At 44.1% G+C, this 144,179-nt stretch overlaps 2 protein-coding genes across 3 annotated transcripts; both read right to left on the bottom strand.

Annotated features, from left to right (window-relative positions):
• Positions 1 to 34,251: 34,251 nt before the first annotated feature.
• LOC149455144 (pancreatic alpha-amylase-like) lies at positions 34,252 to 64,976 on the bottom strand. The gene is made up of 10 exons (XM_089686552.1): positions 64,786 to 64,976; positions 61,222 to 61,368; positions 49,551 to 49,748; positions 48,891 to 49,121; positions 40,928 to 41,061; positions 40,489 to 40,611; positions 40,304 to 40,403; positions 40,027 to 40,148; positions 39,210 to 39,335; positions 34,252 to 34,487 (listed from the first exon to the last, which is right to left on the bottom strand). The coding sequence occupies exons 1-10, from the start codon at positions 64,951 to 64,953 to the stop codon at positions 34,298 to 34,300; spliced, it is 1,539 nt and encodes a 512-aa protein (XP_089542678.1). The 5' UTR covers positions 64,954 to 64,976; the 3' UTR covers positions 34,252 to 34,297.
• A 25,600-nt stretch (positions 64,977 to 90,576) lies between these two features.
• On the bottom strand, positions 90,577 to 140,332 carry RNPC3 (RNA binding region (RNP1, RRM) containing 3). Of its 2 annotated transcripts, XR_016314097.1 has the most exons (16): positions 140,155 to 140,332; positions 135,975 to 136,022; positions 133,584 to 133,699; positions 128,108 to 128,188; positions 120,702 to 120,813; positions 117,348 to 117,416; positions 115,365 to 115,522; positions 108,793 to 108,912; positions 108,371 to 108,480; positions 105,279 to 105,464; positions 102,331 to 102,425; positions 102,190 to 102,248; positions 97,453 to 97,585; positions 96,211 to 96,278; positions 93,486 to 93,576; positions 90,577 to 90,729 (listed from the first exon to the last, which is right to left on the bottom strand). XR_016314097.1 is itself a non-coding variant. In XM_089686605.1 (15 exons), exons 1-14 carry the CDS (start codon positions 140,290 to 140,292, stop codon positions 96,219 to 96,221), a joined length of 1,485 nt encoding a protein of 494 aa, XP_089542731.1. In that variant the 5' UTR covers positions 140,293 to 140,332; the 3' UTR covers positions 90,577 to 90,729; positions 96,211 to 96,218. The 2 variants fall into 2 exon arrangements, 1 of the variants encoding a protein (XP_089542731.1); XM_089686605.1 differs by lacking the exon at positions 93,486 to 93,576.
• Positions 140,333 to 144,179: the final 3,847 nt, after the last annotated feature.

The following is a 144,179-nucleotide window of genomic DNA, read 5'->3' as shown; positions in this document are numbered from 1 at the left end:
CTGCTGCCAGGTCCAGAGTCTCTCATGGGTCCCTGTACGGCCTCCCATTGCTGCTGTCTCCATCGCCACACTCTGCCATGTGCCACTTTCAGGTCTCCTCACACTGCTGGTGTGTTCCATTTTTTGTCATAGGGTGCTGGCAGATTACGGGCCTCCCATTGCTGCTGCCAGGCCCGTAATCTGCCATGGGCCCCTGTACCGCCTCCTCATGCTGCTGCCAGGTCCAGAGTCTCTCATGGGTCCCTGTACGGCCTCCCATTGCTGCTGTCTCCATCGCCACACTCTGCCATGTGCCACTTTCAGGTCTCCTCACACTGCTGGTGGGTTCCATTTTTTGTCATAGGGTGCTGGCAGATTACGGGCCTCCCATTGCTGCTGCCAGGCCCGTAATCTGCCATGGGCCCCCGTACCGCCTCCTCATGCTGCTTCCAGGTCCAGAGTCTCTCATGGGTCCCTGTACGGCCTCCCATTGCTGCTGTCTCCATCGCCACACTTTGCCATGTGCCACTTTCAGGTCTCCTCACACTGCTGGTGTGTTCCATTTTTGTCATAGGGTGCTGGCAGATTACGGGCCTCCCATTGCTGCTGCCAGGCCCGTAATCTGCCATGGGCCCCTGTACCGCCTCCTCATGCTGCTGCCAGGTCCAGAGTCTCTCATGGGTCCCTGTACGGCCTCCCATTGCTGCTGTCTCCATCGCCACACTCTGCCATGTGCCATTTTCAGGTCTCCTCACACTGCTGGTGTGTTCCATTTTTTGTCATAGGGTGCTGGCAGATTACGAGCCTCCCATTGCTGCTGCCAGGCCCGTAATCTGCCATGGGCCCCTGTACCGCCTCCTCATGCTGCTGCCAGGTCCAGAGTCTCTCATGGGTCCCTGTACGGCCTCCCATTGCTGCTGTCTCCATCGCCACACTCTGCCATGTGCCACTTTCAGGTCTCCTCACACTGCTGGTGTGTTCCATTTTTTGTCATAGGGTGCTGGCAGATTACGGGCCTCCCATTGCTGCTGCCAGGCCCGTAATCTGCCATGGGCCCCTGTACCGCCTCCTCATGCTGCTACCAGGTCCAGAGTCTCTCATGGGTCCCTGTACGGCCTCCCATTGCTGCTGTCTCCATCGCCACACTCTGCCATGTGCCACTTTCAGGTCTCCTCACACTGCTGGTGTGTTCCATTTTTTGTCATAGGGTGCTAGCAGATTACGGGCCTCCCATTGCTGCTGCCAGGCCCGTAATCTGCCATGGGCCCCTGTACCGCCTCCTCATGCTGCTGCCAGGTCCAGAGTCTCTCATGGGTCCCTGTACGGCCCCTCATTGCTGCTGTCTCCATCGCCACACTCTGCCATGTGCCACTTTCAGGTCTCCTCACACTGCTGGTGGGTTCCATTTTTTGTCATAGGGTGCTGGCAGATTACGGGCCTCCCATTGCTGCTGCCAGGCCCGTAATCTGCCATGGGCCCCCGTTCCGCCTCCTCATGCTGCTGGCAGGTCCAGAGTCTCTCACGGGTCCCTGTACGGCCTCCCATTGCTGCTGTCTCCATCGCCACACTCTGCTATGTGCCACTTTCAGGTCTCCTCACACTGCTGGTGTGTTCCATTTTTTGTCATAGGGTGCTGGCAGATTACGGGCCTCCCATTGCTGATGCCAGGCCCGTAATCTGCCATGGGCCCCTGTACCGCCTCCTCATGCTGCTGCCAGGTCCAGAGTCTCTCATGGGTCCCTGTACGGCCTCCCATTGCTGCTGTCTCCATCGCCACACTCTGCCATGTGCCACTTTCAGGTCTCCTCACACTGCTGGTGTGTTCCATTTTTTGTCATAGGGTGCTGGCAGATTACGGGCCTCCCATTGCTGCTGCCAGGCCCGTAATCTGCCATGGGCCCCTGTACCGCCTCCTCATGCTGCTGCCAGGTCCAGTCTCTCATGGGTCCCTGTACGGCTTCCCATTGCTGCTGTCTCCATCGCCACACTCTGCCATGTGCCACTTTCAGGTCTCCTCACACTGCTGGTGTGTTCCATTGTTTGTCATAGGGTGCTGGCAGATTACGGGCCTCCCATTGCTGCTGCCAGGCCCGTAATCTGCCATGGGCCCCTGTACCGCCTCCTCATGCTGCTGCCAGGTCCAGAGTCTCTCATGGGTCCCTGTACGGCCTCCCATTGCTGCTGTCTCCATCGCCACACTCTGCCATGTGCCACTTTCAGGTCTCCTCACACTGCTGGTGGGTTCCATTTTTTGTCATAGGGTGCTGGCAGATTACGGGCCTCCCATTGCTGCTGCCAGGCCCGTAATCTGCCATGGACCCCCGTACCGCCTCCTCATGCTGCTGCCAGGTCCAGAGTCTCTCATGGGTCCCTGTAAGGCCTTCCATTGCTGCTGTCTCCATCGCCACACTCTGCCATGTGCCACTTTCAGGTCTCCTCACACTGCTGGTGTGTTCCATTTTTTGTCATAGGGTGCTGGCAGATTACGGGCCTCCCATTGCTGCTGCCAGGCCCGTAATCTGCCATGGGCCCCTGTACCGCCTCCTCATGCTGCTGCCAGGTCCAGAGTCTCTCATGGGTCCCTGTACGGCTTCCCATTGCTGCTGTCTCCATCGCCACACTCTGCCATGTGCCACTTTCAGGTCTCCTCACACTGCTGGTGGGTTCCATTTTTTGTCATAGGGTGCTGGAAGATTACGGGCCTCCCATTGCTGCTGCCAGGCCCATAATCTGCCATGGGCCCCTGTACCGCCTCCTCATGCTGCTGCCGGGTCCAGTCTCTCATGGGTCCCTGTACGGCCTCCCATTGCTGCTGTCTCCATCGCCACACTCTGCCATGTGCCACTTTCAGGTCTCCTCACACTGCTGGTGGGTTCCATTTTTTGTCATAGGGTGCTGGCAGATTACGGGCCTCCCATTGCTGCTGCCAGGCCCGTAATCTGCCATGGGCCCCCGTACCGCCTCCTCATGCTGCTTCCAGGTCCAGAGTCTCTCATGGGTCCCTGTACGGCCTCCCATTGCTGCTGTCTCCATCGCCACACTTTGCCATGTGCCACTTTCAGGTCTCCTCACACTGCTGGTGTGTTCCATTTTTTGTCATAGGGTGCTGGCAGATTACGGGCCTCCCATTGCTGCTGCCAGGCCCGTAATCTGCCATGGGCCCCTGTATCGCCTCCTCATGCTGCTGCCAGGTCCAGAGTCTCTCATGGGTCCCTGTACGGCCTCCCATTGCTGCTATCTCCATCGCCACACTCTGCCATGTGCCACTTTCAGGTCTCCTCACACTGCTGGTGTGTTCCATTTTTTGTCATAGGGTGCTGGCAGATTACGGGCCTCCCATTGCTGCTGCCAGGCCCGTAATCTGCCATGGGCCCCTGTACCGCCTCCTCATGCTGCTGCCAGGTCCAGAGTCTCTCATGGGTCCCTGTACGGCCTCCCATTGCTGCTGTCTCCATCGCCACACTCTGCCATGTGCCACTTTCAGGTCTCCTCACACTGCTGGTGGGTTCCATTTTTTGTCATAGGGTGCTGGCAGATTACGGGCCTCCCATTGCTGCTGCCAGGCCCGTAATCTGCCATGGGCCCCTGTACCGCCTCCTCATGCTGCTGCCAGGTCCAGAGTCTCTCATGGGTCCCTGTACGGCCTCCCATTGCTGCTGTCTCCATCGCCACACTCTGCCATGTGCCACTTTCAGGTCTCCTCACACTGCTGGTGTGTTCCATTTTTTGTCATAGGGTGCTGGCAGATTACGGGCCTCCCATTGCTGCTGCCAGGCCCGTAATCTGCCATGGGCCCCTGTACCGCCTCCTCATGCTGCTGCCAGGTCCAGAGTCTCTCATGGGTCCCTGTACGGCCTCCCATTGCTGCTGTCTCCATCGCCACACTCTGCCATGTGCCACTTTCAGGTCTCCTCACACTGCTGGTGGGTTCCATTTTTTGTCATAGGGTGCTGGCAGATTACGGGCCTCCCATTGCTGCTGCCAGGCCCGTAATCTGCCATGGGCCCCCGTACCGCCTCCTCATGCTGCTTCCAGGTCCAGAGTCTCTCATGGGTCCCTGTACGGCCTCCCATTGCTGCTGTCTCCATCGCCACACTTTGCCATGTGCCACTTTCAGGTCTCCTCACACTGCTGGTGTGTTCCATTTTTGTCATAGGGTGCTGGCAGATTACGGGCCTCCCATTGCTGCTGCCAGGCCCGTAATCTGCCATGGGCCCCTGTATCGCCTCCTCATGCTGCTGCCAGGTCCAGAGTCTCTCATGGGTCCCTGTACGGCCTCCCATTGCTGCTGTCTCCATCGCCACACTCTGCCATGTGCCACTTTCAGGTCTCCTCACACTGCTGGTGTGTTCCATTTTTTGTCATAGGGTGCTGGCAGATTACGGGCCTCCCATTGCTGCTGCCAGGCCCGTAATCTGCCATGGGCCCCTGTACCGCCTCCACATGCTGCTGCCAGGTCCAGAGTCTCTCATGGGTCCCTGTACGGCCTCCCATTGCTGCTGTCTCCATCGCCACACTCTGCCATGTGCCACTTTCAGGTCTCCTCACACTGCTGGTGGGTTCCATTTTTTGTCATAGGGTGCTGGCAGATTACGGGCCTCCCATTGCTGCTGCCAGGCCCGTAATCTGCCATGGGCCCCTGTACCGCCTCCTCATGCTGCTGCCAGGTCCTGAGTCTCTCATGGGTCCCTGTACGGCCTCCCATTGCTGCTGTCTCCATCGCCACACTCTGCCATGTGCCACTTTCAGGTCTCCTCACACTGCTGGTGGGTTCCATTTTTTGTCATAGGGTGCTGGCAGATTACGGGCCTCCCATTGCTGCTGCCAGGCCCGTAATCTGCCATGGGCCCCTGTACCGCCTCCTCATGCTGCTGCCAGGTCCAGAGTCTCTCATGGGTCCCTGTACGGCCTCCCATTGCTGCTGTCTCTATCGCCACACTCTGCCATGTGCCACTTTCAGGTCTCCTCACACTGCTGGTGGGTTCCATTTTTTGTCATAGGGTGCTAGCAGATTACGGGCCTCCCATTGCTGCTGCCAGGCCCGTAATCTGCCATGGGCCCCCGTACCGCCTCCTCATGCTGCTGCCAGGTCCAGAGTCTCTCATGGGTCCCTGTACGGCCTCCCATTGCTGCTGTCTCCATCGCCACACTCTGCCATGTGCCACTTTCAGGTCTCCTCACTCTGCTGGTGTGTTACATTTTTTGTCATAGGGTACTGGCAGATTACGGGCCTCCCATTGCTGCTGCCAGGCCCATAATCTGCCATGGGCCCCTGTACCACCTCCTCATGCTGCTGCCAGGTCCAGAGTCTCTCATGGGTCCCTGTACGGCCTCCCATTTCTGCTGTCTCCATCGCCACACTCTGCCATGTGCCACTTTCAGGTCTCCTCACACTGTTGGTGTGTTACATTTTTTGTCATAGGGTGCTGGCAGATTACGGGCCTCCCATTGCTGCTGCCAGGCCCGTAATCTGCCATGGGCCCCTGTACCGCCTCCTCATGCTGCTGCCAGGTCCAGAGTCTCTCATGGGTCCCTGTACGGCCTCCCATTGCTGCTGTCTCCATCGCCACACTCTGCCATGTGCCACTTTCAGGTCTCCTCACACTGCTGGTGTGTTCCATTTTTTGTCATAGGGTGCTGGCAGATTACGGGCCTCCCATTGCTGCTGCCAGGCCCGTAATCTGCCATGGGCCCCCGTACCGACTCCTCATGCTGTGACGTTGCAACAAGGTGGAATTCAACCCTACATATGTTAGACCGCCTTTACGAACAGCGAAAGGCCATCACAGATTTCCTGATGTTACAAGCGGATAAAGGTACTCCCTGTGTAACTTAGATGTCAGCCATTGGCAGCTCATGCGTGACACCTGCCGCTTGCTCAGGCCCTTTGAGGAGGCCACGCTATTCGTGAGTCAGCAGGACTATGGGATGAACGACGTCATTCCTCTGTTGCACGTCCTGGAACAAATGCTGTTAACAATGGCTGGTCAGGGTGCGGTAGACGTGGCGCACAGATCTCAACGCCACATGACCCCTGTGGGGGCAGGACAGGAAGAAGAGGAGGAGGTAGAGGAGGACATTGGTGCTCAGGAATTATTGAGTGAAATGGGTGGTTTTTCCACTCAGCGGACAGGAGTGGAGGAGCAGGAGCATGTGGTAGAGGAGGAGGAGGAGGAGACAGAGGACCCAGACGCACCGTGGCAGTATGCTGTGGAGATGGAGGCAGGGAGTCCCTCGCATTCCTTGGCACAAATGGCCCATAGCATGCTCGGTTGCTTGCGTAGCGACAGCCGAATAATAACCATCAGACAGAGGGATGACTTTTGGCTGTCCACCTTGTTGTGTCTTGGAAATTCACTTTAACGAATTTCTCCTTACCGTGAGTACTCGCAGTTGGATGCGCAGAAATCCCCCATAAAGCTGTGCGAATCTCGCTTACCACGACTGCAGCCAAACTACACGATTCCTGCCCATCCAAATACTTTGGTCCTGTTGAATTTGTGGGTGATTGGAGCTCCGCTACCCTAGAATGATCACACGACACTCTAAGGCTGGTTGCAATCCACATAAGGGCCGGCTTTAGGCTCAGCTCTCTGTTTTTATTAAGAATACACACATGCCCCCCACATGAATAAAGTCAATCCCTCCCACCAAACAATACAATGGGGATTGCCTATACAGAGGATATACATTCCAATTGGAGCATAGCCTTTGCTATTATCTATCACTGGTCCTCCCCCATGAGTCTTCTGAGGTCAGCAGACTTCCTCCCCTTCCCCCCTATGAGCCATCTGAGGTCATATTTCCTGTCCTACTAGCTTCTATTGGTATGTAAATTCTCTGCACAAGCACTCCCTAAAAATATCAGTCTGTACCTGGATGGGCCCGATACGATCTTTATTAAAACACATCCATCCCAGATACAGTTTCAAGTTGGTAATGGGTTGTAAGATATGCATAAGCCTACACGTGGAGTTCACACCGCTTGCGCATTGCGTTATGAAGCCCACGTGGTACCATGCTGCTGATATGTGGATACAGGCCCACGGTCTACTGACAGCAGCATTCGCATGGAATGCCGTGGTGGTATACACGCCGGTCTATAAGCGCAGATCTGCCATCTCATCCATTACCAAGCTGAGTACTGTAATACATACATTGTACATGCGCATGGCCCAATTGCAGCCTTCAGAGCTTTAATTAAGCCACACGAGAGACATATGAATAACACTCATATATGACACATTTAAAGTTCGACCAACAATACAAAATTTCCATGACATTCCCTCCTGTTTTATCATATTCTCCTCGTGTCCCTTCTTGATCTTCTTCAGCTTGATGGGTGTAGTCTCAAACTTCAAAGAGTTCCTGTAGTTGTCCCTGAGAATAAAGCTCCACGGGGTACCTGAAACAACAAGACCCGACGCAGACTCGACGCAAACAGGCTTGATTGAAGCGATGATCCTCAAGAGCGTTGGAACCTTCACTACAGGAAGGCTCTTGCAAAAACCACAAACAGACTTGTGGTATGAATAAAGCTTGTGATCCCACGGTGGTCTGGGGAGATCCAGCAACAGATTCTCAAATTGCCCCTGCCGACGGGGCCACACAAGGCTGGTCTCGACCCAGACAGTTTTCCAAATCGCAGACACAAACCATGATGAGGCTTGAAGCTTGCTTGAAGGTCTTGGAGAATGTGGTCTTCAGAGAGATAAATTAGAGGGAAGCCAGGACGTAATCTGTAGAGAAGGTGGATGGTTGGTGAGGTCTTCCTCCGATCAGTGGTTGGAGTGGGATCCCAGGAGCGGGCATGGAGATGTGGTCGTCTGCCCGAGCTTGGTTTACACGGTCGATGAGGCAACAGGAACATCTCACCGCGGCATATAAAAGGCAGATGAAAAAGAGAAGCATCAGGATATACACTCCCACTTCCTTCAACCAAGATCCGATGGAGAACAGGAAATCTCCCAATCCTCCCAAACCCTTGAACGGATTCCAACCCTCACTAGCTATAGCTCTAGCTTTTCCCTGTAGTTCACTAACTTTGTCCATATGGGCCTGGACCTTGTCATCGGTGTCTTCTATCCAAGTACAACAATCCTCTCCGATGAACTCACAGAACCCCCCTTTGGCGGCTAAAAGGTAATCAAGGGCCATCTTCTCCTGAAGCACTAAAATTCCCATCTGCCGTTGTTCTTGGGCAATTTCTCTGACAGCCTCTACGGTCTCGTTAAACATACTATCCACGATGACAGAAAAATTGTTCAGGCGCTTCATAAGTTCTATTCCCCATCCTGTCCATGAGGGGAACCAAGCCCATGCCTGGTCGCCCTCAGAGAACAGCTCCCTGCGAACTCTCCCTGCCATCCTTACCTTCTTGTGGACCATCAACTCTTCATGGTCCATCACTACATAGGATGCGGGGACTAGCTTTATGAGGGCACACGAACCTTTCGCGTTCTGGGGAAATGTTCTATAGGCTGCCGAACCACACAGAAAATAGTATGGACCTGTCAGAGCAGAACAGGAGGAGTTCCTCGTTCGGCCTCTGGTACTGAGCAACAGTTGCACAGACTGGGGGATTGCTCCCTCAGTCTGCACATCACATCCGTCCTTCCAACACACGTGGTCTGGTCGGTCAGTGTGGTTACTCAGAAAGGAAGTCTGGTTAGTCAGATTGACAGTTATACCTCCCTCGCAGGTGGTAGTCCCAACAAACTTGTTACCTGTGCCAAAGCTGATGTTAAAGCACACCTGAGGGCTGCCTAGCTGTCCAGTTACCCATAATGGACTGGTGAGGGCCCTACAGGAGCTAGAGCTAATATTGGTGCTGAAACTGATGTTACCTGCTAAAAATGTGTCATTAAGTTCTACCGATAAATGTCTACGTGGGGGCTGACCAGGGGTCCCTTGCTTTTTCATGCCGACGCGGATGTCATATAGGGCATGAACAGCGGCCATTGCGGACATGTGATGACTGGGTGGGGGCTTAGAGCATACCCAACAGTTGGTTTTGTTGGCGGTTCTGGCTAAACGTAGGTGCATTTTAAATAAAAGGTTGGGGTATCTGCCATCTTTTCCTCCGTTCACACACATGTAAGACATACAAACAAAAAGAAAAAGGAAAATGACACCCCTCATTCTCTGGTGTAGCTGAAAAGCTTCTTGCAGTGGCTTGCGTGCACCCAGTTGTCTCGTCCCTCGAGCTTGAGTGAGGTAGGTGTCGTCAGCTGGACTTGGTATGGTCCGGTGAACCGTGGCTCGAGTCCGGTTCTTTGATGTTTCTTTAGGACGACCCAATCACCTGGCTCAATAGAAAGAACACCTGTTATTGTATTTGGATCGGGGAGCGATTCGCGAACCCGATGGTGTATCTTCTGCAGCTCCCGTTGCAGAGATTGCACATAACCTGTAAGCTGTGAATGCAAAGACGACAACTGTTGAGGAAAGTACAACCCTGTTTTGGGAGGTCCCCCAAACAACACCTCGTAGGGTGACAGCCCATGTGGTTGCCGAGGGGCATTCCGGATGGAATAGAGGGCAATGGGGAGACACTCAGGCCAAGGTTTTTGGGTATCGGAAGACGTTCAACCTTACCGCTACTCTCGGGGTGATACGGGGTGTGTCGCCGCTGACTCCAGTTCCACCAAAGAAATGCAGTCGTGTCCTTTGGAAGAGAGATTAGTAGTGGACAAAGAAGACATGTTAGCAGAAGAGGTGTTAGTATTGTTAGTCGTGTTGCAAAATTCAGCACTGTCATTGCTGTCCTCCCCCCCCTTCTCATCTTCCGACACAGGAAGAAGAGAAGCTGGGTTAAGAATAGTGCATCGTTTGATAGTGAGGTTAGTAGGGGTTAGGAGGGTTTTCCCCTGAGAGGGGTACCTTGCCTTGGATGTCCTGTTTTCGCAGGACCGTTCTTGCTGCACCGGTGTCAGTGAGGCAAGGGAGGGGATATTTTAATTCCTCTAGAAAAAGATGGATCTGGGCCGACACCGATTTGTCAACTTCCTATGAGAATTCATAGGAGTTACTTACCATGGTGGTCATAGGGGCGGAGGACTCATCAGGAATGAACTGCCACCGACCTTTAGGTAATTGGGGACAGCTCCTCCTCATGTGCCCCGTTTGGTGGCACTGGAAGCACCTGGGTGGGGGCCTATCCTTCCTGTGACCCGGATCCCTTGGTTTTTCGTGTGGGGTCTGGGACATAAGAACTTTGGCCTTGTCTTGTTTTCTTCTATCCATTTCCCTCTCTATTGCCGCAAGAGTGGAAAGGATAGCAGGGATAGACATCTCATTATATTCGGGTCGGGCCAGAACCAGCCTTTCCCGAATTTTAGTATCGATGCCTTCCAAAAATTTGGCCCGCAACAGAATGTGCGTCGCGGTCACCTTTACCCCTTCAGTTGGAGCATCAGGTCCAACTTCCAGATCCGCATCCAGTGCCGTCTGCTTGAGACGGCGCCAGAAGCAGGCGCTTTCCTCATTAGGACCCTGGGTGAGCTTCATCATGTCCGTAGTAGAGGTAGCACCATACATTTCTGGAAGCTTTGCCTTTAGCTGTGTACAGAACTCTTTGCCCCCTGAAGTCATCTCCTCATGCGTGGTTATAGAGCACCCTGCAATCACTGTACTGGCCACTTCCATGCCCACCTTTGCCCGTAGGATCTGTGCACAATCTGACCCGCTCATACCATAGCTGAACTGGTTTTGTCCAAACATTCGAGCAAATCCTCTCGGATTGACTCGATAGTCCGGGAGCTCAGCCAGAATAGTGCGGATCTCTGCCGGGGTGAAGGGGACATGCCAAACTACCCGTTCCCCTAAAGTCCGTTCCCCCCGTGCATTGGGAGGACCTTCAAATTGCTGCACCCTGACTGGATAGGCCTCGGTCCGGGAAGAGTGCAAGGGCTGACCCAGCATCATCGGTGGGCTTAGATTAACCACCTCGCTTACTGCACCTTCAGGTTTGAGGTCCCTCAGATCAGGGTATAGCTGGGGGGCAGGGGTCTGATCAGTGGTTCGTAGCGCTTTGATGCAATCCGCCCTGTTTTTTAACCGGGTGTCTACTCCCCTTGATTCACAGATAGTCTGCAAATCGGTTGTTGAGAAGGCTTCATAGTTGGAAACAGAAGGAGCTGGGGTGAAGCAGGAAGAAAGGAGAGGTAGAGGTAGAGGCTGAGGCATAGAGACAGAAGGTACATCAAGAGTGACGTCACTAACAGAAGAGACAGGTGCAGTTATACTTATCTCAGCCACTGTTGGTTGTTGGGGAACCCCAGCAGACCCTGATCCTGCCTGCCTTAGTAGAGTCAGCCCTGAAAGAGCTTCTTCCACCTCTGACACTGGATCCTCCTGTTTTATTCCCTCTGGAGGCCAGGTATACATCACCTGGTTCTTCCGGACAGACACCAGTTTATGTATGCCTTGCTTCCCTAATCGGATTGACCTGTGAAGCCATAGCTGTGCGATCTCTAGTTCTGACGCCTGCATCCGTGGTCCAAATTCAGAGATGAATTTTTCCCACCTCCATGCGTCAAATGTACCTTCCCGGGGAATTTCCCATCTGGTACCCTTCGACCATTTATTCCACCTTTTGAGGGGTTCTGTAGACTTCCCCCCCAAACTCACCTTCATCAGTTGTGCAGCTGTCCTTACCCTGAAGAGGGCTGGTTCCCCCTCTCTCTTCATGGACTGACTACTGCCCATCGTGACTAGTCACTGGTATATATCCCGCGTCCGGGTACCTGTTTACCCCCTGGAGCACTCGGTGGGATCCTACCGAGAGGCCTGATTCCACCACTTTCCCAGCACAGCGTAATTTATGTGATACTTATCGATCACCCGAAGCGCATCAAGTGGCGGTCAGACTGAGAGCACACCTCCCACTCCCACAGCGCAATTTGTGTGATCCTGACCACCCGAAGTGTTTGTGGTGACCAGGATTTCCCTGGACCGCCCACTCGCACAGCGTAATTTATGTGGTTCTCATCACCCACTGTGTTTGGCAGGCCACACCGCACAATGATGAAAGTGGCTTTTCTCTCCCTGCACACAGTAGCTAACACAAGTCAAAACAAAAAGAGGGGTTCTTGGATGTTACTTAGGGGTCACTGGTTGGGCAGAAACCTGCTAACTGACCTTTAGGAAATTTGTGTAAAGAAAAAAACTTTCCTAATACACACAGAAAAAAAAACTCTTTTCAACCTGAAAAACTGTTAAAAAGGACAAAGTGGATCCTTATGAAAAACACGGGACGTTTCACAGTAAAACAATTACACAGAGGTAAACCGAAAAACTGCGCCAAAAGTAACCTTGTTGCTGACTCAAAAATCACTCCTATCAGCACCGCTAAACGATCCACATTATACACGCAATCTTTACTGCAACCACCTAGAACCGTTTACACAAAAAGTCTGCTGGACGTGAAACACGCGACACAGCAGCTTAAAACAAACCCGCTTTACAATAAGGAACTACTTTTAACAGGAAAAACACAAGAAAAACATAATCACTATACAAGAAATCTATGTGCAAAAACCCAGACTACACCGCGCTCATTAAATGTGGAACACGTGAAGGGAAAATTCGCTTAATACACTTTAAATTGGCTGGCAATACGCAAATTTAAAGCTAAAAGCAAACAAATGAAACTGTAAAAAATTTGGATTAAAAACACAATATGGGTCAAATGCATATAGGAAACTTCATGCACATTGCATAGAGATTACTGCACATTTGGTAGCCAACGAAATGGCCACCAAACAAAAGGAGTCCATGTGGTTTAGTCAAGAAAATGACCCCCCACAGAGGAGCACATGGCAGATACTAGAATGACCCCCCACAGGGAAGCACATGGTAACGCTAGAATGGCCCCCCACAGGGAAGCACACGGCAGCCTCTAGCCTCAAAATTGCCTCTTACATAAAACAGACGTTTGGACAGGACATACACTGGACAATTACACAACAATATGAAGCACACATACAACACAATTTGGCACAATCACAGAACGGACATAAAACACCAACATATCACACTAACATGCACATGTAACAGAAAGGACCCCCTGCTGCATGCTTGCTGGGAGCAGTAATACCACAAAACATTGTACAGATCACATACACACAGAGATCTTACAACAGTTAACAATTAACCTAAGCCTTTCAGCACTGTAATAATTACCTCACGTGGAGGGGGGTAGAGCAATCACCACAGTACCTACAGCCCACAAATACTTACCTAACACTATGCAACAACTTTTACCCACTAAAACATATACCCGTTTAATTTTTGGTTGGAAGATTTTTAAACTTGACCAAATCCAGCCAACCAAACCCACCCCTCTGCTGCTCTCCGCAGAGACAAACCCTCGTCTTTCACCCACAAATCAAGAGTTTAGGACAAAAAACAAGGTCCTTGTTAAGCGGTATTTCTTGTTAGCTAACAGAGAGCGAAATCAGCCACACGAACACGCAAAAAGCGATCCTCTTAATGGCAGAGAGACCTGAAATGTGCCGGCATACTTTTTGCTAGTTCATGATGGCTCATTCCCCCCTCGTTCTTGGTTAGCTACGCAAGAATACGCGTTAGTATCCACCAGGCTCGCCAAACTGTCTTGGAAATTCACTTTAACGAATTTCTCCTTACCGTGAGTACTCGCAGTTGGATGCGCAGAAATCCCCCATAAAGCTGTGCGAATCTCGCTTACCACGACTGCAGCCAAACTACACGATTCCTGCCCATCCAAATACTTTGGTCCTGTTGAATTTGTGGGTGATTGGAGCTCCGCTACCCTAGAATGATCACACGACACTCTAAGGCTGGTTGCAATCCACATAAGGGCCGGCTTTAGGCTCAGCTCTCTGTTTTTATTAAGAATACACACATGCCCCCCACATGAATAAAGTCAATCCCTCCCACCAAACAATACAATGGGGATTGCCTATACAGAGGATATACATTCCAATTGGAGCATAGCCTTTGCTATTATCTATCACTGGTCCTCCCCCATGAGTCTTCTGAGGTCAGCAGACTTCCTCCCCTTCCCCCCTATGAGCCATCTGAGGTCATATTTCCTGTCCTACTAGCTTCTATTGGTATGTAAATTCTCTGCACAAGCACTCCCTAAAAATATCAGTCTGTACCTGGATGGGCCCGATACGATCTTTATTAAAACACATCCATCCCAGATACAGTTTCAAGTTGGTAATGGGTTGTAAGATATGCATAAGCCTACACGTGGAGTTCACACCGCTTGCGCATTGCGTTATGAAGCCCACGTGGTACCATGCTGCTGATATGTGGATACAGGCCCACGGTCTACTGACAGCAGCATTCGCATGGAATGCCGTGGTGGTATACACGCCGGTCTATAAGCGCAGATCTGCCATCTCATCCATTACCAAGCTGAGTACTGTAATACATACATTGTACATGCGCATGGCCCAATTGCAGCCTTCAGAGCTTTAATTAAGCCACACGAGAGACATATGAATAACACTCATATATGACACATTTAAAGTTCGACCAACAATACAAAATTTCCATGACAGTTGGACCCTCGCTACCGTTCAAAAATGGTGGCCTTTTTCACACCTGCTGAGAGGGAGGCCAAAATAAAGTACTATAAAAACCACCTATATAGTCAGCTGGTCTCTGCCTTTCTGCGCCAACGTCCATCCTCAGACACTGTGGGCCCTGTGCGCTCGCGTTCCGCTGCCATGGCAGCAGGGGAAGGGTGGGGTGGTAGGAGCAGTGGCAGCTCCACCAGCAGCGGCTGCCTCAGTCTGCAGTCGATGATGAGTAGCTTTCTTCACCAGCGCAGTGAGGAAACTACTAACCAGCCGCAGCATCAGCAGCATCAGGTGGACCTGGAGCAGGACCTCAAACAACAGGCTTGGGCCTACTTGGACAGCACCCTGCCAACCGAGGTAGACAATCCCCTTGACTACTGGGCAACGAAACTTGACCTTTGGCCCCAACTAGCTGAATTTGCCCTTGAAAGGCTGTCATGCCCGGCCAGTAGCGTGGCATCGGAGCGCGTGTTTAGTGCGGCAGGAGGTATTGTAACTCCGCGGAGGACACGACTGTCCACCCAAAGTGTGGAGAGACTCACGTTTGTGAAAATGAATCAGGCGTGGATTAGTCTGGATTTCAAACCACCAGTTCCTGACACAACTGACTAAATCCGCCATGAATCATGCCCCAAACATGTGCCACTTTCAGGTCTCCTCACACTGCTGGTGGGTTCCATTTTGTCATAGGGTGCTGGCAGATTACGGGCCTCCCATTGCTGCTGCCAGGCCCGTAATCTGCCATGGGCCCCTGTACCGCCTCCTCATGCTGCTGCCAGGTCCAGAGTCTCTCATGGGTCCCTGTACGGCCTCCCATTGCTTGTGTCTCCATCGCCACAATCTGCCATGTGCCACTTTCAGGTCTCCTCACACAGCTGGTGTGTTCCATTTTGTCATAGGGTGCTGGCAGATTACGGGCCTCCCATTGCTGCTGCCAGGCCCGTAATCTGCCATGGGCCCCTGTACCGCCTCCTCATGCTGCTGCCAGGTCCAGAGTGTGTCATGGGTCCCTGTACGGCCTCCCATTGCTGCTGTCTCCATCGCCACACTCTGCCATGTGCCACTTTCAGGTCTCCTCACACTGCTGGTGGGTTCCATTTTTGTCATAGGGTGCTGTATGGCCTCCCATTGCTGCTGCCTCCACCGCCGCACTGTGGCTCCACACTCTGGTTTTGGCCCCGTGACTGCCCAAATGAGTGAAGTGTGCGGTGATTCTAAGATCGACGGCACTCATCTGCATGTCATACTGACTGACAGTATTATTTCTCTTCCCCAGCAGACTCCAAGGGCATTTAAATTAAAGGTACAGTGTTCTGCACTAATATAAAGGCTCTCTGAAGCCTAGAAACACCCTTTTATAAGTTAAAATCGTAGCTAATATATTCGCATCGAATCAAATTTATTCCTCGAATTCGCCGAATCAGCCGAATCGAATTTTTGAATACTTCGCTCATCTCTACTCAGAACCATCCAACTTCTGTCCTGAATGACTTCCAGTCTTATCAAACCTTCTCATACCCCTCCACTTTGGCACTGGCTCACCTCTTACAGCCATTAGCTATGAGAATAAATCAAACTTGGCATCATGTGTAGGCATAGTTTGCACATAGGTGTTTTTTTAATCTGCCATAACTCTGGGCATTATTTTGGGTGGACTGAATGACAATACTGGCCCATCAAGGTGGACCTAATTTACAAAACAAGCCCTAATTTACAACAAAAGCCAGCCTACTAACTGTAAGGACTTTTGGAAAAAAAAAGGCTGCAGTTATGTGAAAGGGCTTTCTTTCAGTCCCTGCAACACAACATGCGCACACAACAGAAATGCCACATTCACCTGTTCCCCGCTCAGGGTCTTTCCCTCTATGTGCAACTGTCAGCTTCCAGCCAATCTGTAAAATTCACCTGTTCTACTCTCCAAAACCAAGACTTTCCCTGTGTCCAGCCACTGCCAACCAGTCACATAGGGTTGCTGAATGTTTGGGCAACTCGTCCACATGCTAACAGCTGGACCCCCAGTGTTCCCTAGCAGTTTGTCTAGGCTTTCCCAGCGCCTCTCAGTATTGTCTCAGGGGCCTCTATGTTCACGTTGTCCATCCAGCCTGTACCAAGCTCCAGTGTCTGATTATCTCAGCATTCCGAGTCTGTATCCAGTCTTGTGTACTCCTGTTTGTGACCACAAGCCTGCGCCTGTAATCCTCATGCACCCCCATCTGTCTCCTACCCCAGTGATTTCATGCATTCCTGCCAGCATGCAGTCTTCCTTCACCCTCTGCACTTCAGTCAGTCCCTGCTTGTCTGCACCAATGTGTTTCCCTGTAAGCCTCAGCTAACCCCTTTATTGTCCTTACTAGAGATGAGCGAATCGAAGTAGGCGAAGTGGAATTCGTTTCGAATATTAGGAAAATTTCGATTCGCGTCGAATTCGAAAATAAGCAGACTTCGGATGCGCGAATCAAAATTTTTCCTAAAATGGCGGCGACATGTGCGGCGACGGAGCGGGGATGTCTGGGAAGGCGCGCAGACAAGGCGCGCTGACCCATAATGCATTCATTCATGACATGTGATCGCATTAGCCAATCAGCAGCCAGCCAGCCAGCCAGCACAGTGTAATGGTCGAGCTATAAATGGCGGCCATTTTAGAATTCTCCATTTGCCTCCAGTCATTCAAGAGAGGCAGACCTGGCTGTATGCAGGGAGAGAGTTAGGGACACAGAAACGTTACTTAGGGACACAGAAACGTTAGTTAGGGCCACAGAATCGTTACTTAGGGCCATAGAAACGTTACATAGGGCCACAGAAACGTTTACTTAGGGCCACAGAATCGTTAGTTAGGGCCACAGAAACGTTACTTAGGGACACAGAATTGTTACTCAGGGACAGACAGAATTGTTACTGAGGGATACAGAATTGTTACTGAGGGCCACAGAATCGTTACTTAGGGCCACAGAAACGTTACTTAGGGACACAGAATTGTTACTTAGGGACAGACACAGAATTGTTACTGAGGGACACAGATTTGTTACTGAGGGCCACAGAATCGTTACTTAGGGCCACAGAATTGTTACTGAGGGACAGACACAGAATTGTTACTGAGGGACACAGATTTGTTACTGAGGGCCACAGAATCGTTACTTAGGGCCACAGAAACGTTACTTAGGGCCACAGAATTGTTACTTAGGGACAGACACATAATTGTTACTGAGGGCCACAGAATCGTTACTTAGGGCCACAGAATTGTTACTTAGGGACAGACACAGAATAGTTAGTGAGGGACACAGATTTGTTACTGAGGGCCACAGAATCGTTACTTAGGGCCACAGAAACGTTACTTAGGGCCACAGAATTGTTACTTAGGGACAGACACAGAATTGTTATTGAGGGACACAGAATTGTTACTAAGGGCTACAGAAACGTTACTTAGGGCCACAGAAACGTTACTTAGGGCCACAGAATCGTTACTTAGGGCCACAGAAACGTTACTTAGGGCCACAGAAACGTTACTTAGGGCCACAGAAACATTACTTAGGGACACAGAATTGTTACTCAGGGACAGACAGAAATGTTACTGAGGGATACAGAATTGTTACTGAGGGCCACAGAATCGTTACTTAGGGCCACAGAAACGTTACTTAGGGCCACAGAATTGTTACTTAGGGCCACAGAATCGTTACTTAGGGCCACAGAAACGTTAGTTAGGGCCACAGAATTGTTACTTAGGGACAGACACAGAATTGTTATTGAGGGACACAGAATTGTTACTGAGGGCCACAGAAACGTTACTTAGGGCCACAGAAACGTTACTTAGGGCCACAGAATCGTTACTTAGGGCCACAGAATCGTTACTTAGGGCCACAGAATTGTTACTTAAGGACAGACAGAATTGTTACTGAGGGATACAGAATTGTTACTGAGGGCCACAGAATCGTTACTTAGGGCCACAGAAACGTTACTTAGGGCCACAGAATTGTTACTTAAGGACAGACAGAATTGTTACTGAGGGACACAGATTTGTTACTGAGGGCCACAGAATCGTTACTTAGGGCCACAGAATTGTTACTTAGGGACAGACACAGAATTGTTACTGAGGGACACAGATTTGTTACTGAGGGCCACAGAATCGTTACTTAGGGCCACAGAAACGTTACTTAGGGCCACAGAATTGTTACTTAGGGACAGACACAGAATTGTTATTGAGGGACACAGAATTGTTACTGAGGGCCACAGAACCGTTACTTAAGGCCACAGAAACGTTACTTAGGGCCACAGAATTGTTACTTAGGGATAGACACAGAATTGTTACTGAGGGACACAGATTTGTTACTGAGGGCCACAGAATCGTTACTTAGGGCCACAGAATTGTTACTTAGGGACAGACACAGAATTGTTATTGAGGGACACAGAATTGTTACTGAGGGCCACAGAACCGTTACTTAGGGCCACAAAAACGTTACTTAGGGCCACAGAATTGTTACTTAGGGACAGACACAGAATTGTTACTGAGGGACACAGATTTGTTACTGAGGGCCACAGAAACGTTACTTAGGGCCACAGAAACGTTACTTAGGGCCACAGAATCGTTAGTTAGGGCCACAGAAACGTTACTTAGGGACACAGAATTGTTACTCAGAGACAGACACAGAATTGTTACTGAGGGATACAGAATTGTTACTGAGGGCCACAGAATCGTTACTTAGGGCCACAGAAACGTTACTTAGGGCCACAGAAACGTTACTTAGGGCCACAGAATTGTTACTTAGGGACAGACACAGAATTGTTATTGAGGGACACAGAATTGTTACTGAGGGCCACAGAACCGCTACTTAGGGCCACAGAAACGTTACTTAGGGCCACAGAATTGTTACTTAGGGACAGACACAGAATTGTTACTGAGGGACACAGATTTGTTACTGAGGGCCACAGAAACGTTACTTAGGGCGATAGAAACGTTACTTAGGGCCACAGAATCGTTACTTAGGGCCACAGAAACGTTACTTAGGGCCACAGAATTGTTACTTAGGGCCACAGAATTGTTACTTAGGGACAGACACAGAATTGTTACTGAGGGACACAGATTTGTTACTGAGGGCCACAGAAACGTTACTTAGGGCCACAGAATCGTTACTTAGGGCCACAGAAACGTTACTTAGGGCCACAGAAACGTTACTTAGGGCCACAGAATTGTTACTCAGGGACAGACACAGAATTGTTACTGAGGGATACAGAATTGTTACTGAGGGACACAGAACCGTTACTTAGGGCCACAGAAACGTTACTTAGGGCCACAGAATTGTTACTTAGGGACAGACACAGAATTGTTACTGAGGGACACAGATTTGTTACTGAGGGCCACAGAAACGTTACTTAGGGCCACAGAATCGTTACTTAGGGCCACAGAAACGTTACTTAGGGCCACAGAAACTTTACTTAGGGCCACAGAATTGTTACTTAGGGACACAGAATTGTTACTCAGGGACAGACACAGAATTGTTACTGAGGGATACAGAATTGTTACTGAGGGCCACAGAAACGTTACTTAGGGCCACAGAAACGTTACTTAGGGCCACAGAATTGTTACTTAGGGACAGACACAGAATTGTTACTGAGGGACACAGAATTGTTACTGAGGGCCACAGAACCGTTACTTAGGGCCACAGAAACGTTACTTAGGGACACAGAATTGTTACTCAGGGACAGACACAGAATTGTTACTGAGGGCCACAGAACTGTTACTGAGGGCCACAGAACTGTTACTGAGGGCCACAGAACTGTTACTTAGGGCCACAGAAACGTTACTTAGGGCCACAGAAACGTTACTTAGGGCTACAGAAACGTTACTTAGGGCCACAGAATCGTTACTTAGGGCCACAGAATCGTTACTTAGGGACACAGAAACGTTACTTAGGGACACAGAATTGTTACTCAGGGACAGACACAGAATTGTTACTCAGGGACACAGAATTGTTACTGAGGGACACAGAATTGTTACTGAGGGACACAGAATTGTTACTCAGGGACACAGAAATGTTACTCAGGGACAGACACAGAATTGTTACTGAGGGATACAGAATTGTTACTGAGGGCCACAGAATCGTTACTTAGGGACACAGAAACGTCACTTAGGGCCACAGAATTGTTACTTAGGGACAGACACAGAATTGTTATTGAGGGACACAGAATTGTTACTGAGGGCCACAGAACCGTTACTTAGGGCCACAGAAACGTTACTTAGGGCCACAGAATTATTACTTAGGGACAGACACAGAATTGTTACTGAGGGACACAGATTTGTTACTGAGGGCCACAGAAACGTTACTTAGGGCCACAGAAACGTTACTTAGGGCCACAGAATCGTTACTTAGGGCCACAGAAACGTTACTTAGGGCCACAGAAACGTTACTTAGGGCCACAGAATTGTTACTTAGGGACAGACACAGAATTGTTACTGAGGGACACAGATTTGTTACTGAGGGCCACAGAAACGTTACTTAGGGCCACAGAAACGTTACTTAGGGCCACAGAAATGTTACTTAGGGCCACAGAATTGTTACTCAGGGACAGACACAGAATTGTTACTGAGGGATACAGAATTGTTACTGAGGGACACAGAACCGTTACTTAGGGCCACAGAAACGTTACTTAGGGCCACAGAATTGTTACTTAGGGACAGAAACAGAATTGTTACTGAGGGACACAGATTTGTTACTGAGGGCCACAGAAATGTTACTTAGGGCCACAGAAACGTTACTTAGGGCCACAGAATCGTTACTTAGGGCCACAGAAACGTTACTTAGGGCCCCAGAAACTTTACTTAGGGCCACAGAATTGTTACTTAGGGACACAGAATTTTTACTCAGGGACAGACACAGAATTGTTACTGAGGGATACAGAATTGTTACTGAGGGCCACAGAAACGTTACTTAGGGCCACAGAAACGTTACTTAGGGCCACAGAAACGTTACTTAGGGCCACAGAATTGTTACTTAGGGACAGACACAGAATTGTTACTGAGGGACACAGAATTGTTACTGAGGGCCACAGAACCGTTACTTAGGGCCACAGAAATGTTACTTAGGGACACAGAATTGTTACTCAGGGACAGACACAGAATTGTTACTGAGGGACACAGAATTGTTACTGAGGGACACAGAACTGTTACTGAGGGCCACAGAAACGTTACTTAGGGCCACAGAAACGTTACTTAGGGCCACAGAATCGTTACTTAGGGACACAGAATTGTTACTCAGGGACAGACACAGAATTGTTACTGAGGGACACAGATTTGTTACTGAGGGACACAGAACCGTTACTTAGGGCCACAGAATTGTTACTCAGGGACAGACACAGAATTGTTACTCAGGGACACAGAATTGTTACTGAGGGACACAGAATTGTTACTGAGGGACACAGAATTGTTACTCAGGGACACAGAATTGTTACTCAGGGACACAGAATTGTTACTGAGGGACACATAATTGTTACTCAGGGACACAGAATTGTTACTCAGGGACACAGAATTGTTACTGAGGGACACAGAATTGTTACTGAGGGACACAGAATTGTTACTCAGGGACACAGAATTGTTACTCAGGGACAGACACAGAATTGTTACTCAGGGACAGACACAGAATTGTTACTGAGGGACACAGATTTGTTACTGAGGGACACAGAACCGTTACTTAGGGCCACAGAAACGTTACTTAGGGACACAGAATTGTTACTCAGGGACAGACACAGAATTGTTACTCAGGGACACAGAATTGTTACTGAGGGACACAGAATTGTTACTCAGGGACACAGAATTGTTACTCAGGGACACAGAATTGTTACTCAGGGACACAGAATTGTTACTGAGGGACACAGAATTGTTACTCAGGGACACAGAATTGTTACTCAGGGACAGACACAGAATTGTTACTGAGGGACACAGAATTGTTACTGAGGGCCACAGAACTGTTACTTAGGGCCACAGAAACGTTACTCAGGGACACAGAATTGTTACTCAGGGACAGACACAGAATTGTTACTCAGGGACACAGAATCGTTTAATTAAAGAGTATGTCAGACAACATGCAGAGGAGTGGCAGAGGAGGCAATGTTTTAGGAGCGAGCAGACGTGGCAGCAGAGGAAGGGGTCGAGGCAGCACTATTCGCAGCCAGAGGCCAGTTGCTCCCGGTGTCATCCAGCGGTCGTGTCTCCACCGACAACCCTGCCGTCATCGATTGGTTGGCTCGGTCGTCTTCCTCTTCCCAGGTCACCTCTGACACCTACAGCCAACGGTCGGTGGGTACGTCAGACACAACCGTTAGTTGGCATGGCCCGGGACCAAGCCCACTGAAATCACGTGTCCTCTACCTGCCCCTGTCCTTTGGTGTTCCCTCACCAAGCAAAGAATCGCATGCTGTGGGCTCAGCTCCACTGTACAGTGAGGAAGAGCAAACAGAGGGCGGTCAGGAACGGGGGGAGACATCCGCCTCTTCAGCAGCCAGGCGAAGAAGTAGTGGCGAGGAGAGTGGCTCGGTAGCCGGTCTAGAGACAGGTCTGTCTCCTGACCCACACGCAGCCGAGGGGGCTAGTAGTGAGGCGGAGACCCTAATTGATGAGGAGGAGGCTGATCACACTTGGCAGCCTCGTCGTCATCAGGCTATTGCTTCCGCATCATCAGGAGAAGAGGGTGGCAGCTTGGCAGCGAGCAAAACAGTCAGTGGGTTGCCCAGGAGGCAGCAGGGTCGCAGCAGTGTCAGTGGAGGCAAACGGCCACGGAGTACAGCACCAGCTCCACTGCAGCCTACCACCACGGCCAGTAGTGGTGCCGGTGTGCACGGAGGAAGCAGCAGTCAGCCAGTGAGGAGTATCGGGGGCAAAGTTTCCTACTCGGCGGTGTGGCAATTTTTTGTCAAGCCACCCGAGGAAGTAAACGTAGCCGTATGTCGACTATGTGGCCAGAAAGTCAAACGTGGCCAGGGGGCCCATGTTGGGACCTCAGCGTTGCGGCAGCATATGCAGCGTCGCCATTTGGTGGCCTGGGAAAACCGTGATAAAGATACGGCGGTTCTGCCTGCCCCAGCCCCCGCTCCATTACCCGCTCCGTTACTTGCTCCGTCACCCGACGTCAATCGCCCTCTATCAGCCAGTCAAGGCTCCAACACCTCTGCTGAGGGGAGTTGTCGCTCGTTGCCATCTTCCGCTCGTTCAGATGCTCCTTCTCCTGCTACTCCTCTTCACGGATTCCGTCAGCAGTCTTTCTTGGAATCCGTTTCCAAGAGACAACAGTTTGAGAGCACGCACCCGACGGTGCAAAAGCTGAACGTCCTCCTGTCCAAGTTGCTGGTGCTGCAGTCCCTCCCTTTCCAAGTGGTGGACTCAGCACCTTTCCGAGAAATGATGGCTTGTGCCGCGCCGCGGTGGAGAGTGCCAAGCCGTCATTTCTTTGCCAAAAAGGCAGTGCCAGCCCTGCATTCACATGTAGAAGAGATGGTGGGCCAGTCTTTAAGCATGTCGGTCTCTGCCAAAGTGCACGGCAGCGCCGACGTGTGGAGCTGTAACTACGGTCAGGGACAGTACATGTCATTTACGGCCCACTGGGTGAACGTGGTGCCGTCACAGCCGCACCAGCAACTTGGACAGGTCACGCCGCTTTTGCCTCCACGTTTGCACGTCCTTGGTCCACAAAACATGTCCGCCTCTACCACCTCTTCTTCCTTCGTGTCCTCAGCCGCCACCCCCGTGCCAAGTCCCATTACCCGACCGGCATATCACATGTGCAGGGCGCAACAGTGTCACGCTGTGCTGCACCTGGTATGCCTTGGCGAACGTAGTCACACAGGGGAGGAACTTCTCAGTGTAATGAACAGAGAAATCGACAGATGGCTGTCTCCGCGCAAACTGAAAATCGGAACCATGTTGACCGACAACGGAAAGAACATGGTGTCTGCTCTGCGTCAAGGAAGGTTGTGCCATGCGCCATGCATGGCTCACGTGTTCAATCTGGTTGTCAAGCGGTTCCTAAAATCCACCATCCCACTGCAAGACATCCTTAAAATGTCACGTAAACTTTGCATGCATTTCAGCCATTCCTACACCGCAAAGCACACCCTCCTTGAGCTGCAGCGGCAGAACGGAATTCCACAGCATCGCCTGATCTGCGACGTTGCAACAAGGTGTAATTCAACCCTACACATGTTAGACCGCCTTTGCTAACAGCGAAAGGCCATCACCGATTTCCTGATGTTACAAGCGGATAAAGGTACTCCCCTGTGTAACTTCGATGTCAGCCATTGGCAGCTCATGCGTGACACCTGCCGCTTGCTCAGGCCCTTTGAGGAGGCCACGCTATTCGTGAGTCGCCAGGACTATGGGATGAACGACGTCATTCCTCTGTTGCACGTCCTGGAACAAATGCTGTTAACAATGGCTGGTCAGGGTGCGGTAGACGTGGCGCACAGATCTCAACGCCACATGACCCTTGTGGAGGCAGGACAGGAAGAAGAGGAGGAGGTAGAGGAGGACATTTGTGCTCAGGAATTATTGAGTGAAATGGGTGGTTTTTCCACTCAGCGGACAGGAGTGGAGGAGCAGGAGCATGTGGTAGAGGAGGAGGAGGAGGAGACAGAGGACCCAGACGCACCGTGGCAGTATGCTGTGGAGATGGAGGCAGGGAGTCCCTCGCATTCCTTGGCACAAATGGCCCATAGCATGCTCGGTTGCTTGCGTAGCGACAGCCGAATAATAACCATCAGACAGAGGGATGACTTTTGGCTGTCCACCTTGTTGGACCCTCGCTACCGTTCAAAAATGGTGGCCTTTTTCACACCTGCTGAGAGGGAGGCCAAAATAACGTACTATAAAAACCATGTAGTCAGTTGGTCTCTGCCTTTGTGCGCCAACGTCCATCCTCAGACACTGTGGGCCCTGTGCGCTCGCGTTCCGCTGCCATGGCAGCAGGGGAGGGGTGGGGTGGTAGGAGCAGTGGTAGCTCCACCAGCAGCGGCTGCCTCAGTCTGCAGTCGATGATGAGTAGCTTTCTTCACCAGCGCAGTGAGGAAACTACTAACCAGCCGCAGCAGCAGCAGCATCAGGTGGACCTGGAGCAGGACCTCAAACAACAGGCTTGGGCCTACTTGGACAGCACCCTGCCAACCGAGGTAGACAATCCCCTTGACTACTGGGCAACGAAACTTGACCTTTGGCCCCAACTATCTGAATTTGCCCTTGAAAGGCTGTCATGCCCGGCCAGTAGCGTGGCATCGGAGCACGTGTTTAGTGCGGCAGGAGGTATTGTAACTCCGCGGAGGACACGACTGTCCACCCAAAGTGTGGAGAGACTCACGTTTGTGAAAATGAATCAGGCGTGGATTAGTCTGGATTTCAAACCACCAGTTCCAGACACAACTGATTAAATCCGCCATGAATCATGCCCCTGCCATCTGCCACTTTCAGGTCTACTCACACTGCTGGTGTGTTCCATTTTTTGTCATAGGGTGCTGGCAGATTACGGGCCTCCCATAGCTGCTGCCAGGCCCCTAATCTGCCATGGGCCCCTATACCGCCTCCTCATGCTGCTGCCAGGACCAGAGTCTCTCATGGGTCCCTGTACGGCCTCCCATTGCTGCTGTCTCCATCGCCACACTCTGCCATGTGCCACTTTCAGGTCTCCTCACACACTGCTGGTGTGTTGAATTTTTTGACATAGGGTGCTGGCAGATTACGGGCTTTCCATAGCTGCTGCCAGGCCCCTAATCTGCCATGGGCCCCTATACCGCCTCCTCATGCTGCTGCCAAGTCCAGAGTCTGTCATGGGTCCCTGTACGGCCTCCCATTGCTGCTGTCTCCATCGCCACACTCTGCCATGTGCCACTTTCAGGTCTCCTCACACTGCTGGTGTGTTCCATTTTTTGTCATAGGGTGCTGGCAGATTACGGGCCTCCTATAGCTGCTGCCAGGCCCCTAATCTGCCATGGGCCCCTTTACCGCCTCCTCATGCTGCTGCCAAGTCCAGAGTCTCTCATGGGTCCCTGTACGGCCTCCCATTGCTGCTGTCTCCATCGCCACACTCTGCCATGTGCCACTTTCAGGTCTCCTCACACAATGCTGGTGTGCTCAATTTTTTGACATAGGGTGCTGGCAGATTACGGGCCTCCCATAGCTGCTGCCAGGCCCCTAATCTGCCATGGGCCCCTGTACCGCCTCCTCATGCTGCTGCCAGGTCCACAGTGTCTCATGCCATGTGCCACTTTCAGGTCTCCTCACACTGCTGGTGTGTTGAATTTTTTGACATAGGGTGCTGGCAGATTACGGGCCTCCCATAGCTGCTGCCAGGCCCCTAATCTGCCATGGGCCCCTGTACCGCCTCCTCATGCTGCTGCCAGGTCCACAGTGTCTCATGCCATGTGCCACTTTCAGGTCTCCTCACACTGCTGGTGTGTTGAATTTTTTGACATAGGGTGCTGGCAGATTACGGGCCTCCTATAGCTGCTGCCAGGCCCCTAATCTGCCATGGGCCCCTATACCGCCTCCTCATGCTGCTGCCAGGTCCAGAGTCTCTCATGGGTCCCTGTACAGCCTCCCATTGCTGCTGTCTCCATCGCCACACTTTGCCATGTGCCACTTTCAGGTCTCCTCACACACTGCTGGTGTATTCAATTTTTTGACATAGGGTGCTGGCAGATTACGGGCCTCCCATAGCTGCTGCCAGGCCCGTAATCTGCCATGGGCCCCTATACCGCCTCCTCATGCTGCTGCCAGGTCCGGAGTCTCTCATGGGTCCCTGTACAGCCTCCCATTGCTGCTGTCTCCATCGCCACACTTTGCCATGTGCCACTTTCAGGTCTCCTCACACACTGCTGGTGTATTCAATTTTTTGACATAGGGTGCTGGCAGATTACGGGCCTCCCATAGCTGCTGCCAGGCCCCTAATCTGCCATGGGCCCCTATACCGCCTCCTCATGCTGCTGCCAGGTCCAGAGTCTGTCATGGGTCCCTGTACGGCCTCCCATTGCTGCTGCCTCCATTGCCACACTCTGCCATGTGCCACTTTCAGGTCTCCTCACACTGCTGGTGTGTTCCATTTTTTGTCATAGGGTGCTGGCAGATTAGGGGCCTCCCATAGCTGCTGCCAGGCCCCTAATCTGCCATGGGCCCCTGTACCGCCTCCTCATGCTGCTGCCAGGTCCACAGTGTCTCATGCCATGTGCCACTTTCAGGTCTCCTCACACTGCTGGTGTGTTGAATTTTTTGACATAGGGTGCTGGCAGATTGCAGGCCTCCCATAGCTGCTGCCAGGCCCCTAATCTGCCATGGGCCCCTATACCGCCTCCTCATGCTGCTGCCAGGTCCAGAGTCTGTCATGGGTCCCTGTACGGCCTCCCATTGCTGCTGTCTCCATCGCCACACTCTGCCATGTGCCACTTTCAGGTCTCCTCACACTGCTGGTGTGTTCCATTTTTTGTCATAGGGTGCTGGCAGATTACGGGCCTCCTATAGCTGCTGCCAGGCCCCTAATCTGCCATGGGCCCCTTTACCGCCTCCTCATGCTGCTGCCAAGTCCAGAGTCTGTCATGGGTCCCTGTACGGCCTCCCATTGCTGCTGTCTCCATCGCCACACTCTGCCATGTGCCACTTTCAGGTCTCCTCACACAATGCTGGTGTGTTCAATTTTTTGACATAGGGTGCTGGCAGATTACGGGCCTCCCATAGCTGCTGCCAGGCCCCTAATCTGCCATGGGCCCCTGTACCGCCTCCTCATGCTGCTGCCAGGTCCACAGTGTCTCATGCCATGTGCCACTTTCAGGTCTCCTCACACTGCTGGTGTGTTGAATTTTTTGACATAGGGTGCTGGCAGATTACGGGCCTCCCATAGCTGCTGCCAGGCCCGTAATCTGCCATGGGCCCCTATACCGCCTCCTCATGCTGCTGGCAGGTCCAGAGTCTCTCATGGGTCCCTGTACGGCCTCCCATTGCTGCTGTCTCCATCGCCACACTCTGCCATGTGCCACTTTCAGGTCTCCTCACACACTGCTGGTGTGTTCAATTTTTTGACATAGGGTGCTGGCAGATTACGGGCCTCCCATAGCTGCTGCCAGGCCCCTAATCTGCCATGGGCCCCTATACCGCCTCCTCATGCTGCTGCCAGGTCCAGAGTCTCTCATGGGTCCCTGTACGGCCTCCCATTGCTGCTGTCTCCATCGCCACACTCTGCCATGTGCCACTTTCAGGTCTCCTCACACTGCTGGTGTGTTGAATTTTTTGACATAGGGTGCTGGCAGATTACGGGCCTCCCATAGCTGATGCCAGGCCCCTAATCTGCCATGGGCCCCTATACCGCCTCCTCATGCTGCTGCCAGGTCCGGAGTCTCTCATGGGTCCCTGTACGGCCTCCCATTGCTGCTGTCTCCATCGCCACACTCTGCCATGTGCCACTTTCAGGTCTCCTCACACTGCTGGTGTGTTCCATTTTTTGTCATAGTGTGCTGGCAGATTAGGGGCCTCCCATAGCTGCTGCCAGGCCCCTAATCTGCCATTGTCCCCTGTACCGCCTCCTCATGCTGCTGCCAGGTCCACAGTGTCTCATGCCATGTGCCACTTTCAGGTCTCCTCACACTGCTGGTGTGTTGAATTTTTTGACATAGGGTGCTGGCAGATTACGGGCCTCCCATAGCTGCTGCCAGGCCCCTAATCTGCCATGGGCCCCTATACCGCCTCCTCATGCTGCTGCCAGGTCCAGAGTCTCTCATGGGTCCCTGTACGGCCTCCCATTGCTGCTGTCTCCATCGCCACACTCTGCCATGTGCCACTTTCAGGTCTCCTCACACTGCTGGTGTGTTCCATTTTTTGTCATAGGGTGCTGGCAGATTACGGGCCTCCTATAGCTGCTGCCAGGCCCCTAATCTGCCATGGGCCCCTGTACCGCCTCATCATGCTTCTGCCAGGTCCACAGTGTCTCATGCCATGTGCCACTTTCAGGTCTCCTCACACTGCTGGTGTGTTGAATTTTTTGACATAGGGTGCTGGCAGATTACGGGCCTCCCATAGCTGCTGCCAGGCCCCTAATCTGCCATGGGCCCCTATACCGCCTCCTCATGCTGTTTCCAAGTCCAGAGTCTGTCATGGGTCCCTGTACGGCCTCCCATTGCTGCTGTCTCCATCGCCACACTCTGCCATGTGCCACTTTCAGGTCTCCTCACACACTGCTGGTGTGTTCAATTTTTTGACATAGGGTGCTGGCAGATTACGGGCCTCCCATTGCTGCTGCCAGGCCCGTAATCTGCCATGGGCCCCCGTACCGACTCCTCATGCTGTGACGTTGCAACAAGGTGGAATTCAACCCTACATATGTTAGACCGCCTTTACGAACAGCAAAAGGCCATCACAGATTTCCGGATGTTAAAAGCGGATAAAGTTACTCCCTGTGTAACTTAGATGTCAGCCATTGGCAGCTCATGCGTGACACCTGCGCTTGCTCAGGCCCTTTGAGGAGGCCACGCTATTCGTGAGTCGGCAGGACTATGGGATGAACGACGTCATTCCTCTGTTGCACGTCCTGGAACAAATGCTGTTAACAATTGCTGGTCAGGGTGCGGTAGACGTGGCGCACAGATCTCAACGCCACATGACCCCTGTGGGGGCAGGACAGGAAGAAGAGGAGGAGGTAGAGGAGGACATTGGTGCTCTGGAATTATTGAGTGAAATGGGTGGTTTTTCCACTCAGCGGACAGGAGTGGAGGAGCAGGAGCATCTGGTAGAGGAGGAAGAAGAGGAGACAGAGGACCAAGACGCACCGTGGCAGTATGCTGTGGAGATGGAGGCAGGGAGTCCCTCGCATTCCTTGGCACAAATGGCCCATAGCATGCTCGGTCGCTTGCGTACCGACAGCCGAATAATAACCATCAGACAGAGGGATGACTTTTGGCTGTCCACCTTGTTGGACCCTCGCTACCGTTCAAAAATGGTGGCCTTTTTCACACCTGCTGAGAGGGAGGCCAAAATAACGTACTATAAAAACCACCTATGTAGTCAGCTGGTCTCTGCCTGTCTGCGCCAACGTCCATCCTCAGACACTGTGGGCCCTGTGCGCTCGCGTTCCGCTGCCATGGCAGCAGGGGAGGGGTGGGGTGGTAGGAGCAGTGGCAGCTCCACCAGCAGCAGCTGCCTCAGTCTGCAGTCGATGATGAGTAGCTTTCTTCACCAGCGCAGTGAGGAAACTAATAACCAGCCGCAGCAGCAGCAGCAGCAGCAGCAGCATCAGGTGGACCTGGAGCAGGACCTCAAACAACAGGCTTGGGCCTACTTGGACAGCACCCTGCCAACCGAGGTAGACAATCCCCTTGACTTCTGGGCAACGAAACTTGACCTTTGGCCCCAACTAGCTGAATTTGCCCTTGAAAGGCTGTCATGCCCGGCCAGTAGCTTGGCATCGGAGCGCGTGTTTAGTGCGGCAGGAGGTATTGCAACTCCGCGGAGGACACGACTGTCCACCCAAAGTGTGGAGAGACTCACGTTTGTGAAAATGAATCAGGCGTGGATTAGTCTGCATTTCAAACCACCAGTTCCTGACACAACTGACTAAATCCGCCATGAATCATGCCCCAAACATGTGCCACTTTCAGGTCTCCTCACACTGCTGGTGTGTTCCATTTTTTGTCATAGGGTGCTGGCAGATTACAGGCCTCCCATAGCTGCTGCCAGGCCCCTAATCTGCCATGGGCCCCTATACCGCCTCCTCATGCTGCTGCCAAGTCCAGAGTCTCTCATGGGTCCCTGTATGGCCTCCCATTGCTGCTGTCTCCATCGCCACACTCTGCCATGTGCCACTTTCAGGTCTCCTCACACTGCTGGTGGGTTCCATTTTTTGTCATAGGGTGCTGGCAGATTACGGGCCTCCCATAGCTGCTGCCAGGCCCCTAATCTGCCATGGGCCCCTATACCGCCTCCTCATGCTGCTGCCAGGTCCAGAGTGTGTCATGGGTCCCTGTACGGCCTCCCATTGCTGCTGTCTCCATCGCCACACTCTGCCATGTGCCACTTTCAGGTCTCCTCACACTGCTGGTGTGTTCCATTTTTTGTCATAGGGTGCTGGCAGATTACGGGCCTCCCATAGCTGCTGCCAGGCCCCTAATCTGCCATGGGCCCCCGTACCGACTCCTCATGCTGCTGCCAGGCCCGTAATCTGTCATGGGCCCCTGTTGTCGCTTGTTGGCATATTCCGCTCGTTCAGATGCTCCTTTTCCTGCTACTCCTCTTCACGGATTCCGTCAGCAGTCTTTCTTGGAATCCGTTTCCAAGAGACAACAGTTTGCGAGCACGCACCAGACGGTGCAGAAGCTGAACGTCCTCCTGTCCAAGTTGCTGCTGCCAGGCTCGTAATCTGTCATGCGCCCCTGTACCGCCTCCTCATGCTGCTGCCAGGTCCAGAGTGTGTCATGGGCCTCCGTACCGACTCCTCATGCTGCTGCCAGGCCCGTAATCTGTCATGGGCCCCTGTACCTCCTCCCCATGCTGCTGCCAGGTCCAGAGTGTGTCATGGGTCCCTGTACGGCCTCCCATTGCTGCTGCCAGGCCCGTAATCTGCCATGGGCCCCCGTACCAACTCCTCATGCTGCTGCCAGGCCCGTAATCTGTCATGGGCCCCTGTACCGCCTCCTCATGCTGCTGCCAGGTCCAGAGTGTGTCATGGGTCCCTGTACGGCCTCCCATTGCTGCTGTCTCCATCGCCACACTCTGCCATGTGCCACTTTCAGGTCTCCTCACACTGCTGGTGGTTTCCATTTTTGTCATAGGGTGCTGTATGGCCTCCCATTGCTGCTGCCTCCACCGCCACACTGTGGCTCCACACTCTGGTTTTGGCCCGTGACTGCCCAAATGAGTGAAGTGTGCGGTGATTCTAAGATCGACGGCACTCATCTGCATGTCATACTGACTGTCAGTATTATTTCTCTTCCCCAGCAGACTCCAAGGGCATTTAAATTAAAGGTACAGTGTTCTGCACTAATATAAAGTCTCTCTGAAGCCTAGAAACACCCTTTTATAAGTTAAATTCGCAGCGAATATATTCGACTCGAATCAAAATATTTCCACGAATTCGCCGAATCAGTCGAATTGAATTTTTGAATACTTCGCTCATCTCTAGTCCTTACCTGTGCACCCCCAGCCTGGGAGCCAACAATTAGGATTCAGTGGTGTTCAGATATAGCTCTGTTAGACAAATAATCATCCTGTGTATAAAGCCCAACTCTAGCCAAAACATTTTTTTTTTTGCTTTGAGTGAGAAAGCTTAGAACCTCTGATTTGTCCCAGTAAAAGGGGTCAGAGGAATAGGAAATTATAGGAAACCTTTCTAATGGGGACAGAAAAACAAAAACAATAGAAGAATGGGAAAAGGTTAGATCCATTTGTCATTTTGTTTTTTGTTACTTGTTTCATCATTTCTTGTCCTGGTGTCACAGGGATAAAAAAAACAACAAAAAACAAAAAAAAGGGATTGATTTGCATACAACAAAAAAAGTTGACACAAGGAAAAAAAATTAATTGGCTTAAATTAGGCTCTAACACACATTTTAACACATATTCTCACTAAATGTATTCAAAATCAAAATGTAACATCCTGCTGCAATGTCATTGACACACTCTGCTAAAGGTTTTATGGATCGTATAGGCTGAACTGCAGGACTTTGTTAGAAGGCTGCTTATTGGGGAACTACATTTTTCCCAGAAGAGCTGGTGTGTGGGCAGAGGCATATAAATGTGAAAGCCCAGGAACAGGAAGTGAGAGGGGGAGAGCTGAAGCAAAGACAGAATTGTCCTGAGTGCTGGAGAACTGAACCAGGCTGCATAGCTAGAGAGAGGAGAATCAAGGAAGAGTTGCTGACTGTTAGCCTTGCCACCCTGTTCAGCGAGGCAGTCTGCCAGCAGGTGACCCAAAGCATGGTGACTGGGTGGAATGCTGCAAATGAAACCAGAGAACCTTTGGGATCCCCCATCCGCATGACAGAGAGAGACAGCCAAGACCTGTTGGAAGCCACCAATTGGGTGAGAGAGTCCCATACACCAGTTAAACAAGAGAACACTGGCAGAGGAATCCTCACTGCATTTAAAAGGCCATTGACTACCCTGGTAAAAGAGCTATTTATCTCATATTTAAGCCTTGCCATCAGATTCTGAAGGCCCAAAGTGAGCTAGTTCTCCTGTTGCTAGTTTTCATTGCTCACTGGGATTGACTACACCTTAGGTTGAAGGTATTGGGTTAACTTCCGAAAAGCAGGCCTGCTGACACTGATTGACAGCCTGCTGTATGTGTTGTTTCTTTGCTTAGAGTTGCTAAGAGTGATAATTGCTATTCCATTTACCAATACCAATTTGTACTGTTTAACCAACCTTACATTGAAGTTATTATAAAGCTCATATCAGTTTACTCTAATTTGTGTGCGCGCCTGCTTTCTGGTGGTAATTTACTCTGGTCAAAGGAGTCCTGTGGTGTCAGCAGGGGTTGGGCTTTCAGAAAGGGGTCCAGAACGTCAGGGAGCCTGGAAATAACTCAGCAACTCCTAAGGGGGTAGTGCTACATGTATCTATAGCCAAACCCTTATAGTTTTTTGGTTTTGAATATAATGGGAAAGGTTTTAAGACCCTTGTGTTTTTTTTCTTTGCAGTTGCCTAACCAGAAAATCATGCTTCAAAAATTATAAATGCCAAGGATATTAGTCACTGTTTGAATATCTTTATTGGTGCTAATGCAAATTGCTAACAACTACAGCTTAGCATTCACATGAATGGCAATAAATGGATCTTCAGCTGAGCTGCTGATTGTGAAGCGAGCCGAGCCAGTGCTGCCCACAGTGACCTGTACACCAGTACAGCGAGTGCCTTCTTTCTGTCCAGAGATGACATCACAGTATGTGCCAGCAGGAAGTCCAGTGTTCAGAGTGACATCCATGTTCCTGCAAGAATAAGTGAATGATTAAATTATGAGTAACTCCCAGGCATTTTAAGCCACTGGATTTCTTTTTCCAGAGACCATGGAATTTTGCATGACAATACCCACCTTGGGGAATTCTCACACTGGTTAGTTCATTGATCCCATTGTAAATTCAAGTAAAAACCCAAGAAGTAGAATGATGTTGCCTCTTGTTGAACTATTGCATTTACAGTCAGGTCCATAAATATTGGGACATCGACACAATTCTAACATTTTTGGCTCTATACACCACCACAAGGGATTTGAAATGAAACGAACAAGATGTGCTTTTACTGCAGACTGTCAGCTTTAATTTGAGGGTATTTACATCCAAATCAGGTGAACGGTGTAGGAATTACAACAGTTTGCATATGTGCATCCCACTTGTTAAGGGACCAAAAGTAATGGGACAGAATAATAATCATAAATAAAACTTTCACTTTTTAATACTTGGTTGCAAATCCTTTGCACTCAATTACAGCCTGAAGTCTGGAACGCATAGACATCAACAGACGCTGGGTTTCATCCCTGGTGAAAGGCCTCCACTGCAACTGTCTTCAGTTCCTGCTTGTTCTTGGGGCATTTTCCCTTCTGTTTTGTCTTCAGCAAGTGAAACGCATGCTCAATCGGATTCAGGTCAGGTGATTGACTTGGCCATTGCATAAAACATTCCACTTCTCTCCCTTAAAAAACTCTTTGGTTGCTTTTGCAGTATGCTTTGGGTCATTGTCCATCTGCACTGCGAAGCGGCGTCCAATGAGTTCTGAAGCATTTGGCTGAATATGAGCAGATAATATTGCCTGAAACAGTTCAGAATTCATCCTGCTGCTTTTGTCAGCAGTCACATCATCAATAAATACAAGAGAACCAGTTCCATTGGCAGCCATACATGCCCACGCCATGACACTACCACCACCATGCTTCACTGATGAGGTGCTATGCTTAGGATCATGAGCAGTTCCTTTCCTTCTCCATACTCTTCTCTTCCCATCACTCTGGTACAAGTTGATCTTGGTCTCATCTGTCCATAGGATGTTGTTCCAGAACTGTGAAGGCTTTTTTAGATGTCATTTGGCAAACTCTAATCTGGCCTTCCTGTTTTTGAGGCTCACCAATGGTTTACATCTTGTGGTGAACCCTCTGTATTCACTCTGGTGAAGTCTTCTCTTGATTGTTGACTTTGACACACATACACCTACCTCCTGGAGAGTGTTCTTGATCTGGCCAACTGTTGTGAAGGGTGTTTTCTTCACCAGGGAAAGAATTCTTCGGTCATCCACCACAGTTGTTTTCCATGGTCTTCCGGGTCTTTTGGTGTTGCTGAGCTCACCGGTGCATTCCTTCTTTTTAAGAATGTTCCAAACAGTTGTTTTGGCCACGCCTAATGTTTTTGCTATCTCTCTGATGGGTTTGTTTTGTTTTTTCAGCCTAATGATGTCATGCTTCACTGATAGTGACAGCTCTTTGGATCTCGTCTTGAGAGTTGACAGAAACAGATTCCAAATGCAAATAGCACACTTGAAATGAACTCTGGACCTTTTATCTGCTCATTGTAATTGGGATAATGAGGGAATAACACACACCTGGCCATGGAACAGCTGAGAAGCCAATTGTCCCATTACTTTTGGTCCCTTAACAAATGGGAGGCACATATCCAACTGTTGTAATCCCTATACTGTTCACCTGATTTGGATGTAAATACACTCAAATTAAAGCTGACAGTCTGCAGTTAAAGCACATCTTGTTTGTTTCATTTCAAATCCATTGTGGTGGTGTATAGAGCCAAAAATGTTAGAATTGTGTCGATGTCCCAATATTTATGGACCTGACTGTATATATATCTAGGAACTCAAAGGCGGAGGTTTCTTTTAAAGGTCCCGTAGCGATACAATATAATATTTAGGTAGTTTAACTTTCCAGTGTCCTCCAATAAAATGTAACCTTAACATTATGCATAACAATGATAAAATCTGAAGCTGTGCATAGTTGATTGCATGATTATCAAACAGGCACTATAAATATATCAGCTATTGGACTAGTTTATGTTTACCTAACACCAGCACTCAGGAGAATATAAATGGCCCACAACCCCACCATCATCTCATGCAGTATTTCTCAACCTGTGGAACCTCAGGACCCACATTTGTCCTTGGTCATTAAGTCATGACCCAAAAATAATTTAATTTCCGAAACATTATAATTTATTCCAGAAAACAACTTGTGCAGTATTCTACAATGTACCGTATTTTTTGCTCCATAAGACGCACTTTTTTCCCCCAAAAAAGGGGGGAAAATGTCAGTGAGTCTTATGGAACGAATATAAAGCGGCCGGTCCGGTATTTCCGCCGCCACCATGTCAGAATACCGAGCCGGCCGCTCAGCAGTTCTCTGCGGCAGGAACTCACCTGTTCCTCGGTCCAGCGCTGTAGTCTTCCCGCACCGGCTTCTTCTCGCCCCGGCATCTGTGACAGCCCGGTGACTACTGCGCATGCGCGAGAAGTGCTGCGCTTTGTGAATGGTCTGGTGTCTTCTGGAACTTATGACAGGTCCCAAAAGACGCCAGGCAATTCACAAAGCGCAGCCCTTCTCGCACATGTGCAGTGGGCGCCCGGCTGTCAAAGTCGGGTGCCCACAGTATAGGAAGGAGAACTCCGCGGAAGTGGGAGCGGGTACCTTTCAAATTCAGGTACGCACTCCCCCTCCCTCTCTAAAGGTCCACAGTGTCTGGTCATACCCTGTACTGTCTGCAGTCTCTGGTCATATCCTGTACTGTCTGCAGTCTCTGGTCATCTGTACTGTCCGCAGTCTCTGGTTATCTCCTGTACTGTCCGTAGTCTCTGGTCATCTCCTGTACTATCCGCAGTCTATGGTCATCTCCTGTACTGTCCGCAGTCTATGGTCATCTCCTGTACTGTCCGCAGTCTCTGGTCATCCCCTGTACTGTCCGCAGTCTCTGATCATCCCCTGTACTGTCCGCAGTCTCTGGTCATCCCCTGTACTGTCCGCAGTCTCTGGTCATCCCCTGTACTGTCCGCAGTCTCTGGTCATCTCCTGTACTGTCCGCAGTCTCTGGTCATCCCCTGTACTGTCCGCAGTCTCTGGTCATCCCCTGTACTGTCCGCAGTCTCTGGTCATCTCCTGTACTGTCCGCAGTCTCTGGTCATCTCCTGTACTGTCCGCAGTCTCTGGTCATCTCCTGTACTGTCCGCAGTCTCTGGTCATCTCCTGTACTGTCCGCAGTCTCTGGTCATCTCCTGTACTGTCCGCAGTCTCTGGTCATCTCCTGTACTGTCCGCAGTCTCTGTTCATCCCCTATACTGTCCGCAGTCTCTGGTCATCTGTACTGTGTCCGCAGTCTCTGGTCATCTCCTATACTGTCTGCAGTCTCTGGTCATCCCCTGTACTGTGTCCGCAGTCTCTGGTCATCCCCTGTGCTGTCCGCAGTCTCTGGTCATCCCCTGTGCTGTCCGCAGTCTCTGGTCATCCCCTGTGCTGTCCGCAGTCTCTGGTCATCCCCTGTGCTGTCCGCAGTCTCTGGTCATCCCCTGTGCTGTCCGCAGTCTCTGGTCATCCCCTGTGCTGTCCGCAGTCTCTGGTCATCCCCTGTGCTGTCCGCAGTCTCTGGTCATCCCCTGTGCTGTCTGCAGTCTCTGGTCATCCCCTGTGCTGTCCTCAGTCTCTGGTCATCCCCTGTGCTGTCCTCAGTCTCTGGTCATCCCCTGTGCTGTCCTCAGTCTCTGGTCATCCCCTGTGCTGTCTGCAGTCTCTGGTCATCCCCTGTACTGTGTCTTCAGTCTCTGGTCCTCCTCCTGTACTGTGTCCGCAGTCTCTGGTCATCTCCTGTACTGTGTCTGCAGTGTCTGGTCACTTCCTGTACTATGTCTGCAGTCCATTGGTTCAGAATATTTTTTTTTCTTGTTTTTCTCCTCTGAAACCTAGGCACGTCTTATGGTCAGGTGCGTCCTATGGAGCGAAAAATATGGTAAATGCACTTTTTAAACAGTAAACAAATTTATTCCTTCAAAAATGGATAGTGCAATAATCTCCATGCTAGTAAAAATGAACGTCCCAGCCCTAGCCATCACAATATTTACAGTATATTGGTGTGGCCGGCAGTTTTTATTAAGCTATGTTGCCAGGGGACCAGACATTTTATTGGGGCATTAGAGAGGCCTGGGGGGCACTTGCCCCGTGGCCCAGTCTGCCTCTGGTCACGACCCACTTTTGGGTCACAACCCATTACTTGAGAAACATGGATCTAGTGGGACAGCATTGCAGCCAATATGTTGGCCTGTCAGGAACTATGGGAAGGGGCACGGCAGAGCTCTGAAGATGAAGCAAAGTTGGTCCCTGCTGAACCAGCAGAATTTCAAACCATCTATGACCAGCTTTACTGCTTACCTGCAGTAAGTCACCCTAAAATAGTGGTAAGCCAATATGATTTTTGTGGGGATAGGGTGCAGTGGAAGGCTTTTACAGTTACAGTGGAAGTGTTAAAACTTTGGCAGATTAGAACCAGACTAATACTAAAAAGCTGCTTCAGTTACTTGTTGGCAAAGCAGTGTGCCTGCATGCCATTTCTATCAGCATCTTTCAGTATTCTTAAAGGTACAGTGTTTCTTAAAACTATATAGGTTTAAATCGTGGATCTTCAAAACTACTTGATGGGTAACTGCTGTTTGTAGTTAATATTAAAATCACTTACCAGCTCTCATTATTAAAAACAATGAATCCCTTATTGCCACGGCCAAAAGCAATTTGATTTCCTCCATTGTCCCACCAGTTAGTGAATGATTGGCCATCAACTGTGTTACGGAAGATTACCATGTTCCTAAAAGCAGAATAAAAAACCTGAAAAATCATACACAAATATATATCATGGATAAATCTCTCAGAAATTAAAGTGTATATATCATATTAATCTGTCAAATGCTGGATTTATTTTTTAATGTACACATTAATGCACATGTATAATCTGGTAGTTGGGAGTTTTGAATGTAAAGATAATGTAATGCTGGGAACACGGGGCTAACCAAGTATCCCCATGGGACCCTCTACAACCAACTCCTTCATTTCCTTCCTGTATTGTCTCCAGGGCTAACAGCTTTAACTGAATGAATATGACAAAAGGTATAAAAATAATTCTGGTGGCTCTCTTTTTAGGTCCTGTGGCTCCTTCCCTTGCGAGTGCAATATTAGGCTACTGCAGACAGTCAGTGTAGCTGTCTGCCCGTACCTCCGATACAGGCAGGCAGTTACTTTACTCCAGAAAACTCAATGGACTACGAGAGCACTCACCAGCACCCTTGCAGTTCATTGAGAACTACAAGATGTCATCATATTCTGTTTTAAACCCACATAAAGGGGCAGAGGCCATCATTTTACACATTTCAGTTTCCTGGCTTTCTTTATTTTCATGAGTGATCAGATGTATATGGTTTGGGTGGAATCAGGGTGGTTGTGGGGTTGTACAGTCCCTTGAAGAATGACTGAATTATACCCCTAAATTTACTTTAACTCACTTAATCTGGCGCCATCTGTGCTCACAGACCCAATCATTGCCGCAGGTTGTGTCAGCATTAATAGTAACTGCCTTAGTTGATCCATCAGAGTTGCTTGGGGGTCCGATCCAGTCATTGACATCCTGCAGAGTAAAAAGAACCAGTCAGGCGTAGGTATATAGTATATAGGTATCTCCATTTTCTGCTTCACATTTAGTTAAGGATAGAAAATGATAGGATGGCTTGAAGCAGGGAGAGGAGGCTCACATGAATTTGTATTCTTGAAAACATTCATTACCTGTCCATTGACAAAGTTTCTTGTCCAACGATAACTGGACATGACACGTGTGACACCATAGGGATGTGCCAACATCAAGGCAACTCCCATTTTGTACAGGCTGTAAAAATTAGAAATAGAACAAGTTTGTGCATATGACGCCATGTCTTAATTATTTTGTGTATTTGTGTCTAGTAAATCCTTACCGAGAGTCCCAGAAGGTAAGGATGGAAGCACCTCCAGCACCATGTCCTCTCTGGTTATCATGGTTGTCAACAAACACCAGTGCTCTATTGGAAGGCATGAATCCCCATCCTTCACCCCAGTTCCTGTAGGACAAACAGTGATAAGTAAATCCCTTTATACAGTCCATGTTCATCACACAATAAGATTGTTTTTTATATGTATATTTCTGTAGCAGTTTTCTCCTGCGCCAGAGTAGATTACCATCTCAAGGCTAGTTTTAAACAGGAGTCAATAAACCTACCAGTATGTCTTTGGAGTGTGGAAAGAAACCCATGCAAGCACAGTGTGAACATGCAAACAATGTAACTAATGTCCTGGTCAGAACATAAACCAGGGACCCCAGTGCTGCAAAGCAGAAGTGCTAACCACTATATCAATAGAAGATATGTCTGTACTCACTTCAGGTATGCCATCTTTTCTTGGTTCCACTTGCGAACCACATTGCCAAGCTTGGCTCCATATTTGAACTCAGTCACCCGGCCATTTCCATAGTATTCACTGGCTGAAATAGCCTCTCCACCCAGATCAATCACCTATCAGAAACACAAAAACATAATGTATGTCAATGATCACCTCAAGACAACATTTGAGCCATGTCAGGTCAAAATTGTTTGGTCAACACCACGCTGAGTAGCAGTCTGCAATAGGGAGTGTAGACATCCAATAGGCTGACGCGTTTCGAGGACTTGCCTTTTCCTCAGAGCCAACTGACCAAATGTCTGCATCCTCTTTTAAATGCTCACTACTATTTGAACCAAAGGTCACATGGGCCATCCTGGAAACTCCCCTATGCAGGGGGAGGGGTCACAGGGGCAATTGACATAGTATAAGTAAACACAAAGGATCTATATAAATATATATGTATAAATAAAATCACTGAAACAAGTGACAATCATAAAATCATAACTTTCCATCTGCACAAGTGACACTCCACCCGCGGGTAGATTATTATGCAGACACGTCTGAGGATTGATTAGATATGAAATTATACACTGAATGGTTCACGAGATGTACTTTTCTGCTTTCCTATGTATCCCAGCCAAGGAGAATGACCTATCAAATTGTTCGTCTCCTCTTGGCCAATCTGACGATATGCCTGGTTTTTATGTAAGTCCCTCATATTCCAAGATATGAGACATTGGGGAAAAATGGATTTTAAAAGTGCTATCTGGTCTGTGCTTAGCTAGGATCTCTTTGAACTTCTGGGAAGGCTTGCATTAGCTTTTACGAGGTATTATAGTTCACAGCTTTCTTAGACAGCCAGGCGCTTAGCTTGGGAGAAGTGTATAGCTCTGGGCTCCCTGCTGGGCTCTGTCCTGCCTGTGACACTTCCAACACACACACACACACACACACACACTGGCCAAATGTCTCTGTGACTCTCAGAGGGGGGGGGGAGAATGAGGGGAGAACATGGAGAATTCTTAACAAAATAGAGGATGTATCTGTGACAGAGTTCTCGAACCAAAGTTTTTGACAATGTCCTAGGACAGGTCCAGTATCTCACAAATTGGGCCCAATTAGCCATTTTCATTCCCCAGTGTCATGCGACTCATTAGTGTTACAAGGTCTCAGGTGTGAATGGGGAGCAGGTGTGTTAAATTTGATATCATTCTCACTCTCTCATACTGGTCACTGGAAGTTCAGCATGGCACCTCATGGCAAAGAACTTTCTGAGGATCTGAAAAAAAAGAATTGTTGCTCTACATAAAGATGGCCTAGGCTATAAGAAGATTGCCAAGACCCAGAAGCTGAGCTGCAGCATGGTGGCCAAGATCATACAGCTTTTTAACAGGACAGGTTCCACTCAAAACAGGCCTTGCCATGGTTGACTAAAGTAGTTGAGTGCACATGCTTGGCTTCATATCCAGAGGTTGTCTTTGGGAAATAGACTTATGAGTGCTGCCAGCATTGCTGCAGAGGTTGAGTTGTTGGGGGGATCATCCTGTCAGTGCTCAGACCATATGCCACACACTGCATCAAATTGGTCTGCATGGCTGTCATCCCAGATGTCACGGTGTGGGTCAGGTTCAGAGACCAGTTGCTATAGTAGTGTAAGGCTTACCTGAAACCAGCAGGATAGGTACAGCAGCAGGTCACCCTGAGAAATGACGCAGGCTCACCTGAGGTGTGGGCTTTAAGCACTAACCGGTTTTCACCAGAGTTCCTAATGATGGAGATGGATTTGGCTGCATGTTAGTACCAGGTCGCAGATCTCAGGATCACCCCACCAGGGAATAAGCAAGCTGGAATCCAATAGCAGATCGAACAGGTTAGGGATCAAGCAGAAGCGGAGTCAGTCAAGAAGCCAAGGGTTGGTCACAAACAGTATTAGATGAGGATGAGGCAGAATCGTAGTCCAGGAACTTTGACCGATCACTCTTGGCCGAGAGAATGAATTCCAGATTTTTATGGTCAGTGAGAACAGTTACAGGATGATTAGCCCCTTCTAGTAGATGCCTCCATTCAGAAAAGGCTTCCTTAATTGCCAGTAGCTCTTTATTCCCAATGTCCTAACTCCTTTCGGCTAAAAGTAGGCACAAGGATGAAGCTGCATTTTTTTCATCACTTTGCTGAGACAGGATAGCTCCCACGGCAGAATTTGAAGCATCCACTTCCACTATAAAGGGTAGTTCAGGATCGGGATATACCAAAATTGGTGAAGAAGTGAAAAGAGTTTTTAGCTTTTCAAACAGCCTGTGCCTCAGGGGTCCACACAAAGGATACCCCTTTCTTTATCAGCTGTGTGATTGGAGCTATCACTTTAGAAAAGTTTCTTATAAATTTCCTGTAGAAGTTGGCAAACCCGATGAAACGTTGAATTTCCTTAACATTTCCAGGGGCTGACCAATCTACCACTGCTTTGATCTCGGGATCCATGCTCACTCCCTCTGGAGAAATGATATAGCCTAAGAACTGGATCTGGGTTTGTTCAAACTCACATTTCTCCAATTTAATGTAAAGTCTATTCTTCCTTAATCTTTCAAAGACAGTACAAACTTGTTTGCGGTGCTCCTCCCAATTATCGGAAAAGATAAGGATATCATCCAGATAAGCAATTACAAATTGGTCCAACAGATCACGAAAAACATCGTTGATGAAATGCTGAAATGTTGCAGGGGCATTGCAAAGTCCAAGCTGCATCACCAAGGATTCAAAATGCCCATACCTGGTTCTAAAGGCAGTTTTCCATTCGTCTCCTTGACGAATGTGGACAAGGTTATATGCCCCTCGTAAATCAAGTTTTGTAAAGATCTTGGCAGAACTAAGTCTTTCCAACATTTTAGAGATCAAGAGTAATGGATAGTGGTTTTTAATAGTGATTTTATTCATGTCTCTGTAATCAATGCATGGATGCAAGGTGGAGTCTTTCTTTTCAACGAAGAACAGGGCTGCTCCTCCAGGGGATGTTGAGTGTCTAATAAAGCCCTTCTCTAAATTCTCATCGATCCACACCCAGAGTACTTTTAATTCAGGTTCTGACAGATTGAAAAAGCGGCCAAAAGGTATTTCTGCCCCTGGGAGCAGCTCAATGGGGCAATCATATGGGCGATGAGGGGGTAATTGATCGGCATTTTTCTTGTCACAAACATCCCGGAACCCATGGTATTGTGGGGGCAAATTGTCATATGACTGGATAGCCACTATATCACTTTGCGATTCCTTGGCCGGTGACGAACTTGGTCGGCAAAGTTTCTTACAATATGTTTCACAGTGGGGGTATGTAAAATCTATAGTCCATGCTCCCCAGTTGATGGAAGGATTGTGAGTGGAGAACCAAGGAATGCCCAGGATGATGGGAAACTTGGGTGATGTAATCAGCTGAAAGCTGATGGTCTCACAATAGTCATCCTCAAACAACAGTACCAGGGGAACCGTTTTATGGGTAACAGGTCCTGAAGATAAGGGTGACCCATCAACTGTCTCCATATCAATAGGGGTAAATGTATTTCTTGCTTGAATATTATTGTTGTGGGCAAACTCTATATCCATAAAGTTCCCCCCAGCCCCGGAGTCCAGCATAGCTGACCAGGAGATTTCATGGCCCTCAAATACAAGTTTAATGGGAATGACAAAATGAGAGAGAAGTGAGTTCACTTTATTCTCTTCAGGAATCAGTGGGGAGACAGACTGGCTTATGGAGTTTATTTGTTCAGGCACAATCACATCAGTCACAGCAATTATTCTAACTTTGTTAGGACAATTAATTGCATAATGACCAGAGTCCCCACAATATAGACATATGTTCTCTGAACGTCTTCTCTCTCTTTCCTGAATGGAAATGGATCTCTTGATAGCATCAACCTACATAGGCTCAGGAGTGTTAGAACCCAGAGAGACTTTTGAATCCTGCTGAACAAATGGACTAGCAGAGAGATGCATGCCCCTATTACTTCCAAACATTCCCAGCCTCTCCTTCCTCCTTTCTGTAAGTCTTTGATCGATTTGGATACACAATTGCATGAATTCCTCAAGATCATTAGGAATATCTACTCTGGCAAGCTCATCCTATACCTGTTCAGAAAGACCTTGGCGGAACTGGCTTTTTTGTGCTGCAGCTTTCCAAGTGGTATCTGCGATCCAACATCTGAATTCGGCTGTGTATTCAGCGACCGAGCGTCTACCCTGCCGCAGACTATGCAACTTTGCTTCGTCAGTAGCACAACAGTTGGGATAATCAAAAACCTGATTCATCGCGGTCAAAAAGGTATCAAGATTATTCAGAGTGCCATTGTCTTGTTCTATATAAGGGGAGGCTGAAGCTAGAGCTTCCCCAGTCAGAAGCCCAATAATAAACATTACCTTCTTTTTCTCTGAAGGAAATGCAGCAGGGTACATTTGGAAATATATACGACATTGATTAAGGAAACCCCTGTAGTGGTGGCGGTCTCCATTAAACTTAGATGGTTGGGGCTGGGGCATATGTGAGTTGGTTTCATCCCGGTTTAGCAGTTGTCTCTGCAGAATCTGAATCTCTCCCTGTTGTCTATCCACTATGCTTTCTAGTTTGGCAACTCTTTCTTGATGGGTAACCCCGAATTCCTGCAGCTCAGCAATTTGTTGCCTAAGAAGAGCCACAACATTTGCTATAGCGGCCTCCATGTTTGGGCCAGATTATTTTGTCACGGTCTGGGTCAGGTTCAGAGACCAGTTGCTATAGCAGTGTAAGGATTACCTGAAACCAGCAGGATAGGTACAGCAGCAGGTCACCCTAGGAAATGACGCAGGCTCACCTGAGGTGTGGGGTGTATGCACTAACCGGTTTTCACCAGAGCTCCTAATGATGGAGATGGATTTGGCTGCATGTTAGTACCAGGTCGCAGATCTCAGGATCACCCCACCAGGGAATGAGCAAGCTGGAATACAATAGCAGATTGAACAGGTTAGGAACCAAGCAGAAACGGAGTCAGTCAACAAGCCAAGGGTCGGTCACAAACGGTATTAGATGAGGATGAGGCAGAATCGTAGTCCAGGAACAAGCCAAAGGTCGGTAGCGAAGGTATAGACGGCAGCAGGAGAGACAAGTGGGATATTGGCTGGAGAAGGCAAAATAAACTGGCAAACAGGAAATGCAGAGACATGGCTTTTATCAGGAAGTTCATGGAAGGAGCAAGGGGTTCAAGGTTCAAGATAAATCATCCAAATAATTGTCAAGGGGGCTGTCCAGCATTCCAGGTGGCTCAGCAAAAAGAAACATTGCCTCTCACTGCAGAAAGCCCAGGTTTGAACCCAGGCTCTGACACCAAAAGGAAGTCTCTTCTAAAGATGATGCACAAGAAAGCCTACAAACAGTTTGCTGAAGACAAGCAGGCTCAGGACATGGATTACTGGAACCATGTGCTGTGGTCTGATGAGACCAAGATAAACTTATTTGGTTCAGATGATGTCAAGTGCGTGTGATGGCAACCAGGTGAGGAGTACAAAGACATGTCTTGCCTACAGTGAAGCATGGTGGTGGGAGTATCATGGTCTGGGGATGCGTGAGTGCTGCTGGCACTGGGGAGCTACAGTTCACTGATGGAACCATGAATTCCAACATGTACTGTGACATACTGAAGCAGAGCATGAACCCCTCTCTTCGGAGGCTGGGCCACAAGGCAGTATTCTAACATGATAACAACCCCAAACACACTTCCAAGATGACCACTGCCTTGCTAAAGAAGCTGTGGGTAAAGGTGATGGACTGGCCAAGCATGTCTCCAGACCTAAACCCTATTGAGCATCTGTGGGGCATCCTCAAATGGAAGGTGGAGGAGAGCAAGGTCTCTAACATCCACCAGCTCTGTGATGTTGTCATGGAGGAGTAGAAGGGAACTCCAGTGGCAACCTGTGAATCTCTGGTGAACTCCATGCCCAAGAGGGTTAAGGCAGTGCTAGAAAATAATGGTGGCCACACAAAATATTGACACTTTGGGCCCAATTTGGAAATTTTCACTTAGGTGTACTCACTTTTGTGGTTTAGACATTAATGGCTGCGTGTTGAGTTATTTTTAGGGGACAGAACATTTACACTGTTATACAAGCTGTACACTCACTACTTTACAGTGTAGCAAAGTGTAATTTCTTCAGTGTTGTCACATGAAAAGTTATAATAAAATATTTACAAAAATGTGAGGGGTGTACTCACTTCTGTGAGATACTGTATGTTAATAAATGATAATAATTTATATGATTACTTTGAGACAACAGTAGGCTATAAATTTGGTAAAAGAATAAGAAAATCAAAATTGAATACCCAGGCTTGAAAACACTGAAATTTAATAATGATCTGTAATTGCTTAACTTTTTCCCGCCGGTGGTACGCATATATGTGGCCACTCGGCAGGTGGGCCTTAACACTTAGAGGCTGCATATATGCGTACCTAAAGTTAAACAGAACTGTGCCAAAAGCGTGGGCTGTGGACGCTCCCAGTACTGTTACTGCCAGCTAATGGAAAGCTCCCATTCTGTACTTGCGATTGGGAGCTTTCCTATCATGTGACCACTGTGATAGCCAATCATGGAGTTCACATGGTCAGAAACCCCATTCCCTGGGATCTGAAACGCCTTAAAGGGCCAGGAGGCACCAGTACCAAGCAGTTAAAGAGTTTGCATAGTATTCCTAACAGCTATATTTACAATGAACACACCAAGTGATCTATTTGCCAGACATTAGTTGCATGAATGTCAGAGACATTTGTGCAAGATGAACAAAACTTCACTGTATGTTTTAATAGATTACATTTCTGTGTCATTAGCTCTTTCTCGTGGCAGAAATGCAATATAGTTTTCTAAAATCTGTAAACGAGAAAATATACCTCATTTTGCCCAATATTTGGAGATGATGATACAGGAATTCTGTTAAAAAAGGTAAAGGAGGACAGCTGCATTTAGTTGTTATAATCAGTTACATTAATGTTTTGTAACTTATGTGCCATTGATAGCCCCTGCGTGGGCGTACCTTTTGCCCTGTTGGCATTAGAGCATTGTTTTTCCCTTTTTTTTATTTTGCATTTTGTTTATCTGTGCAATTGATAGCCCCTGCGTGGGCGTGTTTTATTGCCTCTGTTTATACTGTTTAAAAAATTTAATAAAAACCATTGAAATAGAAAAAAAAAAAAAGGTAAAGGAAAATTTCCTTCAGCTTGCACAAATGCTTCTGACATTTGATCAACATATATGTTATAAAGTATAATCTGGTCTTTTTGTAATAGGGCAATTGTGAATGAGGCAGATATATTTGTTAAATGATAATTAATAACATCCTTGTTAGTTGCTTTGTTTACTTAAAAGTTAACTAAATGCAGTAGCTATAGATTGCTTGCTCTGAGTTAGCGATATCTTAAGTGTCGGTTCACACTATTGTGGTGCAGGAAAGCGCATATGATTTGGACAGGAATCGCACTGCATTCCTGTTTAAAATACATGTGATGCTTCACAGTGCAATTTGAGCCATTCATTTTGTATTTCTCAAATTGCACCACATCCACAGGAAAGATGCATGCACCCTTTTTTCCTACTGGAATCAGATCACATGGGTGTTCATTCACAGTTCACCCAATCGCGCTGCGTACAGCGAACCTTTATGCGGTGTTGTTACCTTGACATAGACACCCGCAGCAGTTCACATAAATGGAGTGCGATTCTGATGCAATGCAGGAAACGCACAGAATTCACTGCAAATCCCGCACAACATCAGTGTGAACCAGCACTTAAACAGTTTTAGCACTTTGCTTTCCTTGAATCCTGAGATAATCTTGTTTTATAAACAAACATCAGTTCTCTCATGTATTTATCTGTGCAAATTAATCACAATATAATGATAATTCAAACATTACTTTCAGAAGTACATATCATTATTTTGTTAAACAATTGACAATACCTCCTGGAAGATAAAAGGACGGGTGCCACTAGGGAACCACTGAGTGTTGAGGTTGTTCAATCTCCCGATAATATTAGAGATGTCTCCAGGCCACATGTGTTTGGAAGCATCCAGTCTGAATCCAGCTACACCAATGCTGATAAGGTTATTTAGGAAGGCAGCAATCTTTCCACGGACGTAATCCTTCTCCAGCGCCAAGTCCAAGAGACCCACAAGTCTGCAGTTTCTCACCTGCAGTAGTAACATACATGCATACATGTGAAGTTACATTAAATAAATGTAATATATATATATATATATATATATATATATGTATTGCTGTATGTATAAAATTATATATTATTTATATAGGGCAACCAATATCTTCTCTCTATGGGTTGAAGCCACACAAGTTATTTTGTCGCAAATCACTGTTGCGACTTGAGCATCCTCAACTACATTGGATAAACAAGCAGCTGAAAATATTGTAGTCAGTTCAACACGCTGCAAAAAGTGAATTGCCTTGTTAGCAATCAACAAATTGCTGGAATCTTTGACAATCTCTAAGCCATTCTTCCATTCCTTTTTTCTAACACAAAAATTTTTTTCAAGGTGTGGGAAAGGTGTAAAAACAAAATAGCTTTAATCCTTTACAACATCACAGAAAACACAATGTCGTACCTGGTTAACATCTCCATAGTTCTGAATTTCACCATTACTAGTAGAGCACTTGCCATCATTGAAATCCAGGTTAGAATAAGGTACTGCAGAGAATTCTTTGGTTCCAGTATTGAAATAGCTTCCACAAGTTGAGTGTGTTCCCGCACCACCAGCTGATCCACACATATGGTTAATGACGGCATCAACATAGATATATACCTAAATTGTAATACAAGTTCAGTTATTATCCTGATATATTGTGTTTTTTCTAAATTAATACATCTCAATATTAAATATGAATGTATTTGAATAAAGAGAAACATGCACACTTTTTCTGAACATCACAATACATATGACTATGTATCTTTGTTGAAATAATACATAACTATCTTGTATTTAAAAGGTTGGCCATCTTAAGGCACTTGTTGGTAAATTTAACACCAGATCTTAAGGGGGTGTTAAAACACTCAAAAGATTGTTGCTCAACTAGCATTTGGCCATCTCTTGTTTACCTGCAGTTCTGTTGGAGGTCTGTACATTTCAATGGAAGCTCTTCTTTAAGTCTGCTGCCAATCACATAACACATCACAGACAGTAATGGGAGGGTTGAAGCCTGTACCAAGAGCATTATGGTCAGCACTGTATAGGGATGGTTAAAATATACCAAGCCATTTACATGAGTACCTGGCTCGGTAGAATTAACAACACTCCAACCTTCGTTCTTGTTTTGGTCACCCTAGGATCAATTTGCTTAAAACAGTGTGAAGTGGGACTGTGGGGGAAAAAAAAACCTTAGGGAATTTAACCGCCTCCCGCCCGCCATATAAGGTAATGATGGGCGCAAGGTGGTTCTCTCATTCTGGGAGGACGTCATATGATGTCCTCCCACTCTAACCGTGCATGCGCAGCTCTGGAAGCGTGCAACGCTGCAATCGGTGGTGTGCTGTGTCCCTCGGACACAGCGGATCAGCAATCAATGGAAAGAGCCGAAGATGTCGGCTCGGTCATGTGATCAGCTGTGTCCAATCACAGCTGATCGCATGTCAATAGGGAAATGCCGGTTATCGGTATTTCTCTCCTCACGAGCTGTCACGCTGACAGCTCAAGAGGAGAGGAGAGCCGGTAATCTGCATTCCTCGGAGGGGACATCTACACTGATCATCAGGGCACTGATGATCAGTGTAGCCCCAGCAATGCCACCTGTCAGTGCCCATCCGTGCCACCTGCCAGTGCCCATCAGTGCCACATCAATGCCACATATCAGTGCCTACCAGTGCCCATCGATGCCACATATCAGTGCCCATCTAAGCTGCCTTTCAGTGTCACCTATCAGTGCCAGTCAGTGCCATCTATCAGTGTTGCCAATCAGTGCCACCTATCAGTGCCAGTCAGTGCCGCCTATCAGTGCCCGTCTGTGCTGCCTATCAGTGCTGCCTAACAGTGACAGTCAGTGCCACCTTACAGTACCAGTCAGTGCCACCTATCAGTGCCACCTATCAGTGCCATAGATGTGTTCTGCCTTTCAGTGCCCATCAGTGATGCCTGTCAATTCCCATCAGTGCCACCTACTAGTGCCTCCTCATCAGTGCCACCTATCAGTGCCCATTAGTGCAGCCTATCACAGCCCATCACTGCAGCCTCATTAGCACACATAAGTGAAGGAGAAAAATCCCTTATTTACAAAATTTTATAACAAAAACTAAGAAAAAACATTTTTTTTTCAAAATTTTCAGCTGTTTTTTTTTGTTTAGCAAAAAAATAAAAAAACCCAGAGGTGATTAACCGCTTGCCGCCCTGCCACTGTGTATATACGTGTTCAGGGCGGCAGTGCAGCGCAAAACCACGTTTAAAAACGGGTTCCGCGCTCCCAACACTTTCGCCGGCAGGGGGCGCGCGCGCGCGCTCCCGCCGACCCGCGGGTGACACTATTTGATCCAGGAGGGATCAATCATTAGATTTCAGCCAGTGATTTCTGGCTGAAATCACATGATCGGTCCCTGTCTTATCCTGTCCTGTGTTGACATACACACAGGGCAGGATATGATGTCATTCTTCTCTGCCTGGACACATTCCGTTCCAGACAGAGAAGAAGACAATCAAAAAGTGAGTACACAAGCACTACACTACAGTTAGAACACTCTAGGACACATTTAACCCCCTGATCGCCCCCCCCCTCCAGTTAACCCTTCACTGCCCTGTCACCAGTGTCACTGATCAGTGAAGCGATTTTTACTGATCAGTGTCGCTGGCGACTTCTGATAGAGTTAGCGCCCCTCCCAGATAGCGCCAGATTGCCCGCCAGTACACCAGTAATCCCGTTTAACCCCTTGATCGCCCCCCCCCAGTTAACCCCTCCACTGCCCTGTCACCAGTGTCACTGATCAGTGAACCAATTTTTACTGATCACTGTATCAGTGTCGCTGGCGACTTCCGATAGTGTTAGCGGCCCTCCCAGATAGCGCCAGACTGCCCGCCAGTACACCAGTAATCCCGTTTAACCCCTTGATCGCCCCCCCCCCCACTTAACCCCTTCACTGCCCTGTCACCAGTGTCACTGATCAGTGAACCAATTTTTATTGATCACTGTATCAGTGTCGCTGGCGACTTCCGATAGAGTTAGCGCCCCTCCCAGATAGTGCCAGTTTGCCCGCCAGTACACCAGTAATCCCGTTTAACCCCTTGATCGCCCCCCCAGTTAACCCCTTCACTGCCCTGTCACCAGTGTCACTGATCAGTGAACCAATTTTTACTGATCACTGCATCAGTGTCGCTGGCGACTTCCGATAGTGTTAGCGCCCCTCCCAGATAGCGCCAGATTGCCCGCTAGTACACCAGTAATCCCATTTAACCCCTTAATCTCCCCCCCCAGTTAACCCATTCACTGCCCTGTCACCAGTGTCACTGATCAGTGAACCGATTTTTACTGATCACTGTATCAGTGTCGCTGGCGACTTCCGATAGTGTTAGCGCCCCTCCCAGATAGCGCCAGATTGCCCGCCAGTACACCAGTAATCCCGTTTAACCCCTTGATCGCCCCCCCCCCCTCCAGTTAACCCCTGCACTGCCCTGTCACCAGTGTCACTGATCAGTGAACCAATTTTTACTGATCACTGTATCAGTGTCGCTGGCGACTTCCGATAGTGTTAGCGCCCCTCCCAGATAGCGCCAGTTTGCCCGCTAGTGCACCAGAAATCCCATTTAACCCCTTGATCGCCCCCCCCCCAGTTAACCCATTCACTGCCCTGTCACCAGTGTCATTGATTACAGTGAACAGATTTTTACTGATCACTGTATTAGTGTCACTGGTGACTTCCGATAGTGTTAGCGCCCCTCCTAGATAGCGCCAGTTTGCCCGCTAATGCACGGGATTTTTTTTACCAAAAACATGTAGCAGAATACATTTTGGCTTAAATTTATGACTAACTTTGAGTTTACGATATATTTTTTATAGCTGAAAGTAGAAAATATTGTTTTTTTTCAAAATGTTTGTGGTTTTTTTGTTTATAGCGCAAAAAATAAAAAGCGCACAGGTGATCAAATACCACCGAAAGAAAGCTCTATTTGTGTGAAAAAAAGGACGTAATTTTCGTTTGGATGCAGCATTGCATGACCGCGCAATTATCATTTGAGTTAGTGCAGCGCTGTATAGCAAAGAAAGGCATAAATTACAGTATCTATACCATAGTTTGTAGACGCTATAACTTTCACACAAAGCAATCAATATACACTTATTGGGATTTTTTTTACCAAAAACATGTAGCAGAATACATTTTGGCTTAAATATATGACTAACTTTGAGTTTACGATATATTTTTTATAGCTGAAAGTAGAAAATATTGTTTTTTTTCAAACTTTTCGTGTTTTTTTTGTTTATAGAGCAAAAAATAAAAAGCGCACAGGTGATCAAATACCACCAAAAGAAAGCTCTATTTGTGTGAAAAAAAGGACGTAAATTTTGTTTGGGTACAGCATTGCATGACCGCGGCATTATCATTTGAATTAGTGCAGCGCCAAACAGCAAAAAAAGGCCTGGTCATTAAGGGGGGTAAATCCTCTGGGGCTCAAGTGGTTAAATACCACCAAAAGAGAGCTCTATCGGTCTCAAAAAAATGATAAAAATTTCATATGAGTACAGTGTTGCATGACCACGCAATTGTCAAAGTGCGACAGCGCTGAAAGCTGAAAACTGGCCCGGGCAGGAAGGGGGTATAAGTGCCCTGTAGGCAAGTGGTTAAGGAAATCTAGACTGGGAAATCATAGAAACTAGATGCACATAGAGCATCAACAGGACTCAAACACAGTACCCTAAAGCTGGAACACAGATAGGATGATTAAAGTAAGGTGCTTATTGCCCCTCATAAATCCCCAGGACGAGATGGTCTTCCCTGATATTCTGATTCCACATATGGCCCATTATTTTAATTATTTACGGGATGGGGGACTTGTGCCTCCTGACGAAAACAAGACATTCATCAGTGTTATCCCCAAACCCCATAAGGATGCTACTTTAGTCTCCAATTATCAACCTCATTAATTAACTGTGATCTAAATATTCTTAGTAAAATCCTGGCTTTACGCCTCCACAAATTTTTGGCTCTTTATATTCATGATGATCAATCAGGATTCATCAGCGGTCGACAAACATCGGACCAAATTTGTCGGACTTTGGCTTTACTGTCAGATGTACAATCCAATTGGGATAAATCCTCACAGAGGGAAGTCTTATTGTTATCACTAGATATTCATAAAGCATTTGACAGCTTATCATGGGACTATTTATTTCAGATGTTGGGTAGAGTAGGGTTTGGCCCTTGTTTCATGACATTGATACAGGCTCTATATTCTAACCCTTCAGCTCAAGTTTCCATTCGCGGATATAAATCAGCCTCCCTGTCTATAGGGCAAGGCACTAGACAGGGATTCCTGCGTTCTCCCTTATTATTTGCTTTGGCAATTGTCATGGAAATTTTGTATTGTTGGTCGAACTTTAAATGTGTCATATATTCGTGTTATTCATATGTCTCTCGTGTGGCTTAATTAAAGCTCTGAAGGCTGCAATTGGGCAATGCGCATGTACAATGTATGTATTACAGTACTCAGCTTGGTAATGGATGAGATGGCAGATCTGCGCTTATAGACCGGCGTGTATACCACCACGGCATTCGATGCGAATGTCGCTGGCAGTAGACCGTGGGCCTGTATCCACATATCAGCAGCATAGTACCACATGGGCTTCATAACGCAAGGCGCCAAGCGGTGTGAACTCCACGTGTAGGCTTATGCATATCTTACAACCCATTACCAACTTGAAACTGTATCTTGGATGGATGTGTTTTAATAAAGATCGTATCGGGCCCATCCAGGTACAGACTGATATTTTTAGGGAATGCTTGTACAAAGAATTTACATACCAATAGAAGCTAGTAGGACAGGAAATATGACCTCAGAAGGCTCATGGGGGGGAAGGGGAGGAAGTCTGCTGACCTCAGAAGACTCATGGGGGAGGACCAGTGATAGATAATAGGAAAGGCTATGCTCCAATTGGAATGTACATCCTGTGTATAGGCACTCCCCATTGCATTGTTCGGTGGGAGGGGATTGACTTTATTCATGTGGGGGGCATGTGTGTATTTTTAATAAAACAGAGAGCTGAGTCTGAAACCAGCCCTTATGTGAATTGCAACACCATCCTGAGAGTGTCGTTTGATCATTCTAGGGTAACGGAGCTCCACCCCCACATCTCAACAGAAGCTAAAAGTAGTTGGATGGGCAGGAATCGTGTAGTTTAGCTGCAGTCGTGGTAAGCGAGATTCGCACAGCTTTATGGGGGATTTCTGCGCATCCAACTGTGAGTACTCACAGTAAGGAGAAATTCGTTAAAGCGAATTTCCAAGACACAATGGAACCACTCGCGATTGCTATCTGCTCTGATCCCACTATTTTTGGCATCCTCTCTGGTCAACGAGATCATAAATGTGCCTTATTTGCTGATGATGTCCTTATGTACAGTATATATCTAACTCTCGAATGTCTCTACCTGGTCTCCTCCACTTGTTTCACCGTTTCTCTGTGACCTCTGGTCTCACACTTAATTCCTCTAAAACAACTGCTTTAAATATCTCCTTACCAGATTTGGAGGTCCAATATCTGCGGGACAACTTCGACTTTCAGTGGGCCTCTCGTTCTTTCCCTTATTTGGGGATTCACCTCACAAACTCGTTATATAGGACCAATCTCGTCGTTATATAGGACCAATTATCCCCCGCTTTTCAAACGACTCAAAACTGACCTACAAGACTGGGAGGATCTTCCCCTATCCTGGTTTGGTAGAATTAGCTCTATTAAGATGATCTTTTTACCGAGATTTTTGTAGTACTTTAGGATGTTACCGATCATGGTGCCCAAATGGGAATTGTTACTATTACAAGCAGCAGTCTCTAGATTTATAAGGAAAGGAAACGTCCTAGAGTTAACAAGTCAACTCTATTTTCCCTAAAAAAGCATGGTGGTTTGGGACTTCCTAATCTTTTGATTTATTTTTAGGCGGCTCAAATGGCACAGCTATCTTGCACTACTGCTAGGGGTTATGTTCCCCAGTGGTTTGGCATCGAGGCCTTATCTTGTCATCCTTACGCTATTGGTGCTCTCATGTGTCTTCCTAGTCGATTGCGTCATCCTATGCTATGTCCTACATTCTCCTATTCGTTAATGGTGTGGGATAGATGGCGGGCACACAAGCCTCTCTGCTCTCTACATACCCCATTAGCTCCAGTTTCTTATAACCCCAAGATTGTTCCTGGCTTATCACCATCTGCATTTCATTGGTGAATGAATAAGGGTTTACTGCGTATTGGAGGTTTCCTGGATGGACTTCGTCCTTGTTCTCTCCAATGCTTTTTGACAAATTACCTGATGCCCTCCAGTGAATTGTTCCGCTACCATCAACTTATATCTTTTATTACTAGTAAACTCAAATTACTCCTAGAACCTTGCACACTCACTCCTCTAGAGATCTCCTGTGGGGCTACTGGGATGATGAGAAGTCGCTTGTCCATTATCTATGCTTCCTTTGTCGGTCCACTTACTAAATTATCTTACATGACTCAATGGGAAAGGGATTTGAATAGCTCACTAGACCTGGACATTTGGACAAATACGGCCCATACTCTATCAAAGATTTCGATTAATACTGCTCTTATCGAATCCAATTATAAAACACTACTTCGCTGGTATCTAGTTCCTACACGCCTCGCTAAAATGTTTCTATCAGTATCACCTAACTGCTTTTGAAATTGCAGACAAGAGGGCACTATGCTCCATATCTGGTGGAAATGTCCGGTAGTGAATAGATTTTGGATCCGAATGTTTAACTTCATTTACTTGGTAACAGGAATTAACATTCGTAGATCACCGTAAGTAGCTTTATTTCATTTGCTGCCCGCTGACATTCCCAAGAAATCAACTAAATTAATTCTTTATCTCTTATTAGCGGCACGTATTACCATAGCTGGATGTTGGAAACAATCATCAATTCCGCTAGATGGGGTTAAACAAAAACTTAATTGGATAATGATAAATGATAAACTTACGAGCATCGTCAATAATACTTCTAAATTTGAGGTTACGTTTGAACCATGGATCAGATATATTTCTATTATTTAATAGAACTACAGCTGACCCTCTCTCTCTCCCTTTTCTCTCCCCCCTTTTTTTCTTTCTTTTCTCTTTTCTTCTTCTTCTATTTGTACTCCTTTTTTTTTTTTTTATTGTTGCTAAATATTTATATGAAACTACCTATGCATACTGACTGATGGAACATTTGTTACCCTATGGGGATGGTGTTTACTGTTTACATCATCGATTAATGTTTTCTTACGTACCTACCGTATTTTCCAGCGTATAAGACGACTTTTTAACCCATGAAAATCTTCTCAAAAGTCGGAGGTCGTCTTATACGCCGGTATACGGCATGCTGAAACTTGGTATCAGGGTGGCACTTTTTAGGGGGCGGCGTGGTGCCTGCGCCGCCACCCCCCCTTCCAACGGAAGGGACACTAAGTACAGGGGTGGGCAGGCGGCTGCTGTTTCTTACCTGGCTCCGGTCCCAGTCCCACGACGATCCAGTCCAGGAAGCGCAGCTGCTCCTTCATTCAATTCGGCCGCTCGATGTTCGCGCGGCTGCTTGGCTCCGCTTCCACACCGGCGATTGGGCGCCAGAACTGTAGCTCAGGAAAGGCACACAGGTGGCCAATCGCCGGCGAGGAGGTGGAGCCGAGTGGCCCCGCGAAAATCGAGTGAGGGAACGACAGGTAAGTGTGCTGTGCAGAGGTGCTGCTGCAACCATGTATGCTGGCTGCAGCAGCACCATGCTGGAACAGGAGTCAGCAAGTGTCATTGGTGTCCGTGGGAGGAATAGTGCCCCATCATTGGTGTCACTGATAGTAATGATGGGGCATTATTCCTCCCACTGACACCAACGATGGGGCACTATTCCTCCCCCCCACTGACACCAACGATGGGGCACTATTCCTCCTCCCCACTGACACCAACGATGGGGCACTATTCCACCCCCCACTGACACCAACGATGGAACAGTATTCCTTCCCCCACTGACAACAATGATGGGGCACTGTTCCTCCCACTGACACCAATGACGGGGCACTATTCCTCCCACTGACACCAATGACGGGGCACGATTCCTCCCACTGACACCAAAGATGGGGCACTATTTCTCCCACTGATAACAATGATGGGCCACTATTCCTCCCACTGATACCAATGATAGGGCACTATTCCTCCCACTGATACCAATGATGGGGCACTATTTCACCCACTGACACTGATGGAGTACTATTCCTCCCACTGATACTAATGATGGGACACTGTTCCTCACACACTGACACTTATGATGGGGCACCATTATTGGTGTCAGTGGGAGGAATAGTGTCCCATCATTGTTGTCAGTGGGAGGAATAGTGCCCCATCATTGGTGTCAGAGCGAGGAATCGTGCCCCATCATTGGTGTCAGTGGGAGGAATAACACCCCATCATTGGAATACCATACTGAAATACCATACCATATTGAAATCAAATCTGATGTTTTTTAATTTTTATTTGGTGTGCGTTGGAAGAGGGGTAGTCTTATACGGCAAGTATAACCCAAACCCTATATTTTAACAGGAAAAGTAGGGGGTCGTCTTATACGCCCAGTCATCTTATACGCCGGAAAATATGGTATATTATTTTATAAAAATATAAACATGTTTATTCACCCCAACTCACCATGCAGGTGGGTAATGTTTCTATTTCTGTGTATACCATTTTTTCAATAAAAATATTGAAATATAAAGTAAGGTGCTTGTTAAATGACTAAATATCTACTCTTACATCTACTAAACTATTTGTTCCCAATGGAACATACAGGCTCATCGTTTGCAGCTGTAAGAAAGAAAATGTATTTTCAGCATTACAAAGGATTTTGAGTGCAAAGAAAGCATTACTAGATTGCCAGATCTGCTATTATCAATGGTAGGAAATTAAAAATCTACCCAATGCTGTACCACTAAAGCAGTCACGCAGTTTCACCTATTTGAGGTATCCTAGTATGAGGAGCTCACACAGCTATACAAATATTACATTTCTAGAGCAGAAAGGATGACTCTTCCATGATTGCATAGATTTGCCAATATTTTCTCCAACAAGGAGCACCTCTGCATTTTAAGCATTATTGCTCACATTATGCCAACATTGTCTATTAAAGTGAGTAATGCTGGAATTGTGTACATTCAGCCATGTCAGTAATTTTATGATAGGTGCACAAATAGTTATTTTATATTATTTATTTCTGTGAGAGGTGTGGAGACACACTGGCCACACTGCTGAGACTTAACTGCTCTAGGGATGCTGTATTGCTTGATATTTTCAGCCTTGGGGGAAGCCTCTTATCTGTACACCTGCCTCCACCTTATGGTGTGTGCTGTCTGCTTTTTTGTGTCCTGAGATTATACATCCACAGTGCCATATACACTATCTTAGATACATATTACTCATACATTTGGCCAGGTTTTAGTGTCCTCCTGTGTTTATATGTGTGGGGAACTAGTCTTGGGTGCCTCCATGCTCTGAATGGCTGACTGTCCAGGGTCCAGTTTTTGCTCCACATGAACATGCCCTGACCGATCGTGTATGCACATACTCCATAGCATCTCACCTCTCTACTCTTTGCTCTCCTAATAAAGCAGGCAGGGATTCTTGTGAAATACCGATTGCACCACAGTCTTAAAGAGTGCTACATTTGCAGAGCCCCTTTTAAGTGGGACACTTTCTCTTTAAGGCTAGGTTTACATCTGTGCAGGTGGTGCCGCTGCAGGACCCACACAAATACTAGCAGCCGCAACCACCCACGCAGAGATATAAGGGACCTGTGGGTGGGTGCCATTAACCATAATGGCACGCCGCCCGCACTGGAAATCGCACCCCTAGTGGGAAACTCGGTTCCCACACAGGCTGTGATTTCAAAAATGGTTCAGGGACTTCTTTCTTGTGTCTCCCAAGGCACGACAGCCCATTCAATTGAATGGGCTCTCATGCCCAGGCAAGTTGCGGTCCACATGGCCTCACAGGTGTGAACCTAACCTTACAGAAAATTAAATTGTAACAATATATGTTTCTTAGAGAGGATCAATCTATGCAGATAGGATTTTTATGATATGTCACACTCTTTTGTATAAAGTGTGTGGGGTGTGCACTCCCTGTCTTTTTTTGGTACAATTTGGCGTATGTGAATTACTGGGGCACCCCAAAAGTCTATTTTCTTTGTTTTGTTTTATTTCTACAAACACATTTAGCATAAGGACTCAACTATGCAGGTGGTTTTTAACTTTACAATATGTTGATGTATATGAAAAAACAGAGAATATCTAATCTAGTATCTATAAACATATTAAATTGTACATTAAAATGGTTGTAAAAGAAATATGAACAAAGCATATCCCTCTATAGCATGTGCTTGTCTCAATCCATAGCACTAAGTGTCATTTATGTCTGCTGCCTTGTTTCTCTGCTATCTGCATCCGTCACTTCTGACAAGTTTTACTGACACCAAAAGAAATGACAGCCTCAGCTCTGTTCCTTTGTGCTGTTTGAAGGGGGGTGTCCCTTCCCTCCAATCTGCTCTCAAAGCTATCCTCGCTGAGCTCTGCAGTGTGTAATTTCAGATCTCTGTCCCTTTTTTTGACAGCTCAGAAAAGCTTTATGAATTCTGGACTTTGAATGGAAGTAGAGAAACTGTAGATAAACAGGTACAACTTATGTAGGATGATTTGTTTTATCTCTGTGTATCATATAAGGCCAGTCACTTTATTGGGTATATGTAAGGGTTTACAACCTCTTTAATCTAGAGAGCTGTCAGTGTGTCAACATGGGGTCAGGAAGGATGATTTTGTTCTTCATTTGAACAGGGAAAGAGGCTGTGGTCTACTGATTGTTTTGCTGTCCACTAAAACAAACTTTGAAGATGAAGGGATCAAAAAGAGTTCTTCAAAAAGGAATACACTTGGTAGGCAAGTTTTGCTAAGGTATGCATGTACTGTATGTAAATGTTTATTACTGTACTGGCATTTATACATTAAAAACATGGCAAGCAGTAAATAATGTGTGCATAATAAATAGAAGAAAATGCTTAGGTTCATACCCCAACATTGTTACATCTGGTCACCATGTCTCTGAACTGAGCCTCGCTACCGGATCTGGAGCAGAGTTTGTAGCTGATTGGCTGGTATCTCTCATACCAGGGTCTCCAGGGATTGCTAACAATGATATTCTCATTTGGTGGGGAGATCTGTAGCAAAATAGTGATTACAGTCAGTAAATGTGATTGCTTTATAATAATACTTTCAAATAGACATCACATGCATGGCCATAAGTCATGTCATCTTAAATTTTTTCCCAGAAGAACAAAAATCCTAAAGCAAGGAAACAAAGAGCCTATACACCAGGCATCTGGCCGGTGATTGTGGGGGTCTGTGGGCGTGGGGCTTATTGGAATTTGTAAGCCCCTTTAGCAAGGGGGTCTCCAGATCCCAGCCCCCATGTGAATGAGTATGGGATACATGGTACCGCTATCCATTCACACGAAAAAAACTGTAGCATAAAAAAGACAGTAGACAGTCTTTGACAAGTCCTTTATTAAAAGAAGAAAAATAAAAGAATGTCCCCCGAAGTAGATCCAATGTTAATCATGATGCCCCCCACCGACCCGAAAAAAGGAGGGAAAAAAGGCTCCGTACTCGACCCTGGCTCCCGGCCATCTGAGTGCTCCGTTGGCTTGACAGTTCTTAAATATGTAAGGGGCGGGGCCACCCAGTGACATCATTCATGTGACCCCGCCAATTGTGATATCATCGACCAGGGCATGCTGGGTCAATGATGTCACACGGGGGCGGGATCACATGCAGGATGTCACTGGGTGTCCCTGCCCCTTACATATTTAAGAACTGTCAAGCCAGCGGAGCAGTCAGATAGCGGGATCCAGCGTCGTTAGCGGAGCCTTTTTTGGGTCGGCGGTGGTGGGCATCGTGATTGATCTATTTTGGGGGACATTTTTTTACTTTCCTTCTTTAAATAAAGGACTTGTCAAAGACTGTCTGTCTTTTTTCACACTACAGTTTTTTTTTGTGAATGGGTAGCGGTACCATGTACCCCATACTCTTTCGCATAGGTGGGGCTGGGATCTGGGGGATTCCAGATTCCGATAAGCCCCCCGCCCGCAGACCCCCACAACCACCGGGAATGGTTGTGGGGAAGAGGCCCTTGTCCCCATCAACATGGGACCAAGGGGCTTTGGAGGCTGAGCCCCCCTGCCCCAAAGTGCTCGATCGTCCCCCCTTTCCTTACCTGCTGGGCTGCATGCTCGGATAAGGGTCTGGTATGGATTTTGGGGGGGACCCCACAGCATTTTTTATTACTTTTATAATTGCCGGCAATTCTTTTTTTAAACATTCAGCTGTCAGTGGAGAACCCCGCTGACAGCTGATGACTCATAGTTTGTTTGTTCCTTAACAACCAATGACAGTACTGCCAGATACAGTACATACCACATTCCGGGAGCACTACTTAATTACCGATTGCATTTAATTATTTATTTCCTTTTGTGAACTGGCTTTAAGGACTTTTTATGCGGTGTTTACTGAGTGTTTTTGCTATTTTTGGTAAATCCCGCATACTAGCAATAGTGAATTAACATTTTCACATGTGAGATGTGGTCATGTGACTGACTTAACTCATGCGATAAGCTTTAGTGAATTATGCCCATAGTTTCTAACTATATTTAGGTTCACTAACCGCTTCCCGTCCACCCTATAGCAGTAATACTGTTACAGGGCAGCACAGGTTCGCAAAATCACGTATATATATACATGATTTTGCATTTCCGGGTAGGGGGCGCGGGCCTTACCCGTGCCGCTATTCGCGGCCTCGGCTGTCAGTCACCAAGTCCCGGCTGGTGATTACTCGCCGGCACCTGGTGATCGAGGAGCATTACTGATGGAGGGAGAGAACTATAAGTAAACAGTACAGTTCTCTCCCCTGTCAGCTCCTGCACACTGCTATGCATGGCTTTGCATAGCAGAGCCATGCAAAGCAGTGTGTTTACAGTGAAGCACACACACACATAGCACACAATAAAACAGCACACAGTTAATCCTTTGATCTACCCAAAAGTTAACTCCTTCCTGCCCAGTGCCATTAGTACAGTGTCAGTGCTTTTTATTAGCACTGATCACTGTATTGGTGTCACTGGGGATATCAGTGACATCAAGTAATTTCCCCCAAGTGACAGAATGTATGCTGCAGTCCTGCTATAAGGCGCTGATTGCCGCCATTACTAGTAAATATAAAAAAATAAACCCCAGTATATATACCACCATTTGTAAATGCTATAACTTTCACGTAAACAGATTAATTTACATGTATTGGGATTTTATTTAGCAAAGACATGTAGCAGAATACATTTTGGCCTACATTTATGACATTTGATTTTTTTTTTTTTTTTTTACTGGATATGTTTAATAGCAAAAAGTCAAAAATATAGTTTTTTTCTCAAAATTGTCGGTCTTTTTTTCATAGAGCACAAAAATTAAAAATGCACAGGCGATCAAATGCCACCAAAATAAAGCTCTATTTGGAGGAAAAAAAAGGAAGTAAATTTAATTTGGGTGTAGCGTTGCATGACCGTGTGTCATTTAAAGTACCAAAAAAAATGGCCTGGTCAGGAAGGGGGATAAATCCTCTGGAGGGCAAGTGGTTAAAGAAGATAAAAAACTGTCCAGTTCCATATATGTGTATTAATTTCATATATAGTTTCAACTGAAAAATGTATAAATGGCATACCATGTAATGTGCAAAGGAACTTGTCCAAGCAAAGTGGGCAAAAAATATTGCACTGTACATAGCAATGAAGATCTGCAAACTTCAATAATTTATGGAAATTCCTGATGCTGTAAACTACTAAGCTTTTGGATCCATAGAAAACTGTGAAGTTAAAGTTGCAGCCTAATAAACTCATTTGTTATAATGTATTATCTTGCAAGACAACAGGATAAGATATATTAACTGATTACATTTTTTGAGCTTTAGTAAGAACTTCAGAAGAATCTTGAGAAATGTATTCTTTGAATTTATTAGTTATTGAAATGGTTCATGACATAATGCAACACTTTTTTTGCTAGAGGCAGAGAAAATACTTTTTTTGTCTCATCACAGATGTCTTAAATCTTTTTCACGTGGACTTCAGCTTGAATATAAGCAGTACAGTATGTACAGCTGGCTTAGGCAAAGCATTTATTTTTAATTTAAAAACTTTAGCTATTTTTCTTCATCATTGAGGTCTTGATCTGACCTGTGGAGACCTGGCCCAGACTCCCCAGCAGCTGTGCAGCAACAGATCACCCCTAAGGGCTTGTATTACACTTCCAGTGGACGATCAAGAAGATTCAGCACTACATGAAGCTCATTGAAATCCTGCTGAAACCTGCTAACTGCTTGTTTAAAGTGACAGCCACTACACTCACTTTAATCTGTTCAACATCTCATTTGAAACTGAGGCTTCCTTTGTAAGAGCCAAAAAGCTACTTGAAGATTTCTGAAAGCACTACAGATGCTTTGCAAAAGCTTGCTGTACACACTGCTCCCATACAACCGTATGCTCATTTGAACAAGGCTTTGGGGAGCCATAGAAGCATGTTCAGAATGCACTTACCTGTACACCACCAAATCCATTGGGAGCCAAATACCTCTCACATTCGGCAGCGATATCTACCCAGCGCCATTCAAACAAGTGGACCATAGAAGTCCTGCCAGCCATAAAATTTGTATTGTATTGGGCACAGCTAAGCCCCACAAATACAAAAAGAAGTAGGAGCTTCATCTTGGACTCTACAGTAGCTAGGCTTCTCTTTTTTTCCTATTTAAATCCTGGAGTTATCTACAAAGCCTGACGTAGAGAACACATCAATACACTCCCACATGTGGCAGGTGAATGCGTACAAAAATTTCTCACTGTTACATAAAAGTCTCTGACGTGCTGTTATCTTGAAAATGCCTGCTTATTATAAATGTTTTGTGTACCTATTAAATCATGCCCTCTACATTTTAGTACAAGGATGCATTTATATAATGGGGTGTCTGGGTTTATGCATTAGATATGTTCCTGCCATTTGATTCCCTCCCTATGTTGCACAACAGCTGTTAAGTAATACTTTATATTGTTTAATAAAATGTCATTATAATCTACTGTAGTTTACATGGATACCAGGAAGAGACATTTGGTGAGCGTTGATCAAGCTGTAAGAACACTCCCCATAAGCTTTCTCATGTTTTTATCATTGTGGGGAGTGTAGGAATAAACTCAGTTGTACATGGCAAAAATCTGAAGCACTTTACCTTACAGACATTGCCGGCAGCCTTCATATACTGTATTTTACGTACCAATGTTCTCAAAGCAGCCCAAAGTAGCTCTATTGGAGTACTATTTCAAAGCATTTTAAACTTATATGTGTATGCTAAATATTTGCAGAGTGTTAGGTGGAGGTCATGGGCAGTGCTAGCGTCAGGCGTTCTCATCTCTTGCTCGATGCCCCAAGTCTTAATGCCATGAGCGCTTTAGTTTTCGCACTGCATTGTCACTTGGATTGCAGCCACCAACTTGCTCCACCAGTCAAGACATCAGGCACCACAGCAATGCAAGAATTTGAATCCCAACCACAGCACCACCTGCACAGAGTTTGCATGTTCTCCCTGTGCATGTGTGGGTTTCCTCTCAGTACTCCGGTTTCCTTCCACACTCCAAAGACATGCTGGCAGGTTAATTGGCTCCAAAAGTTGGCCCTAGTATATGTACAGGATATGTGTGTTAGGGACCTTAGATTGTAAGCTCCTTGAGGTCAGGGACCGATGTGAATGTATAATATACAGTATATGTAAATCATTGCGTAAATTGACTATATGGTGCTATATAAGTACCTGAAATAAATAAAGCCAAGGCAAGGACTTCTCACTGTGTATTGCTACTGTATCTGAGGTCTCATGAGGATACTAGGTGTGGAATCTGAACTGAGGGAGGATATATATGTACAGGGGTGGGGTGTGAAGTTCTGTACTAGGGGGATAGATCTGTACTGGGAAGGGGGGGGGTGGGATTTGTATTGGGAGGAGGTGAAATTTTTGGTTCTACTGTGTACATTGGCCAGTGCTGAGGATTGTACGTGAAACTTTACACAGAAAATTAAGTCCTGCTAGATCACTTCGTACTGCCAACTTTTGCAGGTATAGCTATGTAAAACGTTAAAAATGAGTGCCTATACTGTTTGAAATCCAGTAATACACTGTCTCACTCTGCTCTGTAGTCACTCGGTTGCTCTCTATTTTTTGCCACTGTGCTAAAAATCTAAAGGCCAATCTGCTAAAAGCCTAAAGATTTACTGCTGCTCAGGGCTCTGGACTTCAGCAAAATGGCAGCCTCCAGCAACAAGAAACAGGAGCAATGCTTGAGACAATTGACAGCACACACTAATTTTGGTAGCATAATTATTAACGTAGAATGTACCCTGCTCAGAAAAATTAAAAAGAAATGCTTTTTAATCAGAGTATAGCATCAAGTCAATTAAACTCCTGGGATATTGATTTGGTCATTTAAGTAGCAGAGGGGATTGTTAATCAGTTTCAGCTGCTTTGGTGTTAATGAAATTAACAACAGGCGCACTAGATGGGCAACAATGAGACAACCCCCAAAACAGGAATTGTTTTACAGGTGGAGGCCACTGACATTTTTTTCCCTACTCATCTTTCCTGTTTTTCACTAGTTTTGCATTTGGCTAGGGTCAGTGTCACTACTGGTAACATGAGGCAATACCTGGACCCTACAGAGGTTGCACAGGCAGTCCAACTCTTCCAGGAAGGCACATCAATACGTGCCATTGCCAGAAGGTTTGCTGCCTCTCACAGTCTCAAGAGCATGGAGGAGATTCCAGGAGATAGGCAGTTATTCTAGGAGAGCTGGACAAGGTCATAGAATGTCCTTAACCTACCAGTAGGACTGGTATCTGCTCCTTTGAGCAAGGAAGAACAGGATGAGCACTGCCAGAGCCCTACAAAATGACCTCCAGCAGGCCACTGGTTTGAATGTCTCTGACCAATCAGAAACAGACTTCATGAGGGTGGCCTGAGGGCCAACATCCTCTAGTGGACGCTGTGCTCACCACCCAGCAACATATAGCTCAACTGGCATTTTCCATTGCACACCAGAATTGACATGTCCAACACTGGCGCCCTGTGCTTTTCACAGATGAGAGCAAGTTAACCCTGAGCACGTGACAGACGTGAAAGAAGCTGTGGAGAACGTTATGCTGCTTGTAACATTGTTCAGTATGACCGTTTTGGTGGTGGGTCAGTGATGGTCTGGGGAGGCATATCCATGGAGGGACAAACAGGCCTCTACAGGCTAGACAATGGCACCCTGCCATTAGGCATGGGGATAAAATCCTTGGACCCATTGTCAGACCCTATGTTAGTGCAATGGATCCTGGGTTCCTCCTGGTGCACGACATCGCCCAGCCTCATATGACAAGAGTATGTAGGCAGTTCCTGTAGGATGAAGGAATTGATACCACTGAATGGTCCCCACACTCGCGCGACTGGAATTCAATAGAACACCTCTGTGATATCATCATGTTTGTCCATCCAATGCCACCAGGTTGTACCTCAGACTTTCCAGGAGCTCAGTGATGCCCTGGTCCAGATCTGGGAGGAAATACCCCAGGACACCATCCGTCGTCTCATTAGAAGCATGCCCCAACATTGTCAGGCATGCAGAAAAGCATGGGGGGGGGGTACCATTTTGAGTTTCAGCAATAAAATGTCAGCAAAATGGACTAGCCTGCTGCATAATTTTTTTCACTTTGATTTTTGGGGTGTCTTTAAATTCAGTCCTTCTCTACGTTGATAATTTTAATTTCCATCAAATGATGGGGCATCATTATGTTCCTACCACATTACCCAGTCCATATCAGTCTAGATATCCAGCATGATATTTTCCCCATTGAGATCCGATGTGTTTTCAAAGTGCTCCTTTAATTTTTTTTGAGCAGTGTATGTTTCTTGCTAAAAAAAATTTTTTTTTTTTATTAAATTGTTATGGATTAAGTTCCACTTTAACCAAAGAGTGAGAAGTCACAGGTCTCTGAACCAGAACAGCCAAAGGAAAGATTGTTCCTTATTGGTATTTAAAACTGAACTATGCTCACCTCTACTCCAGTAATACAGTGTCCAGGAGCTCCTTTGCCAGCTGGTGACATCTTTGGCTGGTCTTCTCCTGGGTTCCAATCTTCAATCATTTTATTTTGATGAGCGTAAATAACATCACTCACGCATATGTGCAGGAGTTCATTCATCTCAACAGATGCCAAAATTGTACACTGCAATATACATTAAGAAAAACTGGTGGGTCAGACCAGACTGGAGGTAGGACAGAATACATCGAATGGAGTATGTTCCTTAACTTCAAAAAATTAATAATAGTGTTGCGCTCTACTAGCAAATGAATAAGTGGTTATCCAACAACAAAATTATTAACCAAAGCAAATTTTGTATCCAAGTATAATATCCCTTTTACAAAATTAATTGTCCTTATTCAATCTGTGACTTCACAATTTTTCAGGTGATGTAAACAAAATGATATGTGTTCAATCCACCAATATTGCGTTGTTATAACAACCAAAATGTGCACCTTCACCAGTTGTGCTATCACCTGGTAAATACGACCAAGCTGTTAAGTGAGGCCATATATAGCTTGTGACCCTTTAAATTGGACTTAGAACTGGATGGGAATGTCACTCTCCAAGATTTAGGATCCCCTCACTTACATAGTTACATAGTTAGTCTGGCTGATAAAAAGACAGAAGTCCATCCAGTTCAACCATAACAAAAAAAAAAAAGCTATCTTATACCCACAGTTGATCCAGATGAAGGCAAAAAAACCCAGCAAAGCATGATACAATTTGCTCCTGCAGGGAAAAAAATTCCTTCCTGATCCCTCGAAAGGCAATCGGATATTCCCTGGATCAACTTTACAAATGTTAGTATCCAGTTATATTCTGTGTATCTAGGAAAGAATCCAGGCCCTTTTTAAAGTAATCCATGGAGCTGGCAAGAACCAACTTTTGTTGAGAGAGTTTATTCCATATTTTCACAGCTCTCACCTTTCCGTGTTTGGAGATTAAATTTCTTTTCCTCCAGACGTAAAGAGTGCCCCCTTGTCCTCTGTGATGACCTCAGGGTGAATAACTGTACAACGAGTTCACTATATGAACCAATGATGTATTTATACAGTACATGTTAATCATATCCCCCTTAATCTCCTCTTCTCCAAGAGAGAATAAATTCAGTTCCTCTAATCTTTCCTCATAGCTGAGCACTTCCTTAAAACTCTTCCTCCATAGATGTATATGCCATAAAGAGTAATAAAAACATAGTACCTTAACTTCTTTTAAAACATTTATCAAACATATATTAGTGCACTCACATGTAATTGTAGTTAAAATGACTTTCAAATCAATCCACAGTATGTATTAGCAATCACTGCTGTGTACTTACTTTGTGTTGCCTGTCTCTTTAAGCGTTGTGACGTCAGAGTCCCCTACGCATTACACCACCGGGTCACATGGCTTCATCAGGGGGACCTGGTAAATGGTCGTATTTACACGGTGAGAGCACAACCAGTGAAGGTGCGCATTTTGGTTGTTATAACAACGCAATAGTGGTGGATTGAACACATATCATTTTGTGATATTATATTTGGATACATTTTCTTTGGTTAATAATTTTGTTGTTGGATAACCACTTATTCATTTGTTAGTAGAACGCGATACTATTATTATTTTTTTTATAACACATTGGTATGGGTGTGTGTGATATGTAGGCGATCTGTTATAATTTAATCATTTAATAACTCACAGCACTTTATTGGTTAGTATAAACCTTTTTAGCACCATAGTAGCTCGCAAGACCCCACATATTATAATCCTCAACTTGCACCAAGCAAAAAAGGCCTCCCAGTTGCAATGATAATTTTTTTGAAAAGCCGATGTTCTAACCTTCAAAAGTGTCCTCTGTATCCGTATTTCTGGACTGCTTCCCAATCCAACAGGCTGGCATCAGTCATGAGAACCTTGAACAACTGTTGAGAAAAGTGCTACCCTAATCCCAGCATTAGTTTAAAAATCTACCATGCTAAGGAAAGTCTGACCTGGGGATTAGACACATGGTACAGTCCTAGGGCTGAATCTGTTTGACCCATGCAACCACAATAAGTAATGAGCAGCAAGGGTCTGGAGTAAAACTGAGCAAACCATGAGACTCAAGACCATCAAGAAAGCATGAATCGAGGGCTTCCTCTGGGTCCTGGTATGAGAACAGAGGGACAGATGTTTTTCCTAACACAGAAAGGTTCTAGACAAAGACATGGACACTGTCAGACCCAGGTACTCCAATCAGTGAAATGGGTCAAACGATGACTTCTGGAGGTTTAGGATCCAGCCAAAGCTCTGTTGGATGAAGGTTGACAAGGACAAAGAGGACAGAGATTCTTTAGCAGATCATCAAGATACCCCTCAAGCTGAATCCATTGAGAAAGAAGCAGAACCAAAACAGGGACAAGCACCTTTGTGAAAACCTTGAGGGTTTAACTGTTTTTAGATTCAGAAAGGGCTGAAATTCTCCATAGTCACTCGGCCCATTTCACAAGTTACCATAATTATCACAGCAGAAAAGTAAAATTTATGCGGATCCAACAGGTAAAGAATAACTGGAGAGGGGTGACTCCATTGGACTCCAGGATAAAAAAAGAGAGTGTGGATTTTAGACTGAGTACTTCCAGCCTAAAGGGTTAAACTATATATTTTTTTTATAGTGGTATCCATTCAGAATTCAGCTCTTTCCTCCCCAGTACGTTATTTTTTTTACTATAGCTTGGTATGAATACACACTGTATGTTTTTATTATAGTGAGGAGGTTGGGGATATGGGAGGAAGGTAGTTCAATTTGTATGGATTTTACTCCCTGCTGTTAGTTCCCCTGTCTGGGCCATATCTTCCCATCAATTTTAGGCCTAAAGGGAAGGGATTAAAGATCACAATTACATTAATTCATAGATAAATGTCCTGATAGCAGATGTCACTACTTATTTATGCATGTTTTATGGTTTGTATTTATTCCGGTTTAATATTATTCCCCTTTCTTATGCAAGATATTGTTAATTTTATGATTATCAACCCTGCAGACAATGTTTAACATCTGGTTTAATCATTTAATGACCGTGAAGGGTTAATAAATACATGGATTCTGGAGTAGGATTGATTTTTAATTAGGGATTTAAAGTGTCACCAAACTGGTTTAAAAAATATATTCTATTCAAATATATGTTGTTTTTAACTCAACAAAGAACCTTCAATTGTGCTCTGTCTCCTCCAAATCTTTTTCGTTCTTGCTGCTGTAATCCAACTTACTGTTAGAGGGTGGCTACATACATGCTCCATGGTCCCACTATATGTAGCAATATAGCCACCTTCTCTTGCTTACACCTGAGATGGACTAGGGCAGGGGTGGGCAAACTTTTTGACTTGAGGGCCGCAATGGGTTCATATATTGGACCCGGGGGCCGGACCAAGAGTAGATGAATGATGTGTATGTGTCATCCATAGTAAGTATGGTAATATTCCCCCATAGTAAGCATAGTAATTAATCCCCCATATAGTAATTCATCCCCCATAGTATTTCATCCCCCATATAGTAATTCATCCCCCCTATAGTAATTCATTCCCCATATTAATTCATCCCTCATATTAATTCATCCCTCATATAGTATTTCCTCCCCCACAGTACTATTCCCCCCCAAGTAGTAAGCCAAGTCCCCCCTGTGTCAATTCACTTACCTTTGCTCCGCGCGTTCCTCTCGCCGTGTTCCCGCGCCGTTCCGGTCTTCAGGGCGGACTGTGAGAGGAGCCTAGCTTCCCTCACATTCCTCACGCTGCCCCGCCTACACACATTCTGACAGGCAATGTTTGCCACGCTCCGCGGGCCGGATTAAAAGGTCCCGCGGGCCGTAGTTTGCCCATTGCTGGACTAGGGACTATGTGATTTGAAGTGTGCATACAGCAATGCACAAGACAGCAAGCTGCATGCACTGCTCCTTGAGTGCCGGTTCACATATATACAGATTGGATGCAGTTGAACCACATTCAGTTCACATGACATGTGAAATAACATTGCTTCCTACGGTGCCTGTTCACATATTCCTGGTGCATTGGCAGTGCGGGTCATGTACGATTTCTGAGCAGTGCCATCAGGTTCAGGTGCAGATTACAGGCTATTGACTTCTATGGGAACCATTTCTGTGTGAACAGGATAAAATCCTGACCTAATCCTGTCCTGAACCTGATGTAAACCTTACGTGAACTGCTGAACTACAGCGTCAATTAGCTGTGAAACCTGAGCTTCAATCCGCACCTCACATGTGTGAATAGGCTCTGAGTGAGGGGGGAAAAGGAGAAGTTCCTCGCAGAGGATGTTACGAGGAAGCAGAAAAACACAGTAAGAAACATTACATAGTTGGTAAGGTTGAATAAAGACACTAGTCCGTCCATTTCAACCTGTGTGGGTGTGTCCATGTAAAAAAAAAAAAAATCATTTCCCATATGCCTATATACTGTGTTCGCTAAGATGCCTGTCCAAGAGTTTTTTTTAAAAAACTATCAATACTTCCCGATGACACCACCGATTGTGGAAGTGAGTTCCACATCCTTACCGCCCTGACAGTGAAAAACCTCTTACACAGTTTAAGCTTAAACTGCTTCTCCAATTTCATTGAGTGGCGTACGTATCTTCTTACTCTCCCCGAGAGTGAATAGTTTACTCCCTGTGCTAGAATCACCATTGAGATATTTGTATATCCATATTTTCCCTGGCAAAGAGAAGTTAAATGCATGTAGTCGTTCCTCATGACTGAGGTTCTCCAGTCCCCTTATTAACTTAGTTGCCCTTCACTGGACTCTCTCCAGTTTCAGCACATTCTTCCTGAGCAACAGTGAACAGATTTGGATGGAATACTCAATATGTGGCCAAACCAGAGTTTTATAAAGTGTCAGCATTATAGTTTTATCTCTTGAGTAAATTCCCTTTTTTTATGCATGCTAATATTCTGCTAGCTCTGCTTGCTGCAGCTGGGCACTGCATGCCATTGCTGAGTCTGTCATCTACTAGAACCCCCAAATCCTTTTCCATCCTGGCTTCCCCCAGAGGTTCTCCCCCTAGCAAGTAACTTTCTTTAAGGTTTTTAGCCCCTAAGTGCATTAGTTTACATTTTTCAACTTTAAACCTCATTTGCCATGTATTTGCCCACCGCTTTATCACTTTGAGGTCTTCTTGTAAGGTTTATATATTTTGGTGTGACTTTATTGCCCTACTTAACTTTGTATCCTCAGCAAACATATTTATCATTTATGAATTAAACAGAATTGATCCCAAGACTGAGCCTTGGGGTACCCCACTTACCACTTCAGACCACTCGCTGTTTATCGCCATCTGTTGGACATGCCCTTGTAACCAGTTTTCTATCCATGAACAAACCCTATGGTCCGTGCCTAGAGACCTCAGTTTGTAAATTAAGCATATATGGGGGACTGTATCGAATGCTTTTGCAAAATCCAGATACTCCACATCCACTGGCCTCCATTTATCTAAATGGCAGCTTATTTCCTCATCGAAAGTTAACAGACTAGTTTGGAAAGAACAACCTTTTCATAAATCCGTACTGATTACTACAAATTATACTGTTTTCATCAGCAGATTCTTAGATAGAGACCCTTATCATACCCTCCAATAGTTTACATACTATCAATGTTAGACTGATTGGTCTGTAGTTTCCAGGAATAATTATCTGCCCTTTTTTGAATATTGGTACTATGTTGGCCCTTTGCCAATCAGCTGGTACTATTTCTGACAGTATGTGGTCCATAAAAATTAGGAAATCGGTCTTTTCCATTTTCAGGAAAAGTTAATTACAGGGCCCTTAAAGTGGTTGTAAAATTCTAACATGAAAAACTAACAAAGCATATGCTTCTATAGTGTGTACTAGCCTCAAATCACCAGCTGTCAGTTCTCTCTAATCTCTCTTCCCAGTGCTATCTGCTTGAGTCACTGATAAGGCTCTATACCGACACAACAGCATTCTGGGTGATGCCCCTGCCTCCAGCACACAGCTTCAACTGTGTATGTTTCCCCTATTGCAGTGTGTGTGGTGGGGGTCATGCCCTCCCCTTAGGTTTTACTAAAGCTCTGGGCTCTAGCTCTGCACTGTGAGTGATGTCAGATCCCTGCCCCTTGTCTTCTACTGCTGAAAAATAGCCTTTGATCTGCATACTTTGAACTGATGTAGAGGCGAGAGGTCTACAGATAAACAGCTACAACTTATGTACAATGATCTGCTTAATCTGTGTGTTTCACCTGACTCTAATCACTTCACTGTGTATATGTAAGGGTTTAAAACCACTTTAAAGTAGTGGATTTGTATGGATTATTTTTGGAGAATAAGAATATTGTTTATTGTCACTTTACGGCCTGCATTGCTCCTTTGACCCCATTCTGTCTCACAATTAAGGTGGAGATTCTGTCAAAACATGTTATGAGAGAAGGATTTTGGATTGTGCCATAGCTGTTACCAGTGTTTACCACATCAGAATGCTGGCCTTCATCAGAATTTCTGTGGTAATTCTGGTTCTGATAACCACCTGTCATTGGGACCCTTGGTTGTAGTATCCAAGTTATTCAAGTTTTGTTTGTAATACTACTCTACAAGAAGTGTTTCCCTTTATACCATTAGATGTACAGTGAAGAAAATAAGTATTTGATCCCTTGCTGATTTTGAATGTTTGCCTACGAACAAAGAAATGATCAGTCTAAAAATTGAATGGTAGGTGTATTGTAACAAAGAGACAGAATAGCAACAAAAAATTCAAAAGAAATGCATGTCTAACAAATTATGCACTGATTTGCATGTTCATGAGGGAAATAAGTATTTGATCCCCTATCATTCAACATGATTTCTGGCTACCAGGTGTCTTTCATACAGGTAACAAGCTGAGATTAGAAGCAGTCTCTTAAAGGGAGTCCTGCTAATCTCATTTTGTTACCTGTATAAAAGACACCTGTCCACAGGAGCAATCAAACAATCAGATTCCAAACTCTACACCATGGCAAAGACCAAAGAGCTGTCCAAGGATGTCAGGGACAAGATTGTAGACCTACACAAGGCTGTGAATGTGGAACCAAATGAATAAGTGGTCTAAAGATATATATAAAGCTATATATAAATATTATAAGCAAAGCATGACACAATGAATAAATAGTCCCAGAAAACATCAAAACAGTAATTCTTCAGCACAAGCCATGAAACATCAGAGGAAGGTGAGCGTGCACACTAGCTGGAGGAGGATTGTTCGTTTGCTATGACCACAGATTTTTCATGGCTTGTGCTGGCTATATCTTTAGACCACTTATTCACTTGGCTGTTCACACTTTATTTTTGTGTATATTAACCATTTTTTGGGCCACGTTTTTACCCGTTTGTTACGCTTATCGTTGTGTTCACACCTGTTACTTCTATAAGCAATTATTATAACTGGGGTATAGTTCCACTTGACACTTCCTTTCATTTATATGTTTATTGTTTATTTATGCATTGAGTAGCACAACTCCAATTCACATTTCATTTATCTGTTTTTGCTATTTGGAATATAGTCAGGTGTTCGCAGCACTAGGTGGGGTTTTTAGCCATCTGGCAGCACAGGAGGTTTCTCCCCCCCCCCTTTTTCGCTGGTAGTTGGATGCTTCCAGGATGAGATCATGGGAAAAGGCCTCTTGTAGCAGGTCAAAAGTGGTCTGACAGGCCAGGGTCCAAGTTACCATCTGGGGCATGGCATTCCTGGTGAGGTTCGTCAGTGGCTTTGCAGTTGTGCTGAAATGGGGAACAAATTTCAACAGCAGTTCAAAGGGAGAAAATACGATAGATTCCTGGGGTACCTCCTGGTAGGCAAAGAGGAGGTGGGACAGGTATCATTCCCAGTCTGGCTCCAAGTCCATAAAGGCCCGTAGCATGGCCTTCAGTGTCCCGTTGATGTGTTCACACAGTCCATTTAGCGGGGGGTGATAGGGGGTGGTCCTTATAGCCCGCACTCCACAGGTTTGCCAGAGGAACTGAACAAGGTCCAACATGAGTCCCTTGATATGATAGGATTTCAGCAGGGAAGCTCACTCCCGTGAAAATGGTAACCATGCCTTCTGCAACTTTGGGTACTATGATGCTGGACAGGGCTACTGCTTAGGAAAAATAAGTAGCATAGTTTATGATGGTCAGGATGTACCACTTTCCATATTTGCTGGGGCGAGCTAAGGGTCCCAAAATGTCAATAGCTACTCATTAAAATAGCTCCTCATTAATAGGTAAGGGCTGAAGAGGTGCCCAAAACAAAAATAAAATGGTGTTGCGCTTATATCATTAGTACTAAGGACACAATAATTCGAAGAGTAGGGAGACCTAATGAGGTGCAATATGAAGTGTGGCAAAGACAACGTAAGTAATATCAGCAAGTGAACATAAATAATACATAAAAATGTAAAGGCCTTAACCCAGGCCAAACTAAGTGCAATATAAATTGTGATGAAACACAACATGAACAATAGTTATCAAATAAACATAAATAATGTAGTCAACATAATAGGACTAACACGTCCTAAATGAAAGTGCACAAAAACCATGCAAAGAAAAAACGGCAAAAAATATGTGCAACACTAATCATAAGCTGCATAAAAGGTATAAATGCATAAAACTATAAAACGTGTCATAAATAATACATAACAATGTAAAGGCCTGAAACCAGATCAAACTAAGTGCAATATGGATTGTGATGAAAACGTGCACAATATTCAATAAGTGAACATAAATGATGTATTCAACATAATAGGACTAACACGTCCTAAAGAAAAATGGCACAAAAAGCGCCGTGCAAAGAAACCTGTGACAATCAAATAGCAAAGAAATATATGTGCAAAACTAATCATACAAGGTGCATGAAACTAAAAATGCACCTTATAATTAGGATTGATACCAGTGAAAAACGCACAGTGAAAATAAACGTGCATCAATAAGCACAAAAAAGATCTGTTAGCGGAGCGTGGTGATGGTCGCCGCCATTTTGGTACACCCTGGGAGTCAAACCCATATCAATACGTGTTTGAGGCCTGATCTCAGCTGATGTGATATGTGTTCATTTGGCATTTCTCCATTAAAGTTTTTGCTTTAAAATTACTACACTATGGGAGTGCTCTTTCTCCTCTGGGGTGCGTCTGAACTGGCTGATGTTCCTGTGAACAGGATTACCAGTTTCAACACTACTGAAATCATTTTGGTAATACAGTGAGGAAGGACATATTGCTGTGATCGGTGCGATTCCATCATCTTGGATATCTATTAAGGGCCCTGGGAGTATGAGGCCTGAAAGCTGTATGGTCCCTTGGGGTCTTGGCGTGGAGGCATTTTAGCCGGTGCTGAGAATTTATCATTCATTTCACCCAGTTGCTTTGTTCGTTTGGAGTTGGCGGTCTATTTACATGGACTTTATGCTGATTTGATGATCACTTATATGTTTATTTTGATGGTCACTCATTATTTGTTAATTTGTCACGTTGCTTTAATTATTATTTTTTGTGCTTATTGACGCACATTTATTTCCACTGTGCGTTTTTCACTGGCATCAATCCTGATTACAAGGTGCATTTTTAGTTTCATGCACCTTGTATGATTAGTTTTGCACATATATTTATTTGCTTTTTGATTGTCACAGGTTTCTTTACATGGCGCTTTTCGTGCCATTTTTATTTAAAACGTGTTAGTTGAATACATCATTTACGTTTACTTGTTGATTATTGTGCACGTTTTCATCACAATGCATATTGCACTTAGTTTGGTCTGGGTTCAGGCCTTTACATTTTTATTATTTATGTTTACTTGCTGATATTACTCACGTTGTCTTTGCCACAGTTCATATTGCACCTAATTAGGTCTCCCCACTCTTCGAATTAGTGTGTCCTTAGTACTATTGATATTAGCACAACACCATTGTATTTTTGTTTCCTTGTGCTAGTGGTGTCTAGGTGTTTGCAGCTTTTTTCAGTAGTCCTATCTATACTTATAGCAGCGCATAAAGTTTTTTTTTTTCTATTATTTTAGTTTAGTCTCCACCTATCTTCTTTTTGCTGCAGCTATGGAGGTGCCCGAAGGCCACCAGTTCTCCCATGTTGCTGACAGGTATCACAGGTGCGACAGTAGCAAGCTACTGGATTGGGACACCCCAGTCCAGTAGAAGACCTGGGCCAACCTCTTTTCAGTCTGTCACTTTCCCTGATGCCCAGCCATTGGAATGTCGTAGGGAAGGTGCAGCATTTGGGTCCGAAATTGTTGGGGCACTATCAGCTGCTTATCAATGGTCTGGCCCACCCTCCCCAGCAACATTCTCTACAACTCGGTACAGCATCTCATTTTCTTGCACCATCCTTTTGCCGGTTCCAAGACTGGTCAGCCCTGCCCAGGCACAGAAGCTTGGTCGGTGGCTAAGTCCCCTTGAAATTTGTACTGATCCCATGTCACCCCAGTATTGCCGGCAGTTGAGGATGAGTCACTCACCATGGGTAGTGGAGTTCCATCAACAGGCTGGGGTGCGTCTTTCCACTCAGCGGCTTTCCAGTGAGCTTGACGCCGCATGACGGCTCCAACAATAAAGGTCACCCACATCATTGCCAAGAAGTACATCCGCAGGCAGTCCTCCCATTAATCCCACATTGCAGCAGTTAGGCCCCAAGCCACAGTCCAGATTGACAGTAGCAAGAGGGATGAAGTGTTTGGTGCCTCCTGCTAGTTGGATCATTATCCCAGGGCCAGACTGGAGAGCGTCAGGGGGCACCTATCGGGGTCCACAATAGTGAGGAAGGCCCTTGAATCTCAGAATCCAACCACCTTTTGTCCATCCACAGTGACCTCTTGATGGTGCTTTCCTTAGAGACTTGGGGTAGTGGCTCCCACAGGCTGTAGGCCAAAGACTCCTGGAGGGATGTCCTTGTCAGCGGGAGTGGGACTCCAGTCTGGAGGGAATGGAGGTAGGTCCTTGGGAACCTGGCACAGATCAAACTGTACTGGCTTGGGCAAGCAAGGCCTAAGAGTGTTTCTTGGTGGGGCAGCTGATCTGATAGTGACCAATCTGCCCATAGCCCAAACAATGCCCATCTAAGGCAAGTCTGGAGGCCCACTACGAAGTGGCTGGATGAGGTTGGAGCAAGGGCCATGGGGCTGGCACTGTTTGGGGGCCCATCTGGTGTTGGGGAGGCGTATAGGGCATCTTCCAATGTGGGTTAGTTAGGAGTGCTCATTGCTAAGACTGCAGCTTCTTTGAGGGTGGCAGGTTTGTGTTCACACACCTACTGTCGGAGCTTCGGGGGGCACTTGAAAAGGGAACTGCTCCTTCAGGATGGCCTGGATGATCTGAGCACAGGAAGGCTGCCTTCTCTCCTTCCAGCCACCAGCGACATGCTAAGGACAATTTGTGTGCAAACATCTTGAAGGTCTCTGGGAGGCGGGGCTAATAAGGAACTGGGCCCGATATGACTGATGATACAGCGTAAATAGTCCACTACAGCCCTTTATATCTACTCATAGCTCCGCTTCTTGAGGGGGTCCGTCGTTCAGTAGGCCTCAGCAGCCCCTCGGTCAAGCAGCCCTACGACATGGCAAGTCCAGTCTGTGGGTAGGACCTCCAGTAGTTCGCATTGATATTTCAAAGTCCTGGAAGAACCCTTTCATCTTTATTAAGTCCACTGTCATTGAGGGCCAATGTTCTGGCCTTTTCTTGTAAGCTGCGCACCATCTAGGGTCGATATTCCAGAGCCTCTGTGTCTATCATATGCAGACTCTCATCCGCCATCCTGAGCTCTCTTGTCCCGCCGCTACTAACCAGTTTTATGATGAACTAGGAGCGCAGAGAGAGAAAACACGGAAGCAGATCACACAGAACACGATGTGTGGGCATTTATTGGGAAGTTTATCAGGGTGCAGACAATAGGACAGCTAGTCCACAGAACACCACAAGACACAGCAATACAGTAGGGTTCTCAGGATGGCAATATAGGACAACAGGGGGCCGATAATCTACTGGGCCAATAGGACAGAGCAGAGAAGGCACCGCGGGGGTTAGAGTCTGCGGGCAAGCGTTTTGGGCTGAACAGGGTTGTCCAGCACAGGGCAGAGGCCTGGGCACAACAGGATTAATCCAGTACACAGGATGCGGATCTGGGCAGAGGGTTAAGTCCAGCACAGGGCAGAGGTCAGGGCACAATGGGATTAATCCACTCACCAGCTAGCAGTGGAGAGCCTGAGGTGGAGAGGGCTGGGAGATCAGTAGCAGCCGTGAGTTGGGATCTCCTGGGCTTGCAGTTCGGTCAGTGAATAAGGATGGGGGGGGGGGGTCTGGCCACAGCACAGACCTTGCACAGAAAACAGGCAGGGGGTAGCAACCGAGCAGACAGAGTGCCCATTCCGGCATGCTATGCAGAGTCGGACGCGTTCTTGTTGCTGTGGTAAGCCGAGACTTGGCGTTACCATGGCAACAGGCCCCTCCCCCTAAGCGCCAGCTCCGCACAGGGAGTGTGGCCTTTGCCTCTGGTGGACAGGGAACGTGGGAGAAGTGGGATTAAGCCATGCCCGTGGAGACAGAGAGGGGGCAACAGGAGTGGAGAATCCACATGCAGGCACAGTGGGGAGGCAGACATGCTGGTGCTCGGCCAGAGGGGCAGCCTCAGCAGGGGGCAGACTCCTGGTGGCAGGGGAGTGAGGGACGCTGGGGGGGGCTAGCTCTGTGACAGTCACTTTCTGAAGTAGTGAAAAACCGATCACAACCTTAGTGTTGCAAAACATACTGATGACATTGGTTACAGAAGGATTTCTAAACTTCTGAATGTTTCAGAGAGCACTGTTTGGGCGGAGCAGCAACTCCCCTGACACATATTCCTAAAATATTTTTATTGTGCCCCTTCTCCATCTCTGTATGGCAGCGTTTTGAATGAACACCACATTGAGGATTGTGTATCTCCAGGAAGGTGTGTGCTGCAAGAGTAAATGGCACAAATGTCTGAAATGGGGGGGGGGGGGGTCTTGCTGCAAATATACTCAAAAATAATCCATAGCCCTTCACAAAGTGACTGTTACAGAGCTAGTCCCCCCTTTTCTCCTGCTTATCAACCTACAGAGAACTGAATTCAACCTGCAGAGAACTGAATACAAAGACACCCCAAAAATCAAAGTGAAAACCCGATGCAACAGGCTAATCAATTTCTTGAAATTTCATTGCAGCAACTCAAAAATGGTACTCAGTAGTTTGTATGTATCCTATTGAATAATACTGAATGATACCTACCTAGATTAGAACAGTTAAATTTGTTATAACAGTATTTATATCAGAGACAATAACTCAACAAATGTTGCTAAAGGTGTGCCAGGGTTGCCACTGGGATTCAAACTGAGAAATTCTACCATCTCTATATGCCATTATTTGCTCATATGTACAGTTGTGTTCAAAATAATAGCAGTGTGTTGAAAAAAGTGAATAAAGCTCAAAATCCTTCTAATAGCTTTTATTTCCATACACACAAATGCATTGGGAACACTACACATTCTATTCCAAAATCAAAACATGAAGAAAAATAGCAGTGTTTGTATTATTCTTTACAAACTCAAACATTCACTATATAAACTGAAAAATGTTTGAAGATTTTGCTTTCCTTTGAATAAATGAATATTTAGTTGTATAAGCACTGTTTCTGAGAATTGCTGTACATCTGTGTTGCATGGAGTCAACCAACTGCTGGCACCTGTGAACAGGTATTCCAGCCCAGGATGATTGGACTACATTCCACAGTTCTTCTCCATTTCTTGGTTTTGCCTCAGAAACTGCATTTTTGATGTCACCCTACAAGTTTTCTATTGGATTAAGATCAGGGGATTGGGCTGGCCACTCCATAACATCAATCTTGTTGGTCTGGAACCAAGATGTTGCACGTTTACGGGTGTGATTGGGGTCGTTGTCTTGTTGGAACACCCATTTCAAGGGCATTTCCTCTTCAGCATAAGGCAGTATGACCTCTTCAAGTATTCTGATGTATTCAAACTGATCCATGATCCCTGGTATGCGATAAATAGGCCCAACACCGTAGTATGAGAAACATCCCCATATCATGATGCTTGCACAACCATGCTTCACTGTCTTCAGTGTGTACTGTGGCTTGTATTCAGTGTTTGGGGGGTCATCTGACAGACTGTCTCTGGCCACTAGACCCAAAAAGAACAATCTTACTTTCATCAGTCCACAAAATGTTGCGCCATTTCTCTTTAGGCCAGTCAATGTGCTCTTTGGCAAATTGTAACCTCTTCAGCACGTCTTTGTTTCAACAGTGGGACTTTATGGGGGCTTCTTGCAGATAGCTTGGCTTCACATAGGTGTCTTCTAATTGTATCACTACTCACAGGTAACTTTAGACCTTCTTTGATCTTCCTGGAGCTGATTGTTGGCTGAGTCCTTGCCATTTTGGCTATTCTTCTATCCATTCGAATGGTAGTTTTTCGCTGTCTTTCAGGTTTTGGTTCCCATTTTAAAGTATTTGCGATCATTTTAGCTGAGCAGCCTATCATTTTCTGCACTTCTTTATACGTTTTCCCCTCTCCAATCAACTTTTTAATCAAGGTACGCTGTGCTTCTGAACAATGTCTGGAACGACCCATTTTCCCCAGAATTTCATAGAGAAATGCACTGTAACCAGCATGTACAACATTTGCTGCCTTCCTTCCTTAAATAAGGGCAATAATTGCCACCTGTTTTTCAAAGAATCAATGACCTCACTAATAGAACTCCACACTGCTATTATTTTGAACACGCCCCTTTTAATTAGTGATTCTACTACTACACCTGCTAGTAAATTATTTGCCATGTAGAAATATCATTTCTACCAAAAACAGTGACTGATCAGGTTAGTGATGTCTGACTGCTATTATTTTGAACACAACTGTATATACTGTATTTTTCGCTCCATAAGACGCACCTGACCAGAGACTGCGGACACAGGACAGGGGATGACCAGAGACTGCGGACACAGGACAGGGGATGACCAGAGACTGCGGACACAGGACAGGGGATGACCAGAGACTGCGGACACAGGACAGGGGATGACCAGAGACTGCAGACACAGGACAGGGGATGACCAGAGACTGCGGACACAGGACAGGGGATGACCAGAGACTGCGGACACAGGACAGGGGATGACCAGAGACTGCGGACACAGGACAGGGGATGACCAGAGACTGCGGACACAGGACAGGGGATGACCAGAGACTGCGGACACAGGACAGGGGATGACCAGAGACTGCGGACACAGGACAGGGGATGACCAGACACTGCGGACACAGGACAGGGGATGACCAGAGACTGCGGACACAGGACAGGGGATGACCAGAGACTGCGGACACAGGACAGGGGATGACCAGAGACTGCGGACCTTTGGGGAGGGAGGGGGAACGGGTACCTGAATTTGACAGGTACCCGCTCGCTCTTCCGCGTAGTTGTCCTTCCTCCTTTTCCCGCGGCGGCTTCTGTGACAGCCGGGTGCCCACTGCGCATGCGCGAGAAGAGCCGCGCTTTTTGAATGGCCCGGAGCCTTCTGGGACCTGCCATGTGTCCCAGAAGACATCGGACCATTCACAAAGCACGGCGCTTCTCGCGCATGAACAGTGGGCACCCGGTTGTCACAGAAGCCGCCGCGGCAAGACTGCAGCGATGGAGCGAGGAACAGGTAAGGTCCTGCAGGAGAGAAGAGCCGAGCGGCCGGCCCGATATTCTGACATGGTGGCGGCAGAAATACCGGACCGGCCGCTTTACATTCGCTCCATAAGACGCACTGACATTTCCCCCCCCCTTTTTTGGGGGAAAAAAGTGCGTCTTATTGAGCGAAAAATACGGTATATCATTGAGCTGTTTAATAACTTCTCTCAAATTCAGAGCTACATTAGTTTTTTACTTTCTTAGAATAGCTGTTCTGGCTGCAAACAACATCTGCATATAGATTGGTCTTATGGGTTTAGGGATGTCTATGATCGCTTTTTTTAGGTGCTCAACAAATTTGACACTTAATATGGAATAAAACTTTGTATTGATTTTAGTACATACTAACATAGAAAACAAAACTACATCACATTAGTACTTTTGAAATATAAAACCAACATGATACCTCATATGGCTTGAAGTTCACAATGCAACAATTCCAACTCCACATGTTTCGCCAAAGTTCTGGCTTCTTCAGGAGATTTACAGGTAGTTGCATGTAATTGCCACTAGAAAACTGAAATACAATTTTAACTTTACAGAATTACCAAAATTAGTAACAGAATCAATACAATACATACAAAATCAATTTCTACTAAACGTGGGTTTTTGTGGGGTTAACCCGCTGAGGCCATTGTTACTAGGTATGTCTTGATATATGAAAAACCCAGCAAACAAGCATCCACTTCTATATCCTCAAAAGAGTCCAAGATGAGCCAAAAGAGGGAAAAAGCTGCAACCCACCTATACGGACCTCCCTACTAACAAACATCAACATCTCAGTACAGGAAAAAAACAATATATATGTGTGTGTGCAGGGGCGGACTGACAACTCATGGGGCCCCCGGGCAATAGGGGATCATGGGGCCCCTGTGCCCTTGCCCAAACTCAAAAAAGCCTATGAAAAAAGGTACCAGGGGCATCTCATGGGGCCCCATACTGACCCCGGGCCCTTGGGCAGTGCCCGAGTTTCCAAATAGTCAGTCCGCCCGTGTGTGTGTATATGTCCGCACAGGCATAACTCAGTTTACGAATGTAATTCGTTCTGCGGGACTTTTTGTACAGTGAAGAATTAGTAAACTGAAATGCCGTTTCCCATAGAAATGCACTGAAAACCAATTAATCCATTCCGGAGGTCAGAAAAAAGTAAACGCTACTAAACTACCACGAGTTTTTTTATCAAGTCATGCGGTGTTTAAGTAGTGACAACCATGTGTAAAAAAATGCGGTTTGGACCTCTGTTGGAGTGCCGTCTTTTAAATTATTTTTTTAATTGCCGGCAATTCTTTCTTTTACATTCAGCTGTCAGTGGGAAACCCCGCTGACAGCTGAATGTAAAAGAAAGAATTGCCGGCAATTAAAAAAATAATTTAAAAGACGGCACTCCAACAGAGGTCCAAACCGCATTTTTTTTTGTTATTCCTCTTACTGTATATAACAACCCCTATACTTCAGTGTCCTCAGTCCCCACCTCCCACATGTCACAGTCCCCACTTCACAGTAGTGTTCTCAGGCCCCTGCACATCAGCTCCACCCACCCCTTCACAGTAGTGTACTGAACCCCCTTCACATCACACCCCCCCATTATTCTCAGCAATCCTCAACCCCCATTCAAATCATCACCCCCACCACAGTACTGTCCTCTGCCCCTTCACATAACCCCCAGCAGAACTGTGCCCCCTTCACATCCCCCCACAACATTGCCCCCCTTTACATCTCCTGCCCCACAGTATTGCTTCCCCACATCTCTCCCAAGAGCATTGCCCTACCCCCTCACATCACAAATCCCCCCCCCCCCCAACAGTAGTGTTCTCTGCCCTTTTCACATCACCCCCACACAAACACACACACAGCAATGCCCCTTCACACTGGACCCTGCCCCTTCACATACCCCCACAACACTGCCCCCCCCTTTACATCTCCCCATCCACAGTGTTGCCTCCCCCCTCGCATCACAAATCCCCCACAACAGTAGTGCTCTCTGCCCCCCTCATATCTTCCCCCCCTTTACATCACCCCTTCGCAGCACTGCCCCTTTACATCACCCCCCATCACCACATGCACACAGCACTGCTTTACATCACACAGCCAGAAGTGACAAAAAGCATCAGGGAATGACAGTGCAGCGACTGGAAGTGACGTGGTCCAAACCTAGAAGTGACGCGACAGCGTTAGTTACCAACAATCCGGAGGTGGTGAGAGCACCTATGGTCTATGATCACTTAAGGTTTATCCATGGTCAAATTATTGGGCTTTTTTTTTATACTCGTTTGCTTGTAATGTCCATTCATTAAATTAAAGGATCTTGCTTTTACACTATAACATTGGAGCGTTTCTCTGTGTTTGTGTTTTACATGGTATATCTCGAGGCAGTGGAGTTCCATATTTATGCAATGTGTAAGCATCATTTATAATTGGGAAGATTATCCCAGGAAGCTTGTTTGTCAACCACGAGAGTGAAAGGCAATTATCTGTGGTGAGTGTACATACATGTGGGGGATTTTTGTGAAGCACTTGGTTATCAGTAAAAAGCACGTGGTGAATTTAAAGGAAAAGAAATAAGTTTCATGGACTTTGGCTCACTACATTTTATTTCATATTTTTTGTGCACATTAATCATGGATGTTAAATTTATTTGATTGTTCACATTCATTTTGTGGCATTCACTTTATTATTAATTTAACGCCACTATAAACACTATATATATTATGTGTTGTGTGTTTATTTATGTTGGTGTATTAATAGGGTCCTCAATTCCTGCCTAGCAAGGTATAATTGGTCTCGCAGTTTTTGGGACGTAGAGAGCTTGTTATCAGCTATAAGTTTCTGAATAACATTAAGCAAATGGTTAACCTGCTGTGACTATTGCTTCGTAATCTTTGTGCTCATTTGTATAAGGATGCCTCTCATAATAGCCTTGTGTGTGTTCCACAAGGTTAAAGAGTTTCTTACCAATGGGGCATTGATAGCAAAAAATTATTTTAAAGTTTTGGTGATTTTAAGCTTATATTGCGGATGCAACAGTATGTAGGTGTTATTACGCCATCTGTTAGCCCTTGTTTCAGTGCAAATCTCTCCCACTGTAATAGAAATTGGAGAATGGTCAGATCATGTGATGGTATGAATAGCAGAGTTACTAATGTTCTGTAATATAAATTTGTCTACCAAGAACAGATCAATTCTTGAGTAAGAGTGATGAATGTGGGAAAACTACGTAAAATCTTTTTCTGCGGCGTGCTGGCACCTCCATACATTAAACATGCCTGATGTTGCAATAAATTGAGCTGGTGTAGCTCTGAATCTATTGATCTTAGAAGAGGCGAATAAATCCAATACTTTGTTGGGGATAACATTGAAATTGCCACACAGGACCACATGACCTCTATGTACGACGGTAATTTTTTTTTTCAGTTTGTCAAAAAATCTAATTTGCTTTACATTAGGTAGAGAGTGGCAAGCGTATAGACCACCTTATTAATTTCACAAATCAGAATCAAATATCTACCTGAAATATCAGGAATCACATCTATTTGCTTAAAGGAGACTCTTATTGCAATAGCTACGGCTCTTTTTTTCTTTTTAGCAGCATTAAAGAGAAAAATGTTTGGAAAATTGCGGTGCTGAAGAGAAGAAAAATGAGTCTCCTGTAAGCATAAAATGTCACATTGCAACCTACTGGCTTCCTTCCTTGTCATATGCCTCTTAAATGGGCTATTAAATGATGAAATTTTAAAAGACATATTGGAGAGAAGGTAAATTCTTCCTTGAATTCTGAGGTGATAGGAAAAGTGTTTTAAAAGGTACTATATGGCAGAATGTTAGGTCGGCAATAAGACAAAAACAGAAAAGGGTAACACTAATCTGCACTTACAAAATTTGTGCAGATGTATTTATCATGAGGGAGAGTCCTCTTGAACAGTGTCTTGGATCCAGGATGTTCCATGTACGTAGAAGACACAAGCCATCTTTCACAGTTGTAACAACATGGGTGTCGACTCCTTCTGTTATCAGCAATTTTGCGGGATATACCCATCTATATGGGATACGGTGGTTGTGAAGTGGCTTAGTAAATGGTAGCCAATTGCCTTCTTTGTTGCATTGTATAAGCTGAGAGATCAGCGAAAAGTTGGATAGCTTGTAAGCTTTGTAAAATAATTTCTTTATTTCTGAACGCCAATACTTTTTGTTTAGTATGGTAGAAGTGAATTCTTGCAATCATGTCTCTCGGCAGATGATTTGGGAGATGCTTGGGTTTTGGAAGTCTATGTATGCAGTCATTAGCTCCTCCGTTGGCACTTCTGGGAGGGCATCTTGCAACACCTTAGTGAAGTAAGCTTTCAGCTATGATGACTTCACTGATTTTGGGATCCCTCTTATTACGTTACGTTATTACGTCTGGATCTGTCTTCCAAATCTGCAATTTTTGCTCTGATCCAGTGCAGCTTGTCATCTTTCATTATGGGAATCTACCAATTCATTAAAGGTGGAGGCAAACTCTCCCATTTTGGTTTCAATATGGGATACTTTTCATTACAGCACCCACATCTGCTTTAAACTGCTGAGCCAGTTACATAATATCAGAGTGAATAGTAGTATGTAGGGAGACAAACATGTCCTTTAGAGTGGTGTCAAGGACTGGTTGACTAGTTCTGGGGAATGCCAAAATGCAGTCCTGTAATTCCTTGGTATCCTCTAAGAATCCAGTGCACTCACCTCCTGTACTGTGCCCTGTAGCTTAGGCCTCACTTTTACTGTGCTTGATATGAAGAGGACTGTGATTTTAGTCCTTGGTTGGATTCAGCCTTTGAGGTGTGCTTGGCAGAGTATTTACTTGCTGAGCTGTGTTCCCGGAGAGTTGCTGTATAAGGAGCTGGGAGAGCCGTTGGCGACATTTTGGCTGCTGAAGCGTGGCAACTGGGGAAAAAAGTCTGTAATTTTCCCGGTCTGCTTCTCTCTTTGTGCTTCCTGCATGACATGTCCAAAGTTGCCCGAGTCTCAGGGACTTGTTTGTGTTGGGATTCGAAGTCCTGTGTGTCTGGGAATCGTTCCAGTGAGACAGCATGGGAAGGAGCTGTGCTTCTATGCGGCCATCTTCTCCGCTGGTCGGCCATGCCCCAGGAAAAGCATTTTTACTTTGTTCATCCCTTGCTCCCCTGGCAGGGAGTCCTCTCCTCTTCTGATACTCAAGGTTATTTAGAGATGGAGTTCCTCTAAACAAAAATAAAACAGATCTAAAACTATTCTAGTGATTCTTTACAGGTGTTATTAGCTTTATTGACTCATTCTTCTAGCAGCCACCAGATGTTTAAATATTAACTTCAACAAAAGTTGGTGACTTATGGTTTTGTGTATATTTTCTACTACTGGGGCTGTAGAAACGCTTACATAGAGATAATACATATCGAAATAATGTAGACCAACTATGTCATAAAATAGAGCCGTGCATATATCTCTATAACTCATATGTGATTATGCAACAACGGTGAATAACTGAATACAACTTAAAAAGTCCATAATGTGTGCATGATCCGTACCTTTATAATTTATTCACAAAACAGGTGCTCTTTATTGCTTATATCCACATATATTCCTTTATGTGCTTCTCCACCAGAGACATACATATATACTCTCACCTCCTTTTATGACCCAAATTGCATAGGTCAAATGCCAGGTAGGTGTACTGCATAGAGGACTCCACTTTCCTCCTGACTCTGCTGCAAACGGTACCGTCTCCTCTTTATCCCACAAATCCTCTGCATATGTAAACAGAAATGCTTGCCATAGTGTAGTATATAAATATTATTTATTAATATTATTATTATTCAAAAAAAAAAGTACACTCACATTTAAAAGTGTCCTACTGGGACGCCACAGAAAAAATACCTTGTTATAATGTATTTTCAATGTGTTCAGGAATTTCCAAGAAGGTGGCTCGTAAACTTCCAGTTTTTGCAGGCTTGACATCATTGGCCCACCCTGCGCGTTACATTATGTGACTTCCTCAGGGTTAAAAGGTAAAGGCGGCATTTGACCTATGCAATTTAGGTCATAAAAGGAGGTGAGAGTATATAGGTATGTCTCTGGTGGAGGAGCACCTATAGGAATATATGTGGATATAAGCAATAAAGAGCACCTGTTTTGTGAACAAATTATAAAGGCACAGATCAAGCACACATTATTGACTTTTAAGTTGTATTCAATGTATTCACCATTGTTGCATAATCACATGGTTTGGATGCTTTAATTCATATATGAGGTTATAGAGATATATGCGTGGCACTCTTTTATGACATATCTTGTATGTGGAAACGCATGTAAGTGTCAGCAACACTGGTGTACAAAGGAATTTGAAGAATTATTTGTTGCGCTGAAGTTTTATTGGTACACATTAATGTAGACTGTTTGAATTATTTTATAGAGATAAACCCAGAAAAAGTGTAAAACATGCTTTGTACTGAAATATATTTCATGAGTGTGAGCTTGCTGAGTAACAGACACTATTGTTTTAGATTTAAAAAAACCACTGTAGCCATTTTTAAAAATAAAAATTTATTCACCTAAAAATCATTACAATATGTACATTCCACAAATATATTGTGAACTACAAATAAGTTGCTTCTCACAATTAGTGGTGTTCTGGGTCTGCCAGTACTGAAGCTGCTCTGCCTTCCATGTTATATCACCTGAAACACAAATGACAGTTTAATCCAAAGACCTAGGTAATGTTTGGCCTGTAAAATCAATGTTAATATATTGTACTAATAATGCAACTGATGTAGAATGATTTGTCTTTTAGCGGCAGCAATGAATAGCATTGACACCCGATGCCTGAAAGTTCTGCAAATTAATGTTACAAATTTCTCCCTATAAAGTGTAAAAAAAATAAATCTCTTAAACTGAGGGTTTTCTAAAGAGGAATTGTGGTAGTTGTAGATTTCCCTAGCACCACCTGCTTGTGAATCCTGGGGAGGCAACCTGATTGAGTAAGAGCCTGTGTCAATAGGCTTTGAGCTTGTTGATGTTATCAGTTTGAGATGCTTCTGAGATTAGTCAGCATTTACTGACCACCACATTTACCGTCTTTCAAACAGGTTTTACATGGCCATAAACGTGTATGGTATAGTGAAACCCACTTGAAGGCATTTCCCTATATATTCCTTCCTACCGAGTAAAATCATTTTTTTGTTGGCAAAACTTCTGTCTTGATTATCTGCACAAGAATACATAAAGTGTTGTATTTGCTGTGAAGAATCAAAGAACCAAGTCTGCATGATGTAAACTCAAAGTGGTGTTCCGGCCACGTGTCCCCCCACAAAACAAGTTAAAAAGTCAACAGTTAAAATACTGTAGCTGATGACTTTTAATATTAGAGCACTTACCTGTCCAGGGATCCAGCAGTGTCCTCACCCCGAGAAGATTTTTCAATCAGCTGATGGGTGCTGGCACCATCTTGACTAGTGGAAACCGGCCGTGAAGCCTTGCTGCACGTGCGTGAAGCACGCTGCGCCTTGTGAATGGGCTGCAGTCCTCTGGGACATGTGAAGTGTCCCAGAAAGTGACAAAAAGATAAAAACAGGTATGTATTCTAAATGGATCAAAATGTTGCTGTAGCTATTTGTGGATCTAAAAATGGATGGTACATGTGCTCTGTTCCGTTTGTTTACATTGCAAAAACCCATTATCTATATCCTACCTGAGATTGTTTTTTCATTATTTTTATTAAAACGGTTTATTTTTTAACAGAATTACAACATTCCTATGTATTCAGTTAGTCTGAAACCAGTTAACTGGATTTATAGCAAGTGTTGTAATATAGGAAGAGACACACAATTAGATATTCATAATTTTCTTCTCACTTTATAGGCAAGTGCATTTTTATTTTATTTCCCCGCTCCTGTACCCCACCTAACTGATCAAATTTGAAAACAGAAGTTGTTGCCAACTTATGAAACAGTATTTGCTGCCCAGGCCAGCATAGTGCCTGCTTTGTCAAAGGTTACCTTCAATGTGTGCATTCATAAATAACACGTACTGTATATACTAAATCATCCCCAGAAAAAGGACATCTGGGATGCATGTGCAAAGTTAAGCGGAGATAGCCCAAACCTGTAAAGCTGCACCTGGTGCACTATGCAAATAAAATTAAAACTGCCCTGGTCGTAAGCATCGAAAACTTCACCTTGCTGGATGCTATTCATTTTCCAAATTTGATCAGAAGGGTTAAAAAGGGGGGGAAATAGAGTATAAGGTAAAAGTGAACTTACCCTTTAAAGCTCAACTTCAGTCTGGCCCAAAAAGTAACGTGATTGTAAATTGTTTTTTTTTTAATTATCTCATAATAGTTTCATACTTACTTGCTCTGTGCAATGAAACTGCACAGAGCAGCCCCAAATCTCCTCTTGTTGGGTCCCTGCCAGAGCTCCTGGCTCCTCCCTTCCACTGAGTGCCTCATAGAAAGTGGGCTATGTGGGCATTTGTGCGGGCTTGGCCCGGAGCCACACTGTGTCTATTGACAGAGACAGCGGGACTCTACCCTGCCCTCTGCTCCCTCGTCACTGACTGAGTGACAGCAACAGAAGCCAATGGCTCCCATTGCCTCAGCAAAGCCAGAGAGACACAGAAGTGAGGGGAGAGAAAAGCTGCAGATATGCACAGAGATGGATCAAATTAGGGCCCAGGCAAGTAAAAAGGGGGGTGAGAGGGCGATACTGATGCCTAAACATCAAGGGCCCTCCCATATTGCAGGGTGGATGAGAAGAAGACCTAAGTGAGGCTGCGCCATGGCATAAAGATTTATCTTTTAAATCCCCTCTAAACTAAACAATTATATCCTGAATAGGCTGGACTGGGTGGGGGCAGAGATCCACTTTAAATAAAGGCTTGGCATGGAGGCTCTTTAAAGTGGATATATAACCATTATAGTAATATTGTCAGCTTTCTCAATGCTCAAAAGGTAAAACAAATCAACATAGTTTTCTGATACCATACTTGTGTTGCTCCAAGTAAGAAGTGGCCACTACGCAAGTTTGTCCACCCAGATGCTGAGTTATTATATATCTGAATTCACATACAATAATACTTTAAACAGTGCTACAAATAAAATCTGAAATGATGGCTGTTGGACTGTGCAATTCAAGAAGACCGCAGGTAACAGCAACCCAATGCTTTTTAAAATCCTGCTGGTGATTTGAGGTGTGAAATCCAAAGCCTTGCCAAGAATTGTTTTGGAAAGTCTCTTCTGTGTAACACTATACTTCTAGCAGAATATAATGCTATAACTGTGCAAGAAGAGGTTTCCAATACTGATTACATTTCTATATACTACCTATAACCTAATTTATAAGGGGAAAATTGTGTGAATGTGACTCAAGTATAGAAACATCACTACGAAGCAATAAAATGTACCAGAAAATGTAATTAAAATCATAACATAGCTTACTTCTTTATTCTAGCTGGGAAGTGAATATATTAAAAAGGATACAACAGGAAAGGATACACTTTGAATGCCCAAACAGCAGTTTCATGGTCATCTTTAAGGAGAAAAACAGCAAAACTGTTTTCACTGCTATGTTTTTATGCTGGACAGAAGACATAATACAAACTGCCGAGCACTGCATGAGTTTTTATTCCAGGGAGACTTTTTTTTTTAACTTGTACTTTTTTTGTTGCTCTAATCACAGCTAATTACATTTGCTAAAGGATAAGCTGGCAATAACCTAAGGGTATGTACCTATTACCATATGGCCAATATACAGAACGATGTTAAAGATGTGAATTATAATAGGGGGTAGGATATGGCAGTAGTTCCTTGGCGATTATGACCAGAATAGATACCTTCAGGCACATGCCCCCAACACTATGTGGCATTTACTTACTTCAATTTCACTAGCCTAGAAAGCATTTACTCTAGCTGAAAGACAAGCTGGCATATAAGTGGCTTTTAATGGCAGCGAAAGAAACCTTGGTCAGAGAGGAAATCATATTTTATACAGCAGCTAAATAGACAATAAAGTAATTGGTCATCAACATGTAACTGTTTTTCTCTGTATAGCCAACACTGTCCTTTAAGGTGGAACTAAAAGCATAAAAAAAATTAATTGCAAGCAGGCAGGCTGTTTACTAAAGAAGAAACATGCTATGTCTCTTCTGCAATGCAATCCTCTCTAGAATATACACTATGGGGTTGATTTATAAAACTGGAGAGAGTATAAAATCTGGGCAACTGTGCATGGTAGCCAATCAGCTTCTAACTTCAGCTTGTTCAATTAAGATTTGACAATTAGTCACCAATCACACTGCTGCGATTTAAAATCATGCAATTTGTGTGCAATTTCAGATGTAATTTTTGAAGACTTTATTGCTACTTGTGAAGATTTTCAATGATTTCTTGCAATTTGCGGTGTGATTTACATTGTATTCTATGTATGTGAAATCGCAACAAAAAAACTGCAGAAAAAAGTAATGCAAGAACTACTTTAGAAATCGTGCTGCAGAAAATCGCACACTGACATTCACATTCATTAGATGAGAATTGATTTCAATTCGCAAATCGCATTGGCATGATCAGGCACTAAAACCTAAAAGCTCATTGACTGCCAAGCACAGCTGCATCAGTTTTTGCACTCTTCAGTTTTAGTAAATTATTCCCTATGTGTGGGAGTTACATCATTCCCCAACAGCCAAACAAGATGGCTGTAGACCTGGCATGCAGAGGAAGCGGATAAGAGATGTTGGTATTGGCGAAAGGAGCTGAGTATCCGTGGACTTTTCTAAATAAAAAAAAATGCAGTGCAGTACTATAATAAAGTGCTAAAATAAATAAATATACATATGTGAATACAATTGTGCTTTGTGACAATGTGTGCTACATAAAATTAATATCAACACATATATATATATATATATATATAAACTACATATGCCCAATAACAATGTATCCAAATACCAAATGAATAATATAAACGGTGAATTGTCCCTTAAATGCTCCAAAATCTTCTCATATGTTTATGCGATATGCCTCCCGTGCATCAATTTTAATGCACGAAAAAAAAAAAAATAATATCCAAATGTTTGATGGTGTTATGTTGAGTAAATAGATACTCAGCATGTCAAAATTGCACATGCTTGTGGAATGGTGACAAACTACGATGCTTAAAAATCTCTCTAAGTGGCGCTTTAAAAAGCCTTTACAGGTTACTAGTTTAGAGTTACACAGGACTTCTAGAATTTTTGTTTTCACTAGAATGTTCAGGACAATACCTCACATGTGTGGTGTGAACACTGTTTATGTATGCATTTGCCTTTGCAAGGTATGGCAGGATGAGACAAGGGGGGGGTCCTCTTTACTGAGGCGTCTGGGGACTATTAGACAGCAGATCTCTCCTCTGTCCTGAGAGCATCTGATCAAACCAAGATCGGTTTGAGCACATGCATTCTCTAAACCAAAAAGGGCTTGTTACATTCTGCAGAAACCAGGAGTGACAAAATACCTGTTTCCAGTTTTGAATACCATAGGGATTATTGGGAATGTTCTGGTCGCTGATCAGCTCTATGGTAAGCTGGCAGTACTGCTGGCTTCAGTCCGGCCTCTCCCATTCCACCAAGGAATGAAACGAAGAATCAATTCCTTAGAACAGCCCTCTCCCATTCTGGGAGTGTGCAATTACTCACTGTGCTGGCCCAGCCCCTCTGCCCCTCCCTGGATAACTCTATGTAGCTGTTGGGGAAGAAGTGAAGGGGAATACAGAGTGTAAGTTGAATGTCAGCTCCAAGTCTGCTGGAGATGCTCACATCCCATCCAAGATGGCGACAACCAAGAGCAGTCTCAAGGCATACACAAGGGAGGTTGTTAAAAGGTAAATAGAATACAGGAAATATATTATATTCACAAAATTTTAATCAGAAGATTTCTTGGTTGTTGAAATGAATAGTCAGGCGACAGGGTCTGTTTAAATAACACACATTATAGGACTTTTGAAGAAGTTACATAAATGTAAAAAGTACAACAGCTAGTTACCCAGCTATTAAATGGATGTGTCTTTAAGTGTTCTTTGAAAAACAAAGTGACAAAAATCTCAAAATTGATTATATCTCTCAACAGTAAACAGGACCCATTCAAAGAGCCCCTGAGAATTTGCCTTGATGGCATCTCTTGTATAACTTACCTTGACTGCTATCTTTTGACTGGCATTTTATTAGCATTAGGCTTGGGACGAGCTGATCGTGCAAATTGCTGTGGCTCAGTTAAGGTACGGTAATTCATAAAAAAAGAACAGTGTTTACATGCATATTCGCTTTTAGCCAATGTGTGACCTAATACAAGAATGGAAAGCAAAGAAAAAAAAAAAAAAAAAACACAGGACAATTAAAAAAAAAAAAAAATCTTGGGAATGATAAAACACCTCTGAACACTAAAACACATACAACACATACACCAGAGAAAAAAAAAAACTCTGCCCCTGCAATAGAGGTGAGCCCACATTCAGATCATCATCATCTTGACCCTGATTTAACTTTATAGTAATTAGATGATCAAGCATTGAGCCCATAAAGTCTGAATGCCCCTTTCATTTTTGTTATAGATAACTTACGTGAAAAACAAAGAAAATTCAGAAGATAAACTGCAATATATCAAAATGTAGGTTTTGATGCTGAAAATGACAAAGTTCGGTTTCAGTGCTAAACACAAAAATAACATGACCAAGAACTACAAATTAGACTTCCCAACATCAATAAACCCCCAGGCTGTCACTGGAGTGGTACACTGCAATATAAAGGCTTTATTAAACACAAAGCATCAAAAATGAATTATTATGGATGTACATATAAAGGTTTTGGTCACCAAGCGGTAAGCACCAGAATACCACATAACCCCTTTGCAATCATTGCGACAACATGTGACAGCTGTTATCCGAGCTATGGTGGCCCAATGAACAGGGGTTTATGTTGTAATGGCTACCAAATAAATATGGTGTAAATAAAAGGAGTAATTATGTTGTACTGTCCCTTTAAAAAATAATCCACACAAAATAGTAAATTCTGCAGATGACAGAATCCAGTGCGTTAAAGCAAATTCCAGAGCAATACGTACACCTGCAGCTTCAAAATGGAGATCAGATTCTACATTATTATTCTACCACATGCACTGTGCATTAGGCTGAATTTGATAAAACTGCCCCATCCTTCACTCCAGCCTCTCTTTTTACCATATACAACAAAAATTAATATCACAGACTATTAGGCAGGGGTACTTTCAAAGCATGTACGTTTTGTTTTTTTCTCAATAGACAAGTATACAAAACAGGAATTTCGGGTCTCATCTCCACTGAATCAATGATGAAGGCATACATCTAGAGAAACCCCTAATACACTTACTACTTATAACAAATCAGTATACAAAAGGATACAATGACCAATGGCTTGTCAAAAAGAACATATCCATGGACATGTTTTAAGGCTTTTGCTGCTGCATCTTCATTGGGAAAGCCAATAAAAGCTTGTCCCTTCATTCTCCCTTCTTTCATCAAACGAATGTCAAACCTATCATAGGTTACATGAGAGGAAAAACAAAAACAAAAAAAAAAAAACACATCAGTTTATGGAGTACAAAAAATAATGGTGAATTACTTTGAGAAAAAAATACTTCACTGTAGCAGCAATTCATGCTAGTTGTAGATGTGCCCGCACTGGCAGGGCCCTGTTTGCTGACCTCACTGCAGAGAGTCTGCTTTTGTATCCACAAAGGAACCAGCAGCTGGACAGCCAAGAGGAAATGTGTACACCACGCCGTAGGTAGCAGACACAGCAACAAATTACTGTGGATTTAACGAAGTGTTAAAGAAATAATAAAATAAAATACCTACCTGTAATTTCTTTATCTTGGATTAGTACAGTGCAGGACACAGGCCTAGTTTTCATAGACCATAGGTTATATGCTACCTTTAGGTGATTGGACACTGGAAAAGTGTTGCTGTAACATCGCTAGTGCACCCTCATATAACCCAATACACTCCATGGGACTTCTGTTTTGTAGCAGGCAATAAGGAGAAACAGAAGGGACTCCTGTATTGTGCTCCAAGATATGGAATTTACAGTCAAGTCAAAAACCCAATTATCCTAACTGCACAGTACAGGACACCAGACTTGTATTCATAGTTTATAGGATATCCCTAAGCAATAAATTGAGGGGTGGGCAACAATGAGGCAAACAGCAGAAAACAGCCCACAAAAACAAGGGTCAAACACAAAACACTGACACCTTGAGGAACCTTGGGGCAGAAGCTCACACATCATTAGAGCTCTAGAGATCTACCCGAAAAAAAAACTTTGAGAAGTTATGAAAACAAAACCGAGTGGCAGCCTTGCAAACCTGCAAAACGCAAATTTGATTCTGAAAAGGAACACCAACAGATCTGATGGAATAGGCGCAGATAGGAAAGAAACATTTAAGCTTTTCAAATTAGCTGACTGAGCCACCTAGCAATGGTTTAAGAGGAAGCAGCATGTCCCTTTTTGAGGCAGCTTGTCAATTTTCCACTTCTGTTAAGAAAATAGCAGAGAGAGCTGGAATGATTCTCTCCGCCTAGGAGAGAATCAGGTTTGCTTCATTCAGGCTGCCGGCTGTGGCCTACATATACCACCAAGGGGATACCAAAAGTCCGAGGTGGTGTCTGACTGCATCCTAACTGCTTGACGTTGTAGGAGAGGTGTCCAATGTCTTATGCTAGTCTTATGGCTCCCTGTTCCAGAATGTTTTAAGGGAGCATTGAATGCTGTGGAGACCAGGTTCCATGTACAGTCAAGGAATTGCAGAGTTGAAAACTCACAATGACAGGGAAATAAAAATTTTGCCTGGCTGGAAAGCAGTAGAGGGCGATCCAAAAAATGATCTGTTCGTCTCACATCATGAGAATGTTGCTCTGCAGAGGTCTCAAGTGGAACTGAGCTACCATGAGGTCCAGAAACCTCATGCAAGAGGCGAGTCATGAGATGCAGGGTTGATCACAGTCTGACAGTTTGCCCTCACAGAAGCAATCTTTTCCAGGGATAGGAATGTCTTTGCCTGAGACATGTCCAAAATCAAACACAAATACACCTGAGGATGAAAGGCTGCAGGGCAGATCCAGATTGTCATTTGAATGTTAGAAAACAGGACCGTGCCTGAGGAAGGTCTTCCAGGTTCACTGTGAAATGGATGCCCTGGAATCTTAGCAGGGCCAGGAGAGGAGCCATTACTTTTGTGTAGAGGACTGCTTGCATGGCAGGGTGACAAACCGAAAGCGGTGGTCCCCTACAGCAAAGCTTAGAAAGTGTTTGTGTGCGGGAAAGAGGGGAATGTGATGATAGGCATCTTTGATGTCCACTGATGCAAGAAATATCCCTAATCTGATAGTGAAGACAGATCTTGTAAGATCCATGTGGAATTTGGGGACACGCAAAAATCGGTTTGGGAACTTTATCCCCAAACGGGGATAAATGCCTCCATTCAGTTTTGTAACTGTGAAAAGGTTTGATTAAAAACGTTTGAACCTTTCCTCTGCAAGAATTGGAATTACCATTCCTTGTGCCTGAAGATGATTCAGGGCATCCCACTAGTCTGCATGTCTTTGAGGTGAAGCTGGTAGATTGGAAGTTAGGAATCAAGGTGGGAACAGGGATAGAAATTATTTTTTTTGCAGCCCCTTGAAAAGACAGAGTGAACCCAGATGTCTGGATGTCTCTGATCCAGACTGGCATAAATACCAATAGGCATCCCCCTATTCCAGAGAGTTGAGATGCCCCTTCATTGGTAAAGTAGTAGGGCCAAAGCCTCACTTCTCCCGGGGGATCAATAGAGTGCAATTCATCCTGTCAGCCACATTCAGCCGTCTGACGTCACTCAGTCACTGACAGTCACCGGCTCTCTGCTCACTGAAGACTAAGAACTGAGCGATCAACAGTCTTTGATCCCTCAGTTCTAGGAGCAGGAGACCGATGCTGCATCCACCTAGGTGAGTATATGCGTTTGTTTTTTTTTTCATATCCTGCACTTCTCTTTTAAGAGGGCTTCTGGGTAGGCTTGGAGGGTTTTGGTGTCCGAGGCTTGCAACGAAAGGATGGACCAGCTTTTGCCTTAAAGGAGAATGTTTGGGTGCAACTAAAAGGACTGCTTTTGGTGAAAAAAGGTAGCAGCTGTGGGAAGAAGCATTTACCCCTCAATAACTTCCTTGATAGCCTTATCAAGAGATTGCTCATAACAGGCACCCATCATTGAAAGGGATGCACAAAAGACACCTTCTGCAGGCAGGTTCAGCGAACCAAACCTTTAACCACAAACTTATGCACATGTGCACAGAGAGCATTGTCATTCTAGAGACTGAGTGAAATACATTCTCTAGGGCATCAACACAAATTAGCAGCATCAAGGGCAGGAGATGCAAATATTCCAGCAGAATAAAGGTCCTCAAACACAGGATAGCATTCTCTATTCATTTGACCAGTCCAGTTAGCAAGAGTCTGACAAATGGAACAATGCTGCAATAGTCAGTTGCAAGTCAGGAGCAGTGAAAGTATAGTTTACTTTAAACAGTGTTTCAAAGCAGCTATTGACAGAATTCTTAAAGAAGGGAACATCCTGAACAGGAACAATGAGATGCTTGTTGACAACAGAAATAGCAGGATCCACTACTGGGACAAATCATATTTTCATAAATTCTTTTTCTATAGGATATGACTCAGCAAAGAATCTAAAGGGAAGGAACCTTTTTCGGGATCTGGCCAACCCTCATGCGAACCACAATTTGTGCTTGCAAGGGAAAAATGTTTCTAAACCTTGCCAGACATTATGTGCCCATTCAGTCTTATTTAAGCAAAGGAGATTCTGCCGGTCCTTGGCAAAGGCTAGTAAGCATTGCATTAATAAGCAAGTTCATGGTAGAAAGCATATGTTGTGAAGCCTTTGCCTATGACTCCTCCTGCATTTTATGATGCACACGCCAAGCATGAATTCTAACACACCAATTACTAAATAGAACATTTGAGGTACTGAGTTGCTAAGCTACACCAGTGCTTAAAATTCACAAATTTTTATCTTGCATCCTAAAATCACTGCTTACAGTATACAAATTATACAAATTTTTCCTCAGAAGATTGAAAAATGTTTCTGGAACAATATTCAGCAGTCTGAAATCAAACATTATGATCATGTGTGGGCATATGACCAGTATTGGAGGACAAGGAGCACAGAAGTATGGGGGACCCACAGAGCATATAACCCAAAGAGGGGGGGGTGCTCATCACCACCACTGCAGTAAATTGTTGCTCTTTAACAGACCCTGCCTCATATGAGGAAGGACACCCGCACCACAGGATGTTCACATGGTCATACTATGTTCTGGAGAAGAAAGGCCTAAAAAATAAATAAATAATAAAAATAATAATATATATTTATTTAAGAACATCCTCTTGGAATACCAAGGCCTCCAGGGGATTTATAGGAGCTGTCTTCTTATAAATTATCTGTGCCATACGTCTGCCCCCATGCCAAGCATGGTGTTTCAACCTCCTCCGGAAGTGAAAGCTGTTCGTGAAACCAGTAGAGAAAACTAATCAGGAACATGTATACTTTCAATATTGGAAACAGTTTATTACGCAAGATTAAAAGTTGTCAATTTGTGATTAGTGTAGATCAAGAATTTATACTGTATGATACTTGAAAAGTACTATTCAAAAATATGCGTTTAGAAATTTCTGTATAAGCATGTCAATACGGTTTACCTGGGTAGGGGGGTATTAGTTGTTTACAATACTAACAATACTACATTATACGCAGAACACACTACTATTAGGTATGTGTGTGCATCTTTTTCAGACAAATAATTCACAGTATTTTTTTTTTTTAAATATAACTATTAGCAGTATTGTTGGCCATTAGACTGGCAGCACACGCCATAGAAAGCAGGATTAAGATTTGTTCACATGATTAATCAGTGCCTTTGACCACCTGAAGTTGCTTGCTATTACCCAATGGTACCATAAAAAAGTGGCTGTAATGGCAAATACTACTCAAAATCTAGATCTGTACCTGTTAAGTAGGTCTTAAGAGGTTAACTAAAAGCAAGTACCTTTTCTACTTTGTCATACCTAATCTAGTAACTGCTACTTACATGTTCTTTTCGGTTTCAGATAAAAAGTTGATGAACTTCCCAAATATAAACTTGAGCTCCTGTTGGAAAATAAGTGCAATATGTAGGTAAATGGAGTACATGACAACAGAAAACAGACTACAACCTGCATGCGAACATTACCTTTTCGGTAACTTGTTTTGCTAAATTTTTCACATAGAGTCTGCAGTTTGGCTCTCCTGGCTCGTAGCCCTTGAACACAGAAATCTGGCGCATTTCTACAACAGGGAATAAACAGTTTTAAATGAAAAGGTTACTATTTATTTCGCAAACTTTTCACTATACTGCAGTTTATTAACCATTTGGCGAATAAGCCCCCTTGTAATCGCTTTGGGCAGGTACTCTTTATGGAAACATCAGGGGTGGGGGGTCCTTTGCAGCACTGTAAATGTGATCGGGCAGCTGTAAAGCTACCCACATCACTTTTACAAGAAAAAGCCAATCACCAGTTGGAACCATGTTCCTGGCATAACCACTTTCTGACAAGATGTTTTAATGGGTACATCGGTCAGCAAGTGGTTAAAATATTGAGGTTTTTTTTAAAGATTAACATTAAAAGGAGAACATTTGTCAAAAAAACCATATTGCTATATAAACTATTCAGTAATTTATTAAAAACGATTTATGTTTGCAATCTGCAGCCGCTCAAATTAGTAGAACTGACAAATTCAAAATGTCAGTTCTTTGTAAACCTGGCATCAACCAGTTTTCTTTTTCTTTTTTTTTTTTGTGTTTCTGGTTCTTTACAGAAATCTGATGAGTACTTGGGGTAAAACTGCAGGAAATCCCAACAGAAGGTGTTTAATGGTGGGTAAGATTTATTTATACAGTCCTCAAAAAGTATAAAAATATTCCTATGAGCTTAATATAAAAGCAAGGTTTTTCCACTGAGCAATAACCAAAGAGACAGAGAAATGATATGATTAAAATCCACATTATTGTTTGCAACTAAAGTACATCCAAAGCCAAAATGTAATTTCTCATTTGGATAGAGTAGGAGAATGTCAAAGCCATTGTCATTTTTGGTTTGCCATCTGTGTCTCAGCTGGATTTCCCATCACTTCCTATTCTGCAGATGCAACAGGAAGTCAGATATCTTTGCAATGGGAGGGATATCCCCTTTTAAGGCTGCCATAAAGGAGTCGAAATCCAGCCAGTTCAGCTGGGACCTGCCAAGATATGATCTATGTAGGGCAGGCTGATTGTACTCCAGTTGATCCATCGACTGACTTGGGTACAACCAGTCTGTCGGATTTTTCTTTATGTGATTATTGCCTGTGGCAATAGCCTCTAGCAGTAATCACTGTGTGCTGCAAAAGGCATTCAGTACTGATGGGGGAATCAAGCAATTTTCCTTTCCTTCAATCCGCGGTAAAAGGAAAGAAAATTGAATCATCTATGGGCTCTCTTAAGCAGTTGTCACGGTGACAAGTATCCCCACTGGAAGAACTCCTGTATTTCTGCTCTGGCAACTCCTCAAATTTTTGGATTTACACACTTTCATTTCCAGTGACATATGTGATGAAGACAATTAGAGAGTGAATTGCAGTAACGGAATACAGACAGCATTAAAAACCTGAACACTATCTAACATTAAAGGGATTCTAAAGCCTAAAGGGATTTTTTACCTTCATGCTCCCCCTCAGCACTCCCTTATACTCACCTGAGCCCTATCCTGATGTGCACAAGAGCAGAAGCTCTATCTCTTGCCTCTGCCAATCACAGCCAGTGAGGAAGGAGCAGGGGTTGGGACCAAGCCACGGAACAACTGCTGGGAGTAAGTGTAAATCTGACAAGCCAACTGTCGGCTTTTAGATGGGAGCAATCTCTTCCACAGACCTCTAACATTTGAGTAGAGAGGAGGGAGAATGTTCATTAGCTGATCTCCCCTAATAAGAAATCAGAAGTGACAGGGATTTTGTCACTTCTTGCTTCCTCACTTTCCCTAGCTGCCAGGAAGAAAAAGCTAATGGATTATGACCTATGTCCCATTAGCTTCAGTGGAGTGCATAGGATGCATCAAGTGTCTTAATGAAGAGAACTTGTCAAAGTAAACATGCCATCACACAAGAGTCTATTGGTCCCCTATGTGACAGCAATAACTTGAAGAAAAAAAAAAAAAAAATTGCGTAAAAAAATTAAAATTACACCCAAGCACTTTAACACCCCCTCCCAAAACACAAACATTTAAGACCATCTTACCCTCACCTATATTATGTAAACACACATCATTTGCGATACACATGTTACATATCACTGCAAACAAGTAAGGTGCAGTCTATGGAAAATTTTGGGTACCAAAATTTGCCATTGTTTCATGGGCGTGCAAAATTTTAAGGCTTGACATGTTGGGTATCTCTTTACTCAGCACAACCAAACAGCTTATATTTTACAAAAAAAACCCAACAGATTGTGTCTGTGTATATATTAGAATTGATCCTAGTGTAATTTTTTTTTACCCACAGAAAATCTGCGCTTGACCATTGTGCTGTCGTGTGACAAAGTTGCAATGATCACCATAAACGACCAAAACAAGCATTAGCCCACCAATGCTGCCTGCTCCTGCTTACCAAAAAATAAATGGGCGCTCACTTTGCCACAGCTGATGAAGATAGCCATTTTTAAGTCTCCTATTTGCTTAATACCCTAAATGTCAAAATTAGTCCCAAGAAGAGATGGAAGGTGAGCAAATATGAACAGATGCACAGAAATGGCCCTTCTTGCTTCCTGTTAGAACTGAAAGATTCCCTGGCTGTGCACATACTGCACCTTTTCTCCACATAATTAGAGAAAGGAAATGACCCGCTCCTGATCACAGGAGGAAGAAATATTTGTTAAAAATGTTTTTGCTAAAAGCCACAAAAAAAAAAAAATAATTTAATGGTCTTATAGGGAACCTACATCCACTCCCAAAACTACTCTAGTCACAAACTGGCACAATTTTTCTAGATGGTATATATTCCTCTCATGTGAGGTTTTTATTTATGGCTAACGACTACAAATATTACCACAATGAGTGACTGGGCATAAATTACTGGCAGACTTATGGGTCATCTACATAGAAAACTTGCCTTCTTTTGAAATTCTTTTTTTCTCCAATTCCCTCCTGGAAATAAATTCTTTTGGCAAATCATCTTCAACCTCTCCGTCGTCGTCTTCATCATCATCCTTAGATACATGAGCAGGATAGATCTTTCCAAATCCTGGCATCTCCTTACTTTGCTGTAAAATGGTCCTTGCTTCTACTTGAACAGGAGCTGTGGAAACAGAAATAGATAAATGCCATTTCTTAGTAATTGTAAGACTAAACAATTCCACCTACATTAATTGCATGCACTACAATTATAATTTACATAAATATAGATAAAAAAAGCACAATGTTAAAAACATTTACAGACCAGTGCAACTTCACTCTCTTAGTCAACATTGGCTATTTTAATCCTTATGCTGCTAGCATTAGTAAATAGATAGGAAGGTAGATCATATCTTCTTTTTTTTTTACAGTTTTACAGTTACCGTATTTGCCGGCGTATAAGATGACTTTTTGACCCTTGAAAATCTTCTCAAAAGTCGGGGGTCGTCTTATACGCCGGTACACATGTTAGGGGGGCTGCGGCATTAAGTACAGGGGTTTGCAGGGGCTGATGTCTCTTACCTGGATCCAGTCCCACGACGATCCGGTCCAGGAAGCGCGGCGTCTCCTTCAGTTCGGCCACTGGATGTTCGTGCGACTGCTCGGCTCCGCCTCCTCACCTGTGATTGGCCGCCAGAACTGTAGCTCAGGAAAGGCACACAGGCGGCCAATCACCGGCGAGGGGGCGGAGCCGAGCGGCCCCGCGAAAATTGAGTGCCGGAGCAGCAGGTAAGTGTTCTGTGTAGAGGTGCTGCTGCAACCACATATGCTGGCTGCAGCAGCACCATACGAGAACAGGGTCAGCAAGTCTCAGTGGGAGGAATAGTGCCCCATCATTGGTGTCACTGATACCAATGATGGGGCACTATTCCTCCCACTGATACCAACGATGGGGCACTATTCCTCCCACTGATACCAACGATGGGGCACTATTCCTCCCACTGACACCAACGATGGGGCACTATTCCTCCCACTGACACCAACGATGGGGCACTATTCCTCCCCCCCACTGACACCAACGATGGGGCACTATTCCTCCCCCCCACTGACACCAACGATGGGGCACTATTCCCCCCCCCACTGACACCAACGATGGGGCACTATTCCACCCCCCACTGACACCAATGATGGGGCACTATTCCACCCCTCACTGACACCAATGATGGGACACCATTCCTCCCACTGACACCAATGATGGGGCACTATTCCTCCCACTGACACCAATGATGGGGCACTATTCCTCCCACTGACACCAATGATGGGGCACTATTCCTGCCACTGATACCAATGATGGGGCACTATTCCTGCCACTGATACCAATGATGGGGCACTATTCCTCCCACTGATACTAATGATAGGGCACTATTCCTGCCACTAATGCCAATGATGGGGCACTATTCCTGCCACTAATACCAATGATGGGGCACTATTCCTCCCACTGACATCAATGATGGGGCACTATTCCTCCCACTGACATCAATGATGGGGCACTATTCCTCCCACTGACATCAATGATGGGGCACTATTCCTCCCACTGACATCAATGATGGGGCACTATTCCTCCCACTGACATCAATGATGGGGCACTATTCCTCCCACTGATATTAATGATGGGGCACTATTCCTTCCACTGATACCAATGATGGGGCACTATTCCTCCCACTGACACCAATGATGGGGCACTATTCCTCCCACTGACATCAATGATGGGGCACTATTCCTCCCACTGGTGTGCATTGGAAGAGGGGTAGTCTTATATGGCGAGTATAGCCCAAACACTACATTTTAGCAGGAAAAGTAGGGGGGTCGTCTTATACGCCCAGACGTCTTATACGCCGGCAAATACGGTACCTCCTAGTTTTCAGGCCTAAACAAATGATGTCATACATCCCAGGCGTCTTCAAGAGGGGTCTCTCTCAGCTAAGCACACCCTCCCTTCCTGCCTGCATGCCCAAGCTATGGGCGGATGGATTCCAAGAAATAAATGCTACATGAGCCATCTGTTACTCAAGATGGCTACAGCCAGAAATGCTAGGGGGTGTTTTTCAGTGATTTCTCAACAAAACAAAGCATGGATACATGAGTGGATGGGCAAGTTTGCTTTGAATGTTAAAAATGTTTTTGGTTTGTGGTGCTCAGATGCGGTGTGGTTCCTCTCTAATATGAACATGTATTACACTTGAATAAAAACAGCCCATTGTCAATTGTTCAAATTCAAGAAATATGCTTGTTACAAATAGTTCTATTATTACCTAGATTTTATAGAGAACAGTGTTTTGTCAACAAACCAATACATTATGATTTTACTGCAGGGTTTGCTTAAAAGTTACCCTAATTAAGACAGAAACCCTACATTGCCTGTAAGTGTTAAAAAGTCCACCTTTTTAAGGGTCATTTTCATGTTACACCCTAAATATGGCTGTAACAAATATGGTCCCAAAAAGTGGACTTTGCCTTTAACCCTTAATTTGATCCCTGTGATTCTGTGGAGTCTACTGGATCCTAGGTCCAGGCTGTACAAGCACTAAATCCTAGGCCCACCCAGCACTATGCCCTACTCAGTTATTCAGCTCTTAAATGACACTAAGGTACTTGCTACCACCATAAGATACCTACAACTTCAGTTGTTACTTTAGAAAGAATGAGGCCAGGTCAGGTATACTTTATGACTTTCAAAGGTAATTTATTTTTAGGACTTTCACACAGATGATGTTCCTTTCATGTATTTAATATGGACCAACCAAAAGTTGTGTATTGAATGCAGTCTCATTCAACTTCCCTGCTTAACAATTGCACAGAAAAGATAAAAGTCACACAATAAGTACTGTATATTGTTTTCACTAAGACAGCTGAGACAGAGTTGTATCGTGAGAAAAAGAAGTTAAAGGCACAACCATTCAGTAGTATTCCAAAGTAAACACTAAAGCAATGAACAAATAATCTCACTCCCATATACATAATCTCAAACTATATATGAATAAAGGTATTTAAAATATACAAAATGGCTAGCATTAATTATATCAAGCTTACCATCAGCAGCAATGGGTACATCTGCTGGAATGTGGAATTCCATTTTTTTAGGACCTACAATACATGGCTGTTCAAACACCTCAGATGGTAATAGTGGTGCATGTGCATGTCTGGAAAAAAAGGACAAGAAATTAAATGGCACAGAAACATTTTAACGCATTTTTCACACAGCTATCTTCTCTAGAATTCCTTTCTGAATGGAAACCTCAAGTACGTAGTAGGCAATGGAAAAACTCAATCAAAACTAACATATTGAAAAATGACAAGCAAGAAAAGCAAAAAAAAAAAAGTGTACTATTGCTCTTGCCAATTCCCTAACATAGTTTTGAATATGTACGGGCCTAGTAATTTTATAAATGCCCATAAACATTCCATCTATTGTCGCACAAAGATCTACAAATATACATGATTCCAGGACTCACTGGGGTGCAGCAGGCATGCTAATAAGGTCTTTAATCCTCATCTTTTTTCGAGGACGAGATTGTTTCTTCTGACTTGGTCGCTTCGGCAGCATATCTGCCAATTCTTTAAGACGAACAGCCCTGGGTATTTCAAAAGAACAAGTCACGCAATTAAATACATTCTGCAAATGTGACTTTCCAATGCAATATTAGATACTCAAGCTAGTTTTTTTTTTATCACTAGTAAATTAAATCATACTTCCATTTGAACAATATTCCTATTAACGAGCAGTACTTAGCAACTTTGATTTTTAGACAATACCAATTCGCCATACTTAACCGCTGAGTGTACGCATATATGTGACCCAACAACAGTGTGTAAAAAAAAAAAAAAAAGAAAAAAAAAGATATATATATTATTAGAAAAAAAAAACCCCACCTAGATCAAGGTTTGATCTAGGTCAGTGCCAGGGTTAGGGTCAAAAGGTCAAGGTCAGTACATTTTGGGCAGAATTAATAAAAAAATAAAATATAAAAGGTATTTAGTATTAGTGTGCTTTAGGTAGGATATATGGGAAAAAAAAAGCAAAAACGCGCACTGAGCTGTATGAAGGGTACATACAGCAGGTAACATACAAAATATAGAATCGCTGCTTCAGCAGAATTTATTTTGGGTCATCTTTTGGTGGTAGGTTATGGAAGTAACAAGAAATATACAGCTACATTAACCACTTCCAGGCACTTTTACCCCCTTCCTGCCCAGGCCAACGTTCAGGTTTCAGCGCTTTCACAATTTGGACGACAATTGTGCAGTCATGCAACACTGTACCCAAACTAAATTTTTATCATCATGTTCACACAACTAGATCTTTCTGTTGGTGGTATTTAATCACCACTGGGGTTTTCATTTTTTGCTAAATTACCAAAAGACCGTAAATTTTGAAAAAAAAAAACCCAACACGTTTTCTTTGTTTCTGTTATAAAAGTTTGCAAATAAATAATTGTTCTTCATAAATTTAGGCCAAGATGTATTCTGCTACGTCTTTGGTGAAAACAATCCAAATCAGTATTTAGTCTGTAGGAAAGTTATAGAGTTCACAAACTATGGGATATATCTGAAAATTGATCAGTCTTGAAGTACTGACAGCCAATCTAATTTCTTGAGATCCAAGAATGTCAGAACAGTACAGATATCCCCCAAATTACCCCTTTTTGCAAAGTAGACAGCTTGACGTATTTCAAAGAGGCATGGCGAGTTTTTTTGTCACAATTTTTGTCATAATGTTTTGGAAAATGAAGAAATTAAAAAAATTCTTTTCACAAATTCTTTTTTTTTTTTTTAAATACTGTCACCAGTGCAGTACAGTGCCATCATATAACTGGTGTGGCGGTGATCAGGGATACTGACTGGTGACAGCAGGGAAAAAAAAAAAATTGATCTTTTTTTTTCAATTTTATTATGATTTAAGATTTTGTTTTCATATTACACTATGACCAAATTAGTATAATGTTACCATAGTGACATTGTACTACTTTAGGGAAGTGATCGGTATTTATTTATTTTTTTTACACAATTTGATTGCTTATAGCAAAGAATTTCTTTGCTATAAGCAATCTTTTAACTGTATGAAATCGATTCATTCAGGTTTTTTTGTTGTGATTAGCGGTGATTGGCCACGGCTAATCACATGACACAAATGGAATGTGATTGGCCCAGCCTGTGATCGCTGTGACCATTCACAGCTAGATTCACTTGTGTGCAATGGATGGCATGAAAGGAAGCCATCCATTGTTTACAACTGTCATGTGACCTGCTGTGATTGGTCACAGCAGGTCACATGCTACTGGCAATGGGGCCGGTACACAGATCTTCGGCTATATTTGAGGTACACAGCCAGTGACAGATCTGGCCACAACACGCAAGCTGCAATCTGGGAAGGAAGTCATATGACGCCCTCCCGGATAGACGAGAGTCCTGCCCAGCCATCATTTTCCTATAGTCCAGGTGGGAAGTGGTTAAAAAAAATAAATAAATATAAGGATACATCCATTATCATTTACCACCAAATGAAAGCCCTGAAGAAAACTAGGTATAATGATAATTTGCTGTCTGGAGGTCCCTGCCGAGAGATGTGACTAACTGGGAAAGCCAGCATTCCAAATTTCTGGCGACACAGGTGGCCGATAAAGCCAATAAGAGGCGGGATCCCAGGCCCTCCGGAGTAAGACTTCATCTCTTTTATCCATAGGATCCTTTAGGGCTCACATATCATCAAATACTAAGTCCGTCTTTTTAGAGACTTTAGATTAAGGGGCGTCCAACTTTGGAATCTTGTTCCATGGCTGGGATCCGTTATCCTCAAAAGGAAATCTTTGAGGTTTCCTCTCAGGGTTTTCCCATTCCAGATTAATGGTATCAACTAGGGAACTATGAATGGGAAAGACCCTAGTCTTTTTAGTATGTAGACCCTGATACATGAGGTCATGTTTAGACAGGCATCCATCCTCCTCCTCGATCTCGAAAGTTTCATAGATAACCTTAAGGAGGTCGTCTACATCATCAAGGGCCAATTTTGTATCTGGAACCTCTGGAGGAGCAAACTTCACCGTCGTCCCCCTCCTCTGAGCCTGAACCCGAAAACCCCCTCCCCCCGTGTGTCACGCAAGACGTTTGGAGAAATGCTGTTTGGTTACAGTGTTGCATGACCGCGCAATTGTCATTCAAAGTGCGACAGGAAGGGGATAGAAGTGCCCGGTAGGCAAGTGGTTAAAATATAGTAATACACGGTCTCACATTGCTTTGCAGTCGCTCAGTTGATCTCCATTTTTAGCCACTGCTGAATCTGTAGAGGCATATCTGCTGACAACCTTGAAGCAGAATTAAGCTAACCCTGCTATGCTTTACAGACAAGGTAGCTGCTTCTGTTTGATCTGCAACTGCTGGGGTGCTGCATATATGATCAGTTAAGGCACCAGCCATTCGATGGTTTGACAGTTTTGCTGAGAGCCCCTACAAATGTGACAGTAATGCAGGCCATACATGGGTCGAATTCTGAACCAATTTTCTTTAGAAAATTGGAAATTTAGTGCATTTAGTAATCCGATGGTGCCACCATATATTTCAAAATTTGACCAACCAAGCCTTTAATTTCACCTCATGTCGCTACAGAAAAGAATTTTCGTGGCCAAGAATTTTCTTTTTTTTCCAGGTCAAGCTCGCACTCATTTCTTTTTCAATTACATTTCTTGTACGATTCTTCCATCATTGATTAGAAATTAGTTGGTTTTTCCAAATATTTCCAACATGTCCAATCACTCAAATTCAATGGTTGCTCGAAAATCAGCCATTATTGCAGCCCACTAATGATGCAAAATTGAAACGAAAATTCTCAGAAAAGATTTTCGAAAAAACCTTTTTGGAATTCGATCCATGTATGGCCAGCTTAAGCAAAACCAGCATTTCAGGAAAGTGACGATTTATGATTTACTTCTGTTCAGGGGCTCTGGGCCTCACCAAAATGGCAGCCTCCAGCAAGAAAAAACGGGAAAAATGCTGGAGGCAAAATAACAGCACTCACTAATTTTGGTGGCATAATTATTAATGTGGAGTGTATATTTCTTGCTAACAAACATTTTTTTCTTAATCAGCTCAGCTATGAGGAAAGATTAGACGAACTGAATTTATTCTCTCTTGAGAAGAGGAGATTAAGGGGGAATATGATCAACATGCATAAATATATCAGTGGTTCATATAGTGAACTCTGTGTAGAGTTATTCACCCTGAGGTCATCACAGAGGACAAGGGGGCACTCTATGGCTGGAGAAAAAGAAATGCTATCTTCAAAAACGGAAAGGATTCTTCATAGTGAGTGCTGTGAAAATATGGAATAAACTCCCTCAAGAGTTGGTTCTGGCCAGCTCAGTGGATTGCTTTAAAAAAGGCCTGGATTATTTCTTGGATACACAGAATATAACTGGATACTAACATTTATATGTAAAGTTGATCCAGGGAATATCCGATTGCCTCTTGGGGGATCAGGAAGGAATTTTTCCACCTGCAGGAGCAAGTTGGGTCATGCTTTGCTGGGTTTTTTGTCTTTCTCTGGATCAAGTGTGGGTTATAATTTTTTTTTCATGGTTGAACTGGATGGACTTTAGTTTTTATTCAGCCAGACTAGCTATGTAACTAAGTAATCAAGTTGTTATGGGTATAGGTCCACTTCATTTGTTAATTGTTCTTAGTCACAGAGTAACTTAAAAAAAGAAAACAGACAAAAACAAAAAGTAATTAACTCTGTCTGCACTGTGCTGGCAGATTTCATTATTAGTTTTAAACTAGATGTTAGACTCCATACACACACTGGGGGCCTTGAGCTGCGGGCGGAGGGCACAGGTGTCCTGTCCAGCCCTTCTGTCAGCAGCCTGTAAAATCCTATGAGAGGCTGGCAGCTGCTGCGGCTGCACGGAATACCAACTGGTGTTTAGAACAGTATGTACCCAGCACTGAATGCTAAGAACAGAGACTTCTTGTGTTCCAGGCATTCATCACTGAGCGCATACACCTGTCCCTACAGCTAAACATCAGAGCATTATGCACCAGGGCTAAAATGCCCAGTGTGCATGGGGTTTTACACTGTTTTAACAAAGTCTTAGGATCTTCTGCACTGTATATTAATGAGGGGAACTCAGTGTGTATCTGTGACAGTGGGGACAGATTGCATTTCCCCTCATTTTAATTGTTTAGATTAGCTTGTAGTGTGCCCAAGGCCTACTCTAAACAAATACCTATAGGTGAAATGTGTGTATGATAGACAGACACTCACACTCATCAGGAGACCTGCAGGGAAAACAGGCAGCAGGGACCAGGCCAGCAGCTTGAAGGAGCAGAATCTACTTTACCTGGTCCCCTCTAGTCACAACCAGTTAACCCCTGGTAGTGCGGGAGCAGCCCCACTGCAGGGAGGACTTTTACTTTTGGAGTTCAGCTCTAATGCAGGCCATAGATGGGGAGAAAAACTGCAGATTTTTCTTTTAAAAAACGAAAAATCGGTTGTTCAAGTGGCCGACGTTACCATCAATGGTAAAAAAAAAAATCGGCCGATTTTCTACCCGTCTAGAGCCGGCAAAAAGTGTCCCTGCAGAGAGCTCTACTATTTCTTTGACAGTTCCTTGACATTTATAGAAGTTGCAACAATGTATGTATTTGTTTCCATTTAGGATACAGATGTTTTTATTCGGAAACAAATAGATACAATGTTTCAACCTCTGTAAATGTCAAGGAACTGTCAGAGAACTGTCAGAAATAGCGGAGCTCTCTGCAGAGACACTTTTTGCTGGACTGGAATTCTTCTTCATCCTCATCCTCCTCTTCTTCTTCATCCTCCTCATCCTCCTCTTCTTCATCCTCCTCTTCTTCATCCTCATCCTCCTCTTCTTCATCCTCATCCTCCTCTTCTTCATCCTCATCCTCCTCTTCTTCTTCATCCTCATCCTCCTCTTCTTCATCATCATCCTCATCCTCCTCTTCTTCATCATCATCCTCATCCTCCTCTTCTTCATCATCTTCCTCATCCTCCTCTTCTTCATCATCTTCCTCATCCTCCTCTTCCTCATCCTCCTCTTCTTCCTCATCCTCCTCTTCTTCCTCATCCTCCTCTTCTTCCTCATCCTCCTCTTCTTCCTCATCCTCCTCTTCTTCTTCATCCTCTTATTCATCGTCTTCCTCTTCTTCTTTTTCTTCTTTTTGTCTTCCTCTTGCAGGTCACTGCTCATGCGCAGATTTTTTATCGGTAAAAAATTGGCCGATTTGCCCACTAATTGCCGCGAAAATCGGCCGATCGGCAAAATCGGCCGATTTTTTTCCAACTTTACCGAAAAAAAAAAAAAAAAAAACGGCCAAAATACCGAAAAACGGCCGACCAAATCGCCCACTAACGATCCGAAAATCGGCCGATTTTATTTTCGGCCGAAAAATCGGCCGATTTTCGACCCATCTATGGCCTGCATAAATGGAACTCAAACAGCCCCAAGGGCCATTAAAGATACCTAAGTGCCAACAGTTGTGTTTGCTAATGTACAGTCATTATTTTATTCGTGCTTGAAAGGGAAAAAAAAACCCAAAAAACTTTTTTTATGAATAACTTGACCTGACACAAACACATAGTCTGATTACAAATTGCGATACTCATTCAGCCCAAATTCACCAACAAACAGCAGGTCTCGAATAGCAAATTTGACAGGCGAGTTCAATATTTAGAAAAAGGACAGTCCTTACTGATTACTAATGAGGGTCAGAATATTGACAGGGTGTACTGGAAAACTACTATGTTCCAATACAATATTTAGTCCAACGATTGCATATGTGTGGTTTAAAAAAAAAAAAAAAAAAAAGTAAGTGATTAATTCACTAGTGATTATCACTAATTAATGGGCTTCAATATTTCTGGTAGCACATTTACAAGATTGTGTTTTATAACCAAGCACCAAGATAGTCTGACACCCTAATGCATACCGACACGTTATATTCTTTATTGACTTGTACCACTTATGAAAGCAGACTGAACAGATTTTCTAGCATTTCAGTCCAGACCTACCTCTCCTTTTCTTCGTCATCTCCACTTTCATACTCTGACTCTTCCCTGCTGGACACATCCATATCATAGTCGTCATCCAGTTCTGGTAGTGGAGGGTTCTCCGGAAGGTCAGGTGGGACTGGTGGGTATAGTGTCGGTGCAGAAAAATGATCTGCATACTGATGCAACAGATGTGAAAAAAAAAATACCTTATGACAGTTCAAATGCCTACACAAGTACAGAAAAACTTTAAAACATATCACCCGCTGGCTCAAAACACAAACAGAAAAAATGCTGCTCTCGGTAAAACAAACAAACAAACAAAAAAAAAAACTTCACATGCTTACACATCTCTGCCAATGTCCATAGTTTATGAATTTTCACTGTTTCCTACTGTAGACCCCCATGTTGCTTTTATGTCCTGCAGTGTCCTAAAGGTCAGAGCAAGGAACCAATAAAAGCTGCAGGGGGACAGGGCAGAAGGACACTTACGAAGTGTTGGTTTCCCAGTATACAGCATTCTTTTGAGTGGTAGATTCTTGAGGGAGCAACATATTTGATAGGATCACTCGAATATGCAATATTTCATATTAATAAATACACTATATTGCCATAGGTAGTGGGACACTCCTCCAAATCATTGGATTCAGGAGTTCAAATCACCTCCATGGCCACAGGTGTATAAAATCAAACACCTAGGCATGCAGACTGCTTCTACAAACATTGGTGAAAGAATGGGTCGCTCTAAGGAGCTCAATGAATTCAAGTGTGGTACCGTGATATGTTGCCACCTGTGTGATAAGTCCATCCGTGAAATGCCCTTGCTACTAAATATTCCACAGTCAACAGTTAGTGGTATTATAACAAAGTGGATGCAACTGGGAACAACAGTAACTCAGCCACCAAGTGGTAGGCCACGTAAAATGGTCCGCGCATTCTGAAGTGCAGTGAGCAGAAGTCACCAACCGTCTGCAGAACCAATAGCTTCAAACTTCGTGTGTCCTTCAGATTAGCAGAACAGTGCGTAGACAGCTTCATGGAATGGGTTTCCATGGTCGAGCAGGTGCATCCAAGCCTTACACCACCAAGTGCAATGCAAAGCATGGATACAATGGTGAAAAGCACACCACCACTGGACTCTAGAAAAGTGGAGATGTGTTCTCTGGAGTGACAAATCACACTTCTCTGTTTGGCAATCCGATGGACGTGCCTGGGCTTGGCGGTTGCCAGGAGAATGGTACTTGCTTGACTGCATTGTGCAAAGTTTGGTGGGAGGGGATTATGGTGTGGGGTTATTTTTCAGGGGTTGGGCTTGGCCCCTTAGTTCCAGTGAAGGGAACTCTTACGGCGTCAGCATACCAAGACATTTTAGACAATTTCATGCTCCCAACTTTGTGGGAACAGTTTGGGGTGGTCCCTTCCTGTTCCAACATGACTGTGCACCAGTGCACAAATCAAGGTCCATAAAGACATGGATAAGCGAGTTTGGGGTGGAGAAACTTGACTGGCCTGCACAGAGTTCTGACCTCAACCTGACAGGACACCTTTGGGATTAATTAGATCGGAGACTGCGAGCCAGGCCTTCTTGTCCAACATCAGTGCCTGACCTCACAAATGAGCTTCTGGAAGAATGATCAAACATTCCCATAGACACTCCTAAACCTTGTGAACAGCCTTCCCAGAAGAGTTGAAGCTGTTATAGCTGCAAAGGGTGGGCCAACTCAATACTGAACCCTACGGACTAAGACTGGGATGCCATTAAAGTTCATGTGCGTATAAAGGCAGGCGTCCCAATACTTTTGGCAATATAGTATATATAATGTTTTTAGTCCTGGTTGTTATTATAAGGGAATCATGTTAATATATAAACCACAAACACTATATAGGTTAACCAGCTAGAACGTTTTGGATCGTAACTGTAAACCCATGCAAATGTACAAAGTCATAAGTATGCTGTGTGTTAAACACAGTGCACAAGACAATGTAATACAAACATCTGCTCACCAAAGGAGGCTGCGCAGTAAGAGGTCCAAACGGAGCAGGGAGATTCAATTTGTTCATTAAATGCAACACCTAAAATAAAATGTATCTTATTAAATAGCAAGGATACCAATTACCGTATTGTACAGATTGTACTGTACTAAAATTAAATGCATGCAGCTTAAACAAAGCATAACCCATTATGCATTAAGATTTGACTGAAAGTATAACAGAAGGATATTCCTTAGAGCTCCAGTGTAACAGTTAAGAGTTGGTTCACATACATGTGAATTGGATGCATTTTTGAACCGCATCCAATTCACATGACATGTGAAATAACATTTATTGCTATTGTGTCTTTTCACATATATGCAGTGCAAAGACAGCGCAGATTGAAAGGGAGCCCTGTCAGCTGCCTGAGCAGAGAGGTCCGGCTTAGGTGCGATTTTAGGCTCACTGACTTTCTGTACATAATACAGAACCCCAAGTATACCCTAACTGATCTCACAAATTGATAGTTCACATAGCAGATCCTTAACCACTTGACGACCAGGCCATAGCCGAATGACAGCTACAGCACGGTCGTCTAGTTCTGGGAGGGCTTCACGTGGCATCTTCCAGAACTGCACCTCCTGTGTGCCCCCAGCAAGCTCTGATCGCGGTCTGTCGGACACAGGTAAAAAGCCAATCACAGTGCCCCTTTACCATGTGATTAGCTGTGTCCAATGACACAGCTGATCACAATGTGAATAGAGTTGCTGGTTATCGGCTGCACTTTCCTCACGCTGTCACAGAGTGAAGAGAGCCGGTAATCAGCAAATGTATTTAAAAAAAAAATCAGAGGCAGTCCAGTGCAGCCCCCAGCCCCAACAGTGTACATCAGTGCAATCCCAACAGTGTCCATCAGTGCAGCCTCATCAGTACCCACCAGTTCAGCTTCATCAGTGCCCATCAGTGGTGCATATCTGTGCAGCCTCATCAGTGAAGGAGAAAAATTGCCTGTTTGGGGGGGGGGGGGGGGGCATTTCTGGGAGTAGTTATATTGTGACTGGAATTCCACTGTAATGACTGAGACCTATGAAGAAAATTTCACCATCTCTACCATGAATATGGAGGTGGAGCTTTTTTGGGCCACTTAAAGCAGTAATAAACCCAAAACGTAATATATTGCAGCTTACCAATAATTAGATGTGGTGACAGATTTAGACTCACCAACAAGACTCCAGCTCACATGCAGTTAAAGCAACAGGTTTTTTTTCCCTTTTGGGATTAAGGTTTTAAATAAAAGCTTATCATTTGAAGCACCCCTGACAGTGGTAAATGGTCTGTCACAACACTTAAAACTACTACATTTGCAGAACCACAAAATGGAGAGAAAAAAAAAAAAAAAGGATCCCTGCTGAGCAGGCAGATGGTAGATCCATGTCTGCTCCGTTTATGCAGAACGGGCACTGATACAGCGAGCTTTCCTCTATGGGTGGTCGGATGTAAACAGACCACCTGTCCCTTTTACATCAGATGTCATCCAATATGCTAGCCAAATGAGAAACCGATCCCCTTCCATCTGTTTTTAGCGGGTCTGATGCAGGCAGTTGTAAACGGACACATCAGTTTACATCCACCGCTCCATATAAGGCAATGGGTGGTCCAATCAGGTCCACCTAAAAAACATACAAGCGAACCTGATTGGTCCGCCCGTGTGAAAGGGGCCAAAAAAAAAAAGCAAACTATTACAGCCTTCACATCTAAGAATTGGTAAGCTGCAATATAATAAATGTTTGCTTTCGGGTTCAATACCGCTTTGAGCAGGGTCATGTTATTTCCTTTATTGGTAAGATTTGTGTAAGAATTGTACTATTCGGTGTTGCCTAAAATCCGATTGTGAACCATAAGAAAATAGAAGAATGTGCTTGGTCTGCTTATTTATTTTTCCATAAAAATGCTCCACTACACAATTCTAGTCAAGGATGGTCAAAACAACGCTGTTCAATTAGACATCTATTGCAATTTTATCAAATAGAATAAAATCTGCATCTTCACACTGTAAAGATATAAACCAAAAAATTTTTTTTAGAAAAACATTAAATGTAATTGTAAATGTTACTTTTGGAACTTTAAAAATAAAGAATGTTTACAAAAATGCTTCATATATTACAAACTAGCCCACAAGCAGCTGTCTCCCACATTCTGCATTTGTAAATGTCCTAACGTGCAAAGAAATGGAGGCCTTATTCCACACAACCAATTGCTATGAAAGTTTAAAGATTATCTGTTCATTCCATCTGACAAACTTCTTTTCAGGAATGAGCTTAGTCGTAGGCGGAGGATAGTTGCATGGCAGGACACCTGTGGTACAGTTACAGTGACCACATGTGAGTTTTGGTGTGCGGACATGGATGGCCCCAGGATGGCCTAGGAGGATGGTGTCCTCCCCATACTCTGGGTGATTATGCAAGTCACCAAAGCATGTTGTTGAAGATGTCAAATTATGGTTTTAGCTTTTTTGTGTTATATACATCTTTGTAGATATTTTCTTATTTTAGGTTATTCTACTCTTTTGTAGAAATACCCCTAATCCCCTGATGAAGATTGCGAATATTAATTGAAACACGCTGTGGATCTTTTAGCAGAAAGAAGTTCACCACAAGATACCTGTCTAATTTTCAGGGGTTTGTCTTGCTGTTTTTAACCTGCCAAAGTATTGTACAATAATTAGCATTTAACAGCGCATTGTACAATAAAATATTGGTTTTACATATTTATGTCCCATGGGAAGTAGCAGCGTCCATTGGGGATGTAGCAAATAGCACGTTGTAGACGCAGTAAACACTGGTTCAGTGAGGTTTTTGTTTTCCCAGTTGTTATTTGTTCCATGTTTTAATAGGATGGTATGATTACAGTATACCATTTATTTTTATTTAGTATTAATTTGCCATTATTGTGTCTTGTATCAGTTCATTATTGTGTTGTCTTCGTTGAATGTCACTAAATCTTAATAAATTCCCTTTGGGATTAATAAAAGTATTCTGAATCTGAATCTTGTAATTTAGAATGAGGTCTCCATTTCTTTGCATGCTGGGATACTAAAGAATGAATTTACTAAGAAGTTGCATGCAGCAGTATGCATTTATTTTGTACCAGAAGAGCAAAAATGCTTGGGGAAAAAAAAAATGTATACTGAATACTTAGCAATGGTAACTGTATTGTTAATTAACGGTTTGAATGGCTCTTGCCTAATGCACAGTTCTTCAGTGCTTGTCAGTATGCAGTCCCCATCTTCTTGTTCTTGCACTCATCTGTATTTGCTGTGGTAGTGCTACATAAACTGTACACTTTAATTACATTTTAAGTTAAAGAATGTATTTAAACAGGTTTTACCTGGACATAGAACTTTGGGACACTTGCTAGGGCATTTGCAATGTTTGCCAAAACTGTGCTTGTAGGAGGTGGATATAAGTACTTTAGGCTGGATTTTATTGGGAAAACTAACCTGATTTAAAAAAAAAAAAATCATTAAGGCATTTTATCAGCACATGAACTAAATAAGTTTGTTATACAGAACACATCCTAAAATATTTCAAAAACCATATGTAAAATACCATGTTTTTTACACCACTAGTTTGCTATTTTAACCAGAAGCAGTTTAAATGAGAAGTTCACCTTTGGGAACATGTTACATCCATTTTTAGGGTGGAACATGTAACATGTTCCCACTCCTACAACGTCTCCCAGCTCCATCTAGTGACAGCTAACGGGGGATCCTCTCCGCCTCCCCGGCTGCATCATTCATTCACAGAATTTGGTGAATGGAAAAATACAAGTCCCAGCAACCTTTGCAGCTGTCGGCTTGTAGTTCTCAATGAACTAGCATAGCACTGTGACAGTTCATTGTCTCCTCCTGTCAGTGTGTATCTGCCTGCCCGTATGAGCAGACAGAAACACTGACAAGTCTGCAGGAAACCTGCATGGCACCTGTGATCAGTGGTGCCATGCTTTACAGGCTCCTAGTAAAAAAATATATAATTTATAAATAAATAATAATACATTTTTACCTGCAAAAATATATTTTTTTTCTAAAAAAAAGGTGAACTTATCCTTTAACACTGCCGTTATGATAGTATTAAATAAGTTCACATTGGGAACATGTTACATTTTCCACCCATTTTTAGGGTTGAACACTTCCCATGTTCTCACTGATGCATGCCTCTCCCTGATCCACCTCTAGCGACAGTGAGGGTCTTCTCCCCAAACTCACTGTCATAATTTAAAAAAAAAAAAAAACGAACACATTCATTCATTCACATAGTTCCATGATTGGTAAAGCTACAACTACCATCAGTTTGTAGTTTTCACTGAACTACCAGACTGCTGATGAGTGCTCTAGGTAGTTCACTGATGCTTACTTTCATTGAGGTATAAGCAGAAAACTTGCACTGACAGTCTGCAGGAAAAAGTCGGAAGTGACGAAAGTCCCTCGTGAAAAAGTCGAAAGTGACGAAACGCGTCAGCGTTGTGACGTCAGACGCTAGGCCGGAAGGAGAAGCGCGGCCATTTTTGAGGTGGTCTCAGCATACAACGGATTTAGTCGAGGATGGATGGTACTTGTTGATAATGTAAGCTGCTAATAAATTGTGTATCCTATATTCATTACTCCACTGAGTCTGCCCCTATCTGTTCTGTGAGGAACGGGGATCCCGATACCCATTGCTGCATGAGGAAGGGATTCAACTGTGCACTCCTACTAAAGGAAAGCATACTCCCAGTGAAGGTAATCCCATCTGGTAGAAGGGAATTTCAGAGTGCTTTGAAAGCAGAAAGAGGGTAATTGTATATTATCCCATAAGCAGAATGGTGGCACCTTTTTTGGCACAATTTTTTACTGATCACTTATTGTGTATGTGTGGCATATCACGTATTGCAGTGGTTGTTTCACAGGGCCACTAGTGAAGTGGTGTGTTGATTTTCACCTCACATGTGTGATGCCTATTTATTAGTATATGTATATCACCAGTGTGGTTGCATGATATCACTTATAATTTTATAAAAGAATGCACTATATTTAGTTTATTTTTTTGAGGTTCTTTTGGATTGAAGGGAAGATTTGGACATTTTCACAGTTTGAAGATTGGAGAGCGAGGACTGTAATTTTTATTTGTATCTTTATTTTTATCTTTATTTTTATGTTTTATTTTATTTTTTGGACTTTTAATTTTGAATTTGGGACTTTATTATGGACAGTATATTAGCAGTTTGAGACTGCAGGAGAGGTTACGTGTGTATGTAGATCATTGAAAAGGTTTATGCCAGTCTGCAGGAGCCTTGCATTGCTCCAGTGATCTGCTGATTGTGGGTGCAATGCTTCACAGGCTGCTAATAAAAAAAAAAAATAAATGCACATTTATCTCTACCTACAAAAAGATGTGCATTTATTATTTTGTAAGGTGAACTTATTCTTTAAAGTGACGATGTAAAAACAATGTGATAACAAATACTACATCATAGATTCTTATTATGGAGTTTAGTCTATCGTCAACCATTTCTACATTTCTTTACCTTTAATGACCAATGAACAAATTATGCAGTCAGCCATATTAAACTCAGCTCTTGACAAGATGCCTATTACACTTGTCCTTGTCCAAGACGACAGTACAAGCAGGGCTTCATTCAAAATTATAAGAAATTACAGCAAGTGTTAAAAACACAGACACACACAATATCCTGGCCACCCTTCCAGACACCACTGCACCTAGCGGTCGTGATGCCCCATGCTGCCAGTATAGCCAGGCTGTACACTTCAATGCACAGCCCTTAAACGTGTATCCATCAAAAGGCTTACAATGGCAAGCTCTCATTTTTCAGCACAACCACATGGCCATGTTGACAAATCAGAAACACTTCTTTGTTCTGGGATATCTTACTTGAAGAAGAAACATCAAATGCGCTTAAAGTGGAGTTCCACCCATTTTTTTAAAGTGCATCTCTGTACATTGTACTTGATAGGTAAAGCACAAATTTGGATAATTTTTTTTTCTTTTTTTGTATTATAAATACCTTTAAAATCCTTTTTAGGATTGCAGTTCCAGTCCAAGCTGCCTAGGCGATAATGTTGTAAGGCGAATCGTAAGGTCTCCTGGGATGTCATGTCCCGTTTCCCAGAAGTCCTTTGGGTTCCTAGTATCGCAGTACTCCAAAACCGGAAATGCTGCGAATGGGAGGAGTTTGGCGCCATTTTACCAGAGTCCTGTTTGTGGAAGACATGGATGCTGTGTGCTGCAGACTGCGCTGTTCTCTAAAGCTGGAATTGCAGAGTGTGTGTACATTGCACTCTATCTAGTTAGCTTCGGCACTTTGTTAACTATCTTCTGTCTGGGCAATCAACTTTTAATCTGATGTGGTCACTCTTGATGAGCTAACTTTCTGTGGTTTAGTTACGGTCATGGTGACAACTGGCTGTAGATATATATAGCTATATTTCTCGACGCAACAAACTAGAAATGTGCTAAACTGATGTTCTCAAAATTAACATGCAATATTATGGTTGTGGGGCTTGCTCCGCTTCGAGACTTCACTTTCCTTCCCCGTGGAGTGAATTGATGTACAGGTTGCCATAAGGGAGCGGGAACATCCGCCGCCCCCGCCTATGTTATGGCAACCTGTAGTACACAAGTCACGCCGAGCAGTGTCAGTACTGTGCAAACGTGAGATCGAGTGCTGCATGCTGGGATAGCCAGCAGCACCAATTCCAGGAAGTAAAAGACCTGCAGGCTTCAGATGCCCACAGCCATCATGGCGCCTGCCTGCTTCCGAGATCCTTGTAAAGTTTTAACTTATTTTAAAGTAATTACAATACTATTACTAATTACGCTATCCAAACCGTGGATCTGCTTTTAAAAAAAAAAAATGTATTCTGGGGACTGGAGCTCCGCTTTAACGTTAGTCAAAACACTCATGTGACTGCACTGACCAATGAGCGCTTGCCATTGCGAGCATTATGATGGCGCACTCTGAAGCGGTGTATTGCAATGCACAGACTGCTAAACTGAGGGTACAGGGCATCAAAACCGCTATGTGCGGCAGTGTATGGAGGAGTAGCCAGGATATTAAGAGTTCACATATGATCGATATTAAGATAAGATGGCTGTTTAAATAAAGAAGTATGTAGAGGACACAGGAGAGCTCCAAATTTCTTACAAGATCAACCGGTTTTTTTTTTTTTTGCACTTAACAGATATAACAAAAAGGATTGCAATGGTATATTTAACAGACCATAAAAAGGAGCAAATAATAAAAGTTCATTTGTGAGGTTTACGTTCACCATTTATTTGTTAGCAATGTTAACATTGCCATCTTTCATCTAATTTGTAAAGACTATATATTGGCTACAAGCGCTAATCAAATGCTGGTTTTCCAACATGACTATTCGACAGAAGCTGGTTGTTAACAGACAATAGTACAAAGCCAGACGATTTCTGCTGAACCAGCCAATTTTCAGTCCATGTATACTCTGCTTTAGTGTCAGATAACTACAACACATTACTAATGTGAGCCTCTGCAGTGACCTATCCTATAAGTTTTCAAATGGTTTCTCTACTGAACCAGTCCTTTATTCTGGAGCCAACTTCTATTCCAACATCATATAAAAAAAAAGTTATATCAACAAAAGTTTTAAAATGCCTATGCTGTCAAAATCAGTTTATCAGGACCTCATGATTGCCAGTGGTATGACCAAATGTCTAGATTTTGCTGAAAAGTAACATCATAATTCAGAGTAGAGGATCCCCCACTTTAAAGCTGGGTCACATGACTGTCACCACAGGATCTCAATGTAGCAGGCCTTTTGTTAAAGCAAAAACAAACTGCATGGAAATATGTGGCTCCGAAATGCTTTTTCCACAATGTGCAGGTTTGCACAGCATATTTGCATAATGTGACACACTTAACTGTTCCTGCTCCCCTCATCACCAGGACTTCCATCGAACCTAGGTCTTTTTCTGGGTTCAGTCTTCAGCCTGCCTTGATTGGTCCAGGTGGAAAATAGTAATTGTGTATGCCCATGTAAGTTAGCTACTTTGTTCTGGCACAAAATTAGGCTTAGGCCATACGCTGAGCTGTGGCTCTGCTTACAATTAGGGTTTGTTCATAACATGTTCACTGAGCTACGCTGATCTGCATACATCAAACACCGGCCAAAGACAGATGAACAAGAAGAAAAATAATAATAAAAAAAAAAAAAAAACCTGAGTGCACCGCTCGCATCATAACGCTATGTCGAAGTGATGTTGCAGTGCACTGCATAAAAATCTAGTATGTCACTGTCGCACAATCTGTTTTAGCACTACACACCATCTTAGGTGATTGTCATCAGAATTTTTTATAAAGCAGGAACAAGTGTCCCTATTTAGCTGAACATGTTTTAAAAGATAATAACTATAGGATAAATACTAGAGAGCTAACCAGTAGGGAAGAGTGCTTAAGAACCAGCAAATATGGTATGTACATGCTGGGAAACACCAAGACACAGGCACACAATATTATGTCCTTGCAGTGCTTTATAAAACCAGATCTCAAAATAGATGTTTACAAACTTGCTTCCAAGGAAAACCTTGGTGCGGATTTTTGATTAAAATTTAACTGACATACACTTTATCATAGCTGACCAGTGAAAACTCGCACAGCTGCTGAAATCTTATCTCCTCCAGGTCATACTGGAGTTTTTCAATAGCTGTAAAAAAAAAAAACAAAAAAAAAAACCACTTGTACAACAATTTATTATTTTAACTTTACAACAGAATAATATAGTGTATCATTATGACTGTAAGAGCCTAAGACTTCGCTTATACGTCAATACAGAGCACTTATACAGAGTACAGAAACAGCATCCATACACTTAAATGTGAATTAATAAAAATATCAGTAAGACTGACACCGCTGACCGTTCCTTCTAGCTTGGTTAGTTTCCTGGCGATCGTACTAACTTTTAACGCTTTCACTGCCAGAACTTTTTTCTTCATTTTTCACATATATAAAGAGGTTTATTTTTGGTTTGAGAATTCACATTTGTTTTAGAACATCACCATTGTTATATCATTTCATGCTTTGAGAACTGCTGCTATCAAAATCCTGGATTCTCTGCATGCTTTTCAGCTTTTCCTCTGCTGTTTACTTTCCATTTCTAAAAAGTCTACATATGCTGTACCTTGCTGCCTGCAAGCAGTGATTCCAGCACTGGCTTCGCCTCCTGAAACTCCTCCTCTCAGCACCTCTGTAGTTCAGAAGGCAGGTTCTGTGAAATGTGTGATACAGCAGTGCTAATCACAGGGCATAATGAATGTGTGCTACAGATCTCAAGGAAGTAAATGCACAAAGTAACTTCCAGATCGTTCAGAGTAATAGAAGTAGGCTGGAAATAATTTAAATCACAAATGGAAATGATATGATTTTACAGTTTTACCATAGATACAAGTTAAGGTGTACGTATATGCTAAAAATTAATTTTCTTTTTTTGTCCTCTTTTAAACTGTTAAATATACAATTGAAAGGCTTTTGTTAACATGCCATCTGTTCAATTAAAAAAAACACAAGAAAAAACCTGTTGATCATGTTCCATTTATACTCCTTGAGATAACAAAGGAAGAATAATTAGCCCTCTTGTTTCTTATCTTGGACTGCAGAACAATTAACACTATGTATTGAAGATGAGGAGGGGGGAAGAGAGTCAGTAGTAGGCAAATGACGGCGCTCACACTGTCAGTTCACAAAGATTCTGTCTGTTGCCAGCCCAAGACAAGAAATTAAGAGTATTGGTAGCGGATGACTTGATTTTTTTTAATGGGTGAAGTTCCTCTCCAAATGAAACTGATCTGCAACAGGTACTATATATGATGACGTCTGACAGCAAAGCTTAGTGCTTCCTGGGAGCCAAGCATTTTTTTCAACCTACTTAGCTATAAAATGTTAAAAGGAACTAAACTGCATCTGAGCACCACAAACCAAAAATGCCATTGAATTCATTTATAAAACTTAAAAATAAACTCATCCATCCAGCCACATATCCTTGCTTTATTTTTCTAAGAAATCAGTTTAAAAAAACACCCTCCAAGCATATCTGGTCATGGACATCTTGAGTAAGGCTAGATTCAAACCTCTGCGTTCCTGCGGGCTGCGTTTTGCGCAGGCACGAGTGTCCATTCATTTGAATGGACTCCCGTGCCCTGGGACACGCAAGGAAGAAGTCCCTGCACTTCTTTGGAAAACGCAGACCACACAGGAACCCCAGTAAGGTTGCGATTTACAGTGTGGGCGGTGTGCCATTAGAATTAATGGAACCCGCCCGCAGGTCGCATTCCTCTGTGAAGGTGGTGATCCGCAGCGGCACCAACTGCACAGATGTTAACCTAGCCTAAGGGCAGATCATTCATGTAACATCCTGAAATCCATCTGCCCTTCGCTCATGCTCATGGGGTGTGCTTGGCTGAGAAAACCCCTCCTACCCTCCTGAAGACTCTTGGGATGTAGGACAATATTTTCTTAGGAACTGAACAAAAAAAAAAAAGCTTAAAACAAGTAAATATGTTTATGATAATGATGATGTTCTCCATTGATGGAACTTTTTTTTTCCTTGTTGTAATTACCATTTGAAAAAAAACAAAAAAACAGCCGAGTTTCACTTTAACTACGGAGAGACCCTATGTGCTTAATTGCAGGCAATGCAATGACACTTATAAATGCTATACAAATGTAATCAAAATAGTAGATGTAACAAACAAGGCAAACTTAATGCATACCCATGATTTGGTGCTATTCCCCTCTCAATGGAAACCTGGCTTGGGAGTTTTGAGTCTTTACATTCATCGGCTTTCTCACCACTGTTGAGAGAAGACAGGAAGGCAAACAAACGTCACTTGTACTTTCAAGGTCGGAGTGTTTTGGCAGAAAAAAAACAAAAAACACCTGACGCACCTAAATGCAAGTAAACATGCCTAAACGCTAGGCGTGTTTAGCGCTTGAGTGGTTCCCCCCCATTTCACAGCCACAATAAATATTCTGGCGAATTAAGTTAAAGCGGAACTATACATAACTCGGTTCCAGCGATGCAGCATACCCCTGCTCCCTGCCTGGCCGCTGACATCTTTAAGCGGCTGGCTTCCAGGACTTCTGGCCACAGTCATTGGCTGGGTGGGGATGACGTCAGTCCCACACATGCGCGTTAGTTCAGTAAGATTTGGCATTGCCGAATTAATACAGTGAGATGCGCATGCGCAGATACACAGGGTGCACCCAGCTGTCAATTCTCTATTATTCTCAATGAGAGGGTTTCATGCATGCAGGGCCACTGGCTCCTGGGAGGCTGTAAATACAAGCACACTGGAGCACTGTAATATGCACTTATGGGACCATGTCCTCTCAGCACAGGTTTGCTAAAAGAAAAACAAAAAAAAAAAAAATGACAGTAGTACCTCGGTTTACAAATTTAATTAGTTCTGCAGGACTTTTCGCACAGTGAAAAATTTGTAAACCAAAACGTTTTTTCCCATAGGAATGCATTGAAAACCAATTAATCTGTCACGAAGGTCGGAAAAAAGTAAACGCAGAACGAACTAAAACACTGCATGAGTTATGTTATCAAGTCAAGGGCCTCTTCCCCACAACCCTGGCCAGTGGTTGTGGGGGTCTGCGGGCAGGGGGGCTTATCAGAATCTGGAAGTCCCCTTTAACAAGGGAGCCCCCAGATCCTGGCCCCCTCCCCTTACCCATGTGAATGAGTATGGGGTACATGGTACCCCTAGTCATTCATAAAAACACACACAAAAAAAAGGATAGTGTGAAAAAAAGACCAGACACTGTCTTTGACAAGTCCTTTATTAAAAAAACTAAAAGAATGTCCCCCACAGTAGTTCCAACGTCAATCATGATGCCCGTCGTCACCACCGCTGCAGACGATGGCTTCCAGCCCTCTGCCTCTGAGCTGGCTTGACAGTTCTTAAATATGTAAGGGGTGGGGCCACCCGGGGACATCACCTGAGTGACCCCGCCTCATGTAACATCATCAAACAACTGAAGCAGGGAAGCAGGCATTTCCTGACCTGCCAGGCTGCATGCTCGGATAAAGGTTCTGGTATGGATTTGGGGGGGGGGGGGGGGGGGGGGAGGGACAACCATGTCATTTTTTTTTTTTAATTTTGGCATGGGATTTCCCCACAACATCCATACCAGACCCGAAGGGCTTGGTATGGATGGGAGGGGGGACCCCACGCCGTTTGTTTTTTTTTTTATTATGGTGCCGGTTTTTAAATGTAATTACAGCTTTTTTTTTCTTCACTATAGCTCAGAAATTCAGCTGTCACTTTCCCTCGCTAAAAGAAAGAAAGTTTTCTTTTAGTTTATTTCCGGAGTTGAGAAACAATGTTTCCTTTTAGTTTCTTAAGAGAAACAAAATTTCCATTAACTCCGGGGAAAGTGACAGCTAATTCTGTGAGCTATAGTGAAGAAAAAAAAAAAGCCGGCAATGGCATTTAAAAATCGGCACCGACATACACTTCATATTGCGAAAAAAAAATCCTAAAAAAATTAGTAAACCGAGGCATTATTTTCAATGAATTTTCGTTCGGAAACCAAAAATTACGTTAACCGGAGGCGTTTGTAAAAAAAGGTATTACTGTAATATATATGATATATTAGGATATTAGGAAACCCCAGTAAAGGAAAGTTGGTGAATATACATATATACACACACATACAATATTGCCAAAAGTATTGGAACGCCTGACTTTACTGGCATCCCAGTCTTGAGTGCCCACCCTTTGCAGCTATAACAGCTTCAATTCTTCTGGAAAGGCTGTTCACAAGGTTTAGGAGTGTGTCTATGGGAATGTTTGACCATTCTTCTAGAAGTGCATTTGTGATGTCAGGCACTGATATCGGACGAGAAGGCCTGGCTTGCAGCCTCTGCTCCAATTCATCCCAAAGGTGTTCAAAAGGTCAGGACTCTGTGCAGGCCAGTCAAGTTCCTCCACCCCAAACTAGCTTATCCATGTCTTTATGGACCTTGCTTTGCGCACTGGTGCACAGTCAAGTTGGAACAGGAATTGACCAGCCCCAAAGGGTTCCCACAAAGTTGGGAACATGAAATTGTCCAAAATGTCTTGGTATGCTGATGCCTTAAGAGTTCCCTTCACTGGAGCTAAGGGGCCAAGCCCAACCCCTGAAAAAACAACCCCACACCATAATCCCCCCTCTACCAAACTTTACACAATGCAGTCAGGCAAGTACCAATCTGTCAACTGCCAAACCCAGACACATCCATTGGATTGCCAGAGAGAGAAGCGTGATTCGTCACTCTAGAGAACACATCTCCACTGCTCAAGTCCAGTGGTGACATGCTTTACACCACTGCATCCAATAATTTGCATTGCAAAAGTGATTTAAGGCTTGGATTCAGCTGCTCAGTCTTGGCAACCCATTCCATGAAGCTCTCTACACATGATTGTTCTGCTAATCTGAAGGCAACACAAAGTTTACAGGTCTTTAGCTATGGACTCTGTAGACAGTTGGTGACTCCTGCATGCTGTGCTCTTAGGCTGCTTTCACACTGAGTTTTTCAAGTGTTTTTGCACTAAAATAAGCACCTGAAAAGCTCAAAAAACTGCTTCCCTGTGTATGTGAATGTATATGTATGCATGTTTTCACAATGAGTCGTTGCGCTTGTGGTACGGTGTAAAAACTCCTGCTTGCAGCATCTTTGGGGAGTTTAAAAAAAAAAAAAATACCCCAAAAATGCCTCTTCCCATTGAAATCAGTGGAAAATGCCTGGAAAACACCTGAGATGTGTTTTTGGAGCAGGTTTTAAGTCACGTGTCCTTAAAAACGCCCAGAAATCATGGCAAACACACCTATGCAGTGAAATTTCATGGATGGACTTATTGCACAGCTGGCAACCTATTACGGTACCACACTTCAATTCAGTGTGCTCCCATTCTTTCACAAATGTTTGTAGAAGCAGTCTGCATGCCTAGGTACTTGATTTACACACCTGTGGCCATGGAGGTAATTGGAACACCTAAATCCAATGATTTGGAATGGTGTTCCAATACTTTGGGCAATATATTGTGTATATGTATATATATATATATATATATATTGTGTATATGTATATATATATATATATATATATATATATATATATATATATATATATATATATATATATATACATATATATATACACACACACATACACACACACACACACACACACTATAAAGTGTTAAAATGTCAGGTTTCTGTGATGTGAAAAAATGAGAAAGATGAATCATTTCAGAACTTTTCCACCTTTACTGTAACCTATAAACTGAACAACTCAGTTGAACAACAACTGAAATCTTTTAGGTGAAGGAAAGTAAAAATAAACTAAAATAATATGGTTGCATAAGTGTGCACACCCTAAACTAATACTTTGTTGAAGCACCTTTTGATTTTATTACAGCAGTCTTTTTGGGTATGAGTCTGTCAGCATGGCACATCTTGACTAGGCAATATTTGCCCATTCTACCTTACAAAAACACTCCAAATCTGTCAGATTGCAAAGGCATCTCCTGTGCACAGCCCTCTTCAGATCAACCCACAGATTTATCGGATTCAGGTCTGCACTCTAGCTGGGCCAATCCAAAACCTTAACCTTCTTCTGGTGAAGCCATTCTTTTGTTGATTTGGATGTATGCTTTGGGTCGTTGTCATGCCGAGAGATGAAGTTCCTCTTCATATTCAGCTTTCTAGCAGAAGCCTGAAGGTTTTGTTCCAATATTGACTAGTATTTGGAACTGTTTATAATTCCCTCTACATTGACTAAGGCCCCAGTTCCAGCTGCAGAAACACAGCCCCAAAGCATGATGCTGCCACCACCATGCTTCACTTTGGGTATGGTGTTCTTAAGATGATGTGCAGTGTTGTTTTTGCACCAAACATATCTTTTGGAATTATAGCCAAAAAGTTCAACCTTGGTCTCATCAGACCATAACACATTTTCCCACATGCTTTTGCAAAATTTATCCGGGCCTGGATGTTTTTCTACGTAAGAAAAGGCTTCCGTCTCAACACTTTACCCATAGCCCAAACATATGAAGAATATAGGAGATTATTTTCACATGTACCACACAGCCAGCAGTTGCCGGATATTCCTGCAGCTCCTTTAATGTTGCTGTAGGACTCTTGGCAGCCTCCCAGACCAGTTTTCTTCTCATCTTTTCATCAATTTTGGAGGGACGTCCAGTTCTTGATAATGTCACTGTTGCGCCATATTTTCTCCACTTGATTTTGACTGTGTTCCATGGTATAGCTAATGCCTTGGAAATTCTTTTGAACCCTTCTCCTGACTGATACCTTTTAACAATGAGATCCCTCTGATGCTTTGGAAGCTTAAGACCATGGCTTTAGGATGTAACTAAGAAAATTTCAGGAAAGACCTACTAGAACAGCTGAACTTTATTTGGGGTTAATCAGAGGCACTTTAAATGAAGGCAGGTGTGTACTGACCCCTATTTAACATGATTTTGTATGTGATTGCTTAAAGCAGAGTTCCAGTCACCGGTCAAAAAATAGAAGTCAGCAGCTGCAAAAACTGTCACTTACCTGCCCCTCGGTGTGTCCCCTGCAGCCCGTTTTACTGGCCGTCCTGGATTTCAGGAGGCCGGCATCTTCAGTGTGGGCACCCGGCTGTGATAGCTTGCGGCTTCACAGCTAGGTACCCATTGTGCATGCGTGAGTAGCACTGCACTTCATGAATGGTCCTGTAGTCTTCTGGGACCTGTCGCATGTCCCACAAGACTAAAGCTCCGCTTTAATTCTGAAAACAGCTACATCTCCAGTTATAAGAGGGTGAGCACACTTATGCAACCACATTATTTTAGCTTTACCCCCCCCCCCCCAAAAAAAAATTGTTTGTTTTTCAATTGAGTTGTATAGTTTACAGGTCACATTAAAAAGGTGGAAAAAGTTCTGAAATGATTTATCCTTGTGCCATTTTTTTACATCACAGAAACCTAACATTTTAACAGGGGTGTGTAGACTTCTTATATCCACTGTACATACATACACAATATACAGTATATAAAATATTACACAAGTGGAAGTCATAGAAAGAATAAGGCCCTTGTGATGGTGTCACAGTGCATGTAGCTCCAGAGCAAATAAACAGCAAGATGAGCACACATTCTTTATAGAGCTTAGTCATGTTTTAGTCTACATAGAGAAAAATAAAATCCAAACCTTTTCTTTTTTTCAGAGAAAGATGGCTGGTCTGGTAGGTGAACATGATTCTCCTTAGCATATTCAACCACAAGTGTGTGACCCAACACTGTGAGTTGGTGTAGTACTGAAACAGCCTGTAAACGAACAGTGTGAGGCAACTTCAGAGTGCTTGTTCATTTAAAATAGATTATAAACCACAAAGTTTAGTTGCTTGCAATAAAATTTTAGATACTTTATATGAGAAGAGAAAGAAAGGAAAGAAAGGAAAGAAAGAAAAGAAAGAAAAGAAAGAAAAGAAAGAAAAGAAAGGAAGGGAAGGAAAGGAAGGAAAGGAAGGAAAGAAAGGAAAGAAAGGAAAGAAAGGAAAGAAAGGAAAGAAAGGAAAGAAAGGAAAGAAAGGAAAGAAAGGAAAGAAAGGAAGGAAGGAAGGAAGGAAAGAAAGGAAGGAAGGAAGGAAGGAAGGAAAGAAAGAAAGGAAGGAAGGAAGGAAAGAAAGGAAGGAAAGAAAGGAAGGAAAGAAAGGAAGGAAAGAAAGGAAGGAAAGAAAGAAAGAAAGGAAGGAAAGAAAGGAAGGAAAGAAAGGAAGGAAAGAAAGGAAGGAAAGAAAGGAAGGAAAGAAAGGAAGGAAAGAAAGGAAGGAAAGAAAGAAAGGAAGGAAGGAAGGAAAGAAAGGAAAGAAAGAAAGAAAGGAAAGAAAGGAAAGAAAAGAAAGGAAAGAAAGGAAAGAAAAGAAAGAAAAGAAAGGAAAGAAAAGAAAGGAAAGAAAGGAAAGAAAAGAAAGAAAAGAAAGGAAAGAAAAGAAAAAAGTAGACATTTCCATAACCATGGCTGCACAGCTTTTCAAGGCTGACACTTAAAACACCTTACCTTGCTATGCCAATTATGCATCATAAGAAATCTGTACTGACAAAAACTGATGACCTTCTAAAATGCCACTTGCCTAGCTGGCTCAACTTTAAGTACCATCAGTTTCCAGCCCCCACATCACTACTGGTTCTGTAGTAACATAGGTGTCAGAGGATGAAATCACAATGCACAGTAGGAGACATAGGCATCCACAAATCTGAACGTGTTAAATGCTTAAAGCTGTTGTAAAAGCTATCAGTTTTTTTTTACCTTACTGCATTCCCTGCATTAAGGTAAGAAACCTTCACTAACTGTCCTCCCCCAATCCCTGAACACTTACCCCCCTCCTCTCATGATCTTGCACTGTCCCTAGCTGTGTCTCTTCTCCCTTCACTTCCTGTTCTCACAGGAGACACAGGCAGCAGCAGAGCCATAGGCTCTTGCTGCTGTCAATCAAATCCCATGGAGAAGAAATAGGGGCGTGGCCAAGCCATGATGTGTGTGTCCATATACACACACAGCCTGTCTTGTGAGCGATCCTTCATGGGTGTACTAATTGCACAGGGCTTGCTATGGAAGAAAATATCCTTTAGAGTCACTAAGATTCTGATGGAGGCTATAGAGCTTCATCAGGGCAAAGCTAGGACAAAGAAGCCATTGAAGGATAAGTATTATATCCCATCTTTAGCAGAAAAGTTGTCAAGGTTTTAACCACTTGCCATCCAGGTCAATTTTGACATTTCTCACATATATATGTTAAAATCAGAAGTTATATTTTATGACAGCCAAGGCTCTGTAGAATAAAATGGTGGCTGTTTCAATTTTATATGTCATACTACATTTGCACAGCCATTTATCAAACGCAAATTTTCAGGAAATCACACACTTAATTTTAGCGCACTCAAAACACAATACCCATTCTGTGGTAAAAGATGATATTGCACCAAGTAAATAGATACCAAACGTGTCAAGATTTAAAATTGCACACACCTGTGAAGTGGCAAACTATGGTACTTAAAATTATACATAGGCTACGCTTTAAAAGCCTTTACAGGGTACCAGTTTAAAGTTCAACATGAGCTCTGTCTCTCTGATGTTCGTGGCGATACCAATTTGTGGTGCAATTGCCGTTTACATATGGGTGGGGGACCTATGTGCACATTTGCATTTGTACGTGTGCACAGGGGGGTGGGAGTGCCACAATCCTGGTATAACCACTCGGTCCTGTGGCAGTATACAGTATATACATCATAAAGACAGGAAGTGGTTAAAAAGAAACCTGTAGTGGGAAAGCATCAATACTGCCATTTCTGACTTCTCCTTTCTGAATATACTACTTACCCAGCTGTTTGCCTTGATCTAATGGCTTCCATAATCTCTGAGTCCGTGACCTGAACCAAGTATGAATATCAGGAGTCCCCATGTCACTCACAATTTTCTCATCTGCCTGTTTGTTCCACATCTGTGTTTACTTTGGTATGCACAGATAACACGCTTCCTATAATGCACTTACTAGTTAGTCTTTGAGCAAGACATGCAGTATAAAAAACAGGAAAATTATACCTTTGCAGCTGCAAATTCATTTGGGTAGGTTGCAAAAGCCACATATTTCTGGAAAGAAATAAAAAAAACAAAGTTTAGAAGGTTGACAGATCTGAGATGACATTTTCAGCATTTACTTTCTGATCACTGGAAATTCCAACCGGCAGGCTAGTTTGTCTAGTGCTATCCTCTTTCCAGTTATTTTCTTTACTGCATTGTTTGGTCAACACATGAAAGGAATCTTATATTAAGCTCAGATAAAGTATTTAATGCAACACAAAAATAAGCTCTTATTGTTCAATATGCACAAGAGAGGGCGTGAGCAAGAGGGGAAAAGCTTTTATGATGAGGGGCATGACGATGCCTCCTTACTGCCTGATTTAACTCTGTAAATGCTGCACCACAGTTGTGTGCAATGCATGGATAATGCACAGACCTGCATGGGAAGCATTCTGTGGCAGAAACACCCACCAAATGCAACATGCTGCTTATTTCTTGCAGTGGCGCACAGCATGGTAACTGTGGCATATGTACAGCTCTGGGCAGCTGCATGTCTGTGTTCAGGAGGGCAGTTGGCAGGAGGGAGGAGTTAGAAAAGGGGAAGGAGAAAGAAAGATTAAGGTTGGCTCTAATACCTTCAACTTGAGGTTCTGAGGGTCCCATACACTGCCTGCTAGCCTTTAACCACTTCCCTTCCGGCCGTTGTATATAAACGGCCAGATGGTGGCAGTGCAGGGTCGGGTGTCCATTTATAAACGGCCTCCTTGCACCCTGCTTGTGCGCACTGAGCGTGCAGCACTGCGATGCGTTGTCCGCTGTGTCCTCCGGACACAGTGGAACACCAATCGTCGGACGGGACCTCTGTGCGAGGTCCCAATCATGTGATCACTGATTGGCCAATCAGTGATCACATGCAGAGTAGTAAGCAAGATGTCACTTCTGACATCATTGCTTACTACATGTGAAATCTGTGAATGATCACAGAGGTCACATGGTACAAGGTTATTCACAACAGCCTTGTACCATGTGACAAGCTGTGACCAATCGCAGCTCACACAGTAGTTCTCAATGGCTGCCAGAATGCAGCCAGAAAGAAGGAGAAATGATTGCTTTTACAACCTTTATGGGTGTAAAAGCAATCAGTGTAAAAAAAAAAAAATCATCACCCCCCACAAATAGTACAGTGTCACCATGGTGACACTGTACTGTTGGGTGACTGTATGTAAAAAAAAAAAGAAATATAAAAAAATGTAAAAAAAAAGTTTAAAAATTATAATTTTTGGTTATAAACTAATTTAGGTTATTTATTTTACTAAAAAGATAACGGAATAAATTTTGGCCAAGATTTATGATGAAATACTATTTGCAAAATTTAATAAGAAAAACACTATCAAAATTTTTGGACATTTTCATTTATATAGCAAAAAAAATAAAAATTCCAGTGGTGAATAAATACCACCAAAATAAAGCTTTATCTGTCTCAAAAAAATGCTAAAAAATTCATATTGGTAAAGTGTTGCATGACCGCGCAATTGTCATTCAAAGTGTGATATCACTGAAAGCTGAAAATTGGCCTGGACAGGAAGGGAGTAAAAGTGTCTGGACTGGAAGTGATTAAATACCTCCACACACTATCACAAGCTTCTGATAGCACAGGATTCTAATTACCCCACATACTATATTCAGATTCTGATGGCTCCTTGGCACCCCCTCCTAGATTTTAATTACCCCACAAACTACCTTTGGCTTCTTGATGGCCCTGTGGCACCTCCCATTACATACTATTTATCTGACACATTAACACCAGTCTCTGATGGTTCCATGGCACTGCTCACTATATTCTAAACATCCCACAGAGTACTTCCAGCTTCAGGTGGCCTCCTTTTTGTGCTCATGAACTAAACTAGCTCACATACAACTGCTGACTCATAATGGTTCCATGACATTGCACACTAGATTATAATACCCGCTCATACTGCCACAGCTCTGCAGTCCTATTCATTCTTTTGGGGCTTTTTAGTACAAGGGTGCCATTACACGTTAAAACAACCATTTCATTTTATTTAAAAAACAAAAAAGTGCAAAGCATTACTACTTAAAGAAAACACACTAAATACTTACCTCTCAAGTGGGTGACAAATCCACAGCATACTCTTTTTGAGCTGTATAGTCTCTAGCAAAGTCTTAAAATGGAACCAAAGGCAGGAAAACTTCTATTCCAATGGTACCCCACTTCCTTGCTGGCATCTTTTCCCTGGCTTCTTCTGGATGCTGATCAGCACAGGAAGTCACTACTGCACATTCATCCCTGCACACCGACACCGGGACTACCAGAACTGTAAACGGAGCTGTGCATGAGCACTTCAATTCCGCTTTAGATGCTTAACCACTTGCCCTCCAGTGGATTTACCCCCCTTCCTGACCAGGCCATTTTTTGCATTATGCCGCTGAGTTACTTTAACTGACTATTACGCAGTCATGCAAGGCTGCACCCAAAATAAATTTGTGTCTTTTTTCCCCATGAATTGAGCTTTCTTTTGGTGGTATTTGATTGCCTGTGCAGTTTTTATTTTTTGCGCTATAAAAAAAAAAAAAAAGACACAATTTTGAGAAAAAACACTCAAAGTGCGACAGTGCGGAAAGCTGGAAATTGGCCTGGACAGGAAGGGGGTATAAGTGCCCTGTAGGCTAGTGGTTAACTACATGCTGCCCAGCCACTGTACATATACGGCGGCAGGGTGGCACTGGCAGGCAAAACGACATTTTAAAACGTGTGTTTTGTAAACAAATAGGGGGCGCGCGCGAGGCGCGCCGCCGCCCTATCTGTCCCGTGGATCACCGCCGCAGATGTCAGTCACCGGGTCACAGCCGCTCCTTAGCGGCTATGTCCCGACGACTGGCGGCAAACAGTGACAGAGAGCACAACTGCAGTAGCTGTGCTGTCTGTCACTTCCCTGTCAGCTCGAGGATGAGCTGATCGAGAAAGAACAGTTTCTCTCTCGATCAGCCTTGTCCCGCCCAGTACACACCCCCGCCCCCTAGTAAAACACTCCCCTCACTCCTATAACCCTTCCCTGCAAAATAAAGTTAACCCCTTCCTCCCCATTGCCATTAGTACAGTGTCAGTTTTTTTTTTTTTTGCACTGATCACTGTATTAGTGTTTTTGGGGATGTCAGTGACCCCAAGTCAGTACCCCCAATGTCAGAATGTCTGCCGCAGTCCCGCTGGTCGCTGCCATAAGTCACTGATCGCCGCCATAATTCACTGATCGCCATCATTAGTATAAAAAAAAACAACTAAAAATCTCAGTATCTTTCCCGCCATTTGTAAACGCTATAACTTTAATGTAAACCAATTAATTTACACGTATTGGTTTTTTTTTTTTTAGCAAAGACATGTCGCAGAATGCATTTTGGCAGAAATTTATGACTAAATTTGATTTTTGCATTTTTTTTTTACTGGACATGTTTTATAGCAAAAAGTCCAAAATATTGTTTTTTTTCCTCAAAATTGTCAGCCTTTTTTTTTATAGCGCAAAAAATAAAAACCGCACAGGCGATCAAATACCACCGAAAGAAAGCTCAATTTGTGGGGAAAAAAAAAAGGATGTAAATTTCATTTTTGTATCATATTGCATGACCGCGCAATTGTCCGTTAAACTAGCGCAGCGCTGTATAGCAGAAAAATGGCATAAATTGCAGTGTATACCATAGTTTGTAGACGTTATAACTTCCACACAAAGCAATCAATATACACTCATTGGGATTTTTTTTACCAAAAACATGTAGCAGAATACATTTTGGCCTAAATTTATAACCAACTTTGAGTTTACTATATATTTTGTATAGCTGAAAATAAAAAATATTGATTTTCTTCAAAATTTTGGGCTTTTTATTGTTTATAGTGTGAAAAATAAAAAGCGCACAGGTGACCGAATTACACCGAAAGAAAGCTCTATTTGTGTGAAAAAAAGGACGTAAATTTCGTTTGGGTGCAGCATTGCATGACCGCGCAATTATCAATTGAATTAGTGCAGCGCTGAGTAGCAAAAAGAGGCCTGGTCATTAAGGGGGGTAAATCCTCAGGAGGGCAAGTGGTTAAGAAGTGATATATATTCGTAACTGGAGTGCATTGGTAATCCTCCACTGTACACATAGAAGGGGCCATGGCTGTATACACGGTGTCTGTGCTCCCTCTTACCAGGCTCCCCCTCGTCCTCCCTGAACACAGGCGCACACTGTCCGCTCCGCTCTTCTCCAGCAGCTCTCTCTGCTCCTGCGGACTCAGCTCAGTTGGAAGATGCCGAACCAGCAGCGTCCTCCTTCCTCCCGCATCCATCTCTATAGTCGTCTAAAACTACAAACACAACTTCCGCCCAAACAGAAAGGACTTCCTCATGAAACATCGCGTGACTTGAGCCGCCATCTTTTTACCGAAGAGAGCCTTGCCATCCCCCGCAGCCATATTACCGGCAGTAGTACGCTTGTGCCCCCTCATGGTTATTGCGAGAAGTGCACCGTAGAGCCTCCAGTTACACTTTACAGCAGGGAGTGAGGTATGCACATAGTGGCGATCAGCTGGACTACAGCTGTGTGCTTCTGTGGCGAGGCGCTGGATGGAATTGTGACCATGTGCTCCTTAACCACCTGCCCTCCAGAGGATTTACCCCCCTTCCTGACCAGGCCATTGTTTACAATATGACGCTGTGTTACTTTAACTGACAATTGCGCGGTCATGTAATGTTGTATGTGAATTAAATTTATGTTTTTTTCCCTAACAAATAGAGCTTTCTTTTGGTGGTATTTGATCACCTCTGTGTTTTTTATTTTTGGCTTTACTTTTTGCTGGAAAACATCCAGTACAAAAATTTTACAAATCAAATGTCATCTTAAATTTAGGCCAAAATGTATTCTGCTACATGTCTTTGCTAAAAAATATCCCAATACATGTAAATTAATTGGTTTCCATGAAAGTCTTTAGATTGTACCCTCCTTGAGAGTTAGGCACTGATGTGAATGTACAATATATATACTGTATATATGTAAAGCGCTGCGTAAATTGACGGCACTATATAAGTACCTAAATAAATAAAGTTATAGCGTCTAAAAATGGCCAGTATATATACTGGAATTATATATATAATATTAGTAATGGCGGCGATCAGTGACTTATTACGGGACTGTGGCAGGTATGCTGACACTGGGTGGGAACTAACTGCCATTGACATCCCAATGACACTAATACAGTGATCAGTGCTAATATAAAGCACTGACACTGTACTGACACTGGGCAGGAAGGGGTTACCATCTGGGGCAATCAAAGGGTTAACTGTGTGCTGTTTTACGTTATGTTCTGTGTGTGTTTTACTAGGGAGACACGCTACTTTGTATTTCTCTGCTGTGCCAAGAAATACAAAGCTGCATGTCCTTGCTGGCAGGAGAGAGACCTGTGCTGTTTACACACAGGTCTCTCTCCTGTCAGCTTTCCCTGACAATCGCCGGGTGTCAGCGGGGAATCTCCGGCCGGAACCCGGTGACTGACATCCCTAGCTGCCAATGTCGCTGCAGGTAGGGATGTCAGTACTAACAGACAGCATCTCCAAGCCTGACCCATGACAGTAAGGTTTATTGTGTATGCAGGCAGAGGTGGCTCTAGATTTGATGAGGTCTTAAGCAAAATTTAGACATGAGGCCCCCATCCGTCTGTCCATCCGTCAGCTAAGCAGCAGGTCTTCCCAGATTGAGATCCTCATGCGGTGGATGGGAGGGCTGATGTGCGCAGACGCAATGTCACTCCTCATTGGCTGGTGGTCGGAACTCCAGAAGTTTTAGGTTATGGGGCTCTTAATCCTGCCTGCGCACAGCAGCATTAACCAGTACGGCTGCAGAACAATTTTTTTATTTTTTGCATACATATAATAATCTCAATTTTTGGCAATAAAACTACTTAAACCCCCAGGCACTGTAGAATAAAAAAGGGATATTTGCACATTTTTATGTCACATGATATTTACAAACTGTTTATTAAAAACAACTTTTCAGGACAAAATATATTGAAATTAATTTTAGTGCAAAAACACACAATAGAATACCCATTTTTTGTTAAAATATAAAAGATGAGCTTGCATTGAGAAAATAGATATCATGCATTTTATGTCTTAATATTGTGTGCACCCACAATATCGCCAAACACTACGATGCCCAAAAATCACAATAGGTGACCCTTTAAAAGCCTTTGCAGCTCATCAATTTAGAGTTAACTAGGAGCTCTTGTACTAGAATTATTCTCACTTTGACATCTGCAGCGATATGCCACACATGTGGTGCGACCGTGGTTTACATACACATGCACACCCTGGGCTTGCATTTGCGCAGGTGTGTGGGGCAGCAGGGGTTACAACAATTAAAAAAAAAATGTTATGTATTTTATTATTTTATTTTTTAAACTTTTTATTTTTTTTAAATGTTTTACTTGATTGCTATCACAAGGGGTTAATAAACCCTCATCTGATAGCATTGGGCAGGTGACAGGTGCTCTCTGGAGACATTAGGGGTCTAATAGACCCAAAGGTCTGCCTCCTGCTCTTCACACCATCTAACCAAACAGAGATCGGCTTGGTTAGTTGTGTCCCCTGGCTGTACTGGCCACGAAAGGGTGCATCTGATCTGACATCACTTCCGGTTTCACTGTGTGCATGTGAGATCGGGGCTTGGATTTTCCACAATCTCACAACGTTCTCCCTCCCCTAGCTGGCGGATGTATTCCCGGGCTCCGGTAAGAGTGGGAGGGGGGGCACTATGCTACCAACTCAGTGAAAGTGATCGGCAACAATAGAGCTGCCGCATCACTTTCACTTTCCAGCCGGCAGCCAGCTGCGTTCGGCATATTAGGCATCAGCCTAATTAGAAAGCTGCCTCTGCATGCATGAAAGCCTCATTCCTTGAAAGGCCTTGGAGCCCGAAATACAAATGTAGGGATCCGCTGCCCTCTATTGTCAGATGTTTGTATCACATTGTAATGTATGATTATGTATATTACTTCCTGACTTTGAAGTTGTTGGGGAAAAGATCCAGGAAGGAGAAAGTGGAGAAAAGTACTTCAATGTGCTAATAATTTAATTGCAGCTGCCCATAACATTTTGGATGTATTGCTGAATTCTTGTGATAGAGTATCTCTGTCCTATTACTATTACACATCCACAGCGCCAGATAACTAGGAATGCATTGCAGGCTGGTTGGGTAACGGCTGGAGGGTCTCCTCATCACCACAGATCTTGCTTTTAGGTCTCTGACATAAAGAATGACTCTGCATCATCCTCTGGGTCCCTGCAACATTCATTTGGAGGGATCTCTATATAATTACTATATACAGGTGAAACTCGAAAAATTAGAATATCGTGCAAAAGTTCATTTACTTCAGTAATGCAACTTAAAAGGTGAAACTAATATATGAGATAGACTCATTACATGCAAAGCAAGATAGTTCAAGCCGTGATTTGTCATAATTGTGATGATTATGGCTTACAGCTCATGAAAACCCCAAATCCACAATCTCAGAAAATTAGAATATTACATGCGATCAATAAAACAAGGATTGTACATAGAACAATATCGGACCTCTGAAAAGTTTAAGCATGCATATGTACTCAGTACTTGGTTTGGGCCCCTTTTGCAGCAATTACTGCCTTAACCTCCCTGACGGTATTCCCGAGTGTAGCTCGGGGTAACATTTCAGTACCAAAAGCGGTAACCCCGAGCTACACTCGGGCTTACCCTGAGGCACTGCTCCGGCAAGTGTTCTTCACTTACCTTACCCTGCGCTCCCACGATGTGTCCCCTGCAGCGTCCCCGGCCATCTCCTCCGGCCGATGCCGGCATCCGGCTTCTGTGTCCTGTCCCTGTGACGTCGGGACGTACGGGCGCCGCCGCCGCCGCTGCCGGCGGGAAATTTAAAAATTTTAAAAAATGTCATTTTTTTTTTTTTACATTTTACACAGTAAAACATTGCTGTTTCAACCTATTTCACATACATATTGTCCCTAGTGCTTTGTCCTGCGCCCTGCCTGCATTTTGTCTGTTCTTTCTGTCTGGAAACTGAGAAATGTCCATGGCGTCCAAAAAGTGTCCCTTTAGGTCAAAAGCGGTTTAGATCAGCTAGAGAACAGCGATAGTAAATCAGAACCACTTGCAGAATTGAGTGATAATGATTCGTGGGGGAAATTCGTC

Source organism: Staurois parvus, unplaced genomic scaffold (assembly GCF_062004578.1).
Source record: "Staurois parvus isolate SC_StPar_1 unplaced genomic scaffold, SC_StPar_1.0 ptg000402l, whole genome shotgun sequence".
NCBI classification, from domain to species: Eukaryota; Metazoa; Chordata; class Amphibia; order Anura; family Ranidae; genus Staurois; species Staurois parvus.
The sequence above is the reverse complement of the archived record's forward strand: the minus strand, read 5'-3'. Positions and strand labels throughout refer to the sequence as shown.

What these genes read in the sequence shown, in the direction of transcription:
- RNPC3 (XM_089686605.1), bottom strand. Translation starts at nt 140,292, where the DNA reads ATGGATGCGGGAGGAAGGAGGACGCTGCTGGTTCGGCATCTTCCAACT. An exon ending in AGCATGCCTGCTGCACCCCA is followed by an intron (nt 108,481 to 108,792) that starts GTGAGTCCTGGA and finishes CTTTTTTTCCAG; the next exon opens with ACATGCACATGCACCACTAT. An exon ending in CAAAACAAGTTACCGAAAAG is followed by an intron (nt 102,249 to 102,330) that starts GTAATGTTCGCA and finishes ATTTTCCAACAG; the next exon opens with GAGCTCAAGTTTATATTTGG.
- LOC149455144 (XM_089686552.1), bottom strand. Translation starts at nt 64,953, where the DNA reads ATGAAGCTCCTACTTCTTTTTGTATTTGTGGGGCTTAGCTGTGCCCAA. An exon ending in GAAACTTTGTCAATGGACAG is followed by an intron (nt 40,149 to 40,303) that starts GTAATGAATGTT and finishes TTTACTCTGCAG; the next exon opens with GATGTCAATGACTGGATCGG. An exon ending in CACAGATGGCGCCAGATTAA is followed by an intron (nt 39,336 to 40,026) that starts GTGAGTTAAAGT and finishes TTCTGCTTTTAG; the next exon opens with GAACATGGTAATCTTCCGTA.